We start from the raw sequence: 135,672 nt of genomic DNA on the forward strand, positions 1-135,672 counted from the left end.
TCAGTTCCTAGTCTGAAGTGTGGCTTAAAATAACAGAAATGTATTCTCTCACAGTTCTGAAGACTAGAGGTCCAAAATCAAAACATGTTTTAAAGCTACTGTGAGCAACTGGTACATGCACTGACAAACAGTTCAATGGAATGGACTAAAAATCTGGAAAATAAGACCAACTATATACTGAAATTTAGTATATGACAAAGAGTCTTTCAATCAGTGGAGATAAGATATATTTTTCAATCAATGATCTTGGAACAATGGGGTGGCCTTCTGAGATAAAATAGAATAAAATATATATACACCTAGCACCACACACTAAAAAAATTCCAGAAGGATCAAATACATTAATACTAAAAATTAAATCAGAAAAGTACTACAATAAACCATGGGAGAGGTTTTGTATTATTATCTGTGGGAGAGGCAGGGCTTTCTAAGAATGACATCATGTCAGAAGTCATTTAAAATTATTTTGTACATTTAGTTACATAAATATAGAATTTTTTTTCTCCTGGGGACATAAACACCATAAGTCAATAGACAAATTAAAAGCTGGGAAAATATATTTGCCAATTATATCACAGATCAAAACTATTTTCCTTAATATTTAAACAGCTCTTACAAATCAATAAGAAAAAGACTAAGATATAACAGAAAAAAGCGACAAAAGATATAAACAGTCCACAAAAAAGGAACAGTACATGGTTCTTAAAATATAAAACCATGCTCCACTTCACCCTTAATAAGAGAAATGCAAATGAAAACTACAGCAAGATACCATTTTTTACCAACAGAGTGGAAAAGTCAGCAACGTTTTCACACTCACAGTCTGGCTCACTCTCATGCTCTGCTTTCATGTTCTCACAACCTCCAAAGACAGCAAATTGACAATATATGTCAAAATTTTAACTAGACATGCTCTGTGTGACCCAGCAATTGCACTTCTAAGAATTTATTTTACAGATAGAGTCTCACAAAATGCTAAAACTGCATCTGAACAAGGATATTCTTTGCACCTTTTGTTATGGCAGATTGGAAATGATCTAAACATGGATGTTCAGACAATGAAATACTATCATTCAACAAAAGGTAAGGGGTAGAATTAGGCCCCTGTTTGTCCTGCTATGGAACTATCTCCAAGACGTGTAAAGGTGAGCCTGATTAAGCCAAGTATTATGGACAGCTGGAGGGGACTTCCTCTCCAAGGAAGGAGAGCTGGAGGGGACTGTCCTGCTGCTGGCTGCCCTGTCCCCCACCCGGCACTTACACACAGGCACAGCTGCAGTGTCGCTGGGGCAGGCAGAGCTTCAGGGCCCCCTCTCTTGCGTAAGCTACTGCCCAGATCCAGGTAGGGGCCCCAGCAGTGTGTTCACATGGTCCTGTCTTTTTATAAAATTTGCAAGATATGTTTTCACAGCAGTTGTTTAAGACCACTGTGCCTTTCTCTTTCAACGTATCCTCTGTCACGTTTCCTCTCATATCAGTGACATTGGAACAGTCACGGGCATTTTGGGGGCCTAGCTAAGGGAAAGGTAGGTTAGAGACACATTAATTGCAGGTTTAGTGGGACGGATTCATGTGGTCTGCAGTAACGTCCATGCAGAGTTAAGTTATTGCTTGCCGCCCTGTGCTGAAATGGTTCCCAGAAATATTCCTGCGGCTGACTGTGCCACCTCAACTGGGATGTCACACAAAGGTAGAGGTCACACAAACTGCACGTCAGGCAGTTAAATACATTGTTTAAAAATACCATGCTACTTTTCTGGAGGTTAGGGTGTTTGTGGTACTTAGCAAATTTTTAAATATATAATTTAGTTTGATTTTTTTTTTTACCAAAAGTTGCAAGCAAAATGCAGAATATCATGTTAACTTCTGTCTTTAATTTAAAAAAAAAATAAGAAAGAAAGAAGAGCTGCTGTCAGGAGGGCCCTTCTGGAGTCCAGTTAACAGGACAGGTGCCTGATACCTCCCTGTTTGTCCTCCCCAAAATAGAAGTTTTATTAATGGAAGGCACACGTGCACTGTTTAATAATGTCCTTTTGTTTCCCCTACAGAGTCCTCAAAGTCAGAGTTTTTCATATCTAAGTGGTTGGCTCCCTGTCTGTCTTTAATGATACAACAAATTAACAGACCGTCTCCAGTGTTTCGCTATTGGCAAACAATCCTGTAACAGACAATTGTGTACACACAGTCTCTCTCGCTAGCACAGGTGTTTCTGCAGGGCAGATTCCTAGAAGCAGAACTGCAGCATTAAAGGCTATGCATGCTTAGACTGCTCTGCAGAATGACGGTGCACCCACACTGTGGAAACTTATGTGGCCAATAAAAATAATGAGGTAAATGATAGAGCATCCCCTAAAGGGGGGTGGGGAATGAGGAGCAGAGGGGCACAGGCTACAAGACCAGACATACAGCATGATTTTCAAATGAGGAGACTCCTACTTTCCTGCTACTTTTCCTGCATTTTTTAAAGATATTTTAAAATAAGCAGGTACTGCCTTTATATTTTTTTAATGTTAACAGGAGGAAGGGAACCTGTTGATACACAAATATACCATAACCTGGGGAAGAAATTCTTCCTTCTGTCATTAAGAGTGTTTTAACTGACATGAGTGTGCTGCTCCCACCTCTCCCTGAGACTCATTTCTGAAACAAACACCAGCCCTAGGACTTTAGAATTACTGTTTATCTTGGCTTGAGCTGGCAAAGAGAGTCTGCCCCCGATTTCTGCTGTGCTCTGTCCTGGCCTATTTCCAGTCCTTCCTAGAACAAGCCCTGGGGTCAGGTTCATGAGGATCTACCCAGCAGCTGCCCAAGGACACCAGAGGACCCTCCCGCATTTATTCCTGTTTGCTACCATGAGACACTGGTGCACTTTGGGTGATTGATGCAAAAAACCAAGAGCAACAATGTTTCAGAGCTCTGCGGGAGTTCCGCCAGGGATTTGAGGCTGCCTGGAAGGGACTTTTTGGGTGAGTAGCTTCCAGGAGGCTAGAAGTCTGAAGCGGAGGAGGGACAGTGAGCACAGTGGATCCTGGGTATGTTCCTAGAAGCCACTGAGGGCGGGGTGATAGGGAAAGCTTGTCCAATAGGGGCTTCAGAGGTCAGAGGCCATCACAGGTCATGCAGAGCAGGGTAGGCAGTGGGAAGCTCTGCAGGGGTCTCTAGCTAGGGTGTGATTAACCAAAGCCACTCTGAAGCTAAGGCCCGTGTCACCACCTCTCTCATCCAATCCATCATCAAGTCCTGCAAGTTGATTTCTTTTCCTTCCTTCAACCAATATGTACTGAATGTCCACCAAGTGCCAAGCTGCTCTAGGCGCTGGGGATACCTCAGTGACCTCAGTGACCATGGTCCCTGCTCTCATGGAGTCTATGTGTGGAGTTGAACAAATAATAATTGCATAATTATCTCATTGTAATTGTATTGTTATGAAGGAAGCGTAATCCTGTATATCCTGTAGTCTAAAAAAAATCAGCTTTATTTACCTGTGTTTCCTAAACTTACTTCAGAAACCACCCCTCTTTCCCCCTTTATTTTGTATATATAGAATTTATTTTAGAGTAGTTTTAGGTTTACAGCAAAGTTGAGCGGAAAGTACAGACTTCCCATACGCCCCTGTACCCACGTGTGCACAGCCTTCCGGGCTATCAACATCCTGCCCCCATGCCATGCTTTTGTTACAATAGATAACCTGAAATTGACAGACTGTTAACAACTAAAGTTCATGGTTTACATTTGAGTCCTCTTTTTTTTTAAAATAGAACACTGGACTCACAGGTATAAGCAGTAGGGAGCCTACAAAGTTTCTAAGTGGGAAGTGGCACACTTAGATTAGTGTTTTGTACAATTAGTTCTCTCACCACTTCTTGTCTGACCCATGAATGTGGGTCAGACCTTATCTTCCAAGGTTTATTTGGTTAAGATGCTACAGACACCACCCTTGTCCAGGCTACTGAAACGACCTTTGAACTGGTCTGCCAGCCACCAGACACTCCACCTCTCCCACCCCATTCAACTCTGAATCCAGACCCCCCAGTTAAGAAAAAACACCACTTTCTCTGTGGCATGAGCTTACTCACACATTTTTAGTAACTCTCCATGCTGCTGCATGCCTGTAGTCCCAGCTACTCGGGTGGCTGAGGCAGGAAGATCTCTTGAGCCCAGGAGTTTGAGGTTGCTGTGAACTACGCTGACACACAGTACTCTAGCCCAGGCAACAGAGCAAGACTCTGTCTCAAAAAAAAAAAAAATTGCAAATTGAATAACAAAATGGAATTTGGGGTGGCTAATGAACAATTGAGCCAACAAGAATTGTGGTGACAGTTTGCTACGTCTTGGGAAAACAAGAGAAGATCATCCTAACCAAATATAACTTCAAAGAAACAAAGAGGAGGTTTTTTTGTTTTTTGTTTTTTTGAGACAGAGTCTCACTGTGTTGCCCAGGCTAGAGTGCCGTGGCGTCAGCCTAGCTCACAGCAACCTCAAAGTCCCGAGCTGAAGAGATCCTCTGGCCTCAGTCTCCCAAGTAGCTGGGCCCACAGGCATACAGCAGCATGCCTTGCTAATTTTTACTATTTTTAGGAGAAATGGGGTCTCATTCTTGCTCAGGCTGGTCTCGAATTCCTGAGCTCAAGCGACCCTCCCACCTCTGCCTCCCAAAGGGCTAAAGTTATAGGTGTGAGCCACCACACCCAGCCTACAAAGAGGAGTCTTGATGGAGACAGAAAATAAAGTGTAGTCAGATCTACCCCAAATTGGGAAACTCTAAAACCAGGCAAGACTATGGGCAGCAGCCAATGGGGTACTAAGTTAGGAAGTGATCACATTTTCAGGATGGAGACAATACAAAAACAGCACAAAATGAAATTAAAACTTATCTCCTCTGCCTTGGAAAAAACCTTTCATGCTCTATTTCATCACTCATGATGGAAATAAGAAAGAGTTTCAACACCTGGTTGAATCTAAGTACTATGGCTTTGTCTCCACAGCCCAGGGCTAGGGGTGGCTGGTTTGAGGCCAGGCCAGGGCTTGGCCCTCTCTCTTCCTGTGCTCTTTGCCACCATGGGGACAAGGGACAAAGAAGATTTCTCTCTGAGGCTAGGTGACATCCTTAAAGAACCTAAAGAATGGAGGAGGGAAAGGGGGCCAGTAGGGACTAAAAACAAATTCTGCCTCTCATTCTACATGCATCCAGCCCATATCCCCTGCCCCCCTCCCCTTTTGAGGTGGGGCTGGGCTGGGACTTGCACAGCCTGCATTATATCTGCACCCCAACCCCCCCACCATTGGGAGGGTACCCCTCTACAGGCTCTACTGTATGCTGTCCTTTTGTAACATCAACTCCTGGAGTGTCAGAACTGGAAGGGATCTTAGGCACTGTTTGGGCCATTCTGACCCCATTCATTTTACTGCTATATTAAACAGCATCCAAATGTGAGCATGAACCCATGACCTTTGATTCAAAGTCTGAAGTTCAATCTCTGGGCTGTCTGGCTGGCTCATTTGAAGGCTGCCTTGGGTGTTTACTTTTAATCTGATTCCACCCATGTAATAAGAAATTGGCTGCGGTATTGTGGAAAAGATCATTGGACCTGGAGTTAGGAGATGGGCCTTCAAACCCCAGCTCTGGTCCTGGTGAGCTGCGTGACTCTAGATGTTACTTAAGCCCTCTGTGCCTCAGTTTCCTGATTTGTGAGGTGGGGATAATAATAGGACCGACTGCCTAGGTTGGGAGAGGATTAAATAAGTTGACAACGTAAAGGGCTTGTCAGGTACCTGGAGCGGATAACACTCAAGTCCTCTGTCCTGCTGCTACTGCTGCTGCTGCTGCTGCTGTTAATAAATCTCTCCCTCTCTCCCTTTAGGGTTGCAGCAAATTTAGAGTTAAAGCATGTAAAGTATTCCCCTAATACGCATCATAACAACCGCAGCTTTTAGTATTCACTGCACAGGGAGGTACAAAGAGTTATAAACACTGTCTCTGCTCTTTTGGACCTTACAATCTTGTAGGGAAGACAGGGACAGTTCCTTAAAAATACAATAAGCAAGGCAAATCTATGATGATTCAGGGCCAAATGACTGATGATCCTAAGAAGGAGAAGTCAGTCTTGGAGGGGTGGTCTGAGAAAATGCAGAAGAGGAGGATGTGAAGTTCACACTGGGACGGGGCATTTCTTTTTCTAACCTCCCTAAGAGTCTGTTCTCAATGCCTCAGACCAGCCTCCTCACCCCTCTCCTCCCACCTATCCAGCCCACCCTCCACCGTGTTACCACTGCCACCTGGGCAGTCCTTAGGGAGGGGCAGCCACCTACCCCAGGGCACAGGCAGGAGGACTTGAGGATAAGCCAGGTCCCACTGGGAAGGAAGCAGATCTCTCTTCTCCAGATTCCCCGGCCTGGAGAAGCAACTGCCTGGATGAAGGGAAAGGAAGAAGCAAAGGAGAATTTTAGACCAGTAAAAACTCTGCATCTAAAGTGCCAAAGGGACGCAGGGCCACACCTCTCCCAGCCTAGCTTCAAGTGCCACCGACACGCCGACACAGGGACTGTCTCCGAAAGTCACAGATCACAAAGCTTTAGAGTGGGTTGCTCACTCCAGCAGAACTTCAGCTCTCTCCCTTGCTGGCTACTTCCTGTTAATGCATAAATAAATATGCTCACGTTTTCACATGTAACAAAAATTTAAATCTCAACACTCTTTAAGACTCATGGTTAGGTATTTTGTATACTAGAATGTCCCTGAATTTGGGTTTGTCTGATGTTTCCTCATGAGTAGACTGAGGCTATGGACTTGGGGGAAGAGTAACACAGAAGTGCCGTGCCCTCCTCATGGCAGCATACCAGGGGACATGTGACATCCACATGACTTACTGCTGGTGATATTAACCTTGACCACTTGGTTAGGGTGGTATTTGGGAGCTTTCTCTACTGTAAAGTTGCAATTTTTCCCTTTCCATATTCTATTTGTTAGAAACAAGTCACCAAGTCCAGAGAATGCTCAAGCCAAGAGGAATTAAGCTCCACCTCCTGGAGGAAGGGGTATCAAAGAATTTGAGATAGTTTATTAAAACCACCACAGTAATTACTGTATTTTGGGGGCAGATACCCAAAGACTTTGCAAATATCCTGTTTTTCCTTATCTACTGCTTTAGCATTCATCAATGGATCTTGCCTGCAGCTATTACTATTGTGACGATCTAATGGTGATTTTCTACTTCTTTCACTCCCTCTACATTTAATAATTAGAATTCTTCTGCAAGAAAATTTGTCTTTTCTCCCCATTTAGCTATTTATTCGATTGTTAATTTATATTAGTATGGATTCATAAAGATTTATTAATATTTTACTCTTGGAATTATAATCCAATATTATCCTTATTTTATTACATTGCTCAAATTGTTTTAGATTTGGCCATTGGGAGCTCTTTCAGGTTGGCTCCTATGTCCTTTTGATATACCTCTCCACCCCATCTTTTATTTAGCACTTCCTTACTCTCTGGCACTACAAGTTGCTCCAGGATCATCTTGTATATTCCCTACCCCAGCTCAAGATTTAGCCATTTTTCAAGATATTGGAAATGTATTAGAAACCAAGATCTGGATACTAAGTGTGCTTGTTGCTAATGGGATGTCACTTCATTTAGGCCCTCTTTGCAGACAAAGCTAGCAAATAAACATATAGGTACTAACCCATATATGACACCACATCTATATTTATTTCTGTATCTATCCATATGTTCATACACGCACACTTACACTTATATAGATAGTATAGATTATAAATAGAGAGATTTCTAGATCTCTCTGTAGATGTAAAGATATCTATATAGATCTATTACGTATGTTCTATGATGTCATGTGTACATATATGTATAAATTGAACATGAGTTTATAAGGATCCAGCACTATAGGGTTCATTCTAGCCTCCCCACCACCACTATCCCAACCAACAACACCCCTCTTAGAGAAATGTGCCTCCTATTAGCTACAGTTAATTTACTTATTTGTTCAATACTAGTATACAAGTAAAGTAGTTTCAGAATCACTAACCTGTAACAAGTTCATGGCCACCCCAAAGGAAGTTCATAATCAGTATGAACAAAACTGAACTCTCGGTCAGGCGGTGTGGCTCACACCTGTAATTCTAGCACTCTGGGATGCTGAGGTGGGTGGATTGCTCAAGGTCAGGAGTTCGAAACCAGCCTGAGCAAGAGCGACACCCCGTCTCTACTAAAAATAGAAGGAAATTGGCCAAACTAAAAATATATATAGAAAAAATTAGCCGGGCATGGTGGCACATGCCTGTAGTCCCAGCTACTCAGGAGGCTGAGGCAGAAGGATTGCTTGAGCCCAGGAGTTTGAGGTTGCTGTGAGCTAGGCTGACACCATGGCACTGTAGGCTGGGCAACAGAGTGTGTCTCAAAAAAAAAATAAATAAATAAAACTGAACTCAGGGTCTTATAACCAATGCCCACCTCTCTTACTCCTCCTCCCCACTCTTCTCTCTCCTTCTACACTCCCTATCTCTGTGATAGACACTGCCTTCCTCCTTCATCCATGACCTGCCCAAACCAGAACATAGACACTATCACTGACTCTTCCCTGTCCCTCCCCTCCCATGGCCAATCCCCAAATCTAGTCTCATCCTTCACCTCTTGTCCCTTCCATCTCTCTCTCTCTCTCTCTCACACACACACACACACACACACACACACACACACACGATGCTCCTGCCATACTTATGTTCTTTTGGTTCTCCAACTATATCAAGCTTTGGGGCATTACACATGCTGTCCTGTCTGCCTACAACACTCTCCCCTCTCCCCTTCTCCTTTACTTGGCTAACTCCACACATGTTACCTCTGCCGGAAAGCCATCCCTGGCCACCTCCCAAGCCTAGGACAGGAGCCCCAGTTCCTCTGATATTGTAAGTTTCCCCATCTTAGCATTCATCATTCTATAGTCACAATTCTCACTTATTCTCCTAGATCCCTGTGAAGCAGCATTTCCAAATTGTCTCAAGTAGATGTACAATGAGGTGACATTAGAATGTGAGCTCCGTGGGGACTGGGATGTGTCTGTTGTGTTCATTGTTGGTATTCTCTGTCTAGAACAGTGCCTGGCACGTAGTAGGCACTAGTTGATATTTTCTGAATGAATGAATGAATGAATATTTATATTTGTGGCACTCAGCTTCCAAGACAGCCCCATATGACCCTAATCTCCTAGCATTCCCACATTGAATCAGGGCTGGTCTGTGAGACCAACATGGTACAATGGAGATGACAGAGCAAGACTTCTGAGGTGAGGTTATAAAGTTTCCACCTTGGATTTTTGGATTGTTCACACTGGGATGAGCCAGCTTGCATGTCATGAAGACTCTCAGGCAGCCCTGTGGAAAGGCCCAGGAGATGAAGAACTGAGGCCTCTCCACCAACGGCCAGCACACACTTCCAGCCATGTGAACAAGCCACCTGGAAATGGGTCCTCCATTCCAGCGAAGCTTCCAGTGACTGAAGCCTCATGAAACTGCTCAGCCAAGCCACTCTCAAATTTCTGACCTCCAGAAATTGTGAGATAACTTTTTGTTATTGTTTTAAGCTCTAAGTTTTGGGGTTATACGTTACACAGGAGTAGATAACTAATGTGGTGTTCTACAGGAAAGAGCTTTATGATTAAGTGAGTTTGGGAAACATTGGATGAAAGAGTTAAAGGGATTTATTTATTGGGTGATTCTTCAGAGCTTTTAATATACTAATGTTCACTGAGAATTTCCATCCTCCTCTAATGGTTTACTCCTTTTCCATCTTGTTACAACTCTTTCCGGTTTGGAAATGTAGTTATAAATAAGCCTACAATCAACCAGCATCCTCAATAAAATGACACCAAGATTGTCCAAGGACAGCAGGAGAGGAACAATATGCTGAGAATTTGGGCTTGAGATTCCTACTTTTTCCTCCTTCAAAAGTTCCCTTTCAGCCGGGTGAGGTGGCTATAATCTTAGCACTCTGGGAGGCCGAGACTGGTGGATTGCTCGAGGTCAAGAGTTTGAAACCAACCTGAGCAAGAGTGAGACCCCGTTTCTACTATAAATAGAAAGAAATTAATTGGCCAACTAATATATATAGAAAAAATTAGCCGGGAATGGTGGCGCATGCCTGTAGTCCCAGCTGCTGGGGAGGCTGAGACAGGATTGGATTGCTTGAGCCCAGGAGTTTGAGGTTGCTGTGAGCTAGGCTGATGCCACGGCACTCACTCTAGCCTGGGCAACAAAGCGAGACTCTGTCTCAAAAAAAAAAAAAGTTCCCTTTCCCTTGGGAATTCCATGAATTATGGCTGCATCCACCACGCTGGCGTCAGAAACGATGCTCTCCCCTTCACTACCTGGGCCCAAACATGGGCACCTTTACTTAATTTTATATAGCACAACTGAGATCTGAATGGTTGACAAAACTTTGCAGGAAACTCAGTGTAGTGGATTGAATTGGGTCCCCAAAATAGATATGTTCAAGTTCTAACCTTCAGTACCTGTAGATGTGACCTTATTTGAAAACAGGGTCTTTGCAGATGTATTTAAGCTAAAAGGAGGTCATGCTTGATTAGGGTGGACCCTCAGTCCAGTGATTGGTGTCTTTGTAAGAGAAAAGAGAGGTAGATTTGGGCACAGAGACACAGAAGAGACACAAGGAAAAATGCCATGTGACAACAGAGGCAGAAATTGAAGTGATGCTTCGACAAGCCAAGGAACACCAAAGATTGCCAGCAAGCATCAGAAGCTGAGAGGCATGGAACAGATTCTCCCTCAGAGCCTCTGCAAGGAGCCAACCCTGCCAGCAACTTGATTTCAGACTTCTGGCCCCCTGAACTGTGAGACAATAAATTTCTGTTGTGCTTTGTTATGGCAGTCCTAGGAAACTAAGATTCGGGAAAATATAAAACAAATTACTCAGAGGAACACAAAAGTGGAGAGCCACCCAGCTATGGAGCTACCGCCTTGCCCAACCTCGGTCCCTGCCAGGATCCTGCCTCACCGTGGCAGAGACTTCTTAGACACACTCAGACCTAACTAGATCTCTCAGGGTTGTGGCCCAAGAGAGAGCAGCATAGAGAGATGCTTCTTCTAACTCAATACAAGACCTCAGTAACAAATTCACATTTCCTGACGCCAGACACTCTTTGTCCCAGTATAACTGACACTGGGAATATCTATTCCTTTCAGAGAATGTCTTATCCACCTCTGCCCCCCACCCCCTGCATAAGGAGTAGATCTAAAGGTTATCTCAAAACATAGTTGTCTACCATTTCTACAAGAGACATACAAACAATGAAAGGATAGGTGCACCCCCTTTCTCTGAGGTCCCAAAGCCCCTGGCACTTCCCACCATTACCCATTGTTGTCTCATCCACTCACTGCTCTATCCCCAGTGTCTATCACAGAGGCTGGGACACAGCAGGAGCTCAATAAATATTTGCAGATGAGGCAGCTAGCAGGTAGGTCTGGTGACCTGCCAAAGATCACACAGAGAGTTGACGACTGAGCTAGGACTCCAGCCCAGGACCTTTGCTATTCTCTCACCCCCACCTGAGCTCATCCCATTTAGCTGAGCTAAGCATCGGGCAAAACTCAGACTTCTCTTGCCTGAACTACTGCAAAGCCCTTCTTTCTGGTCTCCCTACCACTGTCTTTTCAACAGCTCCTAAATATTCAGTCTCTCTCTCTCTCTGTCTCTCTCTCTCTCTGTCTCTCTCTCTCTCTCTCTCTCTCTCACACACACACACACACACACACACACACACACACACACACACACACATCCATACCTATAGATCCTCTGACCAATGAGTGGATGAATAAAAGGAATTATTCACTGAACACATGCCACGTTTCTTAGCATGGCCTATTAAAGCAACCCAAGTCTGGTTCTTTCCCATCTGTTTGGTCTTGACCTTGCACACTTTAACCCCCAGGCACAACCTCTTTTCTCATCTCTATTTTGTTTGCTCAGAAAATGCCCACTCCTTCTTTAGGACCAAGTTCAAAATCACCTTCCTCTACAAAATGTTCTTTGATCCTCTCCCAGTTCCCAGTATTTCCACAGTAACTTATTTCCACCTCTTGGGCAGCTCTAATCAAAACTTCTCACTCCAGGCCCAGCGCGGTGGCTCACGCCTGTAATCCTAGCACTCTGGAAGGCTGAGGCGGGCGGATTGCTTGAGGTCAGGAGTTCGAAACCAGCCTGAGCAAGAGCGAGACCCCGTCTCTACTATAAATAGAAAGAAATTAATTGGCCAACTATACATACAGAAAAAAATCAGTCAGGCATGGTGGTGCATGCCTGTAGTTCCAGCTACTTGGGAGGCTGAGGCAGGAGGATCGCTTGAGCCCAGGAGTTTGAGGTTGCTGTGAGCTAGGCTGACGCCACGGCACTCACTCTAGCCTGGACAACAAAGTGAGACTCTGTCTCAAAAAAAAAACTTCTCACTCCAATCTCCAGGCAAGAAGGTCCCTCCCATTAGTGATGGGACTGTCCACTCCTCCAGGTCAAGGTCCCAGCATGGTGGCCACGTCCCCAATGCCTAGCACAGGGCTTGGCACAGAGCAGGGGCCCTACAGGACTTTTGGGGGAATTAGCTAAGGGAACAATTGGACGGTGAGGCCACTAAAGCAGGCTCCCCAAAATCAGCCTCACCCCTGTGCACTTTCTGCCTCTGGCAGATCCAGGAAGTCTCCTTGACAACTTAGAGCAGAGGTCCTCAAACTTTATAAACAGGGGGCCAGTTCACTGTCCTTCGGACTGTTGGAGGGCCGGACTATAGTTTTAAAAAACTATGAACAAATTCACACTGCACATATCTTATTTTGAAGTAAAAAAAACAAACGGGCAAAAACACCCACATGTGGCCCGCGGGCCGTAGTTTGAGGACGCCTGACTTAGAGAGTCCAGCAGTGGGCTCCAAGGCATCACAGAACCCACTCCAAGCCCAGCCCAAACGCCGACTGGAAGACTAGCCAGTGTGTCATTTCTCAAGCATCTTGGAGGCCCAGAGTTCCAGCCAGAGAAGGAGACTCAGTAAGTTTCAATGGCAGTTCCTCCTGCACTGGAGCTCCAGGCTACGCCTGAGACCATCCTCAAATTATTTAAATTGCGGGACAGGGCCAGCTAAGAGGAGACAGGAGCTGCCATGTGAGGAATATGTGTGCACTTCCCCTTCCCCAAGTACACTTCCAGGTGACCCTCCACCCAGGGCAGCCCAGACAAGATTTAGAGAAGGGGATGGGGAGCTATTTTAAAGATGGAGGTGGAAAGCAATAACACTTAATTAGCAGATGACACTAGTTCTTATATTTTCCTGTGCTGAACAATCACCCAGGGTACTCTTTAAAATGCAAATTCCTGGGCCCTCCCCTTTACCCCCAATATAATTTAGTAGGTTAGGGGTTACCTAGGAATTTGCATTAAAAGCAAAATCCAAAAACAAACAAACAAAACCCCAAACCTCCCTAGTAATTCAAACACAAGTAATCCTCACACACTGGCCAAGGTCTTTTCTGGCACCAGCTGGAGACCCAACCTCTTTCTTCTCTCTCTCCCAACTACAGCCTCAGGGAGCTGGATGTCTGCAGGAATCCTAGGAAAAGACAATGACACCTGGAGTCCCAGAATAACTACACGCAAAGGTCCCAGGAGGCTGACCCACATCAGGAGTCTAATTAGAAGAGGGGAAGGCCTGTACGGTGTGGGCCCAGAGGGCAGAACAAGCTCCTTGCAGAGCAGTCCCAAGGAAGTAGATGTGAGCCCAAAGTGAGGAAGAACTTTATGGCGAATCTGTTACATCATTCCCGGCTTAAGGCCTACGCTCCAGTGGGAGAGCTCCCATCATCCTTGGATAACTCTAAATGCCCTGGCAGGCTATGAGGTCCTCCAGAATTCAGCCTCTACTTCCCCTTCCAGTCCCTCCTTAGAGCCCCCCCCTTCCAGCATTTAACCTGCACCCCAAGCAGAACCTCCCTTAGTTCTCTAAGTATGCCAGGCCCTGGAGGTCTGTTTCCTTCCTCATTCGTCCCTCCACTCTAAGACTTTGCCTAGCTGGTCACTGCCTGGCCTGCCCTCCCCTATTAGTCTGGTCAATTCCCAGACATTCTTTAGGTCTCAGTTTAGAAGTCACCCCCTGAAGTTCCTGCTAACCCTACTGCAGGGTGGAGTGCCTCTGCTCTCTGTCCCCCCTGAATCCCATATTAAAATTATTCATTGACCACCCCCAAAGGTCTGACGTACTCTCTGTACAAGAAATATTTATTGAGTTGAATTCTTGAATTGTGATGAGCTGCTTACTTACTTTTGCCCCATGAGGCTAAGGATTTCCCCAGGACCCCACTGGCTGGCACTTAGTAGCTGCTCAATAATTGTCTGACAGAGGAATGGTCCTTCTTAAGAGGCAGTGAGTCTCTATTGTGCAGCTTTTCATTCACACAGAGCTGACCCACTGAGAGACCCTGGGAGTTTGGGGAGGAGCTGAGGAATACTGAATATGACACACGTGCCCCAGAAGGGTTTCTTCTGACATGGAGATTACGGGATAATGACTCTAGCAGGAGGCTGGAGGGGGGTCTTTGAAAAGCAACCAAGGCCCAGTGAGCTGATCACTTGATGTCAGTTAGGTTCAAAGTGGTTTGTGCTCAGGAAGGTAAAGGAACTTCATCCCAAAGCAGCAGGGGGAGGGGGATCGCCCTGGTTCTCTTGTTCTCCAATCCAGAGCCAGTTTCTCTCACACCCACCCCTGCACTCCTGGGAACTTGCCAGGACTGTCTGGACTCACTGGCACAAAAAGGCCCCACCAGCCTTGAGGCGAAGCCAGCTTCCCAATTGCTAACTCCCTGAACGTCTTTAGATACGGCCACTGCCTTAGGGCCTGGCCAACTCAAGCTGTTGTACTCAGTGCCCGCTGTGTGCCAAGCTCCAGGGGAACAAAGTCTGACTTCCCCAGCCCACGGGCCTCCTAGGCCATCAAGACAGGGGACAAACCAGGTTTCCAGCCTGTGGCTGCCAGTGGTGACAGATGTACCAGCTTCTCAGAAGGCCAGCATGGATGTGCCTACTTGCAGGATAGGCCAAAACTCATACAATGCCCTGAGCCCCAGGGCAAGTGGCATTCAGAGCCTACAAGAAGGCTGCTTGGCTTTGTGCAGTCTACCTCTGAAGCACAAATCTTTCCAGAATGTCTTCACAATTCCCAAGGGTAGGAGAATCCAAAGTGTGGATGGACCCACGCCCGCTCCCCTCACTACTACCCTCACTCCAGGGAGATTAGTTTCAGGGGCCTGGGCCTCCAGGGTCAGGGTGTCTAGTGTGGGCCGGGAGCAGGAACCCAGGAGGGCAGCATTCAGCCTGCTGTTGATTAGCTGTGTGACCCTGGGCAAGTCCCTTTCCCTCTCTGGATCTCAGATTCCTCCTCTATAAATGAGGGAGAGCAACTAGAACAGTGTTTCCTCACCTTGGCTATGAACCAAAATCATCTTGTGGTGGCAAGACAAAGGAATCAAAAATACACAGATTCCTAGGTCCCATCCCAAAGCTCCTAAAGGAATCTGGATCTCCAGGGAGGAGAGGTAGAGCAGCCTATCAAGCCTTGGCCCCCAACCTTGGCCCCCATCAGGGAGCCTTCACGCCCTCCCCAGCCCCTTCCCCTGAGAAGCTCCTTGGCATGCAACCACCCCAGCCACACTGCATCTCTTTCCAACCTTTCCACCTCCTTGGGCCAGGGCTGGAGTAAGCCATCCCACCCCTCTCTCCAAAGAGCTCTGAAGCACGAAGCACTGGTTAGTGAGCAGTTTATTACCCATCAACCTGTCCCCAGCTTCCCACCACTGCTGCAGCCTGTACACAATCTAGACGCGTCTTCCCTCCAGCCAGTTCTGGCACCCAGCCTGTCTCCATCCCATCCCGACCTCCACACTCTCCCTCCCCCAGCCCTCCAAGGCAGCACCAGGGCCAGGGGCCACGCCTCAGTGGGGAGGGGAAGACAGGGAGGCAAGCAGAAGCTGGGGAAAGAGGAACCAGAGTTGGCCCCAAGCTTCTGGAGCCACCACCCCAGGAAGGAGGGAAGGTGGGCTGGGGCTGAGGTTGCCAGGCGATGGTTCAGGCGGGAGGATCTTCTCCAGGAGGTGCAGGGAAGCCACTCAGGTCTCGGCCAATGATCTCACTCACTGCAAAGGAGGGGCAGTTGAGAGACTGGGCTACCGGTGGATCCCCTCCTCTTCCAGAGACCCCCAATCCATTCCAGGCAGGGCTTAGTCTAGGACAGGGGTCCTCAAACTTTTAAAACAGGGGGCCAGTTCACTGTCCCTCAGACGACTGGAGGGCCGTTGGAGAGTGCGGGTGCACATTCCACACATGCGTACTGTGGGCCCCGGACGAGAGTCGGCTGCTAGGCAGGACAGGCAGCGGTGGCAAAAACACCCAGCGGGCAGGATAAATGTCCTCGGCAGGCCGCATGTGGCCCGCAGGCCGTAGTTTGAGGACCCCTGGTCTAGGACATCTCTAGGCTCCTCCTTCACTGGGCCTCAGTTTCCCCAATATGTCTTGACACCTGGTCCTAATCAAATCTTGCCCAGCTCCATCCACATGGGCTCCCAGGCCCCCATCCCAGCCCTTTCCTGTTGGATTGGCCTGCAATGTCAGGGCAACTGGTATCAGCAGGGCTAGAGTTGAGTGTAGCCAGTGGAAGAAAGCAGAGGCAAAACAGGAAGGCTCTCATCACCAGTCCTGACCACAGCACCATGTTTAAGGGAAAGCTGAGGCACAGGGAAGCCTGCTTGATTGGGACCTCAGCATGCCACTGCCCCTCTCTGAAACTCAGTGCCTGACTTTGCAAATTGAGGGAGCTAAATGGAATGATCTCGAAAGTAGTTCTAGCTCAAGATTTTGTGACTTGGGACAGAGGGCAAAGGCAAGAGAAAGACTAAGGTCGGTACTCTATGCACCCTTCTGAATTAAGTTAACTGGATTCAGGTGGCCACATGCACCAAAATGTTGCCTCCTGGGACCCTCCAACTGGCCCGAGAGACCAAGGATGCCAGTCTCTGGGAAGCCACACTCCACCCTCAGCAAACATGCAGAGCAATCTCTCGCACACACTCACACCCACAGCCCCCAATCCCACACCCACCTTCCTCCAGCGTGATACCCTGGATAGGGACACTGTCTCGGAAGCCGCTGCTGTAGCCACCCCTGGATTTCTCCTGCTCCGAAGCCCCCTCCCCAGGGCCGTAGCCTGGCCCTACCTCATTGTATCCCTCAGCAGGCAGGGGATGCACACCACTCTGGGAAGGGAAGGGGGCTTCAAGCGGTGGGGACCCAGGAAGAGGAGGCCGAAAGGGGGCTGGAGGAGGGAATGGCAGCCCCAGGGGAAAAGAGGAGCCCCGCCCTCCGTAAGGGTCACTGGGGAAGGGGCGGGGAAGGAAAGAGACTGGAGGTGGGCGGGCACAACCTGTGGCACCCCCACTCTCAGGGAACATCCGCAGGCCCGGTCTGTAGGATGGTGGGGGCCCCGTCTGGGGGTACAGAGGGGGCGTGCCATAGCCGAAGCCTTCTGACAGGTAAGGAGCTTCGTAAGCAGGGTCTTCATGGGGATAGGAGGGGTAGGGGGGCCTGGGTGGTGAGAAGTCCATGTCAGTGCCAAAAGGGGGGCCCGATGCAGAAGGGAAGCCCCGGAGAGATGAGTCTGGTAGGGGCTCCTCCTTGCAGATCACTGGGAAGATGGAAGGAGGAGGACACGCTGGTGAGGGGCCTGGCAGTCTCCCCACTGCACACCTTCCAACTACCAGCTCCTCCCAGGTTCCATCCATGCCTCGGCCCCCCACAATGGGGGCACTGCTTCCCTCGGCCCCGGCCTCCCCATATCCCTACACCCCCACCATGGGCTGTCCTGGAGCGTACCAGGCAGGAACTTGAAACTCTGGGTAGGACTGCGCTTCCTCCGCCCATTGGAGACATAAAAGTAGACCTGGACTGGCCGGGACACCCGCTTGTTGCTATACTCAGGGACGGTCAGGGTCAGTGTCACCTGAAGAAGAGAGAAAATGAGGCAGGGCACCCTCAGGGATCCAGGCTCAGCTCACCCTTTCCAAGGGCCCAAACTCAACCTCCTAGCTTCTTCCATTTGCTAAGGAGCAAAGTCCATTCCCTAGAGATGAACCTGCTGACAGAGTGGCCACACTGCCTCCTCCAGAAAAGAATAGGTAGTTTTGGAGTCCACTCCCACTGGGCAAGGGGACCCAGTTGAGAATCTCCTGACTTCTCCCACCCCTGCCCTCTGGGGGCTACCCTAGTGACACTGGTACCTCATTGCTCTGCAGTCGGTTCACCATGGCCTCCTCCTCCCACTGCAGCTTTCCATCTGTACAGGGGAACAGACAGCTCCAGCCCAACTCTAGGGCCTCCACCCCTGCCCTAGTCACCTGCCATTTCCTTTCCTGCTAGAGCCAAGACCAAATTCAGAGGGCCCCAAGAAGGTCTGCACACAGAGGAGCCCACTGCATTTTTACTTGATAGAATGGAAGAGTCAGGGTTTAAAACTATTTCCAAGGTACAGGGAAGCCAACTGAGACCCAGGGAAATGTCAGGACCAGCCCAGGGACCAGAGGGAGTTAGTGACAAAAGCAACTCTTGAACTCTCCCACCCAACTCCAAATATCACCTCCCATGATAATGCTGTGAGGGAAGATCAAAGGTAGGAAAGGGTCCTAGCTTGATGGAGGGCAATGAGTCCCCAAGTCTCATGACCCAGAACCTCTAGAGATGCTCTGACATGGTCACAGGGTGCTAAATTCAGATATAGGGGCTGGTGCTCTTGGTGAACAGGGTTTGGAGAGGGCAAAGGTCTCGGGTTGGTGGCTGTACATGGAACCCTCAATTTTCCCTTTCTCTACCCCTGAAGCTTCATTTTGGGGCACATCATGGGCTCTCTAAATCACAGCTTTGCCTCCAGACCCATAACTCAAGAGGGGCCCCAGTAGGAGCTATCAGGGTCACATCATATGCCCTATCTCCATGGGGTAAGTTATCTCAAAGCAGACTCCTCTTTCATAAAAAGAATGTGTATATCTTACATTTGTTCAGCATCCTCATCATGTTAGATTGCTGTTACACCCATCTCCCCACAGGAAGCAGAAAGAACAATAGGAAGGGTAGTCTGTCTGTCTCATTTTACAGATAACTGAAGCTCAACTGGCCAATTGAGTGATAGTGCCAGAGATCTTTCACCTGCTAGTTCCAAGCTCTCCCTGCCTGCCCTCCCCTCCCCAGTGGGTACTCACCAGGGCCCCTCTCAATGAACACCACCTTGGAGTCTGGCAGGAAATTCGAGCCAGTCAGTACTAGTTCCTCCCCTCCTCTCACGGAGCAGGCGCTAGGGCTGTAAGCCTCCACCTGGGGCAGCTCCTGGGCTGAGCGCTGGGCTGCAGAGCAGTGCAAGGAAGAGGCCTGGCTGGGCTGGGTATGGAGGGGGCAGCCTCCTCTGCCCCGCCCTCTTTGGAACAACTGCCACAGGGGCCTGGGGGAGCCCTCCTAAGTGGCAGACACACAAGTAAACCAATTGTATCCACGGAGTCACACAGACCTTGTAAGGGGCCGCTCCCTGAGCAGAGAGAGAGGTGAACAGGCTAGGCCAGGGAGTTACCCAAACAGTGCACAGGGCCACCCCAGGGGTAGAGAGGGTACAGGGTCACTCCGGTCCAGCCCAGAGATAGAGTCTACAGCAGGGGAAAACTAGAACACCACCCCTTCCACTCCCCCATTTGTGGTAGAAATAAGGGCTGGGTCCTCTGTAGGGCTACCCAGGACAGACAGGGCACAGGACACTGCAGAAGAGATGGGCAGACAGACACACACAGACAAAAAAGTCACAAGAGACAGAGAGATGGCCCAGGGCCTCTTTGCTCACAGCACTCAATGGGCACCGATGCTGTCTGCACCGAGACGACCTTCCCGCCTCCCTGGGGCACGTGTACCCGGAACACCAGCCGCACGCGTGTGTTTTTTCGCCCGATGTCCGTCTCACCCTTCCGAAGCTCAATGTCTGAGTTCCGAAGCTTCAGGATTCCAGCACAGTCAATGCTGAAGGCAAAGGATGGATGGCAAGCCCTCCTAGCTGAAGCCAGAATGGTGATACACCCTAAAGAGGGAAGCCCCTGCCCTCCATCCAAAGCCCTGAATGACTGGTGCCTTAGAGGCTGTTTCTAACCCAGCCTATCCAGGGTGCCCCCAGCCCCAAAATTCCTCTTTGAGATGGTAAGAAGGCATGAAGTTAGCACCTAAGGATGATGTTTAGCTCTTCTGGGAAAAGGAAGAGGTGGACTAGCTTGGGCCCAATGGAGAAGGCTGGTCTAAATCCTGCAGATGGAGGGGAAGTTGCGTGGGGACTTACTTGGCCGCCATGTTGTTCTCAGGCAGCAGGGTCATCTCCAACACCTTGGTGCCACTGACTACGGCTTCATAGCTGGCCGTGGCCACCATCTTGCCCGTGATACGGTGCACCTGGTAGAAGGCATGAGGCCTCAGGTTCCTTTCATCTGCAGTGCCGATGAACATCTGTAGGGTCAGCGGCTTCTCACTGTAGCCTAGGAGCTGGCAGAGGAAGACAGAGGCCACCTAATTGAAATCCCCACAGTCTCATCCTTTATCCATCCCTGGATTTTCAGTCCACCAGTGAATGGGGATGGTGAAAGATAAAGGATATCCTGGAAGGGAATCCCTGGGGAACTGGGCACCCGTTGTGGAGAAAACGTGGCCTGGAGTTCACAGTGTTATTCTTGGAATAAGGCCCAAACTGGGCTGGGCAAAGGGGGAAGAGCCTCAGAGAGAGACTGGCCCAACTCAATATCCTCAATATAGAGAAAACCTAACTCCCAGTGACTTTTGGCCTCTGCCTAACCCTTCCCCCACATCTGGCAGGCCACCATTTTCCAGAGTAGACATGAGGCTGGTGTCCCAGGGGATGAGTTGAGTGGGCGTGGAAGGACAAAGGAGTAGAAAGTATATCCGGGTCCTTGAAGTACACCCCTCCTCCCCCAACTCCAGTCCCTCCCCCAGGCTGCCTGCAGGACCAGGGCTGAGAGGGAGTGTGGGAAAGGGCAGTGCCATCCGTTCTGCACAGCTGGAGCCCATCTGCAGGGATCTGGGATGGGAGCTGGGAGCAGGGAAAGGATAACAGGCCTGGCCCCTGTCCCTTACCTTGACTACAGGGTGACCACCAGGGGCAGCTTTGACAGCTCCACGGCTGCCTTCTGTCTCATAGTGGGCCCTGTGGTGGGCTCTAGGCTGCACCTCGATCCTCAGCTCCAGCTGCTCATACTGGCTGGGCAGAGGCCAGTCCAGGGGGGGTAGGGCAGAGGTCCTGGGTAGAAGAGAAGAGCAGTGAATACCGGCAGCCTCAGACCCCAATCAGGACCACTCTGGGTTTGTGAGGGAGGAGAGGTATGGGTCTAGAAAGAGGAAAGCACAGCAGAAATAAAGTCCAAAAGCCCAGAAGCAAGGGGAGATAGGGGACAGAGCCCCTTGAGATGAGGGTATGGAAGATGGCAACAAGCCTGAAACTCCTTTCTTCCCTGCTCTGAGCACAGGATTTGGGGTAAGGAGGCTTCGCCTGGATACGGAGGAACCCCAAACCTGTCCTAAGCCCCAGACCTAGATGGGAAGAGTAAAAAAAATGCCACTTCAGACCAAAAAAGACCTTAGACCTGAATGCTTTGTTTTACAAATAAAGGAAATGAGGCCACAGCCAGTGGCAGAACTCAGGATAGAGCACACTCTGCTCCTAGGCCAGCTCCCTTTCCACTGGTTGGGGCTTGAGAGGTAGAGTTCAAGGAAGCTAAGGGGTTTCAGGTGGGGCAACTTATCCTGTACTGCGCTCCCAGATATCCTAGGCCAGTGAATCTCAAGTGGTAACTGCCCCTCAGGTGATATTTGGTAATGTCTGGACACAGTTTTTGTTGTCACAACTAGAGGAGGTAGTGCTACTAGCATCCTATAGGTAGAAGCCAGGGATGCTGCTGAACCATCCTACAATGCCCAGCACAGCCCCGACAACAAAGAATTATCCTACTCAAAATATCAATAGTGCTGAGGTTGAGAAAACCTTGCCCTATGGGAAAACTAGGGGAACAGGTATTAAGGTGTATTTCCCCTAGAAATTCTTCTGGATGGAGCTAGCTCAGTCTGACATCTCAAGGTTTAGGGTTATTAAATGGACAGGCCTCTTTGAGGGTGGAAGGGGTAGAATGCACGTTTTAATATGAATTCTTTGACTTGCAAGTATATGCTATTTTATTCAAATTAGCAGCTATACTTTTAAGCCACTAAGTGAGGCCCTAGAAATTAAAGGGTAGAGAAGGGGGACATCATGCAACAGAGTGTAGGGCTGGCACCATCTAAAGGACCAGAGCAGAAGGCTGAAATCCATCCCAAGTTTCATACTCAGCTACATGCCAGCACAGAGCTGGGGGTAGGGGCCATGCATCCTATAGGAACTGGGTGGGGGGGACCCTTTCTCTAACTGGCCCACTGAGAGCTATTGCCCATTCTAAATCTTTGGTCCAGAGGGGGCATTTTTTTTTCTTATTCTAATTGATTAAAACCAGGAAGGTGGCAGCTACTATGCAGGTTGCAGATTCTCTTTTGAAACATGGAGGGCATGGAACTAAGATCTTTCTTCCAACCCATCCTTTGATCCTCCTGCTCCCCTAGTGAGATGGCTGGAGAGAGCAGTGGTGCCAGGTGCAATCCTCACCTAAAGATGGGGCTGTGTCCCCCAATCCGGGCCTTGGACCAAGCGAGTGGGGATGGCACCACCAGGTAGTCCATGCCAGCCACCTCCTTCTGGGGACCCCCAGAAGGAGCCACAGATTCCTCTGCTCCGGAGGGCAGCTTCCCATTGCACGGGGCAGGCTCCTCAGATCGAGGCAGGACCACCGCCTGCTCACTGGAAGTCCGCCGTGTCTTCTGGGGGATGCTCTCAGCTGGTGGGGCCCCCACATAGTCAAAGGGACCAGGGGAGCCAGGGTCTCGGGCCAAAGGCAATGGGGGTGGTGGAGGTGGCTCCGGCCCCTCTTCCCCCAGGCTGCCACGGCGGGACAGAGCTGGGGAGGCCGAAGATGGGGTTCCAGAGCTGGAATAGCGCCGCTTGCCACATGGAGAGGCAGGCCGGGGAGAGGCTGGGGTGGGCCCAGGAGCACTGAGGAGTAGCCAGCTATCCTCTGGCCCTCGGCCTCCAGGGCTTGGACCATACAGGCTCCAAGGATCTTCAGGGGTCCATGGTCTAGGGGAGGCCCGGGGTGAGGGCAGTGGGGAGCCCAGGCCAAAGCGGGAAGCTGCCTCATTTAGCTCAGACTCCACCTCGTCGCAGGCTGCATACAGAGCTGCCTCATCTGAGGCATCGGAGAAGAAACTCCACGAGGACAGGCTGCTGCTGCCAGGACTGGGGCTGAAAAAGGCCCCCCTGCTCTGGCCCCCTGCCTCTCGGTAGCCCCCAAAGCCTTCTGGTGGGGGATAATCTCTGGGAGAACCATCCCCCCAGGCATCAGGGTTGTCCTCCAGCGCAGCAGGTGGGTCAGGTGTTGGAGAGATGGAGGTGATGCGGATGCTGGGACACTCAAGAACACGGCCGCCACCAGCACCCCCAGCACCCCCTCCTGGGCCCCCCAGCCTCACAGACCGGGCAGGCTGGCTCTCCCAGGTGCCAGGTGAGGGGGCTGGACGCGGTGGTGGGGAGTGCATGCCAGGCCGAGGGGGTGGAGGTCGGGGAATACCAATAGGGGCAGGAGGCTCCCCCAGGGCCAGGCGGCAGCATGATGGGGCATCCTCTGAGTCCAGTTCTGTCAAAATGGGAAAGGGGGACAGAGGGAGATGGGGAGAGAGAGAAGCAGGTGAGATGTCTAAGTTCCTTGAGTAGCCTAATCCCAAGTCCTGCTATGTTCCCCTCCTCAGCAAGGACGGGTCCAGAGGGGGCATTTTTTTTTTCTTATTCTAATTGATTAAAACCAGGAAGGTGGCAGCTACCATGCAGGTTGCAGATTCTCTTTTGAAACATGGAGGGCATGGAACTAAGATCTTTCTTCCAACCCATCCCTTGATCCTCCTGCTCCCCTAGTGAGATGGCTGGAGAGAGCAGTGGTGCCAGGAGGAGACCTTCTGAGCCACAAGACAAAAACAAAGTTGGACTTCAAAAGACGGAGGAGATAGATGCAGGCGTGCCCAGGCCCTTTCCCACTCTTCCCTAGATCCTGGGACCTAGGGTACCCGACAGGGCGGGCCTCTAAGGTGAGGGAGGTGGGTGAGAGGGGTTGGAGCTGGGCCTGGAGGCGTGCTTAGCGAGGCGCTGGACTGGGCTGGGGGCGGCTCACACATGAACCCAATTAGCAGCGATTCCCAAACCCCCAAACGGCGCTGGCAGGAGCCCCAGTTGCCATCGCAACCGTGGCCAAGGAAGGGGGGGCGCAAGGGCTTTGGTGACGAGGGGAGGTGGCTCCTCCCTTGCTCCCCCCAACTTGGGGGCGGGGGTGCAGCCGAGAGGGCGAAGCGTGCAGAGCCCAGCCGGGGGAGGGGGGGCGGCGGGCATCGTGGATTCGTGAGAGCCGCGGCCGCCGCCCCCGGCTCGGTCCCCGCCATCTGCCTCTCATTGCGGCCAGACGAGGGAGGGGGAGGGGCGCCCTGGCGCGGCCTGAGAGGTCCCCAGCTCCGGGCGTCCAGTTTGGTGGACCAGGGCTCGGTCCACAAGGGGCAAGTTCCAGAATCGAACCTCCCCTTCCCCTGGCGGTGCCCTGTACTCTTGGGGCCGCCTTTCCTGCCCGCCCCCCGTTTCAGTGACAGTCGGCCCAGCCGGGAGGCGGCGCGCAGCCAACGGCACCCCCACCCCCACCCCAGTCACGACCTAAAAAGGAGAAAGTGGTGCCCGGGCCCCCACCCTCACTTCCGCAGACCAGCGAGCCGCGGGACCCCCCTCAACCTCTGACCCCCTTATCCTCCACCCCAGGCTCAAAGCCCTAAATTCCCCATACTCAGGATCCCCAGGCACTTAAGTCAGTGACCCCAAGACCCCTTCCCAGCCCCGCACTAACCTTCCCCCGACCCCCCCGCGCCCAGCGGGGGGGCTTCCTTTTCCTCCCCGAACACCAGCTTAAATTCCAGCTCCTCATCCTCGCAGCTTGCTGCCCCCATGGATCCGGCCAGAGCCCCCTGGTCCCGGCCTGCGTGGGAGGGGGGAGCTCTGGAGGCTGCTGTATCTTCACGCGGGTGGCTCCCTCCCTCCCTTTCTCTGAGACGCCCCCTCCTCCGCCGCTGCCGCCTCCCTCCGGACGCCCCCTAGTTATTATAGAAACTTTTCCAAACTTTTTTCCCCCAAACTTCTTCAAAGCGGGGGCCCCCCCCAGCCTGTCCCTGATTGGCTACCCGGGATGCTCCAGCCCCTCCTCCAGGGATGAGATGGGAAAACCACGCGCCCCTCGTCCTCCCCCACCCTCCCTCCCTCTATCCTCTCTCCAGTCCCTCCCCCTCCAAAAAAAAAAAAAACTGAATTGGAAAACGGTCCCTCCAGCGCGTTACGACCCTAGTGATGCCTATTGGCCCGCAGTCGTGACAATCATCTCCCGCAGGGAGCTCAACCCCCGCCCCCACCTCCTCTTGGTCTCAGTTCGGGGCCCTGGGTCCGAGCGCCTTAAAGGGGCCACATCCTGGGCCCCCAGTGTAGAGGGCCCACGGAAGACCCTTCCTTTAGTTCTAAAGACTTGTATAGCCAGCATCTCTCCTCCTCTTTCCCTCCAAGCCTTAGGCCAGGCGGGCTCTGGGGTGCAGAGTGGCTCCAGGCTGCTCTGAAGAAAAGGCCATTCCTTCCAAGTCCCCTGCCCGAGGCTATTCTGCCTGGGCCTTCTGGAAGTCTTTGCCGGGCCGAATCAGCGCCTCCGTCCGTCATGTCTCCCTGCAAAGGTGAAGAACGTTTAAACATCCTGGATGCTTCTCAGAGCAGTAGGAGCCAAAGAGCCTGTGGGGAACTGTTCGAAGGCCCACAGCCCCTGATGGGCGTAGATCCAGGCCAGGCTTTGCGGCGGCCCTTGTCCCAGCCACCCAGAGGGGCCATTAATTAGCCTCTGCGGGAAGTCGGCTCCCTCCTCCCCGTCTGGAAAGAATCTCCGATCAGATGGCACCTTGGTCCGGCTCTCCTAAAAATCCTGGCCAGGTTTACTGGAGGCCCAGAGCCTAACGACCTGGAGGGCCCCAAGGCTGGACACCTGTCACCTGGGCGGGGGGAGGAAGGAAGACCCGGGCTGGAGTTTCAAGGAAGGGCAGGCATTGAGGAGCCTGGGTTGTGTGAGAGGGAGTTAGACGGGTGATTCGTGACTCCTACAAGAGATGCCGGGGGCCGGGGGTGTGCGGTTACCATTTTCCCCGACTCATACCGTATGTTTCAAACCCCTCTAAAATGCCGCAGCGATCTCCAATCTCTAAATCCCTCCGGCTCAGGGAAGCGCCCCAACGGCGCCCCAGCCCGGCACCTGAAGTGTTAAGCGACGGCCCCGGGTCAGACGTTTACAAACACTCAGGAGCCGGGCGGGACCGCGCCCGTTACTCTAATGAGAAACAGGCTCTGCGGGCTGGGGGACGAGGGGAGGGCGGGCTGCCCGACGGGCCGAGCTCCGCCGCGGCCGAGGCGCCCCCCCTCCCCTCAGTCCTCCCTCGGGCCCGCCCAGGGGACCCCCTCCCCAGCCCCCGGGGACCCCAGTGACGTGCGGAAGCTGCCCCGGCTCCAAGCCCAGGGCCGCGACGCAGGAGGGGCGGGAAGAAGAGGCCAGGCCGGCGGGGAGAGAAGAATGTTCCGAGAGGCGGCCTGGTTTGATTTTTCTTTTTTTTTTTCCCCCTTTGGTCGGTCTCCTCAGGTTACATTTCCCGTCCAGCTTCATCTCAGAAATAAAGGAAGGAGAGACACATGGGCAGGAGAGCGAGGAACACCTCGAGACCATCCACCAGCCCGCACCTAGGAGGGGGCAGAGGAGGCGGGAAGCGGAAGCGGGCAGGGCTGGGGTAGAGACCCCGAAACCAGCCCCGGCTACCCCACACCCTGGCCCGCCCCGCCCCCAGCCGCCCCCGCGCGGCCAGGCAGACGCGCACATTCTTTTCAAATGTCATATTTCCTTTGATCCTGGGCAGCGTTTCTCCATGTGTCTGGCTCGGCTCCTGCCCAGCCAACCGCCTCCCCCTCTCGCCCCGCTTTGTTTTCCTGGAGAACCCGCTCCCTCCTCCTAGCATCTGGAAGGCCCTGAGGGCTGGCGTCGGCCTCCACTCCCCTGATGACTCTGGCCTCTCCTCCCGGTGACTCAATTTCCCCTCTGCGGGAGTTGGGGGGTGAGGATGGGAGGAGCAGAGGGGAGAGTTGTCGAGCTCAAAAGTGGTACGAAAGAGCCCAGAGACCGCTGAGGGTGCCAAGCTTCTCCGGGCCGGGCGGGAGAGGGGGCGGTGTGGGCATCCCCTCGGCTCCGAAAACCCCCCAATCTGTCTGGGCTGCGGCAGAGGGATGGAACATATGATTTCTGAAATGTCCTGCCTGGCTGGAGCCTGCGAAGAGCGGGTAGTTGTGGGTTTGTCGCCCTACACTTCCGCCCCCTGGCGACCACAAAGACCCAGCCGCCCTTCCTCCCGCGCTCGCGGTTTCTCGCGCCGCCTAGCCCGGGTTCTTGCTCCGCCGCCCCCTAGCGCGCACACCTGGGCACAGCTCGGCTTTCTTAACCGTGGTTGGTGGTGCGCGTGGCCTTCTGCTATGCACTTAACAAGCATGATTCAGTAATTACACAAGATGCATTCTTCTTGTAAACGATTCAAGACACACAAAAATATGTAGTAAACTGTGATAGTCCACCATTTTGTATGCATTTACTAACATGTATGCACACACACATGCTCTTTTCATGGACATGAAATCATGCTACAAGCATTTTTTTCTTGACCCGCTTTTTTCCCTTTGGTTGACAAATGGCTTGGAGAGCTTCTGTAATTTTCAGATGTACTTACCTGTGCATCTAGAAATTGATGATGATGGCGGGGCGCGGTGGCTCACGCCTGTAATCCTAGCACTCTGAGAGGCCGAGTTGGGTGGATCGCTAGAGGGCAGGAGTTCGGAACCAGCCTGAGCAAGGGTGAGACCCAGTCTCTACGAAAAATAGAAAGAAATTAATTGACCAACTAAAAGTATATATACAAAAAAATTAGCCAGGCATGGTGGCGCATGCCTGTAGTCTGCAGAAGGATTGCTTGAGCCCAGGAGTTTGAGGTTGCTGTGAGCTAGGCTGACGCCATGGCACTCACTCTAGCCTGGGCAACAAAGTGAAACTCTGTCTCAAAAAAAAAAAAAAAAGAAGAGGAAGAAGAAAGAGGAAGGAAGGAAGGAAGGAAGGAAGGAAGGAAGGAAGGAAGGAAGGAAGGAAGGAAGGAAGGAAGGAAGGAAGGAAGGAAGGAAGGAAGGAAGGAAGGAAGGAAGGAAGGAAGGAAGGAAGGAAGGAGGGAGGGAAGGAAAGAGAGAGAGAGAGAGAGAAAGAAAGAAAGAAAGAAAGAAAGAAAGAAAGAAAGAAAGAAAGAAAGAAAGAAAGAAAGAAAGAAAGAAAAATTGGTGATGAAAGTGCCCACCTTTTAGTTGATAGAATGACTTAGAATCAGGTTAGTAACAGATCTGGAACCCAGGCCTCCTGGGTCCTTGTCCATTGCTAATTCACTACACCACATGTTACATACGAATCTGTCTTGGGCTTGGCTCCCCCAAAAGTAGAGCCTGGGACAAGAACAAGATGCAGGTAGTTTATAATGGAAAGCAATCCCAAGGAACAGAGGACTGGAAAAAGTGAAGCTGAGAATGAGGCAAAGCCTCTAAATCCCTCCGGCTCAGGGAAGTGCCCCCAACGTGTGGGGGTGTGGTATTGAACTGGTCACCACTCTGAGCAACTGGAACATTATCCCACTGAGGATAATAAATTATTCCACTGGAGAACTTCTGTGGAGCTATATAGAATGTGACTGAAGAGACAGAAGAGGGGAATATTTACACTTTGGCTCCCACCCCTCATGTCAAATTTGCCTATAAGTATTAATTCCCTTACTCTTCCAGGTTTACACCAGTGTCAGCATCGTAGTGTCCCACAAGGCTGCAGCAAAGAAGTCCCTGGGCAAAGGCAAAAGATAGAATCTGTAGTGGGGACCACTGTACTGTCAAGTGATGGCTGCAAAACAGTTGGTTGCTATAGCAATAGCTGGAGTAAAAGATGAATGGCGAGTATGTGAGGCAAGTGTCCTATATAAAATAATTCATTCAAACAAAAAAATGTATTCATTTATATTCAGAGGCAGTTCTAGGTATTGGGTACATATATTTTATAAGCCAAGCCCCCAATAATTGCCAGCTTTTATCAGGTTGGTAATATAATTCCTCCTTGACATCTTCTTCCTTGTCTCTGAAGCTGTAGAGACCTGTCAGTTTTACTCCTGCAGTATACAGCCTTCTTTTTCATTCCCTTCAGTGTCACCCCAGTTCAGAGCCTAACTTTTCTGACATAGACTTTCAAGTTTAGTATCTAACACCAGGGGCATACCTTACATATTTAATAACTGGAGCATATCATTTTAAAGCCCTTCTTTTCTATAAGAAAAAAATATAAATTTTCAGTATGAATCATGATATAATATAACGGCCAGAAAAGAAATGCAGAGAGCAAAAACTTTCTTTCACTGACCGCATATGTCTAATAATGCCAGTATTTTATATATATATATATATATATACACACACACATAAAAGTATATATAAATATAATATTAATATAAGTATATATGCTTAATATAAGTATAAGTGTATTATTACATTATTAATATAAGTGTATAATATAACATTAATATAAGTATAATATTAATATGCTTTTTGTTTTTAAAAATGAAAAACTTATATCTCATATTAGTATATCACAAGAATAAAAAATAATATAACTGTTTTTTCTGTTTTGAGTTTTAACTTTTGAAAATTTGTCAATGACTTTGTCAAAACTGATATTCATGTTTATCTTCATTAGACAATATAGACAGATTTGTTGACCTATTTCACTCTTAGTTAATAAAAGAAAACATTTTTTCTTCTTCTTTTTTTTTTAAATTTCTTCTTTAGTCTTTTTTTTTTTTCTTGAGACAGAGTCTCACTCTGTTGCTCAGGCTAAAGTGAGTGCCGTGGCATCAGCCTAGCTCACAGCAACGTCAAACTCCGGGGCTCAAGCAATCCTGCTGTCTCATCCTCCCGAGAAGCAGGGACTAAGGACAGGCATGCGCCACCCTGCCCGGCTAATAAGAAAACTTTTTAATAATTTTAATTTGTATTGAAATAACATCCACATACCATAAATTTACTCTTAATTGTATAGTTCAGGGGATTTTAGTATATTCACGAAGTTGTACAATCATCACCATACCTAATTCTAGGACATTGAAAAAACCTTATATTTATTAGTAGTCACTCCCCATTTTCCCTTTCCTCCAACCCCTGGAAACTACTAATTATTTCTATCTCTATGGATTTGCCTATTCTGAAAATATACAATATGTGGCTTTTTGTGTCTGGCTTCTTTCACTTACCATAGTGTTTCCAAAGTTCATCCATGTTAAGTATATATTAGTACTTTATTCCTTTTTATGCATGAATTTTAATTTTAATTTTGAAAATTCTCTTCGCATGAAGTAACAGATATATAAATTTCTAGAAAAAAATCTTAAACCCAAAGATAAGATTGGCATGATTCATAAAAATCCTATTTCACAATAAATTCAGAACTTGCAATGTGCTTTTATTTTTCCAGGATTGAAGCTAATAGCTTTCAGTGTCTCACTTGAAAAATTTTTAAACACAAACAAACATTCCAAATTGTCACATAATGTATTAGTTATCTATTACTGCAAAACAAATCACTTCCAAAAGCTTGTGGATTTAAACCACAATGATCATTCATTATCTCTCATGGTTTCTGTGGGTAAGAAATTCAGACAGGGTGCAATGAGGAAGGCTTCTACCTGCTCAGCAGTGTCTGGTGGACAACTCAAAGACTAGAAACTAGAATCATCACATGTCTAGCAGCTGATACTGACTATTGGCTGAGACTTTAGCTAAGAACTGGCTGTACCACACACATGTGACTACTCCATGAGATTTGGGCTGCCTCAACATGGCAAGCATCAGGAGAGAGCACCAAGCAGAATATACATTGTTTTTATGACCTAGTCTTGAAAGTCACATAGCAGTACTCCATTGGCCAGGGCAGTCACAGCCCCTGGCCAGAATCAAGGGACAAGAACAGTAGACCCCCACTTCTAGGTGGAAGTATTGGACATACTGAAAGAAGAGTGTGTAGAATGGGATAAATATATGCATGTGACCATCTTTGGGAAACAATCTGTCAGTCTGCCCTCTGGTTATAACAATTCACTTCTCTCATACTTATCCCCTCCCTGCAAGAGCCTCAGGGCCTCGTCCGATTGTAGTACCAAGCTCAGGTTCAGGAGCCCAGATCTCACCTAGATCCTAGACCTCAAGCCTGAGCAAGTGCTGTATAGCAGTTCACCCCAAAACTTAGTGGCTTCTTCAAGGTACATACTACCTAATTGGTAGATAAGACATAAACACGCAAAAAGTTTTATAATAATAAAATAGTTTCACAATAACCAATAATTCAGGAGATATAACAAAGGAATTTTATCAATAAGAAATGTTTGTTTGGAAGCAGCAGAAATTGATTTCATGTAACTTAAGCAAAAGAGGAATATACTGAAAGGAGAGCTCACAGAACTGAAAGAAAAGGAGATTCAGGTTTCAGGAAGGATGGGAACCAGAGTGGTTCTGGGGAATAAGTCAGCAGGATCTGAGGCACAGTCTCTTCATGGTACTGGACATTTTCAGTTCTTGGTATGTACCAAGTTCCTTCTGTTTCCAGTACTTTATAGATGCTGTTCCTCCTGCCTGGATCTCTCTTTCCACATAACCCTCTTTGCCTGCCTGACTTCTACTCATCTCCGGATCTCAGCTATAGTCTTGTGTCATTCATAACACATATCCCAATGTAATAACTGTGTAAGTACTTATTTAATGTCTGTGTACCCCACTTGAGTGTAAATTCTCTAAGAAGAAGAACCTTATTTATCTACCAACGTCCTCTACATTTTATGTTTGATCCTTTAGCATACATTTGTGGAAATAAATGAAGACCAACCAAATGAGAACAAGCAAAGACTAATTATTCAGAGCTTGCTATTGCAAGAGAATGAGCCACCATCACTTGTGTTTTGGTAGAGAGTCAAAGGCAGGCAGAGGAGTGAAAAAGCTTCATAGTGGACACAGGGAAGGCTTCAGGTGTGCCTGCTAACCAGACTCAGGGTATCCTATGTGACGGTTAGGTGTACATATTTGGCTTTCTCTAATTGGCTTTAAGTTGGAAGAGGGGACAAAAAATAAAGAAGCTGTCAGTTATTAATCAAGTCCTGGCTGTTTGGAGCATATTTTTACAGGGGTTATTGTTTGGCTTCCTGGGCTGGTTGCCAGAGATAGTAGTTTGACTTCCTATGGCCTGACTTATAGATAATAGGCTGGCTTCTTGGGCTGGTCACTGTAGATAATGGGTTGGCTTCTTGAACTAATTGCTGCAGATTGTGGGTCAGAATTCTGTTTTTATATACAGTCTGTCCATTGTCCATTTGTATATTCAGTTTCTCACATTTGTTGAACATCTATTATGGGCACATTATATACCATGCTAAGCTCTGGGATACAAAAACTGGTAGAAAATGGTTGTTGACTAATTGAAGACTTGGTAAGAGATGATGTTTAAATAACTAGGTACATCCCTTGGAATTAGACTTGGCTGTGTAATGACATAAAACCCTGAAATATCAGTGGCTTAAATTAAGTAGTTTATTATTTCTCTCTCATGTAAAGGCTCTTCAGGTGGGCACTCAAGGCCTAGTATGGCAGCTCCACAACCAGCATGCTCCCAAGCTCCTATCTTGCTGATGCACCAGTCTTAGCACTCCACTGCATGGAAGGTAGCCACTTGAGGTGCAGCCATCATATCCACATTTAAACCAACAACAAGAAGAAGGGCAGAAGAATGGCACACCCCCTTCCTCCCTGCACCATTCATATCTACTATCCATTGGCCAGAATTTAGTCACATGGCCACATATAGCTGCAAGGGAGGCTAGGAAATGTATTTACTCCAAGTGGACATATGTCTAGCTAAAAATGTCAGGTTCTATTACTAAGGAAGATGGGAAGAAAAGCTGTTGGCATCAATCAGCATCCTCTGCAAATTAGAGAAATGGGTTTGGGATTACCCACAGATTCCAATTATCCATGTTGTCTCTTTCTTCAAATATAGGATATTCTTGACTTACTACATAATTATTCTCATTATGTAGTACACAGAAAAAAACAAGATCTTTTCATAGTTAAAAAGAAACAGCTCTATGAGATTCATTGTTATGCTATTTTAGAAGTGCTGTCCCTGATGGCAACTATTCAGCGTTCTCACTCTGTGACCAAGGACAGCTATCTCTAAGGTCTCAGTATCAGCAATAACTATGCTTCTCCTGAGGCACCAGGCAAATAGCAAGACCATCAAGACATTTAAGGGGCAGATGTAGAGGGTTTTTTGTGGGCTAAGCAATTGTAATATACATTACAGATCATTAATGCAATTAATTTGGTCCACTCTAAAATGATGTTCCACCTTTTGGGATAATATTTATGATCCAATTGAATTCAGGAACACATGCATTAAATACCATGGTCACATAAAATTTCCCATATTCTACCTTGGAAAATTCCTGTAGCTCCCTCTGGGCATCACTCCTCTTTACTCTGACATTTTTGCTTCTCATCCTCCAGGTCATCTAGTCAGAGGATGAGCCTAAGGAGTTGAGGTATAGGAGGTGGGGCATGGCAAAGCAGGGTCTCTCTCTCTCTCTCCTCTGCAAGAACACAATGAGAAATGTTTCAAAGGGGACTATGGGTTTGGGTTTTCCCAAAACTTATAGTTCTTTTCTTATAGCGATATTTGGATTGTCAAGATCCTGGTCTTTCTCCAGATCAATATTCTTCCTTTCACTGAAGAAACCTGGCAAGGTAATAAACTTATCTGCAATTCAACAAGTTGCAAGATTAGTTTCCAAATTCAGTTTATATCTGACATCTTCAGAGAGAAGGATGCATGCAGATTGCTATATTTTCTTCTGAGCTTTGATGTAAATATACTATTTCTAAGATTTTTATTCTCAATGCCATTGGAAGCAAAAATTCAACCCTAAAGTACCACATTCCTCATCACCTTCAAATTTTTCTATAGGAACTGCTACCTGGTCCCACAGAACCCATCTAGCTCACCTTGCTGGAATGTGGAAGGAGTATCATTTTCTTTTGCCTAATATTTACTCCACATCCAATTGCAAATGCCTGAAGTTTTTGTGCATATAATCCTACCTATAAACCAGAAATGGTGGCATGTGCCCATAGTCCTAGCTGCTCAGGAGACTGAGGTGGAAGGATCCTTGAGCCCAGGAGGTTGAGTCCAAATTCCTAGGTGCTGTGGCCCGTTTGCAGGATGGGGGATGAACACAGAACAAAGAGACACAAAAAGAAAGACACAGACACACACCAAGACGGTACAAGACTGCAATGCAGAACGCACCAGTCATTTTATTTTTATACCCTAAAAAATCGAAGTTATTTCCTTGTATGTGACCACCCAGGCATTGCAGCAATGGCCATACATTCCGGAACACGTAGCCTAAGGACAAAGATGTCCCCTGACTCAAGGTTTCCAGGCAGTTGCCCCAGGTGCCAGGCATAGATCACAGGTTGAGATAAGCAAAGGTTAAGCAAGGCAGCCACAGGGGGCACTTGCTGTCCCCAGTTCCTCTTGGCTGGCCCCCAGGCACTGTGTCTGTCTTAGGTTGTTCCTCCTTGAGGAATCTTACCTGTCATTGACTATCCAGCCATCTCATGGGGCCAAGCATTGTAGGAACAATGTGCTTATTGTGTGGCCTCTAGGCCTCCACTTATCATGGGGCTGGGCAGCTCTTGCCTCAATGCAGGAACTCAGGCCTGTTGTTATGCCTCTAGGCAGCAACCTTGTTCGGACCACATTACTCTTTTTTTTTTTTTACGGTGTGTAATGGCTGTGTGTGTGGGGTTTTTTTGTTTTTGGCATATTATGGGGGTACAGATTTTAAGGTTTCAATAAATGCCCTTCCCCCCTCCCCCCACAAGTCTGAGTTTCCAGCATGACCATCCCCCAGATGATGCACATCTCACTCATTATGTATGTATATACCTGCCCCCCCCTCTCTCCCACCTGCCCAATACCCTATTACTATAGTACCTATGTGTCCACTTAGGTGCTGCTCAGTTAATACCAGTTTGCTGGTGAGTATATGTGGTGCTTGTTTTTCCAATCTTGGGATACTTCACTTAGTAGTATGGGTTCCAGCTCTAACCAGGAAAATATAAGATGTGCTATATCACCATTGTTACTTAGAGCTGAATAGTACTCCATGGTATACATATACCACATTTTATGAATCCACTCTTGGATTGATGGGCACTTGGGCTGTTTCCACAGCCTCACAATTATGAATTGTGCTGCTATAAACATTTGAGTGCAGGTGTCTTTTTTGTAGAGTGTCATTGGATCTTTTGGGTAGATGCCCAGCAATGGGATTGCTGGATCAAATGGTAGATTCACTTGTATCACTTTAAGGTATCTCCATATTGCTTTCCACAGAGGTTGAACTAGTTTGCAGTCCCACCAGCAGTGTAGGAGTGTTCCTCTCTCTCCGCATCCACGCCAGCATTTATTGTTTGGAGACTTTTTGATAAAGGCCATTCTCACTGGAGTTAAGTAATATCTCATTGTGGTTTTGATTTGTATTTCCCTGATGATTAGAGATGTTGAGCATTTTTCATATGTTTGTTGGCCATTCTTCTGTCTTCTTTAGAAAAATTTCTGTTCAAGTCCTTTCGGAGCACATTACTCCTAAACATTCTGGGCAAAGCACGTACGTTACTCACTAAATTTAATTCTTAATCCAGGAAAGTATAATATCAGTCCCCAACACTAGGCAGCATAGTGAGACTCCATCTCCAGAAAATAAAAAAAATCCTACCTATAGGTTAGAGAAAATAAACAATTATTTAATTCACCATAAGGGAGATATCATATTGAACTTAAGTGCTCATTGTACTTACACCTCGTGACTAATATGATATATTATTTATCCAGTAATAGAACACATGGCTCTGAGAAATAAGATTTGGTAGCCAGAATAATGCCCACCCCCTCAATTATTAGATAATCATGTCCTATTTCCCAGAAACCTGTGAATATGTTATCTTATTGTCTTAGTACATTCTTCTGTTACTAGAAAGGAAAACCTGAGGCTGAGTAATTTATAAAGAAAGGTTTATTTGGCAGATGGTTCTGCAGGCTGTACAAGAAGCAAGGCACTAGCATCTGCTTCTGGGGAGGGCTTCAAGCTGCTTCCATTCATGGCTAAAGGTGAAGGGAAGCTGGTATGTGTAGAGATCATAAACTACAGATCATGAAACTGCAGAAAGAAAAACCATGGAAAAAGGGGGGACTGTTGTATTTACAGAATTCAGCTCTAGAATTGTAAAGCAGGAATTGAATGGTGGATTTAGAGCTGAAAGGTAATAAATTGATAATTGGCACAAAGGGCAATCTGGAAATAAATCAGCCCTCACAAAGTCTGAATCAGCTTCAAATCAACTCAATCCATATCGAATTAAGGTTATTTTCCCCTATTCTAATTGCTTGCCAGAATAAAAGTAAATTATCTCTGGAAAAATCTAATATTATACAGAGACTCAAACTATCTCTATATTTTTTCATAAAAAATATGTAATTCAATCAAAAATTGCCAGGCATATCAGGAAATATCACAAAATAACTGATATTTTTCTTGAAAACTAAGAGAAAAAAATAGTAGAAACAGATCCATAGCTGATCCAGATATTGGAGTTCTAAGATGTGGATTTTGAAATAACTGTAATAAGTTTAAGAAAATTGGTGATAAGATGGAGAATTTTAGCAGAGACATGAATGCTATAAAAATAACCAAATGTAAAGTCTAGAACTGAAAAAATCTCCAATAAATGATATCTCTATTTCTTACTTCTCATAGGAGTTGAACCATGCCCAAATCCCACTAAATTTTTCTCACTCAGAAAATTACTTAATAGCAATTATTATCTATTGAGTGTCTACTATGTCCCAAGCAGGCACCATAATATATGTATCATATACTTCTGTCCACCCACTATCCATGTTAAGTAGTTCCCTCATTTTATATATAAGGAAATTGACACTTACAGAGATTAATACATTTTCCCAAGAACAACTCTGAAATTGTGAGACTGAAATCCCAGACCAGATCTGTCACTCTGACTCCAAAGCTGAGTTTCTACTATACCACACTCTCCTCTCTACTAGTCTGAGCAGATATTAACTATTTTCCTTCCTGTCTCTTCAACATACCTCAATACCTATCCCCCATTTGTTCTCTTTATAAAAAGATGTTCTGACCTCTGCACAAGGCTAATCCTTCCACCTGTGCCTTTGAAACCCGTCCTTACCCACCACTCTGGGTCCTCATTCCCTCTCTTAAGCCTGTGATTCTTCTCTCTACTTCCACTCCCTCTTCTCCATAGCCTCAAGTTATCCTTCCAAAAAAAAGAAAAAAAGAAAGAAAAAAAATTTTCCTCCATCCTACTTTATACTAATCTAACATACATCTCTATCCCTCCCTTCACAACCAAACTTCTTAACAGTAATCTACACTCTCTGCTTCTACTTCCTCAGATACTACCCATTCATTACTTGCTCAAAATGAAACATAAAACTTTCTCAAAGTTCACCAAACCCTTGTTACTGAAAAACTCCACAGGTTGTGTGAGTTCTCACCCTGTTTATCATCTCTAGCAGACAACATGCCCTGGTCCACCTGTCACACGTCTGGGTTCAGCCACAGCTGTGGTGGACGGTGATCATGAAGGCTGGCAAGTACAGAATCTGCAGTGTGGACCTGCAGGCTCAAGACCCAAGAGAGCCAATAGTGCAGTTGAAGTCCAAAGACAGTCTTCTGGAGAATTCCCTCTTGTCTGGGGACACTGGTCTTTTTGTTCTATTCAGACCTTCAACTGATTGGAGGAGGCCCACCTACATTGTGGAGGACAATATGCTTTACTCAAAGTTCACATGAGCCTATTCCTTATAACAAATCTCCTTCTACCAATACATCCTATTGTTTCTGTTTCCCTGAGAACCCTGGCTAATAGAGACCTAAAGAAGAATGTGAAGATCAAGGTGCAGACTTGAGGGAGGCTGCAGTACATGGCTCTCACACAAATATACTCACATCCAAACACAATCCATCCCCACATACTCTGTGTCCCTTCCATGTTCCACCTCTCAGTTCATGACATTACCATTCTCTCAACTTCCCAGAATAGAAACTTCGAATAGTGCTTCTCTCTCATCCCTGGATTCTTCTGTTAATACCTCAGAGGTATCTCCATCCCCACTGGCATTAACTCGGTTCAGCTCCTCATCATCTCTCACACGAATTGCCCTAACTGTGGCCTCCAGTTCTCCTCATCTCAATCCATGCTCCAGGCAGCCACTGGCTTGGTCCTTCTAAGTCACAGGTCTGATCATATTGCAACATAGCTAAAAACCTTTCCATAGCTTCTGAGATATATATATATATATATATATATATATATATATATAGTCTTGCTATATATAGACAGTCTTGCTTTATTGCCTAGGCTAGAGTGAGTGCCATCATCAGCCTAGCTCACAGCAACCTAAAACTCCTGGGCTCAAGAGATCCTCCTGCCTCAGCCTCCTGAGTAGCTGGGACTACAGGCGCACACACCACACCCAGCTAATTTTGTTGTTGTTGTTTCTGTTTTCAGTCGCCCAGCTAATTTTTTCTATTTTTAGTAGAGACGGGGTCTCGCTCTTGCTCAGGCTGGTCTTGAACTCCTCACCTCAAGCAATCCTGCAGCCTCGGCCTCCCAGAGTGCTAGGATTACAGGTGTGAGCCACTGCACCTGGCCCAAAACTTCTGATTTTAAAACAAAGCAAAACTCTTTAAGCCTTAGAACCCCAGAAGGCACATCTTCAGATGAGAACAGTGGTTATCTAAGCATCCTCGACACTCATTTAGGGTACTCTCCACCTCCACACCAAAGCCACAGGTATGGAGGGCATTCTTTTCCATGTAAAACCTGGCCTAAGTTATACAAATTCCCTGTTGGTAGTTTCCTTATCAAAGGAAAGTCAATCTTACACTTTCAAAATGAACTGTCTTAAAAACTAAGGGAAAAGTTCAAAGAAAATCCAAGAAACGCGCACACACACACACAAGCAGGAATGCCCGAATCTCTAAAAATGAATAGATCTACTATTTAAAAACAAAAACTAACAGATATAAATGTAAAACCTAAACTCTAAAACTTACAAAAAAAGTATAAAAGAAAATCATTTTGATCTTGGATGAGACAAACATTTATTATAGACAACACCAAAAGCAAAATCCATAAAAGAAAAACTTAACAAGTTGGATTTTGTCAAAAGCAAAACTTTTGCTCTTTGAAAGACACCATTAAGAAAATGAAAAGACAAGACATAGACAGGGAGAAAGTATTTTTAAATGATGTGTCTGAAAAAAGGGCTTGTATCCAGAGTACATATAGAACTTTAAAACTCAGGAATAAGAAAACAAACAATCTAATAAAATATAGGTAAAAAATTTGAACAGTCACTTCACCTAAGAAGATAAATGGATAGCAACCAAGCACATGAAAACATGCTGGTATCTCTAGTCATTAGGGAAATGCAAATTTAAACCACAATGAGATACCTATGAGAATAGCTAATATTAAAAAGACTTGAATACAATAAACGTTGGCAAGGATACGGAAGAACTGGAACTTTCATATATACATGAGAATGTAAAATAGAGCAACCACTCTGGAAAACCATTTGGCAATTTCTTAAGAAGCTAAATATATGTCTACCATATAATTGAGCCATTCCTCTCCAAGATAATTACCTAGGCCGGGTGTGGTGGCTCACGCTTGTAATCCTAGCACTCTGGGAGGCCGAGGCGGGCGGGTTGCTCAAGGTCAGGAGTTCAAAACCAGCCTGAGCGAGACCCCGTCTCTACTATAAAAAATGGAAAGAAATTAATTGGCCAACTAATATATATATATAAAATTAGCTGGGCATGGTGGCGCGTGCCTGTAGTCCCAGCTACTCTGGAGGCTGAGGCAGGAGGATTGCTTGAGCCCAGGAGTTTGAGGTTGCTGTGAGCTAGGCTGACGCCACAGCACTCACTCTAGCCTGGGCAACAAAGCGAGACTCTGTCTCAAAAAAAAAAAAAAAGATATTTACCAAAGATTGAAAGCATATGTCATAGAAAGACTTGTGCATGAATTTTGATAGGAGATTTATTTGTTGCCAAAAAATATTGCCCATGAACAGGTGAATGAAGAAATAGTGATATACGTGTACACATGGAATATTACTCAGCAATAACAAGGAATGGACTATTGCTACACAACAACAGGGATGAATGTCAAAATAATCATGTTGAGTGAAAGAGGTCAAAACAAAAATAATGCATGTTATGCGATTCTTTTTATATAAAATAGAAAATGCAAACCAATCTAAACAGATTACAGGCCCAGCGTGGTGGCTCACGCCTGTAATCCTAGTTTTCTGGGAGGCCGAGGTAGGCGGATTACTTGAGGTCAGGAGTTCGAAACCAGCCTGAGCAAGAGCGAGATCCCGTCTCTACCATAAATAGAAAGAAATTAATTGGCCAATTGATATATATAGAAAAAATTAGCCGGGCATGGCGGCGCATGCCTGTAGTCCCAGCTACTCGGGAGGCTGAGGCAGGAGGATCTCTTGAGCCCAGGAGTTTGAGGTTGCTGTGAGCTAGGCTGACGCCACGGCACTCACTCTAGCCTGGACAACAAAGCGAGACTCTGTCTCAAAAAAATAAATAAATAAAAAATAAATAAACAGATTACAAACAGATTAGTGGTCACTAGGAAAGTGGGAATGACATAGAGGGCAGAAGGGAAGAATTGAAAAGGGGCACAAGGAAGCTTCTGGGGGTGATGAATATGTTCACTGTCTTAATTGTGGTGATGATCTCATGGGTATATATATATATACACACACACATTAATATGCCAAGATTTACCAAAACGTATACTTTACATATGTACAGTTTATTGAATGTCAACTCTACTTCAATAAAGCTGTTAAAACATTTAATTTAAAAAATTAATAAATGTACTTGATTCTGTCAAAGGACTTCATCCAAAAAGGAGGGTAGGCAAAAGAGCATAGATCAGAGTTTAAAAACACCTGCTCTGCCACAAGTCATTGTGTGACCCTGGGCTGGTCACCCAACTTCTCCTGGCTTCCTAAGTTTCTTCATCCATAAAATGGGGCTGCTAATATTCTGCCTCACAGGTTTATTGCTAGAATTAGAATGATATGAAGGTGGGAGAGGGTCCCTAGCACATCCAGGGCACCAGTACACATCAGGCCCCACCTCTGAGGTGGTTAGGTCCCTTTCTGTTCCCTTCCTTTCCGTCCTTTCTGACAGGGATCCTTGTCACAGAGACGGTCAGAGGAGAAACAATGAGGAGGAAACGGGGCAGAGGGTGTGTCTGGAATTGTGTTCCCTGAAAACAGTGCCTGAGACCTAGACTTGAGACTTCCTGGGGGTGGTCCCAGGGATCAGGAAGGAGGGAGCAAAATAATGTGAGTCTGGGAAGGAGAGAATGCCAATAAAATGTTACGTGCTGAGCTAGCTACTGACACGGAGTTTAGACAAGCCAGGGACTCTCTGAAGAACTATAGAACACACCTCAGAAAGGACACGGGCACTGACCAGTGTCCTCCACTGGTTAAGGGATGCCCTCAGAGCATTCTCTCTCCTCTCCTCTCCCCACACTCTGTCAGCTGAGGGAGAAGGGCAGAGATAAGGCCCCTCTCATGGGGCACTGGGAGGGTCAGAGGACCGCTGGCCACAGCTACTGCTCAAAATTAGAGGCAGCCTGAGGACACATGGCCCAGGGCACCCCAAGCAGCTGCCTCAGGCCCAAAGCCTATCCTTGGGTCAACACTATGACCCTCTTAAGCTTGTTGAGGATCGCTGACCCAGGCAACAAACACCAAGAGCCTTTCAGCAGAGAAGCCAGAGACCCCGGATTGAAGCCCTCTCGGCTGGAGACCACAGGCAGGGACACTCTGACTCCCTCAGTGGCTCCTTCAGGACAGCTGGCAGGGAGAGAGGAGAGAATACCCGAGGGGTGAGTCACTAAAGGGGAAAGGGTGGGGCTGGGAATTTATCAGTAGAAAGAGCCAGCCGTTTCACTGAGCACTAGTTAAATCAGTTTTCTGTGCTCTACAAAGAAATTGTGAACTAGAAATGTTGCTCAGATTGGAAATACAATAATGCTTATTGTGATAATGCCTGTCACTTACTGAGCAGGTAACATGTATCTGGAAATGCGCTGTGTTCTTTCATGCCTATTGCATTTCATCCTCACAACAACCTGATCCAGTAGGTACTAAAATTAACCCAAACTCAAAGAGGTTGAGAAACTTGCTAAAGGTCCAACAGCTAGTGATTAACAGAGCAGAATTCAATTCCAGGAAGCCCGATGAGAGCTTATACCATTGAACCTCAGGCCACACTCAGCTCCCTGTACAGAAAAAGCAGGACCTCCGGCTGGAAGCTGTGCCCTGCTCCATGGGATGAGAGGGGCGGAGGGAGCAGGGAAATTAGATCCTTTACATTAACTAGACACAGTAAGACAGAGAAGGACTCCACACTGAGAAAGGGTGCATTATGGCTGTTTCCACCACCGAAGCAAACACTTACATTCTTATTTTTACCTGTATTTTCTAATTTTCATAAAACGAATTCATGAAATGAGTATAGTGATACCATAGTTCAGCTTTCTCTTTGCCCCCAGGACATTGTCCAGAGATGTAGCAGATTTCCTCTCCCACCTGCCCCTACCCTAACCTATAAATCTACTCTTTGCTGCTCCTTCCCGATGTCTTGCAAACTATAAGTAGGCCTGCTGACATTATATTCTCTTATAAATGATGCTTTTCATTGATAACTGCTCAAAATGTTTTTAGACCCATGGTGCTAATGTAGAATCAAAAGAAGTCACCCTTCCCAGCCTCCCTTTCCTTGAGGGTGCAGACAGGCAACTTAGATTCTGCCAATGGGACGCTCCAGGACACAGCTCCACAATGCACTCTGCAGTGAAACAGACGAGGCACAGGGATTCCGTTTTGCTGGGACAGGTGAGCGCAGGGGAGATAAGTGAGCTAGAGACAGTGTGGTCCTTTGTGAAAGCATCAGTCTCTCAGCTCTGCTAAGGAAAAACAAGTAAAAAGAGGCTTTTGACTTGCTTGGAATCCTAAAGGAGAAGAGTACACCCTGGTCGCTGGAGGGATCTCCCAAAAGGAAAATACCCCAATGGTAGGGAGAAGCAGGGGCTGTAGTTGGTGGTGTCCCTTGCCAAGTGGAAAGTGTTCCCCAAAACTCTTCTCTGTTCAAACCCTGGGGCTCCTTCTGTGACTTTTCTAAGTTGAGTATAGCCTAATCCCCAAAAGTGACAGTTTGGTTGCCCACAGTTATACCCTTTCCCCCTCTGGGTTCCCTATGAGCTAGAGCAGCCTTACTGCACTGCCACAGTAAAAAGGGTTTCGTATTACTATAGGCTTGTTGTTCACATCCAGACAAAAAAAATAAAATAAAATAAAGGGTTTTTATTTCTTTGTCTGCAAATTTTGGACAATAAATCCAGCCTCACAGGATTGTGATGATTTACTGTGAAAGTGCTTTGCAAACTATCAAGTGTGGAAAAGACCAGCTTTTATCATTGTCCATGATGATCATCATGGCCTGGGCGGGGGAGCCACTCAGCCAGTCCAGACTCAGAGAAGCTCACACTGTGAGTGTCACCCTTGGCTCATGACAGCCTCTCCACCTAGAATCACCTCCCTCTGTTTACGTCTGTCAAATCTTGCTCATCATGTTGGAACTCTGAGAGCTAATAACATCAATCAGGTATCAAAGGTGATGTCAGCAGGCCTACTTACAGTTGCCAGATACCAGGAAGGAGCAGCAAAGAGTAGATTTATGGGTTAGGGCAGGGGCAGGTGTAGGAAGGAAGCTGCTACATGTCTGGACAATGTCCTGGGGGCAAAGAGGAGGCTGAATTACAGTATTACTATGCTCATTTCATGAATTCATTTTATGAAAATTAGAAAATACCGGTAAAAATAAAAATATAAGTGTTTGCTTTGGTAGCATTTACACTAAAAAACAATAAGAATATAAAATATAAGAAAATGAAAATCACCTGTAAGCCCACCAGCCAGTAATAACTACTTTAAACATTTTTCTATTTGTCCATTCAGATATTTTTCTAAGTATATATATATATGCTTCTTTTTTCATTGTAAAATTTAATGTTTTCAAATCGCTAAATGTTTATTAATATAAATTTTCACATCTCCCTTTCTAATACATGGATTCTTATTTTTAGGAGATCCTTTTTTGTGGTAAATACCTATAACACAAAATTTGTCATATTGACTATTTGTAAGTATACAGTTTATTGCCATTAAGTACATTCACATTGTTGTATAACCATTGTTGCGTAACTCTAGAACTTTTCATCTTTCTAAACTAAAACTCTGTACCTATTAGACAGTAACTCTCCATTCGCTCCTCCTCCAGCCACAGGAAACCACTATTTTACTATTTTGCCCAGGAATACAACTCTATATTCACAGATAGTTTTCCTGCTTTTGAGCAATTTGAAGCATTCTGATGTTTCCACTGTGACTGTTGAGAAGTGTGCTACCAGTTTATGGCCACTCTTTCGTAGGCGAGCTACACTTTCTAACTTTTGAAATTATTTCTATCTCTGTGAATTTACCTATTTTAGGTGGTTCATATAAGTGAAATCATGCAAGATTTGTCCTTTTTCGACTGCTTATTTTAGCATATTATTTAGCATAATATCTTCAAGGTTCATCCATATTATAGCATGTGTTAAAATTTTATTAAAGCTGAATAACATTTTTAAGGCTGAATAATATTCCATTGCATGTATAGTATATACCACATCTTATTTTATTTTATTTTTATTGTTATTATTATTATTTGAGACAGAGTCTCACTCTCTTGCCTGGGCTACAGTGCTGTGGCATCAGCCTAGCTCACAGCATCCTCAAAATCCTGGGCTCAAGCGATCCTCCCGCCTCAGCCTCCAGGGTAGCTGGAACTACAGGCATGTGCCACTGTGCCCGGCTAATTTTTTCTATTTTTAGTTGTTTGGTTAATTTCTTTCTATTAATAGTAGAGACAGGGTCTCGCTCTTGCTCAGGCTGGTCTCAAACTCCTGAGCTCAAGCAATCCTTGATTGCTCAAGCAATCCCACCTCCACCTCCCAGAGTGCTAGGATTATAGGTGTGAGCTGAGCCACCATGCCCGGCTGGTGTATACCACATTTTATATATCCATTCATCCATTGATGGACATCTGGGTTGTTTTTATCCTTTGGCTATTCTGAATAATTCTCTTTTTTGATTTCCTGCTTTCAGTTATTTTAGGTATATACCCAGAAGTGGAATTGCTGGTAGCAGATCCTTTTTTATAAATTTTTATGTATTTATTTTTGAGATAGAATCTTGCTCTATCAGCCAAGCCTGGAGTGCAATGGCACAATAATAGCTCACTGAAGCCTCAAACTCCTGGGCTCGTGTGATCCTCCCACCTCAGCCTTCTGAGTAGCTGGGTCTATAGGTGTGTGCCACCATACCTGTCTAAACCCATCTTTAAATTAGTGAGCCACCCTTCTCATCTCTAAGGGTCTGATATGATGCTAATTGGTTTTGTGGTTAACCTTATTGGAAAACTGCTGTTTCTTTTTGCATCTCAAATGTTCCCTCTGGGATAATTTATTTTTATCTTCTTGGTACACATCCGGTAGAGATTTCTTCAAGAAAGAGTCTGCTGGTGGTAAATTCTGTTTTTATTTATTTGAAAATGTCTTTTTTCACCTGTTTTCTTGAAAAAATAATCTTGCTGGGTATACAGTTCTGTATTTACAGATAGTTTTCCTGTCTTTGAGCACTTTAAATCATTCCAATGTCTTCTGGTTTCTACTATGGCTGTTGAGAAGTGTGTGACCAGTTTAGTTTCTACTCCTTTGTAAATGATCTGTGCTTTCTCTGTAATGTTTGAGATTGTTTCTTTGTCTTCATTGTCCTGCAGTTTCATTGAAATGTATCTTGATGTGGATTTCTGTATATTTATCCTTCTTGGCATAAGTTACAGTTCCTATATTTGTGAATTCTTGTCTTTTATCAATTCTTGAAAATTGTCAACCTTTTTCTCTTTGAATATTGCCTTGCCCTCATTGTTTTCTCTTCTCCCTTTATGGGATTCCAATTTGACATATGTTAGAACTCCTTGTTCTTTGTTTCTTAACTTTTCTATCTGCTTGTCTCTGCTGGATTCTGAAGAAGTTCTTCAGATCCATCTTTCAGTATACTAACTCTCTCTTCAGCTATATCTTCTGTTTAACCAAGCATTGCAATTTTAGTTATAATGGTTACATACATTTTAAATTTTAAACCTGCTGATTATTGTTTCTGCTGATTCTCCTTCATGGTAGTTTGAATCCTTATATAGTTAGTACTTTTTTTGTGAATTTATACTTGGCTGAATTTAATCCAGCAGACTGGATTGAAGATGCTTTCCGCAGAAGAAATTTTTCAGGAGAAGGAGAATCAGCAGAAACAATCATTGAAAAATTTAAATTTTGAAGGATTTCAGAGTTTGGAATAATCACATAAAGGAGCTATTGTAAAATGTTTAAAGAAATAAAAGATGGAATAGAAAAAAAGTGAACAAGGAATAAAAGATGATCAAAAACACCCAGACAGATTTAGGAAAAAAAATAGAATATCAAGAAATTTTAAAATGTTTTCATTTCCATTAAGAATGCAGGCCAGGAGTGGTGGCTCACCCCTGTAATCCTAGCACTCTGGGAGACCGAGGCGGGTGGATCGTTTGAGCTCAGGAGTTCGAGACCAGCCTGAGCAAGAGCGTGACCCTGTCTCTACTAAAAATAGAAAAAAATTAATTGGCTAACTAAAAATAAAATAAAAATAAATAAATAACATGAAAAAAAAAAGAATGCGGCTGCTTTGAGAATCACAGCTTTATGGGGAATAGGGTTGTCTCAGATTCACTCTCTCGTCTCCTTAGGCCCCAGGGCTTATTCTGGGGTTCTCCTCCAACCCTCATATGTCTACCCAGTCCCCAAAGCTCTAGGTTTCTAGTTAGTTAACCTCTCTGTTTATTTGCTGTTTACTTTTTGTTTTGTATTGGTTTATCTTGCTGGTTTCAGGGGGATGCCCTTGGGGATTATCTTTATTTTCTTGGGAACTCACTAATGAATTTTAAAACATATGTTTTTGTGCTTTCTATAGCATTTAGGTGTTCTGCTGAGAGGTTTTGAAAATATCAAATCTGTCCTACTACTGGAAGAATATTTTTAAAACAAACAAAAAATGTGAATATATCATACATATTGTTTTATAACCTACTTTTATCCCCATTTGGTATATGATAAACATCTTCATATTAATAAATGTTATTAATAAATGATGTCTACATTATCATCTTAATGGCAGCATAGTTTTCTGTTGCATAATTTATTCAATCTTTTTTCTATTATTGGATATTTAGCACTCTATTTTTTCACTATTATAAACAATACACTTCAGTGAATATCCTTATAACTAAATCTTGGCATGTACCATCATCTTCTTTACTGTTTAACTGTTTATAAAATTAATACATGCTCAATGTAAAAGAAAATTCAAACACTAAGGAAAATGAAAATTTTCCATACTTCTTTTTACTGTAACGTCAGTTAATACGATTTGATCTATAATTAGAATCTCTTAATCAAACAACAGATGAGAATTAAGACGAGAATATGCAAGAAGAGAGACCATACCCACCCCATTCCCCTACCCTTCCAACAACCAGGGAAAGGGAACCAGAGTTCATACTATGGATGAACTGAAGGTAATTAGAGACAATTAGAAGCAGAGAACTGAAGGAAGAAGAAATACCCAAGTAGACTCCAAAAGCCTGGGGCAACTGTGGTCAGAGGCACCATGCCTCAGGAAAGACCAGAGCTCCAAAATCCATAATCCACTCTGCCTGGGCGCACCCTCCTCCCCTCTCTGGAAGCCAGGGATTTTGCTAGGCATTTTCTCTAGGCTCTTCTCCCTGCCCCTCCTTCTTTTAAAGGGACTTAGTTTATTTTGAATCCAGAAGTATTTTAAGCCCTGACACTGTACCCAAGCCTATGCTTCATAGCGTCTATCCCTGATTCTTAGGGTCCTGTCCCAATCTGAAGACACCCAGCCATGAAAAGGTCTTTAAACACCTTTCCATAACTCCTTTCTGCCTGTTCACCTCAAGTGGAGGTATTGAGCCCAGGGTCTTCTTTGTGTAGAGAATCATGAAGGGAGTAGCTGCCCTTTCTGGTGGCTCTCAGCTTTTCTGACTCTAGGGGTTTTTGTTTTGTTTTGTTTTGTTTTTTGAGGACCTGCTACCCTTCTTCCTCTCTTAGATTCTGTAAGACACCAATATATTTCTATACTAATGCCTAGTTCAGGTAGATTCTATCAACTAGGGTTGAGAGCCCCCAGACCATAAAGGAGCCCAATCTCCTCCTTCTTCCCAATGAGTATGGAGCTCCACCTGGGGTGATTAGTGTTTTAAGGAAGGCTCAAAAATTTTGGTTGTTTATTTGTTCATTCAATCCAACAAGTATTTATTGGACACCTACCATGTACTGGCTTTTAATGAGACTACAGTCTAAGAATTCCTTAAATAGCCCCAAAATAGCATCAGCTAACCCCACCAGAAGTCATGGTGTGGATCCTGGAGTTGCCAGTTGTTCTAGAAAACACAGTTAACTGCTGGTCACTTCTGTTCCAACCCTGCAGAGCCCATGGACCACTGGACAGAATGGAAAGCACCTTGCATTGGTGAGTACCTTTCAGGGGAGCTGATTCACTGGGTTGGATCTCCCCGTGAAGGACTGAGTGCCTAAGACTGGCCCTGTCTAGTTCCCACAACCTCCAGCCATGGTCAGGTCTCGGGAAGGCAAAATACAGACCCCTTCTGCTTACTCTAAATCCTTAAGGCGCTCTCTATGCTCCTGAGTTCTCAAAGAGTCCAGAGCAAATGCTTGTTGGAAAAATGAATTAATCAGGGTATTTGCATGGAGGAGTTGCCATGAGAGGGAGAAGGCAGGAAAATGCTGAGGTGCTTCCGCTGCAGTGTACACCACAATGTTGGCAACCCTCTGGCTGGCCTAATACATCCAGCCTGACCACAATGCCCTGGAAGTGGGTCTTGGCCCTACTAGCTCCAGGAGCTCCTGCTTATAGTGCAAGTAAGTCCCTATCAATGTCAGGGCTTACCTCAGCAAGAGCAGCTACCAGGTACGAGGCAGGAATACAGATAGGGATCCTTCACTACCCTGGATGCTGCTTCACACCTTCCCCAGCCACCTGCACAACCAGCTGAGTGGTACAGCTCTGAAGCCTATGTGAAAATGCACTAATGTGATGGTTCAGAGCCAGGCTCTAAGTCATTTCCACATGGGTTTAGGCAAGATACTTAAGCTATCAGTGCCTCAGTTTCCTCATCTATAAAAAGGTAAAAGCTAATATGTGTGCCTGGTTTGTGGTCAGCTTTACAGATTGTTGATCATGATCTTAGGGCAGCTGTGGGAGAGCTGAGCCCTAAAACCATAAAACTCTCCTTCCAACCCAAGGCCTGGTGGTGGTGGAGCTGGGAATCCCGTGGGAAAAGAGAGGGACACAGGCTGAAGGACTGGCTTGATTTTGGGGTCCTAGAAGGTGAGGACTTTTTCCTTGGCACCCTCAATGCCCAGCTACACCTAACCTGGCCGGGGCACCCGCAAATGCACAGGAAACACTGGGCAGAGAGAAAAGCCCTAGCTCTCCCTCTGCTCCACCCCGGGGGCGGGACTGAAGAGGCGCTTCTAGGGGAAGGAAGTTGTTCAGTCACTTGGTGTAGGGGTGTCGGCCTGACCCGGGAAGCGGAATCCCTGCCTTGGTCTAGAGATTGACTGAGACCCTTTCCCCTTCTCTGCCAAAACCGCCCAGCCTCCATCGGTGAGGCTTGCAGCTTCCAGAAGTCCCTCGTACCTTCCAACCTAATGTTTTCGGTCAATTCACGGTGAGTGGGGAGGGGGACGCCAATCTGCAGCCTCCGCGTTCACACACAGGGCTCCTAGAGGACGCGCGGGTCCGAGAACACCTGTGCGCCCCCCGACCGAGCGCTGGCGGAGGGAGGCTGGGGGTTGTACTGGCGGTGCCGAGCCGCTGGGATTGGGGGGAGCAGCGCATGTGGGGCACGGCCGCCGGCTAGTAGGGGAGACCCCTCTCTCAGGTCCAGTGGCGGCTCCGTCCCCCTGGTGTCCCACGAGGAATTGGAGAATCCGAAGTTGGTCGGGCGAGGCGGGTTCGGCGCGGTGTTCCGGGCGCATCATAGGTTGAGACGCTGCGATGTGGCAGTCAAGATCGTGAACTCGTGAGTGACCCGAGCTGCGAACTGGCGGGGTCTGGTCAAGGAGGTGGAGCCGCTGTGCTATGGGGCCTGAATGGGGAAGGGAGGGATCTTCCCCCGGCCGCGTGTAACTGCCGCTCTCTCCTGGAGTGCAGGGAGGGTATACGCAGGGAGGTGAAGGCCATGGCAAACCTGCGTAGCGAATACGTGCTGCTTCTCCTGGGGGTCACCGAGAACCTGGAGTGGGACGGCGAGTCCCGGCCGGGTCTGGTGACTGAATTCATGGAGAACGGCTCCCTGGAGGGGCTGCTACAGCCCCGTTGCCCTCGGTCCTGGCCGCTCCGCTACCGAGTGCTGCAGGAAGTGGTGCGCGGGATGTGTTACCTGCACAGTGAAAATCTCCTGCACCGGGACCTCAAGCCCTCCAACGTCCTCCTGGACCGAGATCTGCGCGTCAAGGTCAGTTCATCCATGTCCCAGCCCAGCTGTGGGACGAGGCCAGCCCAAGAGCTGCTGCAGTCCCTACCGGCCACCTGTCTATTGAATACCCTCAGCCTCTCCCGCTGGACACAGGCTGCCCAGGGGTCAAGGCGCAGCCAGGAGTCTTACCCCCTACCACACCAGCTGATAGAGGCCCTGAGCCCCCGAGGCAGTTCCACAGGCCCACCTTACCAGGTCCTCGGAAGAGCCGTGGCTGACCTAGCCCAGGACACTCAGACCCTGACACCCACAGGAAACCTAGATCTCCCACCCAAGGGCCCCACTGCCTCTAGCCTTCCTCTGACCTTTCAGACCCCTTCCACAAAACTGGACCTGCACCTTCTGGGGGAAAGGGAGTTCTGGAGACTGCCTGATCCCCCCTTGTCTCCCCTTCTCCCCCTTCTTCCCTTCCTTTGCAGCTGGCAGATTTTGGCCTGTCCACATTTCAGGGAGGCTCATGGTCAGGGGCAGGGTACACCAAGCCAGGGGGCACCCTGGCCTACTTGGCCCCAGAACTGTTAGCTAATGTAAACCGGAAGGCCTCCAAGGCTAGTGATGTCTACAGGTAAGCTACCCACCGCAGACACACAGCCCAGATTCCTACACCTCTCCGGGCTCTTCTATGGGTTGGTGTATGAGAGACGAGTCTCATAAGTGCTTGGGCCAGACCTCAGCTTTGTGTCTCTTGCAGCTTTGGTATCCTCATGTGGACAGTGCTAGCAGGAAAAGAAACTGACAGTAAGACTCTAGGCAGACTCTGGGATCATTAAACCCAGGTGCCCTCCTCCCCAAAACCCCCAAGACTTCCCCTTCCTGCTTACCCACCTAGACTGCCTGCTCCCTCCTCACATACCCCTGGGAATATACTCCCTGCCTCTTTTCATGATGGAGCAGGCGTCCCCTCAGACCCTGAATGCCTTCTTGTCTCACCCCTACCCTCACCCCAGTGGTGTCCCAGACATCACTAGTGTGTGAAGCAGTCTGTGAGAGGCAGATCCGGCCTACATTGGCCGACCTGCCCCCATGCGGCCCTGAAACTCCTGGCTTAGAAGGACTGAAGGAATTAATGCAGGACTGCTGGAGATCTGACCCCGAGGACAGGCCCTCCTTCCAGGGTGAGCTGGCCTTTTCGCTGGCAGCTGTGGTAGGCTTGGGTCTGGCAGCAGGCTTTTCCCAGGGAAAGGAGTTTTGCTCACCTGCGACCCACTCTTCTGTTCCTCCAGAATGCCAACCAAAAACCGAAGAAGCCTTCCTTCTAGTGCGGAACAAGATAGGTGCCTCTGTCACCATGGTGAGCACCCGGTAACTCCCACCCCCAGGGGCTAGTCAGGGATGGCACAACATGGCTGCCTGGCCATCTAATGTCTCCCCACTGACCACTGCTTTTTATGCCTTGACCCTCATCCCCACCCTCCCCACACCATCCCTGAGTTCCCAGGCAACAGATTATGAACCAAAAGACCACTCCTCTGGGTTTGTTTACTCTGGCTCTCCCAAATCATGCCCAGCAGGCTCCTCCTATCCCTGCAGGTAAAGGAGTTTCTGTCTGAGCACAGGAGCAGCAGCAGGACATTATCTGCCCCAGAGTCAGGCCAAGGAGGAATACAAATGGATGGCCTTGGGAGAGCCACAGGACGCCGGCGCTCTTATACTGATTCCATGGTTTCTGAGATGCTAAACAACCTGAATCTGGAGGAGAACCCCAGTTCTGTTGCTGAAAAATGTGCAAGCCTTACTGAGAGAAGCAGGGCACAGGGAGAGCAGACTCAGCATGCTAGGACGGCAGGGACATCTTCAGATTCAATGGCCCAACCTGCTCAAACTCCACAGACCTCACCTTTCAGAAACCAGGTGCCCAACCCCACTTTGACTGGAACCTTAGGTCCTGGACCCCATGGGAATCAGGTGAGACACTGGCAGGCCTAGGAGTTACACTAGGACTCCTGTGAATCCTGTCCCCTTGCCAAGGGGAAACTTGGGGCTGAGAGGATGTGCGGCGGGAAAACCAAGCACTAAGACAAGCCTGAGAGCTCTGTGTTGCTTACAGGGAGCTGAGAGACATGACATGAACTGGTTCTCCAGGGCCCCAGGGCCAAATCCAACAGCAGGTACCCACTCTCCACCCCTATCTTTCTCCTGATCAATTCTTCACCAGCTTCTTCCTCAAGACCTACATATAGATCCAGAGTAGCTTGCTGGGTGGAGGGGAGAAAGGGCTAGAGGAGATCTAACCCAACCTTTTTATTTCGTAAAAGAAGAAACTGACACCCACTTGGAGAGGATCCCCCTGAGGCCACACAACAAAGCCTAGATTTGTCCCTGGGTGTTCTAACTTTCCCCAGCACCTGCTCTGTGAGCCCCTAGGTAGTCCAGAGGGCCTCCGAGCAAAAAAGATCAGGGTTTCAGACATCAGCGGCCACTCCTCTTAAGCCTCTGCAAACCCATTTCTGAAGAGGCAGCCTGAGAGGAAGGCACAGGGCACACCTCGACACAGCTACTGGCGGGCAGAGACCCCATATTCTACCTCCCAGCTTTGTCTTTCTGGCTGCTAAACTGTCCCACCACCACCACTATTTCTCTCAAAGGGACACCGTCTATTAACTTAAGTCACTGCTCTGCAGTGCAGATTGGACACTACAACCGGATGACTATGCCACAGAGACCTACCTTGTCCAGCCAAGACCTGCCACCTTCGGGCATGGGTAGGGGCCGGCAGCACCCCTGACCCCTGGCTTCAAAAGAAGGCTCCAAAGAACTTGAACCCTGGAGCGGGCCACAGGGCCAGTATAACCATAGTGGGAATTCAAGCACCTTCTAAGCTGCCTCCAGAGGTTGAGGAAGAGCACCACGCCTTGTGGCCCCCTACTTCCTTCAAGGACAGTCCTGCCTGCACCCAGACTGACTGTGATCTGCCCCCCAGATCCATAAATGTGAACCAATAAATGTGATGAAATGTTAGCCAAAGCCTGATGCAGGAGTCTGTGGCTCAGCCAGGGCAGGGAGGGACAAGAATGGGAGACAGGGTGCTGGCAGTGAGGGAGGGGGAGGCACTGTAGCTCGAACATGGCAGGAAATGGATAATGCTGGGGGCAGGGAGTGGGCAACGGCCTGGCACACAAGGTCAGGGTCCAGCCTGGGCAGGAAGGAATCCTGGAGGCCAGGCTCCCTAGGCAACTCTAATCTCAGGGCGGGAGCTTCCTCCAGAGCCAGGGACCTCACCCTAAGCCTAAACTCTTGGGGATAGAGGCTGTGGTCCCTTTTCCTCTTGGCTGCTGCCAGGCCCTGGGGAAGGGGGTGAGCCTCCTTGGGAATTCAGGAATTTGCAGACTCTGGCCCTTCTCCTCTCCTGCACAGTACCCCAGGCTCTCAGAGGCCAGCCCCCTTGCTATCACCCCTCCACACACGCTCACATGCAGGGTGCTTCCTAGGTGTAGGAGCCCTTTTGATTCTCACCTGGTGTCTGGGAGTGAGTGAAAAGTCATGGCTCTGCAGAGCTGCTCACAGATGTGCCCCTCCCATAGAGCTAGGGACAAGAGAGTGTGTCCAGTTAAGATGCTGCCACAACGCTGCCAGCTGGGCGGAGAGGTGAGGAGAATGGGTGCCCCCAACTCTGACCTAGACCCCAGGGCCCATCTGGCATTGGCACTAGGACCCACACTCTTCCCTACATTCCGGCAGGGCTGAAGCCCTGCCTCAGAGTCCCTACATCCAAACGTTCTGCCCCCGTGCTGGCACTTCCCATTTGGTCCACCCTAACTCACCCCTTCGTGTCTCTCCCACGGTCCACCGTCCCCTTCCTTGGGAACACCAAAAGTGTGAGGCAACGGTATTAGGAGAGACAGTCTGAGTGGGGGAGGAGGCCAGGGGAGTCTGGCTCGGCACGGGAAGGGGCTGGGCAGTCTCATCGAGGAAGTGGGAGGGGGCCAGCGGCGCCGCGAGGGAAGAGCCCGTCTCCAGGGGCTCTGAGCCACTAGCTTAGCGTCAGCGTGACTCTGCATCCAGTCCCCCCTGGGCTCCCTCGCCGGCCCCAGCCCACTCAGCTGCGGCAGCATCGCGGGCAGTGAGTTTGGGGGCCGGGGGGAACCCAGGGCTCCTATGCATCAACCCCAAGTCCCGTTCCCCTGGCGATGAGGCTTTTGCTAGGGCACCTCGGCAGTCTGGGTTGGAGGGAAGAGGAGGGAAGGATCGAAGAGTCCCCCCCACCCCACCCCACCAGCTAGAAGCGGGCTGGGAGGCGACAGGGAATGCCTGGAAGGAGACTGGATTGCCAAGAGGTTGGGGGCGCTGGGTGAATGTGGCTTGGAGCAAGTGAGGCTCAGTGGGGCCTCCTGGGTCGCAGGAGGTAACCTGGTGCCCGGCCGTCCCCAGCCCTGGGGATCGGGGCGGGGGAGACCATGGCCCGCCTCTTCAGCCCCCGGCCGCCCCCCAGCGAAGACCTCTTCTACGAGACCTACTACAGCCTGAGCCAGCAGTACCCGCTGCTGCTACTGCTGCTGGTGATCGTGCTCTGCGCGCTCCTGGCGCTGCTCGCCGTCGCCTGGGCCACCGGCAGGGTGAGCCGCGCCTCTGGTGCGGGACCTCCTCCTGGGCCTCCTCTCTGCTGCGGGGTCGCGGGAGGGCACTGCCTGGGCGCATTTTCGGGGTTGGGATTTGTGGGGTCTTCTTTTCCTTGTGTTTTCTTTGCTGGGAGCCGAGAAACAGGCGTTGAGCTCTACTACGAACTGTATTGACCCAGGGCAAGTCACTTCACCCTTCTGGGCCTTAGTCACGGGTCTGCATAGAGAGGTAGCTGAGTCCTGGATCCTTCTCTTTGCTGTCTGCGTTCTGACAGACCTTGGGAGCTTCTGTGGTCTACTGGTTCTACAATAAATCCATCACCGGATTTTCCAATTTTCCAGAGGGGAAATTCTACTAAGGCCCTGGGGAAATTCATTTCCTGGTTTTCTCTCCCTTTTTAGGGGATGTGGGGCAGACAAACCCTATAGACTCCCAGAAGGCGCCTCTCTCTCTGTCTCTGTCTCTGTCTCTCTCTCTCTCTCTGTCTCTCTCTCTCTCTCTCTCTCTTCTTTAGCATACAATAAACCCATTTCCAGTTTCTGTTTGGGGAGGAAGGGGGTCTTCATTTCTGGAAATAGCCTGCTCCGGGTTTTCTTTTTACTGCTTGGAGGCAAGGTGGGAAAATCGCCGGGCGCGGCCTATCCTTGTTGCTCCACCTCGAAGTCCGGGAAGAGGTGTGGACAAAGGGTGGGGACAGCGGTGACACTGAGGAGCTGAGGCAGGTGGCGAGATCGCAACCCTTACCCGCGAGGGAAGTGCGGGGCGCTGCGGGGCCAGGCGCCCCCTGCTGCCCGAGTGCTGCTTTGCGCCGCTCTCGAAGCTTCTAGCCACAGGCTCCGGGGACCGGGAATATCCCTAGCACATTGGCCAGATTTGGAGACATTCATCCCAAAGTGCCTTCTGTAAGATAGGATCTTTCGCTTGCTTCAGGACCCCAGGCTGGTACTATGATTCCCGTTTGACAGATGAGAAAACTGAGGCTCAGAACGGTCATAGATTGACAAATAGCCCATACCGGGAGGGAGCCAGGTCTTCTCGGTAGATGTCCCCGGCAGGCTCGGCCTTCGTGGCTGTATACAAGTAAGACACCAGGTTGAGCCATACGAGACCGCCAACTCTGGATAAAAGCAGTAGAACATAGGCAATTTCAAAAGGTTCAACCTAATATGAATGGCAAGCGGAAGTGCGCTGCCTCATTTTCGTACTTGAATTTGAGACTTTTCAGACCTGGGCCGAGGGGCTGCCAGCTCTTCCTCTACCTAGTTCGTTCCTCCTCGTGGTGGGCGAGCTCCTCAAGCTCCCCATCACGGCCCTGGCTCACGCACCCCTTCCCCACAGGAGCTGGCCTCAGACCCCAGCTTCCTGACCACCGTGCTGTGCGCGCTGGGCGGCTTCTTGTTGCTGCTGGGCCTCGCTTCCCGCGAGCAGCGACTGCAGCGCTGGACGCGTCCCCTGTCCGGCCTGGTGTGGGCCGCGCTGCTCGCGCTGGGCCACGGCTTCCTGTTCACTGAGGGTGTGGTGAGCGCCTGGGACCAGGTGAGGGGGCAGCAGGCGAAGAGGGGGTGGGGATGCCCCCAGCCTCCAACCTGCACCAGGCCATGAGCAGCACGATGCAGGCCTTCAGCTTCCTGTGCCCCGCTCCAGGTGTCCTTTTTTCTCTTCGTCATCTTCACCGTGTATGCCATGCTGCCCTTGGGCATGCGGGACGCTGTGGTCGCGGGCCTGGCCTCGTCGCTCTCGCATCTGCTGGTCCTTGGGCTGTACCTTGGACCTCAGCCGGACTCCCGGCCTGCACTGCTACCGCAGGTGAACACAAAGTAGCACAGGCTGCGCCCAGGGCGGGCTCTGCTGCGCGCTAGTAGGTTCCTCTGGGAGCGAGGGGGTTGCTGAGCTGTGACGACTCCAAGAAACGCCGGACGTGGGACAGAAACACAGACCCACAGTGCCCTTGTGGAGCTGTTAGTGCGATGCCTACTGATACCAGAAGAGGGTTCTGGGCCCACAGGGAAGGGAGTCGTGGTTTGCTTGGGGATCAGAGAGGTGGCAACAGATGTGGAGGATGGAAAATCGGAGCTTGAGTAGTTTCGGGTGAGGGCGTGGGGGTGGGAGGTAAGGATAGTGGGGTGGTAGTCCAGATGAGAAACAGAAACCTAAGCTCACGCTGCAAGGTTTCTAGACCTAAGAGGCGGTGTTGGCGCCGCAGCCCAGCCTGGAGCAGGAAGCGTGGGGAAGGCGAACCGCCTCTGTGGATCCCACGTGTGCGTGGCACCACTTGTCCTGCAACACTTAGGTCTCTAACTGTAAAGCCCAGTTCTTTCCAGCTGGTCTTTGAGCTACCCCACAGCCATCCCCAACCCCATGTGGGTCCGGCACCCTCTGAGACTGGCGCTCACCCACAGCTGGCAGCAAACGCGGTGCTGTTCCTGAGCGGGAACGCGGTGGGAGCGTACCACAAGGCGCTGATGGAGCGCGCGCTGCGCGCCACCTTCCGGGAGGCGCTCAGCTCCCTGCACTCGCGCCGGCGCCTGGACACCGAGAAGAAGCACCAGGTCAGCCCTGCCTAGGAGGCCAGTCCGGACCAGTGCTCCCAGAGAGAGTTGTTTAGATTACATAATGGGGCTTCTTCACAAGCTGAGTGGCTTTGGGCAGGTCCTTTGACCTTCTCTTTCCTCTTTTGTAAAAAATGTGGCTCTTGGCCGGGCGTGGTGGCTCACGCCTGTAATCCTAGCACTTTGGGAGGCCGGGGCGGGCGGATTGTTCAAGGTCAGGAGTTCGGAACCATCCTGAGCGAGACCCCGTCTCTACCAAAAATAGAAATAAATTAATTGACCAACTAAAAATATATATACAAAAAATTAGCCGGGCATGGTGGCGCATGCCTGTAGTCCCAGCTACTCGGGAGGCTGAGGCAGTAGGATCGCTGAGCCCCGGAGATTGAGGGTGCTGTGAACTAGGCTGATGCCACGGCACTCACTCTAGCCTGGGCAACAAAGTGAGACTCTGTCTCAAAAAAAAAAAAAAAAAATGTGGCTCTTGCCCACCTTGGGAGGTTTTTGTGAGGTTCCAATAAACTGAGGCTTACGAAGGCAATTTAGAACATTATGATATTAAGGGAAGAGCTCTCATTCAGGAGTCGGTACTGGGGTTCAGTCCCAAAAGGTGATCAGCGCAGGATGGGGTGATGGAGCCCTGCTGTGCAAACACAGGACCTAGGGGAGCAGCCTGAAGAGCACTCCAGGGTGGGGCAGTGTGGGCTCCTGAGTGGTCTGGGGGCTGGGGATCCTCACTTTAGGGTGCAGGAGGGTTGGTGCTCATAGTGACCTCCTCCAGGAACACCTACTCCTGTCCATCCTTCCTGCGTACCTGGCCCGAGAGATGAAGGCAGAGATCATGGCACGGCTGCAGGCGGGACAGGGGTCACGGCCAGAGAGCACCAACAATTTCCACAGCCTCTACGTCAAGAGGCACCAGGGAGTCAGGTATGAGGAAGGATGGCTGCAGGGGAGGGCCCTGTGGGCTGAGACGCTGGCCCCACTGACAGCCTGCTGTGTGCAGCGTGTTGTATGCTGACATCGTTGGCTTCACGCGGCTGGCCAGTGAGTGCTCCCCTAAGGAACTGGTGCTCATGCTCAACGAGCTCTTTGGCAAGTTCGACCAGATCGCCAAGGTAAGAGGGTACCTCCCTCCCCAAGCTCCCCTCAAACATCCCATCCTAGGGAGCCCTTTCCAAGGGAAACTCCTGCCTACTCCATAGTCCATGCGGGCTCCCAGATACTCCAGCAGAAGAAGCCCTTTCAAACATGCCCAGTCATAAGGCTGTTCATCACATACCCCAAACCTGGAGAGAATTCTCAACACCTCTACAGATTTCCCAACCAAAATGCTCCCAAATATGCTCAGAACCCCAACATATGTGTCTCTGGACACTACAACCAGATCTAGAGAGATGTTTTGATGCTCTATCCTTGGGAGGCCCTTCCAAGAGAAATTTACACAACCCAGCCCAGCACCCTGCTCAGGTCCCAGGGATGCCCCCAGACAACAAATTATTGGATCTCCCTCTAAGCCCTCAATGCTAAGGCTGCTTCCACATGCCCACATCTGGGCACACCCTACACATGCCCAAACTGGGAAGAGCAACAGACATCCCAGCCCTTGGGAAACCCTCCTGAGACAGAGATCTGCATGGGAAACCTCTGTCAGCCCCAGGTCAAGTGAAGGGGGTCCCTAGATCTGACCTAGACACTTGCAACCTTGGAAGTTCTTTGGGAATACCACACTCGCTCCCCACTTTCCCCAACTCCCTCCTACTCCTCTGGCCTCTAACCAGGTTCTCCTACACACCCACACACACATTCCCAGGAACACGAATGCATGCGGATCAAGATCCTGGGGGACTGTTACTACTGTGTCTCTGGGCTGCCGCTCTCGCTGCCGGACCACGCCATCAACTGCGTGCGCATGGGGCTGGACATGTGCCGAGCCATCAGGTCAGCTTGCGGGGCCGGGGGCGGGCAGGAGGAATGCAGAGGATGGATGTGGCATGTGGTGGCGGCAGGCTGGTGAAAGACATTCTTGAAAGAAGGAGGGGTGTGGCACAGGAAGGGCTGAGGACAGGACTCAGATCGTCCCACGCCTACTCTGCTCAGGAAACTGCGTGCAGCCACTGGAGTGGACATCAACATGCGCGTGGGCGTGCACTCTGGCAGCGTGCTCTGCGGAGTCATTGGGCTGCAGAAGTGGCAGTATGATGTATGGTCCCACGACGTCACACTGGCCAACCACATGGAGGCAGGTGGCGTACCAGGGTGAGACCTGGGCCCTCGGTGGTTACAGCAGGAAGCCAACCAGGCAGCCCACATGCCGCCACCCTTTTCTCAGTTCCTTAAGATGGACACGATCCCATGTGGGGCTCAGGGAGATTCTGGGGTGCAGGGAGAGGAGCTGGGAGGCACCTCCTGTAACACGGGGCCTTTCTTGAAGTCAGACCTCCAGGAATGATCTTAGAGAGAAATGACAGGTTTGGAGGCCTTCCTGCTGACTCCCACTGCCCACTCCTTGCAGACGAGTGCACATCACAGGGGCCACCCTGGCCCTGCTGGCAGGGGCTTATGCTGTGGAGGATGCAGGCACGGAACACCGGGACCCATACCTTCGGGAACTAGGGGAGCCAACCTACCTGGTCATCGATCCCCGGGTAAAAGCTCAGCCTGCCCCCCAGGGGCTGGCCCATGCAAACCACTCCACAGCCAACAGGCTTGATCTCTCCTGTGCCAGAGATTGAGTTCCTGGGTCCTAGTGGGGGTTGGGGACAGAAGCCTCAAAGGGGTTTGAGGAGAATGGGAAATTGTCTGTGATCCTGACTCTCAGCCCTCGTGTGCCCCAGGCCAAGGAGGAGGATGAGAAGGGCACTGCAGGAGGGTTGCTGTCCTCTCTTGAGGGCCCCAAGCTGCGCCCATCACTACTGATGACCCGCTACCTGGAGTCCTGGGGTGCCGCCAAGCCTTTTGCCCACCTGAGCCATGTAGACAGCCCTGTGAGCACCTCCACCCCTCTCCCGGTATGTGTACGTTCATTGCAAGCTCCAGAGTTTAGGTAACCCCGCTCTTGTCCTCAGGCATACTCCCAGCCTCCTCTACCCCCACCATCAGTGAGTCATTCAATAATTTGCAACATCCTAAGGTCCTGAACTGTCTAGTCACCCTAGTCACTGGTTCAGGCCCCTGCTTGCCCTTCCTTCTAGATAAAGAGCAGAGATCACGGCTGTCCAAACTGACCTCAGAGAAGTTTCGGGATCCCCATAGACACCATGTCCATTGCTTGCAGCCTCCACTCAGAGAGCCCCTTCCCCTGACAATACAAAGGCAGTAGACCCCACTTCCTCCCGACTCTGACTCCAGTGCTGCATTCCCATGCCCCGGCAATGTCTCTGTTTAGCTCAATTCCTGCAACTGCATGCTCTCTTCCTCAGTCCCCCCAACACTGGGGAGTGGAGGGAGCTGTTGGCAGCAGTGGTTCCAGAAAGTACTTAATCCCAAGCCTTACCATGGGGCGGGGAAGAGGTCAGAAGGGTTCCACTGGCAAGAGGGAGAAGAAGGAAAGCACCACGGCCAAGAAGACTTTTGCAGGATGAGACTCCAGGGTGGGGGTGGAGTGGCGTGTGGGGTTTGCTATGACGACCTTGACCTCGGGTGCAGCTCCCGTGGTAGGCATGCCCGCCAGGGCCCATGCTAGACTTCCTGCCATTCGTCACTGGTGTGCAGGCTAGGAAGTATCAGGACGGAGGAGCGGGACCCCTTGTTCAAGAGTATATCCTGAGGCAGGACCTTACCAGCCCAGAAAGTCACTTCTCAGCTCCTGAAGTTCCAGGGGCTCAGTGAAATGTTAGAAATCCTGAGAATCACCACCAGCTTACTCTTAGATAATGGGGAACTTCGAGCGGTGGGGCATTGTTTGTGCTGGTGTGTACCATTCGTCCTTTCCTTCCTTCCGCATTTTTTTGAATACCTACTCTGTGGCAAGCAATAGGCTATAGCAATGAATAAGATGTTTCCCATCTTCAAATAGCTTACAGATGTTGGGGAGCAGGTAGGTAGTTTGAAAAAATTAGTCCCAGACATAGATGCATAGATGAGCCCAAATCTAGAACTTACCATTCCCTCTCAGTATGTCTCTCTCCCTCTCCCATGCACCAGGTTTCGGTTTGGGGGTTGAAGTGACCCTGTGACTCTGCCCCCTTCACATGAGCCAAGGGGAGGAGGGAGGAATGGTCACTATGCTTCTTGTGCTAGACAGCGGCCCGCAAAGCTTCATTCTCTCGGTTGCTCTATCTGCCTGCTCCTTTCCTTTCTCTACATACACTGTGTTCATTTTGGTGGAGAGAACGACTATAGTCAGGTTTATTTCCCTTCCTCTTCCCCTTTCTTCTCCATTCTTCGGTCATCTGCCCCCACTACCTCCCGGCCCAGCACGGTTGACCTCAGGAGAGATAAGAGAGACAGGAGTCAGAATGTTCTGCATTGTTACTTCAACTTAAACTAACAAGGATTTTTTGGGCGTCCAAGGGTGATGGGAAAGTCCTGCGTTTGGACTGTGTGCAGCCGTAAGGGAAGGTGGGGCAAAGAAGGCACAGGCCACTATAGAAGACGGAGTGGCCCAGTAAGTGACAGAAACTATGAGGAAATAAAGGGCAGAAAGACCCTGAGGTCTAAAGAGTCTGGAGGACCCTTGAAGGAGGAAATGGGGTTTGAACTTCCCCTTCAAGGGCAGTTGGGAATTGGGAGAGAAAGAGAGACAGAGAGAGAGGAACCCGCGCTGTGGAATGCGCATGTCAGGGACACAGTGCAGGTCACAGCCTGTTTCCCCCATGCGCAGCGCTCAACCCCACCCCACCCTGTGCTCTCCCAACAGGAGAAGGCCCTGGCTTCCTTCGGCCCCCAGTGGAGCCTGGACCGGTGAGGGGACCTGAGTGTGTCTGGCGGTGGGGACGTCTGGATGACCCACCTCCATCCCCCTGGGGGGCTGCTCCTGCAGGTAGCCCAGACCCCTTTGAGGGTCTCTGTGGTGACAGGCGTGGCTCTCACGGTGCAGGGCCCGCAGCCCCCGGGGACTGGACGATGAGCTGGACACTGGGGATGCCAAGTTCTTCCAGGTCATCGAACAGCTCAACTCTCAGAAGTAAGAAGAGCAAAGAGGGCGGGGAGGGCCGGGCGGGGCCTGGGGCTCACGGCAGAGGAGGGTGGCAGAGGAGGGCGGCGCTCCCTGAGGGCCTGGCCACCCCTCCTGCCCTGCCCTCCCCTGTCCTGCCCTCTCCTCTCTGTGCTCACGTCCCCCACTTCTCACCAGACAGTGGAAGCAGTCAAAGGACTTCAACCCGCTGACACTGTACTTCAGAGAGAAGGAGATGGAGAAAGAGGTGGCTGGTGGGGGTGGGGGGCACAAAAGGATTTCCCAGCTTTAGTCCTTGGCCCTGAGGAGGGCTCAGCCCTTGCAGTCTCCCCAGGTCTGCTCAGTCTGTGATCCTAGGGTGAGGAGTTTGTGCCTCTCTCCTAAAGTCTCCCTATAGCTTGAGTTACTGGGTGGTGGTGAGAGGCGGGAGCTGGTGGGGGCTACATGGAACTGACCTGGAGGGTGGGGTGGTGAGGCTGCGGAACCACCCTTGCCTGGAAGTGCCGCCTTTGAGATGAATCGCAGGCCTGGGGCCTTTCTATACCCCAACCTCCTCCCATGCAGTATCGACTGTCTGCACTTCCTGCCTTCAAATACTATGCAGCCTGCACCTTCCTGGTTTTTCTCTCCAACTTCATCATCCAGATGCTGGTGACAAACAGGTGAGGGAGGCCCTGGCTCTCACACGCTGATCACCTCGCCCCTCCTGACCCCAGACCCACACTCTCTTTCTTTACCTCCTTCCCCTTAGCTTCAGGCACTTTCGTATGGAGGGGGCGCTGTTCTGGGGAACCAGTGATAATCACAGCCCTCATCTTAATACTGGAATTTCTATACAACCTGAACATTTTCACATGCCTGTCTCTTTTGGTGCTAACAATATCCCCATGAAAGAGGTTTCCTTCTTGTTGAGAAACCCCCAAATCCCAGCAAATGAGTGAGCTTAAAAAGTAGGCCCTCATTCCTAGTCCACAGCTAGGAGTCCAAAACTCAGCCAGGTTAAAGAGCTTGGGCCTAAGCTGGGCATGATGGCTCACACCTGTAATCCTAGCACTCTGGGAGGCTGAGGCGGGAGTATGGCTTGAGGTCAGGAGTTTGAAATCAGCCTGAGCAAGAGTGAGACCCCCGTCTCTACTAAAAATAGAAAAATTAGCCAGGCATGATACTGCAATGCCTGTAGACCCAGGAGGCTGAGGCAGAAGGATTGCTTGAGCACAGGAGTTTGAGGTTGCTGGGAGCTAGGCTGATGCCACAGCACTCGGGCCTGGACAACAGAGTGAGACTCTGTCTCACAAAAAAGAAAAAAAAAATAGAGCTTGGGCCCAAAGTCCCAGAGAGTGGTCTGACACAGCCTCTGCCATTTATATGAGCCCCTACCCCTTACCTTCCTGGCCCTGTGCCACCCCAGCACTGCCCTAGACCCTTCAGCTTGCCCAAAGATCAGGACGTGATATCTTTTATCAGCCCAGACCCCAGGGGCAGCTGAGCTACCCCCCAGGATCCCTCCCTACTTCCCCTCCAGACCGCACACAGCACCTTCACAGCACACGGGGACCATGTGGCACTTCAAGGCCTCACTTTTGTCTCCCTTTAGGCCCCCAGCTCTGGCCATCACCTATAGCGTCACCTTCCTCCTCTTCCTCCTCCTCCTCTTCGTCTGCTTCTCAGAGCACCTGACGGTGAGATTGGCTGGGGGGTGAGAGTGGCAAGCGGAGCCCTGGCTGTGACCTGACCTGAAGAAGGCGCCCCAGCCCACAGCTAAGACGCCCACGCTTCCTCCACAGAGGTGTGTCCTGAAAGGCCCCAAGATGCTGCACTGGCTGCCTGCACTGTCTGGCCTGGTGGCCACACGACCAGGATTGCGAGTAGCCCTGGGCACTGCCACCATCCTCCTCGTCTTTGCCATGGCCATTACCAGCCTGGTGAGGACAGGGGGACCCCTATCCACCCCCATCAGGGCATGCTGGGCCTGCCAGGGACTGACAGGGAACCCCTAGATTTGGGAGAGCAGCTGGACTAAGGCCAGGGGATGCTAGAAATGTTGTACAGGCAGAAAGAAAAAAAAATTAGTCACCCACGATCTACCATCTAAGCCTAATTATATCTAGTAACATTTTGGTGGATGTCCTTCCTGTCTTTTTTCTGTGTAAGCAGGTATTTATTACTTAGGTTGCTTGGCTGATTTTTCAGAACTTAGAATCATTTCTAGAATCCCAACCCTAGAAGGCACCTAGGAATCATCCCTCAGCCAAGCTGCAGAAGAGGAAGCTAAGGCCCGGAGAGGTTAAGTGGCTGCTAAGAACTCACATGGTGGATCCCTGGCAGACTAGTTCTCTCAACACGCCTCCCTCAACCCCTCCTGCCCCCTACCAACCAGAAATAGTGAAATCCACCCCTTTGGATGAGTCTGACCCTGACTCGTCCCTGGGTCGGCCAAACCCAGCACAAGCCACATTGTGCCCCAGCAGCTGCCTGCCCCTCAGCTCCACATCTCCTCTGCAGTTCTTCTTCCCAGCATCGTTGGACTGCCCTTTCCGGACTCGCAATGTGTCCTCCATGACCTTCAACCTCTCCTGGGAGCTCCCGGGGTCCCTGCCTCTCATCAGCGTCCCGGTGAGTGCTCCTACGCAGCCCTGAGCCCCCTTCTCCAGGTCCTTCCTCAGCTCCCCACCTACCTCCTTGGTTGAAGAACACGCCATCCTGTGGATTAGGACAGACAACCTAAGTCACACCCAGTGTATGTTTGTGTGTAGGACACCCCCCTGTTCCCCAGGCAGGACCTGGGCCAGGGAGGGATAGACCCTCAGTGTCCTGACCCTCTTGCCTGTCCCCGCAGTACTCCATGCACTGCTGCGTGCTGGGCTTCCTCTCCTGCTCCCTCTTCCTGCACATGAGCTTCGAACTGAAGCTGCTGCTGCTCCTGCTCTGGCTGGTGGCCTCCTGCTCCATCTTCCTGCACTCCCACGCCTGGCTGTCCGACTGCCTCATCGCCCGCCTCTATCTGGGCCCCTTGGACTCCAGGTGTGCATGGCCGCTGGACAGAGGTGCCCGGGCCCTCTGGGACAGGGGTGAGATGGGACATGGCAGAGTTGTCCTCACCTCACTGACCTGAACCACCCACAGGACAAAGTGGGAAGGAGGCTGAGGCCTTCATGGGTACTAAGGGGAGGGAGGAGGTCATCGGGAAGGGGCAGAGTGACAGGCAACCCCAATCCATGGGCCCCTCAGGCCGGGAGTGCTGAAGGAGCCCAAACTGATGGGAGCTATGTCCTTCTTCATCTTCTTCTTTACCCTCCTTGTCCTGGCTCGGCAGGTAAGTCACCCAGCTCAGCCCTCTAGGGCCTCCCTATGAGTGGTGAGGCTGGGGTCCCCATATTTGTGACTTGGTCTCTCTCATCTCCAGGGTTGAGGCCAAACTGGGAGCTTCCAAGAGAGGCTTCCTGCTCCCTTTCTTTCTACTTCACTCCCCAAGGGGAGTGCCCTCAAGTTCTCCCACCCCCAATCTGGGAAAGCCCATGCTTAGAAAACACCTGCCACCAATTCTGTGCCCCTGGTTTGCATATAGTTTCAAGGGTAGTCTCTTCTCCGAGGACAGCTGTGCCTTAAGCCTATCTCTAAACTGGAGGTGGGGGTGGGGATGGTTTCAGGCATGGTGGAGTGGGGGGAATGAACACTCAGGAGCTGGGGCCTCCCCTGCACCGTGTCCCCCCATGCCTCCCTGGTGACCCCCAGAATGAGTATTACTGCCGCCTGGACTTCCTGTGGAAGAAGAAGCTGAGGCAGGAGCGGGAGGAGACAGAGACAATGGAGAACCTGACTCGGCTGCTCTTGGAGAACGTGCTCCCTGCACACGTGGCCCCCCAGTTCATTGGCCAGAACCGGCGCAACGAGGTGACTCCCGAGCCCCGATGCCATAGGGACTAATTTCTGATGGAAGTCTCAGCCCCTGGCCCATCCTCCCTGGACTCCCCCACAGTGGGTCGTCCAAGCCTTTGTCCCTGTCAGGTGTCTTTGTTTTCACAAGGTCTCAGGCTCTGTCTTTGCACAGAATTTCTGCATTTCCAATTCTTACTTGGAAGGAGTGTCTTCACTAACTCACTGCCATGCCTCCCAGAAGCTTAGTCAAGTGTTGATGGGAGTTGTCTGGAAGATACCTGTCCACCTGTCTCTGTAGACCTGCACTATCTAATATGGTAGCCATTAACCATAGGTGACCATTTAAGTTTAAATTTTAATTAGTTTTAACAAAAATTCAGTTCCTCAGTTGGACTAGCCACATTTCAAGTGTTCAACAGCCACATGTAGCCACTGGCCACCATATTAGACAGCGCAGATAGAGAACATTGCCATCATTGCAGAAATGTCTGTTGGATGCTGCTGCTCTGATCCTCAAAAATCTTGCTCTAGTCAGACCATCAGAAAGTCACCCACATATTTGCACCATCTTATTTATACTACCACGCCTGGCCCTCCACTATGGAAACGGTCTTGGCCTATATTGAGGGGTATTAAAATAAACAGCTAAGGGGCTATTTCACAGCCTATTCCCCACCACCTGCTCTCCTCTTAAGATAAGGAGTAATTCCACTTCTGGTTTCTCCCCTTATAGACAAAGGGAATCTTGCAACTGATCCTGTTTTTCTCTTCGCTTTAGTTGCTAAAAATTTGGGAGCCAGAATAATCTAGGACTAACAAGGATTTCGTGGCACCCATTTTGTGAACTGGTCTGAGCCTAGTTTCAAGGGTAGTCTGTCTCCGAGGGCAGCTGCACCTTAAGCCTATCTCTAAACTGGAGGTGGGGGTGGGGCTGGTTTCAGGCATTGGGGGGGCAATGAACACTCTGGAGCTGGGGCTGTGAACCAACCTCAGATCTGATTGATCTGAGTCTATCTTTATTTTCTTACCCATATTTTCTCCTTGCCCTAAATTCCCTATTGTTGCTTTATTTTATCTTCCATGTTGCAGCTATCTTTGTAAGGTGACTTAACATCTTTCAGCAATAAGATAGGATTAGGATATAAAAATAATTCCCACTGACATAATCCCAGTTCTAGGAGTGACTCCCTTCTCATTGCCATCAGATGATCCTGACCAAGTCTCTGTCTCTCCTGGAATCACAATGAGATCCAATCTGGACTCCTGTGTCACATCCCTGGGGTTCTCTGGCCCTATTTCTCTCTCTCCCTCCCCAGCCCTCCTAAACAGGGGGACTGGGAGTGTGGACACAGAGAGGAGAACCTTGTGCCGCCCCAGAGGGGAGGAATGTGACATGCACCCCTCACCCCAGTCTCCTGCCCTCCCAGGACCTCTACCACCAGTCCTACGAGTGTGTTTGTGTCCTCTTCGCCTCGGTCCCAGAGTTCAAGGAGTTTTACTCTGAATCTGACATCAACCATGAGGGGCTAGAGTGTTTGCGGCTGCTCAATGAGATCATTGCTGATTTTGATGAGGTGACAACTCCAATGGTCTCTCAGACCCTATATCCTGGATTCTAGAATTTCTCACCAGTTCCTCCTTCCACTTTGCTTTCCTGGCCATGAGGCCAATCCTCCCCTCCCTCGCACCCCTCTCCTCCTCATCCCCCAGCTCTCCCCTCTCCAGCAACATGTCTGTCCTGCCCCCTTCCCAAAGGCCTGGGGCTGGGCTGCTGGGAGAGGGGAGGGAGAGAGCAAGAGAAACTGGGACAGGCCCCCTCTCTCTGCAGCTGCTCTCCAAGCCCAAGTTCAGTGGAGTGGAGAAGATCAAAACCATCTGCAGCACCTACATGGCAGCCACAGGCTTAAATGCCACCTCGGGACAGGATGCACAACAGGTATAGCAGCTCTTCCTTACCTACCGACCCTTCTCTGGGCTCTCACTGATGGGCCCCTAAGTGGGACTTATTTCTGTGCCCTCATTGGCCCATCCTGGGGGCGGTCCCATTGCCAGGACGCTGAGCGCAGCTGCAGCCACCTTGGCACCATGGTGGAATTTGCGGTGGCCCTGGGGTCTAAGCTGGACATCATCAACAAGCACTCCTTCAACAACTTCCGCCTGCGTGTGGGTGAGGACCCCCCCTGCCAGGGCAATCTGGCATCTCCTCACCTTTTCAAACTCTCCCCACTCCAAGTCCTTTGTTAGCTGCTCCCGGCTCATCCCTGGGCTCCCTTTCCTGACTCACTCCCTGGGATGGGGCATGAGGCTGCCGAGCCAGGAGCTGTGAGGCCCCTTCCCTAAGCCACACTCCTCCAGCCTTAGAGACCTCTTCTCTCCTCTAAAGCCCCCAGGCCCTTCTCTCTTCTCCCCAGTTCCTTGAGCCTCCTCTTTTCCTCTTCCTCCTCAAAGTTCCCCTCATCAGTGTCCCTCATTACCACACCCTTTATCAGGGTTGAACCACGGACCAGTAGTGGCCGGAGTGATTGGGGCCCAGAAACCACAATATGACATTTGGGGCAACACAGTGAATGTGGCCAGCCGCATGGAGAGTACAGGAGTCCTTGGCAAGATCCAAGTGAGAGAGCCACATTGGAGGTATGGGGGGAAGGGGGAGAAGAATGGGGCCACCCCCATACTTGCTCACACCCCTCCAATTGTAGGTGACTGAGGAGACAGCCTGGGCCCTGCAGTCCCTGGGCTACACCTGCTCCAGGCGGGGTGTCATCAAGGTCAAAGGCAAAGGGCAGCTCTGCACCTACTTCCTGAACACAGACTTGACACGAACTGGACCTCCCTCAGCCACCCTAGGCTGAGACCCCCAACCCCTCCAAGATCCTCAATAAAGAGATGTCAGAAGTTGCTGATATGGCTGTGGATCACCTTCTCCTTGCCCCTCAGCAGGATGGCTTTTTCCCAGGCCAGACTGAGAAAGTGTGTGTGTGTGTGTGTGTGTGTGTGTGTGTGTGTGTGTATGCTAGAAGGGAGTGATTCTTCTCACATGCTCAAAAAGAGGGCTGTCTCAGCCTCCCTGCCTGCCTGCCAACCTGATTCGAGTATTTTGTACACTTCAGAAGCATAAAGAATTTAGCCACATGACTCAAACAAGGATTTGTCCTTTCTTGTCCCCTACCCACAAATATTGGAATGGAATATCCAGGGGAATGCCATTTGACTTTTATTCATTCAACAAACACTAAATAAGCACATATTTTGTGCTTACTGTGCAGAATGGGCAAGAGGTCTGAAAATAATCTATCAGATCTCTCCTCCCAGTTTCAGCTGCTGTTCTCAGATTGGCCCACCCTGCTTTCCAGTAAGGACCTATAGATAGTTCGGGGTTCTCCTGCTCTCAGGCCCATCTCAGGCACCCCTGCTTCCTTTTGCATCCTTCCCCGCTGATGCTAATCTATTAAGTGGCTGTTATAGAATCGATGCGTCACTCTCGGGCTCATATTTTTGGGTCCATGGGAGATATCCTGACATCCTAGGTCTGTTGCAGATGTTGCACATGTATTTTTGTTTTTGCTCTCCTAGTTGCTCTTTCATTTTTTTATGGGAAAGATACAAAAAGTACACTGCTGCCACTGCTACTGCCATCTTCCTAAAATCTGTCAGACCAGAGCTGGGCCAAGGTTCTCTAAGGTAACAGTCACTCCCAGGAAATAATAACACATCCCCCTCCTATGGGAATCTTTGTTTCCTAGGGCTGCCCATGGCCACATGTTGTAGGGACTGGCAGATGCCAATGTGCAGGCTTCTAGGGCATAAGATCTGGTAGCTTGGTCCTCAAGTGAAAGAGGAAGATTATTGGCAGGAAGTTGAAGTCATGGTAACAAGGATACTTATCACAGGCTTCAGGGAAGACCGTTCACAGTAGTGTTTTCTCAGAAGGTCTCTGAGTCACAGATTCCGGAGTGACAAACCTACATGCATGGTCTTCCTAGACAAGCTCCTTCAGGAGTCCATAAACTATGTTTTTCTAAGTATGATCTGCAGACCACCTACTTCAGAATCAAGGGAGGGAGGTTCTATGTCTGTCATTGTGTCCCTTCCAAAACTGTAAATCAGGGGAACTGAAGGATGTGACTCTCAGCTACTGATAGGGTCCCCATCAGGATGCCTGCAAGCACCCCCTGGCCTATAACACATGCCCCACTTACAGGGTTGACCTGATTTCAGACTTCAGTTTTAATGGTACAGCTACCCACAGGAGCCAGGCTGGAGCACGCTCTCATTCTGTCCTGGCTCGCCCCATCCCTCCCGCGTCCCCCGCCCCCAAGCCCCTGCTCCTCCTCCTGATACAGAAATGGGTCCGCCCAGAGTGAGGCACTACTCTGAGAGGGAAACGAGCATCCTTCCACCAGGCCTAGGTCAGTTCGCTTCCCTCGCCGGGCTCGGGCTCCGGAGAGGCGAGGGCGCCCTTCACGGTCTGGCCCAGGCTGCCCCCGCGGCGGGCGCTGGACCCCTCGGAGCCCGTGCCCTCCAGCAGCTTGGCGAGGAAGCCCACGCCTGCCGAGCGCAGCAGGCCGCCGCCGGCGCACGCGTACAGCACGGGGTTCACGCTGCTGCTCAGGAAGGCGAGCGCGATGAGCACTTTGCGGGCCAGGCTCAGCCGCTGCCCCACGGGCCCGGACCCCGCGGGCTGGCCGGCCAGCGCGCGGCCCGCCTCGGCCAAGTTCACCAGGTGGTAGGGCAGCCAGAAGGCCGCGAAGGCCAGGATGATGAGTGCCACCAGGCGGCCGGTGCGCCGGCTGCGGCGGAAGCGCCGAGCCCGTAGCCGCCGCCCGATGTCGGAGTAGCTAGCCACCACGGCCGTGAAGGGCAGCAGGAAGCCCGTGATGGCCTCGAAGAGCAGATGGAAGGCCATGTGGCTTTCGTTGGTGTACTTCGAAGTGCAGAACAGGCTCCTGTTGTTCGGTAACAAGATCACCTTGCGGTACGCGAGGACAGGTGTGGCCAGCAGAAAGGACACCACCCAGATGCCTGCCAGCACTCTCCTGGCAATCGTCTTGGTGCGCACCTTCTGGGACACAAAGGGGCGGGCCACCGCCAGCGAGCGGTCCAGACTCATGGCGGTGATCAGCAGCACGCTGGCGTACATGCTGACTCCGCAGATATAGTGGCACAGGCGGCAGCCAGCCAGTCCAAAGCTCCAGGTGCCTCGGGCCAGGAAGTGGAGGAAAAAGGGAGCAGTGAGCAAGACGGCCAGGTCGGCCAGGGCCAGGTTCAGCACCAGCAGGGCAGTGACGGAGCGCTTCCGCATCCTTTTCAGGATGCTCCACACCACAAAGCTGTTGCCAGGGAGCCCCACAGCCAGCGCCACCGACAGTAGGATGATAGCCAGCACAGGGATGAACATGACACTTAGTGAGGAGGTTGCTACAGGAGAGGTAGTGTTTGTTGCCATTGGAAAGACCTGGAGAGCAAGGGCGGACACACGCATGAGGGTAGAGGACCAAGGGTGTCCTGACACCCTGCACGCACCTAATCTGAGCACTCTGGTCTGTATCCAAGCTCAGCAGCATCAGAGGCGCCTCAGAAATATACTGCCCCCATCACTGCCTGGCCCCCTGTCTTAAGGGGTCTGGTTGAGTAGAAAGACTAATTTCCTAATTGGGCCATGGGGCCCCTTCCTGCTCACAGACCCAATTGCAAAATGCACAGTGGCGGCAGCAGCAGCATTTCCGGACCTTTTCAGCCTCTTTCCCTTAGGAGACCTGAAGCCCATAACCAGTCTGGGAGGCTTTCCTCACCAATTCTGCACTCTTGAAAAGCTAGCTCCTCTGTCCCCTCCCAGGCCCTTACCCCTCAGTCCCACTTCCTCCAGTCACCTACCTACTCTCCCCAGAGATGCCCAGGGTTCACCAGGAATAACAGTGATGGGGAGGAGTTCACGGACAGGCGACGAGGACAAATCCTTTCAATTCTTTTTACACTGGCCAAGCTTGCTTTGGAGATTCATTTGCACTTTCTCTCATGGCTACACCTGTCCCACCCCCACCCCCACTCCCAGGATACTTACTTACAAGCTTTTCCAGGGACTGGTTGGAAGCTGGTGCCAATCCCAGGGGCAGGGCAAAGTGGTATAGCCTATCCCTGGATCTGTCCCAGTGCCAGGGTCCTGGCCCTGGGTCTGGGTGCTGTCAGCCAAGTCGGCCAGAGAGGAAGTGCTACAAGGCAAGGGAGGCAGAAGACGCATCTTCCTGAGGGTGGGGCTGAAACCCCCACCCCTCCCTTCACTAGGAGGGGGAAAGTCTTTGTGTTCCAGAGCAGTTCATTGGGGAGGAGGACTCTTGAGGGGTGAGGCAAGATGAGAAGAGCCCAGGAAGGGGCAGCGAGAGAGGAAAAGGGGTGGGGGAAGTGAGTAGGCTAGGGTGTGGCCTCAAGATGCAGGTCTAGACTGGAGAATTGAACAAAGTAATGAATCGTATCATGTAAGAGAAGGAGAGCAGGAAACCAGAAAGAAGAAATGGGTTCAGATTGAGAGGCTAGAATACTGTTATCTTTATATCTTGTGTGAATAATGTAGATTTTTAGGTTAATAGGAAGTGTGGGTTAGAGCTGTAGATTCTGGGTCTGGGTTTGGGTTTGGTAACATCATGGTTTAAAGAGGGCACGTTGGTGAATGCTGAAGAGAGCAGCACTGTGCCTTTGGCTTCAGTTCAAGCCATGACATGGGTTGCAGGAAGAGGGCCATCTTCAGCACGCTCCATCCCGCTCCTTACTCCAATGGATTGGTTCCATTCAGGTCAACCAATTCTCCAAACTCTTTGGTAGAAGGCAAAATCCAGATGGTCTCCTTGGTATCACACAGAGTGCCAATTTCTTCCCTTTCCCCCAACCACTTGCCTTGCACTTGTCCATATGGTTACCCTGCCAGGTCTGGATTTAAGATCTGGGTGCTGGGCAAGGAGACTGGGAACCACCTCTCTCCTACCTTCCTATACCTACTGTCCAGTTCTCTTTTAGACACACAAAGAAGGTCAAGGCTAAGGTAGGCTTGGCTGAGCATGAGGAGTGGGAGTGAGGGGTCAGGAGCTGTGATGCCTCATGCCCGCCTGCCAAGAGGGAAAGTCAGGAATGTGAAAAGGTAAAAATCCCCAAAAGGGTCACTGTTCCCTTCCCTGTATGGAGAGACATCTCCTTTCCTTGAAGTCTCCTGCAGAAACTAAGAACTAAAGATTCCTTCCTTCAATCTGACCATGAGCTTTTTGGCTTCCCTTTCAACTCTGTCACTTCTCAGGAAAGATTCAGGGTGTAATGGTATTTGCTGAGGTCCCTCACCCTTTCCAGAGCCCCCTTTTTTGAGAAAAGCCAGAGCAACATTAACCCAGCAGCTGTCAAGAAGAGGATATGATGAAAAGAAATGGGCTGAAACCGCAGCAAGAACTGAAGGCAGAGTTGAGGAAGGGCTTTCTGGTCACACTGGGTGTGCAAGATGAAGAATATGTAACAGAGGAAGTTAGGGAACTTCTGCCCCAGCACACGAGGTTAGAAAGAAGCCCCCAAAGTCTGTGTTTGAAGACAGAAGCTTCCAGCTCAGAGTTCCAGGGGTCAACCAAAGGCCGCTACAGATAAAGGCTGGGTTATTTGTCAGGCGCAGTGACTCATGCCTGTAATCCTGGCGCTCTGGGAGGCTGAGGCGGGAGGATCATTTGAGGTCAGGAGTTCGAGACCAGCTGAGCAAGAGCGAGACCCCCATCTCTACTAAACATACAAAAATTAGCGGGGTGTGGTGGCACACACCTGTAGTCCCAGCTACTTATGAGGCTTAGACAGGAGGATTGCTTCAGCCCAGAAGTTTAAGGTTGCTGTGAGCTAGGTTGATGCCATGGCACTCTAGCCTGGGTGACAGAGCGAGACTCTGTCTCAAAAAAAGAAAAAAAGACTCGGTTGTCCTTGCCTCCTATCTCAAGCTGCTCCTCACCCCCATCCCTCAATGACCTATCTTCCCCCCACCCAGGACTAGGCACTCTAAGCATATACCCTGCTGCCCTAGCTCACAGCTATACTCCAATCCCAATTTTGGTGGCCCTGGCATGGCCTTGGGCACTGGATTCTCTTTGTTCTCTCTTGGCCTCTTCTAGGAGGAGTGTGAGAGCCTGGAGTGATGGTTAGGGTAACCATTTAGTGACCAACCATCTCAGGTTGCTGGGGGACTGATGGGGCTGGGACAATGCATTTTCAGTGCAAAAACTGGGAAAATCCTGGGCCAAGTGGGATGAGTTGGTCACCTTAGTGATCACATGTGTGTGCACATGGATCTCCCCTGAAAACAATCCCATTCTGCAGTCCCTTAATAAAACACATCAGGATCTAGAACAGTTTTCAGACTTAGAGGTAGAGTCCAAATGTGGGAGCTGAGTGCCTCTCTCCCACTGTGCCAACCACAAGACAGACAGGAAAACTTTCCTTTCAAACCCCACAGATTCACTTTCTCTTTCCAGACCCAGTTTCTTTCCCCAGGAGGCTCTTGTAGACCCAAGAATGTATCCCATTCCCGCCCCTCATGCAAGCCCCCATACCTTTCCTTCCTTTTTCTCTCTTCATTTCCAGAGTGGTTGTATGGGTTGGCCTGAAAGAATCAGGGCACTTGGCCTGGGGAGGCCAGGGCAAGATGCCACTGAAGGCTGGCACCGCCCAACCCTGGCCTGACCCAGCACAGAACTAGATGGCTTCAGTACAGCTCAGGCATGATGAACCACCAGAGGGAGCACACTTAAGCCATCATCTAATGGCTTCCTGGTGTATTTCACAATAATAGCTATTGGCAACAAGCAGCCCTGGCACATGGGTACATGCTAACCTGTAAGCACACAATAGTCAGTTAACATGGACCATCACCGCCGTCATAGTCCCTCAGCTTGGAGGAACCAGGCCTACCCAGGTGTATAACAACCCTGCCCAGCCAGACCCAAACTGCAGTCAGAGAAGGGTCCCCCAATGCTCAGGGGCAATGGAAAGGCATAAGGAGGAATAGGCCCAGTTGTAGTGTTTAGTGTCAAGGGTCCCATTCCTCACTGTCCCTCTCCATCCCTCCGCCGGGGTCCCCATTTCCCCTGCCCAGGCTGACCACTCTTAGCTGGGGAGTAGTGCGGAGTTCCATGGTCCCCTCCCTAGAACGGCCGCCCCCTCGGGCCTCCCCAGAGCCCTCAAAGAGCCGTGTGAGGAAACGGGGACCTGCTCGGGGCAGCAGATCCCCGGCGGTGAAGACATATAGCACCGGGTTGACGCTGGAGCTAAAGAAGGCCAAGGCCGTAGTTCCCGCCCGCGCCGCCTGGCCGGCCCCGCCAATCCTCGCCAAGGCCCCTTCCGGCGGAGCAAGCGCGGCGGCCGCCTGCAGAAGGTTGACCGCGTGGTAGGGCGCCCAAAGCACGCCGAAGGCGAGCACGATGGCGCTCACCAGCCGGCCCACCCGCTTCCCTTGCCGCCCGGAGCCCCAGCGGGCGCCCCGCAGCCGCGCCAGCGTCACGCTGTAGCAGCCGAGCGTCAGCCCAAAAGGAAGCACGAAGGCGGTCAGAGTCTCCAGGCTCAGGTGGGCGGCGGCGTGGGCCGGCGACGGGTGGCACAGCTGGCACACACGGCCCTTCCACAGGTGGCGGTAGACGGCAGCTGGGACGGCGAGCAACAGGGCGGCCAGCCAGACCGCGAGCAGCAGGCGGCGGGCCAGGGCCGGGCTGCGCAGCCGGGGCGCCAGGAAGGGGCGGGTGACGGCGAGGCAGCGCTGCAGGCTGAGCAGGCTGGTGAGCAGCACGCTGGCGTACATGCTGAGCGCGCACACGTAGTACACCGCCTTGCAGCCCGCCTGGCCCAGCGGCCAGGCCTGCCCGGTCAGGAAGGCCACGAAGACCGGCGTGAGCAGCAGCACCGCGCCGTCGGCCAGCGCCAAGTGCAGCACGAGCGTGGCCGCCAGCGGCCGCCCCCGTGCAGGCCGCCAGCCCGCCAAGCTCCACACTACGAAGCCGTTGCCAGGGAGCCCCAGCAGCGCCGCCAGCAGCAGGAAGACCGTGCCTGTGGCCCGCGAGGCCTTCCAGCTCAGCAGCGTCTCGTTCCCTGGGGGGTGGTAGCAGACCGACATCCTTCTTGGCCTACAGTGGGGTGGAGGGGCCACAGAAGGCATTCAGGGCTGGGCAGAAGCCCACGTTTTCTCCGACGCCCCGTGGGAAGGGACTGTGCCTCCCCCCTACCCCTTTCCTGCAGCCTGCCTCTCTTCTGTCTGGGAGCCTTGATTTCCTAAACTCAAATACTCCTTCTTGGAACTCAGATCCCCTGCTCCCAGTCAGCTGACTTCCCCCACGCCAGGCTCCTTCCCAGAGCCCCAGGTCCACACTCCAGGCTGTCACTATCTCCACCTCCACCCTTCTAGCCTGGCCCCTCCTTCTTTGTCCAGCCCCATTCCTTATACCTCAGGGCAAAAGTGAGTGGTGGGGAGCAAAGTGGCATGAGCAGCTCTACTTACGCAGCTGGGAGCACGCTGGGTTGGGGTTCTCCACGGGCCCTAGGAAGCTGAAAGGTGCAGCAGCAGTGGGTGAGGTGCCTACTCCTGTCCGGCGCCTGTCACATTTACAGAAGGTGAGGCGTGAATGGGGAGGGACAAGATGGGCTCACCCTGGGCCTTCCTGGGGCCCCTCCCTCACCCTACTCCTTCCCATCACTAACACGTCCAGGCGTGTGAAAGCCTGCCTCCCCAGGAAACAGGAGGGGAGTAGGAGCACTCTGCTGAATCCTGACCCTGGTCCTGCTTCTGTTCTCATCGCTCCCCTAGCTCTGACCCCAATCCTCCCAGCCCACCTCATGCACCACTGATGTTCCCTGGCCTTCTTGGCCTAGACACAGCAGAGGAGGTGACCTGAACTCATTCCCCCACCTGCTCTATCTTTGCCTGTTTCCAGCCTCCTTGTCCTGCTGAGCCACCCTTCTTCCTCAGCTCCTGGCCTGCCTCCTCCCATCTCTTGCTTTGGACCCAGTCCCAGTCACTCCACCCCCAGGGCTCTCACTGGGCTTTCAAATGTCAGCTTTTCCATGTGAGGCATGGTGCTAAGGTTTGGGGGGTGGGGAGGTAGGAATGAACAGAGGTATAAGGGGCTTATAACCTGGTTGGGGAGTTGTAACACACAACCTTGAAGAGACCACACTACCAGGCTGCACTAAGACATAAGAAAAGGTAAAATGGGCCGGGCGCGGTGGCTCACGCCTGTAATCCTAGCACTTTGGGAGGCCGAGGCGGGCGGATTGTTCGAGGTCAGGAGTTCGAAACCAGCCTGAGCGAGACCCTGTCTCTACCAAAAAATAGAAATAAATTAATTGACCAACTAAAAATATATATACAAAAAATTAGCCGGGCATGGTGGCGCATGCCTGTAGTCCCAGCTACTTGGGAGGCTGAGGCAGTAGGATCGCTGAGCCCCGGAGATTGAGGTTGCTGTGAGCCAGGCTGATGCCACGGCACTCACTCTAGCCTGGGCAACAAAGTGAGACTCTGTCTCAAAAAAAAAAAAGAAAAGGTACAATGGTAAAGACATACCGAGAAGCAGCCCTCTCTTCTTAAGAGGTCAGGCAAAGCTTGGAAATGAAGAGATTTGATAGAGGCAAGGAAATCAAGAGCTGGAGAAGGGAAAAGAAAGACCTCTGCCCAGTCAATAGCCGGAACTGGGGGTTCCTTGGGAACCAGGACACCAGCATATATCTTACTTTGGGTTCCTCCAAAGCAGAGCCTGAGTAAGGGCATGGGCATAGGTTATGCTGTATTTGGAAGATCAACTCAGGAAGCCAGAGTGAGGGAGCAGGGTAAGATAGGGAACAGGAAAGCCAACAAGAACATGTTTTTGAGTCCATTCATCAGGCGCTGGGAACCTCTGCCCAAGACAGAAGACTGGGGCTTGCCCCATTATTTGAGGATTATCTCAGGACATTAATGATTAATGCCCCATAACTTGCAGCCTGTACTTGTCAAGGGGTTGAGTGAGCTGCCAGAGTTTCTGATGATGCTTGTTCTGTCCCAGCTGAAGTTGCCCCAAAAGTGGTGGCAGGGGAATTCCCACAAGGGAGTGTCCCAAACTGTCCAGAGATGGGGCCAGTTGGGATTCCAAAGAAAGGAGCTCACATACAATGGGATCAGTCCAGAGCATTTATTTGGGGAACTTACAGAGTGAACTGCAGCAAATCCTCATGACAGTGAGAGATGTTTTACCTACGTATGTCCACAAAAACAGAATCAAGGTGTGGAGTTTATATATGAGGGTTTAAGGAGTTTGGATTAGAGTCAGGGTCAGTTTCTTTCTGTGTTTTGGGCAACAACCTAAACCCTAAACACCTTTATCAGTGCCTGGGAATGGTTAAAACCGTGGCTTGAGCTCAAGCCTGCAGGAGAAATGCAGCTGGCTGGGTCACAGGGCAATCAAGGCACTCTGTTTCTCACTCAGGACACAGAAAGTGAGGAAACTGGGGGACCCTGCAAGTCTCCTGGGCAGGAAAGCAGAAATTGTGCTCATTTGAGGGGTTCAATGTCAGTGAGAGTCTGAGCTTCCATGCAATTGTCCACCAAAGTTGCAACTGAAATCAGAGATGGGACACAGGGTGCCAAAACCTAACGCGTCCTGATGCCATCAAAAGACATTTCCTGCCCCACTCACATCTTCTTCATGCCCACTAATTGGCAAAGGAAAAAGGTGAGAGAGGTCACTACTTCCGTGTGGCTGAAGCAGACAGTTTCGGAGAATGAAGCCAGAGCAATGTTGCGCCAGCCCCTCCCCTCGACCAAGGAGGCAGGATCAGGTAAGCAGGAAGGCCAGGGTCCCAGACAGAACCCTGGTGACCCTAGATCAGGATCCATTCTCTCCTCACACCCCTCCCAAACACACTGACTTACCTCTGATTTTCCCCAAGCCCCGCCCACGCGCCCATCCAATTCCCCAACCTCAGCCCCGCCCCTTTCCCTAAAGCTGCAGCTCATAGCTTTTCCAGTAGGTGGCAGCACATACAGTGCAGCGCACATATAATGCCCCTTCTCAGAGGCTGAGAGCCAGAAACTGTTCCCAGATATTCCCTCCACAGAAATAAAAACACCAGACATCACATTCCATCCCTTTACACTTACCCATCCATTTACTCTCACAACACACGCCCTCACCAGAGACACATGCGCAAGCTCCTGTAGCATTTGCTGGACAGTTCTTCCTCCACGACCCCATTGAGCCCCTCCTCCCTCCCTCCCCTTGGACTTTGCCTTCTTTACTGGCCAGGCAGGGGGGCCAGAGTCCAGGCTTGACTCATTTCCTACCTCATCCAGGGCTGAGATCCCAGGTTTCTAACAGAAAACACCACTTCAGCCCCAGGACAGCAGAGAACCACCCAGCCCAGAAGCCCCAGAAGAGGCAACTCTCTTCACCATGGAGTACCTCTCAGCCCTCAACCCCAGCGACATGCTCAGGTAACTTCTAACCCTTCTCTCTGCCCTCCAACTCTAGGGATATGGATAGGGCAGCAAAACTCCATTTAGCCCTAGAAGACTCACTCGGTTGTACCCCATTCTGTCCTGCCCCCACTCCCCAGTGGGTTGGTCCAGCTTCTGAAGTCCACCCCCACTCTATGGTCTCTCCCTTTCTCCCTCCTCTAATCTGCTACCCTAACCTGGAAACCTAGATCCCTCCCTCCCTAGCCCTCCAGCCAGCCCACCCTCATCATCCCCACTGTATACACCAAGCCCCTCTGTGCCCCTTTTTGACCTTTCTTCCCAACTACCAGGTCCGTGTCTAATATGAGCTCCAAGTTTGGACGTAGGGTCTGGACCTCAGCTCCACCACCCCAGCGACCTTTCCGTGTCTGTGATCACAAGAGGACTATCCGGAAAGGTCTGACAGCTGCCACCCGCCAGGAGCTGCTAGACAAGGTGAGCCAAGTGCCTCGGTTCCTACATCAAGAGCAGCCAAGGGGGTGAGAATAGTGACAGTTTGGGACGATGGAGCAGAAAGGTCTGAGGCCCCACCATTGTCCCTACCCTGAGGGCTAAATGCAGGGGGGGGTAAGCCCAATGACCTCTGCTGCATTTGGGGCAACTGGTTTATTTTCCATAGTGAGCGTTTCTTTGGGAGAAGGGAAAGCAGTAGGTGGCAGAGGGTTGGAAAGATAAAATTCAGAAGTCAGTATGGAAGGGCAATTTGTATGACAAATCAAGTTCAAATCGTGTTTCTGCCATTTCCTAGTTGTCACACCTTGGGAAGTTATTCAACCTATCAAAACTTCAGTTTCTTCATCTAAAAAAAAAAAATAGGCCGGGCGCGGTGGCTCACGCCTGTAATCCTAGCACTCTGGGAGGCCGAGGCGGGCGGATTGCTCGAGGTCAGGAGTTCGAAACCACCCTGAGCAAGAGCGAGACCCCGTCTCTACTATAAATAGAAACAAATTAATTGGCCAACTAATATATATAGAAAAAATTAGCCGGGCATGGTGGTGCATGCCTGTAGTCCCAGCTACTCTGGAGGCTGAGGCAGGAGGATTGCTTGAGCCCAGGAGTTTGAGGTTGCTGTGAGCTAGGCTGATGCCACGGCACTCACTCTAGCCTGGGCAACAAAGCGAGACTCTGTCTCAAAAAAAAAAATTAAAAAAATAAAAAATAATAATAATATATCACCTCCTAATGTTAGGTCCGGAGCCGAGACAGAGAGAGAGAGAGACAGACAGACAGACACACACACACACACCACACGAAGCCTCATGTGTAGCAAAATGTTATTTATTTTGGACATCTGGGTGTAAATGGGTAGAGGCCAAAGGGTTCACACTGAGGTAGGGGAAAGTCTTGGATTTTATAGAGGGTTTCTTAGTGGGGAGTGAGTACCTGAGCCAGAACAGCCACTGAAATAAAATTTTTTTTTGTAAATAATTTCTGGGACCCCTGGGTCAGTCTTATCCTGTAGAGATAAGGGAGGGGGGTAGTTCAGTCCTTATCAGGGGGATAGGAATGCTAGCTACAATTGTCTGATGGGTTTATAACTTCCAGGCACTCTCCAGACTCCTGCGGCTATTGTTTCACAAACCTTGTGAAACTGCATTCTGTATCCCCTATATACTTTCATTCTGTGTCCCCTACATACTTTCCAAACTGCATTCTGTGTCCCCTACATACTTTCCCAGTTCCCACCTGGAACAAAGTTAACACTAGGGTGTTGAAAGAAGTAAAAGGGGATAACGTATGTAAAGTGTTCACGCACATAGTGACTCGAAAAGGTTAAACACTACTACTCCAAACAGTTCCGGAGAACTCCAAGGATGGGGAAAGAGTGAGGTGGGACGTTGTAAATAAGATAGAAGGATGGACTTGAAGAGAATCTGGCTAGCTTTTCAATTCCAAACCAGTAGGAGTGGCGAGTGGCTTAGAGGAGAGCAGAGGGAGATGACAATGACATGGTAGCAAAGAGGAAAAAGTCAGTCCCTAGTGAGGGTCTCCCAACAACTAAATAACACTGAGAGTTGCAGCCTTTAGAAAGAATGGCAAAGTGCCAGGAAGTAGACTGGAGTGTCCACCAGTGTCTAGGGCCAACCAATGGATGCTGCACAGCTAAACAGGAGAAGGGCATGGGATAAGATCTGCCCCTTCCTTCCTGCTTTTGGCCATTGTGTAGGCCCTGGAGACCCTGCTGCTGAGTGGAGTGCTAACCCTGGTGCTAGAGGAGGATGGGACTGAAGTGGAGAGCGAGGACTTCTTCCAGCTGCTGGAGGATGACACATGCCTGATGGTGCTGGAGTGCGGGCAGAGCTGGAGCCCCACCAGGGTGAGGCCCATGCTAGTGCTGCTTACACCACCAATTCCTCGTAGCTCTCCCAAGCTTCTTCTCTAACCTAACCCAGACTTGGGGGCAGAGGTGCTGGGAGAGCTGTGGAGTTGTCAAGGACATCACACAGTGCACAGACAGTCCAGGGAAGGGTGGGTCTGATCCAGTGCTGACGGGGATTAGTGGTGGGCAGCAGGGCATGAGGGCTCACGGCACTACTGGGGGTGCCCTACAGAGTGGAATGCTGTCCTATGGCCTGGGCCGGGAGAAGCCCAAGCACAGCAAGGACATCGCCCGCATCACCTTTGATGTGTACAAGCAAAACCCTCGAGACCTCTTTGGCAGCCTGAACGTCAAAGCCACATTCTATGGGCTATACTCCATGAGTTGTGATTTTCAAGGACTCGGCCCAAAGAAAGTACTCAGGTCAGAAATCAAAATGTCCTACTTCCCCATCCCCAACATGTGGACAGTCCCCATAATTCCTGCTCTGATACCTACCTATCCCCAGTTAGCTCTTGCTTGTGGAAAACTTTCAGCCCCCAGCTTGATGGCCTCCTCCTGGGTTTCCCTAATCATCTGATTTCCTTGTCTCTGCCCTTCAGGGAGCTCCTTCGCTGGATGTCCATGCTGCTACAAGGCGTGGGCCACATGCTGCTGGGAGTTTCCTCCACCCTTCGCCATGTAGTGGAGGGAGCTGAGCAGTGGCACCAGCAGGGTCGCCTCCGTTCCTACTGAGAAAGGGCTCTGAGCTTCTGTCCCCAGACTCATTCCAAGAGATACACTGTGACAGCGTCAGGTTTCAGGACCTGCAGACAGTGCAGGCTATATAACTTACCCCATTTTCCCACTGTCCTCTGACCCCATCATGACAGAATTCATCACCATAATGCCTTATACCCTAAACCTATACCATTACCTGAAGAATGCTGTCCCTTCCTACCCACATTTTCAGCCTCCCACTTAACCTGAAAGGCCACAAGCCTGTCCCCAGGCATCTTAATCCCAATCTGACTGCTGCTACATCTAGATCCCTTACCAACTCCTCCTGTCCCTAAGCCCCGCGCAAACTGATGAACAGATCCTCTCTAACCTTACCGTGAGATCTGTCTCTATATCCTTCCCCACCCCACCCAAAATAAAAACATTTGAATAAAAATATGAAAATGTTTACCAATAAGACTTTCAAATCCAATTTAAAGCAGGAAAGAATGGGATGCTTCTCTTTTCACCCTCTCCCACCAACAACCAGTTCCAGATCCAAAGGCCTCAGCCTTCAAGTATGGAGTTCAATGCCCGCCTCCGCTTAGCCACTGCACCCTGCTGCTGTTCCCAAGCCTCTCGTCGCTTCAGGAAGGTAGTCAGTGCCACATTTCGGGCCACATGGTGGCCAAAAGGGTCTCTTATCAGCTCCTGGTTCTGCTCCCCTGCAAAGGAAACCACTCATGTTTAGTATCACCCATGCTCAAAGATAGACTCTACTTGGAGTGAAGGACCCTCCATTTTCCTCAGACCCTAGACCTGCCACTGAGATAGACTGAACACTCCCCAAAGAACAGAAGCCAAGAAGAGGGATGGAAGCAGAGTACTGCACAATCAGTCAGCAGAGGGGAAGGGGAAAGCAGACTGCTAAGAACACACAAGTAATGCCGGGTGCGGTGGCTCACGCCTGTAATCCTAGCACTCTGGGAGGCAGAGGCGGGCGGATTGCTTGAGGTTAGAAGTTCGAAACCAGCCTGAGCAAGAGCGAGACCCCGTCTCTACTATAAATAGAAACAAATTAATTGGTCAACTAATATATATAGAAAAATAACTAGCCAGGCATGGTGATGCATGCCTGTAGTCCCAGCTACTTGGGAGGCTGAGGCAGCAGGATTGCTTGAGCTCAGGAGTGTGAGACTGCTGTGAGCTAGGCTGACGCCATGGCACTCACTCTAGCCTGGGCAACAAAGCGAGACTCAGTCTCAAAAAAAAAAAAAAAAAAAACAAAAAAACCCACAAGTAAGACTACTTTTTGGAATTGAAGTCTCTGCTAAATTTAAGTCCATTCCCCAGCCACTCAGCTATCTGGAGTAAGAAAAAGGAAATTCTGGAAACATCAAAGGGAGGTGCTGATACTCACCCAGCTCAGTAGCAATTTCCTTCCGGGCCCCCAAGGCTGCTGCGTTCCAGATGGCATCTAACACTCGGCTGCCATGGCGACTACAGGCCAGAGCCACATACTGTCCCTGCATTGAAACAAGCAAGGTAGGTCCCTCTAGGGAAGTCCATGAAAGTGTGCTGGGGGTGAAGGGGGAAGGGGGAGTGAAGTTTCTGAAGAGTTTAGAGGCTAAGTCAAAATAGTCTAGAAATGACGTATCTTCTCTTTAAAGGTATAGTCCTGGGGGAAGCTCATATTCTCTAAATGGATGATGGCGGGAAATCAAGGCAGAAGCCAGATGTCTAACCTTTAGGGTCTGTAGCACACGGCGGCGCTGTTTTCGTGTCACAGAGGGGCTGGTCAAGATGGCATCCAGCACGTGGGAGCCAGCAGGGCTTTGGGCCAGAGCCAGAAGTTGTGGTCCTGTCAAAGCACCCAGACTTCGAAGTACAAGACCAGGAGTGGAGAAGTGCAGCAGATGCTGGAGCAGTAGAGACCCAAGGACTGTCACTTCCTCCAGGGACCTGGCTGCGGCTATTTCCACCTAGAAGCACAGAGATAGGAAATTAGGAGGCAGCTACCATGCCAGGTGGATGAGCCCAAGCCCAGGATAAAGCTACCTCCACCTAGATGAAGTCAGAGATCTCACCACCCTCACCTCAGGAGAGGCTTCCTAAGCCCTGCAAGGCCTGGCCCCTGATTAGTCACTGGCTTGGCCTCTCCCCTACCTCACCTGGTGCTCCGCAGGCACTGCCCCCTCCTCCTCCTCCATCAGTCCATAGTACACCTCATAAGCCATCAAAGTGGCAAAGAGAGGTACACAGGCCACTTGCCGGGATGAGGGCTCTGCACAGTGGAATGCCTAGAGGGGAAGACAAAACATGACGATCCTGAGAACTTCCCTGTCCCTAACCTCAACTTTCTAGATAGGGAAAACATTCAGAGAAGGCCTAACTCCACAGAAATGTAAGCTCTGTGAAGGCGGGATCTCATCTGCCTTCCTGTATCCCTAGCCTCTATCCATATAACAGGGGTTGAATAAACATATACTCCTTAAACAAACTTCTTAGTTCTGGGAGATAATTTTCATTCCAGGGCTGTAAAATGGCTTTGGCCTCATTCTTCCCTGTATTTGTGAACTCTCTAAGGCTTTAGACCACTTGGGTCCAGAGGTACAATGACTTAAGATTAGATAAGTCCTAACAGGTAGAATTTGGACCAATAACACAAATGGGTCACATGTAACATCCACTCACCTCCAGCAACAGCTGCAGGACCTGGGCTTGGTGGGCCCCAACTCTGCGGCAGGCCCCCACCAGGGCAACAACTACCCCTGGGTGGCCCTGGGCCAAGACAGCTTCCAGGGCAGGGCTCAACTCCTCAAATACAGGGGACAGCTGAGGGGAAAAATGGGATAAAGAATCTTTGGCATTCTAGTACTATTGGGCTAAGTTATTGAAAGAAATCTTCCCGCTGAAAACAACTAAAAATGCTAAATAAAACATAAAAAGCACAGTGGCTCACACCTGTAATCCTAGCACTCTGGGAGGCCAAGGTGGGAGGATTGCTTGAGGTCAGGAGTTCGAGACCAGCCTCAGCAAAAGCAAGACCCCATCTCTACTAAAAACAGAAAAACTTAGGCAGGCGTGGTGGTGAGTGCCTATAGTCCCAGCTACTTGGGAGGCTGAGGCAGGAGGATCACCTGAGCCCAGGAGTTAGAGGTTGCTGTGAGCTGGGCTGACACCATGACACTCTAGCCCAGACAACAGAACAAGACTCTCAAAAATAATAATAATAATTTTTTAAAAATCATAAAAAACATTGTCAATATCAAGAGTTTTGTTTGGCTGGACAAAGCCCAGGGCGAGGGGGCAGTCCCAGAAGTGCCACCTCACAGAGGAATAGAGACCTTAAATGGCCCCCCTCTATGTGTAAGGGAGAATTAGAGGGTAATGGAAGACTAGAATTAAATCTGCCCTTCCACTCTAACTCACAACCCATGAGACCACAGGGAAGCCTTCCTTGGTGCTAAGCAGTAAAAGAAAAGAGAAGCTATGGCAAAAACCCCAGCAATCATGTGGATTTATAGCCAAGTACCCAGAGTCTGAGTGGGCCATGGAATCTCAAGCTGCAAACTTGAATTAAGCCAGTCTCCTACTTGTACTCATACCTGAGAGAAGCCAAAACAAATCCTCTCTGAGAGGAGGGCACCTTCATCTTAAGCTCTGGAAAACCTCAAGGAATAACTTTTCAAGGAAGATGGTCAGCATATTATCAAAGATACATAGAAACAGATACACAATGAAATAAGGCCCAATGATTAAGAATTAGCAGACAGACACCCAGCCCAGGTTTCCAACTCACCAGCTCAGAGGTAGTGATTGCATCTAGTAAGCGCTGCAAAGGGAAGTTGGCAATGGGATGTGCAGCCAGGGTCTGCAGCTGCCCCTGGAAGTGATTCTCAAAGAGGCTCTGGAGCCTTGGGGGCTCCAACACAAGCAGCACCTGCTCTAGGAGTCTGGAGCTCGTCTGATCCCGTAGAAATAGCAGTAAGGGACTGAGGACAAGAAGGGGATCAGGCAGTCTTAATGTCACTTCATCCAAAATACAGTTGTACCACATTACCTCATTCCTTTCACACAACCCCACCAACCTTGGTCAATCCTGAGCCCCTGACCATACCTGCCATCCGCTGAGGAATTACGAGTACTCAGGTAGTCAATCACAGCATTGCAGAGATGGGCACAAAACTGGGGCTGTCTGCGGTGTAAAATCTGTAAGGCCACTTGAAGGCAGAAGCTGGAGATCTTGTCGGTGATAAACACTGTGGGGAAAGGACCAAAAATTAGCAGCTTTCCCCAAATCCAAACAAACTGCACAACCTCAAACCTGAAGCAACAAGATACAGGAGTCCATGGACACAAGAGGTCTATACATAGTGCTTGGCAACATCAAACCAAACAGGTTTGAAAAGAACAAGAATAACCTGACCTAAGGGCCTTGCTTAGTGGTAATCACCACCAGAAAAGTAGACTCTAGACCCCCCCTCCCACTTCCCTCCTTACCAGCAATGTCCTTCAGAAAGCAGGAGCTCAGGTCCTGAAGGCAATTCAAGAAGGTTTCAGGGACCTCAAAATCAGTTGGTTTACATTCTCGAGCTGGGACCCTTTGTGCTTCTGAAGAAAGATCAAAAACATGTGCATCCACACAGAAGCGCCACAAAAAGAAAAAAATTAAAAAAAAAAAACAACAAAAAACATGTGCAGTGGTGAGATCACGAAGTGCCACTCAGGAGGGAAAAGAATTCCACAGATGAATAAGGATTCAGCTTGGAGATGCAGAACAAATATGACACAACTGAATGTCTCTTCTAGATGATTGAACTCAGACTACATTTCTGTTGTAATTTCTCTAAGAAACTTCAACCAGCTCCCCCATGGCCCATAGGTGATAGCTCAAACTCCTCAGCCAGGTATTCAAGGCATTCCAAAATCAGGCATCATTTAAATTCTCTAAACTTATTTCCCAGAGTTTTTCAAAATGTAGCTCACAGCCTATGACTGTATCATGAAATCAAATTAGTTGTCTCAATCAGCATTTTTTTTTTTTTTTGGGACAGAGTCTCGCTTGTTGCCCAGGCTAGAGTGAGTGCTGTGGCATCAGCCTAGCTCACAGCAACCTCAAACTCCTGGGCTCAAGCAATCCTTCTACCTCAGCCTCCCGAGTAGCTGGGACTACAGGCATGCACCACCATGCCCGGCTAATATTTTTTATATATATATATATTAGTTGGCCAATTAATTTCTTTCTATTTATAGTAGAGACGGGGTCTTGCTCTTGCTCAGGCTGGTTTCGAACTCCTGACCTCGAGTAATCCGCCCGCCTCGGCCTCCCAGAGTGCTAGGATTACAGGCTTGAGCCACCGCGCCCGGCCTCAATCAGTATTTTTTTAAAATGAAATAGAGCAGAATAAAGGAAAAAAAGGAAAACAAAATCAGAGTGGGTTTCGTGTAGTAAAGGTATTGTTTCCCAAACTTTTGCTTGAGTCCAGTATGTGTATTTTACACACGTGTAGGTTGAGTCATGTTTTTAAAAAACTTCTTACCATGGGTTTTGGTTTAAAAAAAAAGCAGTTTAAAATCCATTGTTCTCTATGACTCACCTCCTCTTCCTGCCCCTATCCTAATAGCTATCCCCTCAACTGAACATCCTTACCTCTGGGCCGCTGCACACACTAATCTTTGGCCTGTTAAGCTCTGTCCTAATTTTTCTGCCAATTCTTCAAGGTCAAACTCCCCATGAGCTTATGTCTCCTTCTAAACTTCCTAAACTCTCCTTCACGCTAAGTCCACTTCCCCCCCTTATAATACTTACCAGATGATTGGGAGCCACGGAGCCTGGCTCTCTCAGACTCCAGGATAGTCCCTCCTAACACCTGCAGCAGAGTTCTGACCACGAAGCTGCCGTGTGTGTCTCCACAGTAGAAAAGAAAATCATCACACACCTCAGCAGCTAATCCTAGGACAAGCTGCTCCAGGGTCTCCATGGGACCATCCTTCCCATCCTCCACTTCTTCCTCTTCTGCAGGACTCCCCAGCAATCGAGGCAGCTGCAGCAAAGCACTTTGCAGCACATGGACCCCACACCGGTGACAGGCCACAAAGCGCAAGCTGGAGCGCAAAGCAGCCCATACTCGACAGAACGGTTTCAAAGGACTGAACCCCAACAGTTCCTGCAGCATCTCACTGCCGGTTCTGTTCGTGGACAAGGCTAAGGCCTGAGACTCCACTTCCTTCAAAATATTGTGCACCATCAGTTCTGGAAAGGTGTGGAAAGAAATATTTTAAAGACACTGAGAAGAGAATATGGTTATATTCCATCATTTAACTAACGAGCGGAGGCCGAGGAAGAGGACCCGGGAAATTAAACTAAGTCCCCACGCCCTGAAGACCCCCGAAAGTTTGCTCGCCTGTCCTGGATTATATGCTTTTGGTCTACACCCCGAAGTTCCTCCATACCTCGTTCTTCCCCAGTCGTGGGAGACTCTTTCAGCGCGGACAGCGCCCGGCGGAAATACCCCAGGGCTTCGGAACTCAGGTGAGGGTGCGAATCTAAAGCCGACTCCGAGCGCCCATCCGGAGGTTGCCGCTCGCGGCCTGGTGAGGGGCGCCCCGACCCCTTGGTCCAGCGCCCCCGTTTGCCACCAGCTGGGAACCGGTGCCGCACCTTGTGGGGAGAGCGCAGACCCAGCCCCATGTGTGCTTCGGGACCTTTCCGGCTGCAAAACCTTCCTTAGCCAAAGAGTAACTCTCAACGCCGTCAGCAGTGAGCCTAGTCTAGACCAAGTTTAGAAACCCTGGCGCTCTCCTGGCGCAGACTATACGTCATAGTTCCGCGACGGCGCTTACCCGGCCGGGGTGGGTGTGTCCCCACATCGCTCCGCCCCTATTTGCGGGCCCTAAGCCCGGCCGAGGACTCACGCCCCTCCGCCCCAGATAGCAATCGATCCCGGTGCTGTGATGCGATTCTTGAGTTTTGCTGCCACATCGTCGACTCAACCCACGCCAGAACCCGGACTTCAACCCCAGCCGTAACCACCTCGACCCGCCCCTGCGGCCAGAATTAAAGTTCTCGAAGTACAGGTATGGCGAGCTAGACAGAGCGAGAGCCCCAGAGACAGCACAGGTGGCAGGTAAGGGGGCGAGTTCTTCCCACTTAGGTCTCAGGGTCTCCGGGCTTCACGCTCATGCAGGACCCGGAAGCCGCGCCCCTGGCTCGGCCGGACTAGGCCAGGCCGGGGGCAGAGCTCCAGATAACTCAGGACTTTGTGTGGACGCGCCCTGAGGCTGCAGCAGCAGATTCCCCCACCCAGCCCCACTCAGAGGGTAGCAGTAGGTTCCAGCACTGGACAACCCCACCGGCCCCTTTTACATTCCCTGGCCCTTGCAAAAGGGAGAGTTAGCCTTGCCCTGGGGTCGCACTCAGTTGTCTTCCCCTGAAACTTCTCTCCCCTCAAAAGATTCCGACCTGTCTCCCGCTCTTAGTTCTAGTGAGGTCCCCCCCTCCACACACACTCTTCAGGCTTCCCTCAGAGCGAGTCTTTGTTTCCACAGACTTTCTGCCTTTGCCTGTGAGTCATGGCAGCTCCCATGAAGGGCCAAGTGTGTGTGGTAACTGGTGCCTCCAGGGGTATTGGCCGTGGCATCGCCTTGCAGCTCTGCAAAGCAGGTGCCACAGTTTACATTACCGGCCGCCATCAGGACACCCTTCAGGCCACTGCTCAGGAGGTGAGTGCTTCCACCAGGACCACAACTGTAGACACCACCTGAGGGAGCCCTTCGGTTTAACCACTCCCTCTCCTAATCTCTTACCTGAAACCTTAACATACTCAACAAGGCATGAATATTTACTCCAAGTGAAATAAATAAACCCCATAAATAACTAACTTCAGGTAAGGTCGAATTTTGCCACCAAGTGGAAAAACTTTGAGATTGAGAGCCTCAGGGATTTTGGAATTGCAACTGAAGAGTTGTAAACCTGTGCTTTTCTCTATTTAAGCAAGACTATTGAACTGTACAGTTGACTTCTCTTCTTGAATTCAATTAAATAATTGCCCATGATTTGCTAGGCATTGGGTAGAGCACTGGGGTTACCAAGACTGATAATTTCTGCTCTTAGAAGATAGAGTCCAACAAGAGGTCAGGTGCAGACACCAATCATTTCGATGTAATGTGAATATGGTGAGTTATAAAAGGGAGATATGCACAGAATGCTTTAGGGGCATGAAGATGAAACAGGGGAGTGGTTTGGGAAAACACTCTGGGGGAGGTAGTTCTTGAACTGAATCTTGAAAGATAAGAGTTAGGTAAGGGAAGTTACCCTCTACTTGCAGAGTACAATGCCTTCCACATGATAGCCCTCAGGAAATATTTAAATTATTAAACATTAAGCAAATTTTTTTTGAGACAGAATTTTGCTCTGTTGCCCAGGGTAGAGTGCTGTGGTGTCAGCCTAGCTCACAGCAACCTCAAACTCCTAGGCAATTCTCCTGCCTTCCCCTCCCAAGTAGCTGGTATTACAGGTATGTGCCACCACACCCAGCTAATTTTTTCTATTTTTGTTTGTCCAGTGAATTTATATTTTTAGTAGAGAAGGGAGTCTCACTCTTGCTCAGGCTGATCTTGAATTCCTGACCTCGAGCAGTCCTCCCACCCCAGCCTCCCAGAGTGCTAGGAATACAGGCGTGAGCCACCATGGCCCGCACGCTTTTTTAGATTATTAAACCTGAGATCCCAATCCACCTTGCTCTGTGGCAGGAAGGCCTGTCATTGCTGAAACTTCAAACAGACACCAGAGGGCAGTATTGCCTGCCATGTTGCCTCAGTGCTGGCTCTGTGATTGCCTTCTCAGTTCTCAAATCCACTTTGGTTGGGGGAGATGTGTTATGTCTCACGATTGATTGTGTGTGACTGTGAGCTCATGTCCTCTATCCCTCTCCAGGCACAATCCCTTGGGGGCCGGTGTGTGCCCGTGGTGTGTGATTCAAGCCAGGAGAGTGAAGTGAGAAGCCTGTTTGAGCAAGTGGATCGGGAACAGCAGGGGCGTCTGGATGTGCTGGTCAACAATGCTTATGCTGGAGTCCAGGTTGTCTTTGGACTTTGATCCCAGCTCCACACTCCTCACCCACCCCTGACCGGAGTCCATGTTCCCAGTCATCCCTTCCATCAACCAGTTGCTCACACCTTCCTGCCTTCAAATCACCCTATTGATAACCCTCCCTATGCTTCTAGACGATCCTGAACACCAGGAATAAGGCATTCTGGGAAACCCCGGCCTCCATGTGGGATGATATCAACAACGTTGGACTCAGGTGGGTGCTCCCCATGCCCCATTGTCAGGCCCGGGCTCCCATCACTCACTTAGCCAGCTCAACGGCCAGACCTTTCCCTATGTTCCCTCTCCTTTTCCCTCTGCCCCCCATCTCTCTCTTCTCCTTTCTGTTCCATGTGTCCCACTTATCTCTGGAGAAGTTCCATCCAGGTGAGTCTGTACCTGAGAATGTCAACTTCTGCCTTGTTTCTGTCAGTAATTTTCATCTGAACAAGCCCTTGGCCTCTCTCCTGCCTTACTCTCTGCCTATCCAAATGCAAGATCCAGAGGGAACTTCCTCTTCTCAGTAATACACACAACCTATAGTCTAAATTTTCAAAAATGGTTAGAGGGAGAAATTGTTCTGTTTTAGATCAAGAGAAGTTTAATAAGAAAGAGTGAGCACCAGCCTTCCTTGGCCTCCACCATCCTCACTCCAGACCCATAGGCAAGGGTACTGCCAGCTCAGAGTTTGGAGGGGAGGGATGTCTTGGGGTCACACACACATCTGGCACAGGAGTGAGATGAAACACAGCACTTAGAATTTTCCCAGCATAATGTGTACCAGTCATGTCTCTGTTTATTATTGCTGGAATGATGTTATCCTCTCACATAATTAAACTGCACTTGACGGATGCAATCTGTCACCTATGGGAGCTACCAAGAGAGTATCTGCAAATCTGTGACAAAAGCACATAAGAACATCCATCACTCTGATTTTGGTACTCTGGGGGCAATCCCAAGGAAGCAGGATTAAACTGCAACTGTGATTTTCAAAGTGGAAGAAAGACTGTGAGGACAGAGGGGTGTGGTAAGCCCAAAAGCAAGAAAGGAAAACCCTAAGAGCTAGAAATTGGACAGGGCCCTCCAGGAGGAATGGAAAAATTGACGTGTAAAACATTATTTCTACGTAAACTAATCCATACATTCAGTCGTTTTAATTATATCTCAATAAGACTCTTTGGAGGAATTGACAACCTAAAGCTCAATGAGAATAAATGTGTGAGAATAACCGGAAAAATTCTGAAAACAAAAGATTAATGTCTTGTGGGTGAGGGGAATTTGCTTTCCCAATCCATGATGTTGCCTATATTGAAATGTATGATGATATAATATTTAAAAGAATGCAGTACCGCTATAAAGATAAGTCAATGAAACAAAATTTACATAGAAATGATATTTTATATGTCAGTTTTTCTTTAAACAATTTTGTATGTACTTGTTCTTTTATAGTTTTCCATGTAGACCCTATACATTTCTTAAGTTTTTTCCCCTGAATTATTTTGTTTGTAATTGCTATCTTTTTTTTTTTTTTTTTTTTTTTTTGAGACAGAGTCTCACTTTGTTGCCCGGGCTAGAGTGAGTGCCGTGGCGTCAGCCTAGCTCACAGCAACCTCAAACTCCTGGGCTCCAGTGATCCTTCTGCCTCAGCCTCCCGGGTAGCTGGGACTACAGGCATGCGCCACCATGCCCGGCTAATTTTTTTATATATATATCAGTTGGCCAATTAATTTCTTTCTATTTATAGTAGAGACGGGGTCTCGCTCAGGCTGGTTTTGAACTCCTGACCTTGAGCAATCCGCCCGCCTCGGCCTCCCAAGAGCTAGGATTACAGGCGTGAGCCACAGCGCCCGGCCTGTAATTGCTATCTTGACAGAGCTCTTTTCTTCTATTATATCTTCTGAAGTTGACCATTTCTCATCTGTCGATGTTCATGTACCCGTTTTCCTCTCAGAATGTGGCTTCAGACCCCTGGCTCCCCAGGTCTGCGTCCACCCCCTGCAGCCTTCCCCCATCTGACTATAGTCACAAGAGGGCAGCGGGAGCTGCCAGAGGCTTGGCCCCAGGCCAGTGTTCACACAGCTCCTTCCTTCTTCTCTGTCCCACCTTCTAGAGGCCACTACTTGTGCTCAGTGTACGGGGCACGGCTGATGGTACCAGCTGGCCGGGGGCTCATTGTGGTCATCTCCTCTCCTGGGGGCCTGCAGTATATGTTCAACGTCCCCTATGGTGTGGGCAAAGCTGGGGTAAGGACCCAGTGGCATAGGAGGGGGGGCGGTATAAGACAGTGATGGTACCATTCCCCAGTGGTCAGGATGGGAAGCCTGGCTGCTCTCACCTCCCCTCTGCCTCATCAAGGGATAGTTCCTTTGCTTAGGCTCCCCTTGGTCAGTAGAACAGGCATTATCCTGGGGAAGGTGGACAATGGAGGCTTCGGGGCTCCTGAGAAGGGCAGGGGGATGGGGCATCCCCAGTGGAAGCAGGGAGAGAGGGAAGGGAAGGAAGGTGACAGGGCCACATGCCCTGGCTCTCACCCTACCTTCCATCTCTCCACAGTGCGACAAGCTGGCTGCTGACTGTGCCCACGAGCTACGGCGCCATGGGGTCAGCTACGTGTCTCTGTGGCCAGGGTTGGTGCAGACAGAAGTGCTGAAGGAGCATATCGCGACGGAGGAGGCCTCACGGGACCCTCTATTTAAGCAGGTTGGCAAGGGGAGGGCAAGGGAAGCAGCGAATTCAGGGGAATCTGCCTCTCCCTCCTCAACGACAACACAGTAACAAGAGTAAATACACTGACCGGCACTCACTGTGGCAGGCGCAAGGCTGAGCACGGTACACACCTTATTTCCTTTAATCCTGCGAGGGAGATAATATCTCCATTTTACAGATGGCAAAACTGAAGCCCAGGCCGGGCGCGGTGGCTCACGCCTGTAATCCTAGCACTCTGGGAGGCTGAGGCAGGCGGATTACTCGAGGTCAGGAGTTCGAAACCAGCCTGAGTAAGAGCGAGACCTTGTCTCTACTATATAAATAGAAAGAAATTAATTGGCCAACTAATATATACAGAAAAAATGAGCCGGGCATGGTGGCGCATGCCTGTAGTCCCAGCTACTCGGGAGGCTGAGGCAGGAGGATTGCCTGAGCCCAGGAGTTTGAGGTTGCTGTGAGCGAGGTTGATGCCACGGCACTCACTCTAGCCTGGGCAACAAAGCGAGACTCTGTCTCAAAAAAAAAAACAAAAAAAAACTGAAGCCCAGAGAGGTTAAGAAACTTGTTCAGGGTCACGTATGTCATGAGTGGAAAGGACATGCACTTTCTCCAGATCCCACACACTTGACCCCTGTACTGCACTAGCCTAGAAGGTCAGGCAGTAGCTGGCATGGCACTACCAGATCCTTCCACAGGAAAGGCAGCAAGTCCTGGTGCCAGGGTACAGGGCTTGCCTGGATGTGGAGAGGAGCGGCTCTGGTGCCTTCCAGAACACTGGGTCCTGCAAGCCCTGCACAGGGTCTTCGGCCTCTCTTTCTCCTGGAGCGGAAGTTGAGAGGGGAGAAGGAGTTTGGACAGTGCTCTTGGAAATTAACGCTCCACTTCTCTGTCCTGTGTTTCAGTTCAAGTCATACTTCCCATCTGCAGAAACCACAGAAATGAGTGGCAAATGTGTGGTGGCCTTGGCAACAGGTGAAAAGGGTGGGGGCAGCTGGTAACAAGAAAGGGCATAGAGGACCTGCAGGGCAGTGGCCCCCAGTGCCCAGGTCTGGTTCGGGAAGTGATTGAGGAATACACCCTTATTTCCACTGACTTTCAGGGGCCCAGAGGGCAGGATTCCCAGTTTGAGGTTTGGGAGCCTTAAGAATTGGCTCCTGGGAGGTGTGTCCAAGAGCCAGAGAACCAAGAACCTTCCTAGGAACAGAAAGAAACAATTCTCCGGGGCTCCTGAGTCTATCTCAGTGGTGCCCTGTCCAGTTGGGCCCAAACTGTGTCACTACGCATTCTCATGGCTGCCAGCTCCAGCTCTCTGTGTGCCCACAGACCCCAACATCCTGAGCCTGAGTGGTAAGGTGCTACCATCCTGTGACCTTGCTCGACGCTACGGCCTTCGGGATGTGGACGGTAATAGTTCTGGCCCTGCAGCCAGCCTTGACTGCTATTCCTTCTGTTCCCTCTTCACTCCTTCTCCCTCCGTCTCTTAGCCAAGGTTGGGGTGTCCAAGGAGTGAAAATGAGGATCTGATCCTCCTCTTCCTGTTGTCCCCAGGCCGCCCCGTCCAAGACTATTTGTCTTTGAGCTCCGTCGTCTCGAATGTCTCCGGCCTGGGCTGGCTATCCTCCTACTTACCTGGCTTCCTCCGAGTGCCCAAGTGGATTATTGCCCTCTATGCTAGCAAGTTCTGACCCTCCTGGAGGGCGCCACAATTATGCTTGTCTTCTCATTTGGGCTGTGGTGGTTGGGCTTATCTTGGTGGAATACAGCAGCCTTTCTCGCCTATCCATACCCTTGACATGGAGAGAAGACCTCTGCCGTGTGTCCGTGGTGAGTTCTGGGGGCCCTCATAGGTCCTTCTTTGTGCCTTGGTTCTCCTCATCCCTACATTTTACTTTTTGTCTCATTATTGAAAAATGCTTTGGGAGCTAATAAAGGTCTCATTTCTGCTTCAGTGTGTTTTTTTGTGGGTTTGGTTTTGTTTTGTTTCTGAGACAGAGTCTTGCTCTGTCACCCAGGCTGGAGTGCAGTGGCATCCTTACAGCTCTCTGCAACCTCTACTGCTGGGCTCAAGCAATCCTTCTGCCTAGTGCCCTCAGTAGCTGGGACAACAGGCATGGGCCGCCCGCCTAATTTTAATTTTTTATTTATTTATTTTTTTTGTAGAGATGGGGTCTCACTCTTGCTCAGGCTAGTCTCGAACTCCTGACCTAAAGTGATCTTCCCACCTTGGTCTCCCAAAGTACTAGGATTATAGGCATGAGCCACCACACCCGGCTTTCAGTGTGTTTTTGAGAGCTGATTTTGTGCTTAGCAAAGTGTTAAATACTTGGAGAAAGACTCAAAGATGTACAAGTGTATAGGTTCTTAAGGGGCTATGCCCCAGGATAAGGCCTCTCCTCCAGACCTGTTCCTGCTCTTCCCTGCAAGGCCTGTTTCTCCGGCCACAGCTGGAGAACAGGGTTGCTCCTCCGCCAAGAGCAGGCATACCCGGTCTCACACTGCCTTCCCAACCCCTCATTCCACCATATCTTCAGGGTTGCCTGTTGCCTTCTAGCCAGGCCTGAGCTCTGAATGAGGACCAATCCAGCAAGGGCAGATTCCTTGTTTACGATGTTTCAGAATCTGGGGAGAAGCTACTGCCTGAATCCAAGTGAGTGACAGAGGAATAGCTATGGCACCAACACACTGTCATCCTTCCTCTCACGATGGTACCATCTGAATTGCTTTCTGCAGAAATCATTCCACAAGCCCTTTAGGGCTGCCTTGCTATTCGGAAGGAACAGTGTTCTTCACAACACACCACCCTGCTTCCATCTGACAAGATCTCAGTAATCTGAGAAACGTAAGCAGCAGAACACAGAGCTCCGAGGGAAGAAAACGTGGACACTTTTGATTAAAGATAGAAGAGATTCAGGATCTGAGAAGGCTAATACTAGATTCATAAGACATTTGAGGAATCAATTATTCAAAAAGCTTTTTTATTTTACACCTACTGTCTGCCCAGCACCATGCTGGGCACCAGGGAAAACTAGTTAAACTTGGTGAGATGGGTTTCCTGAGAATACAGGAGGAGAGAAGTAGCACCATTGGAGAACTGAGGAAAGGATGCTGACCAGAGACTTAAAGGACAGGGTGAAGAGCTGGGGGAGGTTTAATTTGGGGGGAAAAAAGAAAAAACAGGAACTAAGACACAAAATTGGCAGAATAGGTAGAAGTTTGGTGTGACTTAAATGTACATTTGATATGGGATAGGTTTTCAGAGAGAAAGGAGTAAAGATTTATGGTTGAGATTGAAATTGTGGGCAATAGGTTTCCCCTGAAGGATTCGTCTTAGACCCTGAGTGATTTATTAAGTGCTCCCAGGAAAGACCAGTAAGGGAGGGGGGTGAAGTCAAGCAAGAGCACAGCTCTCACTCCCTCTCAGCTGTGGAGTGTGAGGCCTCAGAGCAGTCCCAGCCTGGGGCAAGGGATCCAGGCTCTCATTGCCACCACCACCGCATGGTGCTCAGTGACCACGGAGCTGTCAGTGGTTACTGCCACCCAGGGCAAAGCAGCTCCAGGAGGCCAAAGGCAGGCCTCCCAAAGGGCTGCAGGTGTCAGCCTTGAAAGCACAGGGGAGGGCGTCATGCACAAAAATGGAAAAAGGAGGTCCGAGGGGATCTGGGCAGAGCACTATTGCTGTCAGCTGCCAGAGGATTTAGCAGAGGCGTAGAATGATCAGATGTGTATATTTAGGAAGCTCGCTGGGGCTGAGGTGTGGGAAGGATGGACCAGAAGGAGGCACCAGAGGAGCAGCCAGGAGGCTCGCTCAGTTTCAGTGTCCCTGGGGATGTGATGACAGTGGAGGTATGGGCCAAGGAGAAAGGCAGAGTCAACAGACTAGTGACCCGAGACTAGCACGGGACTGCTGCTGTGTTACTCCTGGCCCAGGGCACCCTGAAACCAGCAGCAGACGCAGGGGAAGAAAGAATGTGGCTGAGCAGCAGAAGAGAAGTCAGCCTGCCCGAGATTCACCCTGGTGGGACACTGATGGCCTGGCTGAGATACAGCCCACCCCCACTAGAAAAAAATCAACATGCTTGGCCGGTCCCTGGAAGATGGTTAATCCCCCAAAGGAGCTCAGGGAGAGATGGGAAAGAGATTTTTGTTTTGCATTTTTAATTGGTTATCTTTAGGAGGTAACACATTCATATGGCTCAGAATCCAAAAGGTATAGAAGGTTGTACAATGACAAGTCTCCCTCCCATCCCTGCCCACAAGTGCCCCATCCCCAACCCAGAGGCAGCCAATGCTACCATATTCTTGGGTAGCCGCAGAGAGCCCATGTCTGTACAAGCAAACATGTAAGCATATTCAGAGAGAAGAGATTTGACTGCATGCAAATCTAGGCCTCTTTTTCTCCAGCTGAGGGGATGTAATTTCTATCTCTGAGGCCTGCACTGGCCCTGTGTCCCATGTTTCTAAGCCAGGCAGCAGCCCTGGCCCACAGCACCCCCACCACCTCCAGTCCCCAGTCCTGGCCTCCTCAGTCGGTCCATCCCCCACCAAGCTCTCCCTCCTGGCCCTTGCACCATGCCTTCTTGGGGTCCCCAACCTTCCACTGCTCCTCCAGCCCCTTGGCCCGATTGCGTGCCCTTCCCCACTGGCCCCTCCACTCGAATCCTCTCTCTAAATCTCCACCTCCCAGCTGATGTTTGCTGCCACTTCCTCTGTGCCCAGCCCTGGGCAGGGCGGGCAGATGGGCACAGGCAAGCCTAATAAGACAAAGGCCCAGCTCTCCAAGTGCTTTTAGTTATCATCATGAAACAATTAGCCAACCACGGTGAGACCCAGGGTGGGGACTTAAAGGAGCGGGAGGGGTCCCCACAGCCAGGCTCCTCCCCAGCCCAGACAACCATGTTCCTTTCAGGTCTCACCCTCCTGGGGGTGTTGTGACATTCTTATCCCTGTCTTTCTCTGTCGAACCTCACCTCTGTCTCCACTCCTGCCTCAGGCAACCAAGGGCATCCTTGCCCGTATCTGTCTGTCCTGACTCACTGCCTGACACCCCCTCAGCCAGCCCCCCCCACACACAGACATGCTGGGGTGCTCCTGCCCAGGGGTCACCTGCAGAGGGGCAGGATTTGCCCAGGTGGGAGCAGCTGCTAAGGACACAGGCTGAATCTCCTGCTGGGTAGTATCAAAGATGCACAGCCGGATGTTAGCTAAAGCAGTGAGGACAGAGTTTATTCAGTTACTACTGACAGTAGGGGGAAAGCTGAGCTCCATCTGATTCATGGAGAGGTGATGGGGCCTTTTAAATGGAGACAGAGGGAGGAGTAGAGCTGCGGCTCAGTAGAGTCGGAGCAGATGGGAGGAGGCAGCTGTGTGCTCCAGCAGGTATCTAAGTTAGGTTTCTGTCCTCCCACAGAGACGGGGAGACAGATGACTACATTTCAAAGGAAGAACTCTCAGATCCTGAGACAGATACTTCTGAGTTGCAAGAGAAACATACAGACAACTGTCAGCCCCTTTCAATAAGTGCTCTGGGAAAGGGAGGTCAGGGGCCTATCATCAGGTGTTACATAGAACAAATAATAAGTTTTCTTGGCAGCATTGAGCTTTCTCAAGCAAGCACTTTAAGAGGGCTGGGGTCATCCTAGAGACATGGCCTTATGTGGCTAGAAGCCATGCTAGAGTTTGGTCAAGGCTTTTAGTTTGAGGTTGGGACGGAGTTGTCATGTGCAGAGATCTGCACTGCTCCGGGCAATACCACTGGCCGTGGCCCTCCGCTCCAGGGCTCCAGGGAGCTGAGCAGTGGACCAGCCATGGGGATGAAGGGTCTCCCCGCCGGGGCACAGGCACAGGCTCATCAGGGGATCACTGGCCTGCCTGGACTTGAATGCCAGGAGTAGAGAGGATGTGGAAGCTGCCTGTGCTTAACTTGATAATGAGGAATCTGGAGGCCATGGGAACCCTTCCTTAGCCCTTGGAAACATGGGAGCCTGCGGGGAATGCTGGGAAGGAGGCAGGGGGAAGAAGTGCGGTCAGTTTTGTGCAATTTCTACTAGCAAGTGCCAACACAGGTGCCCCTATCGGAGGGTGAGGAAGTCTTGCCATCCCCTTGTTGGAGAGCTGGCTCCAGAAGGAACAAGCAAAGCTGGAACAGATACAACCTGAGCCACCCTAGAGCAGCTTGTGCAAGAAGTGGCAAAGGTGACTTGGCTCCGGCCTTTCCCTGCCCCTTTAACGCAGCTGAGCAGCCAGACGCCCGCGTTACTGGAGGGGCTGAGAGAATTCAGGTTTCTTGGGCACCTGCGAAGCCCTGAACACTCTGCCTAGGCCTTCCTTACCCTTTCCATTTGCCATAGAGGTAAGTGCACTCTTACAGCTGAGGGAACTGAGGCTCAGAAAAATCGAGTAACTTGTCCAGGGTTACAGGGCTTTACAGCAAAGGAGTCTGGATTCAACCAAATCTGTACAGCTCTGGAGTGCAAGTTCTTTCCCTGCATCATGCTGCATCTGCTGCCTTTTTTTCTTTGTTTGGTTGGTTTTGGCTTTGAAGTTCTTTTATTTCTGGCAGAGGGAGGGCTGGGGCCTGGGCAGAATGGTGAAAGCATTTCCAACCTCACTCAGCCATTAAGGACCTCCTGGCCAAGTTCATTCTTGCCCTTCTGTAAACTTGACCACACTTCCTTTCCTCTGCACGTTTGCTTGAGCTGTTCTGATCTTTGGAGTACCATACACTCCTCTTCCACCCAGCTCCTGACCCCATTTCTGCCTGCCAGGCCCATCTCAACCTCCTAGAAGCTTCTCCAGGTTTCTTCTGCCCTTGCTCTTGCCCCGTTCCAGGGAACCTCCTCCTATGACATTCACTTGGCTCTTAACTAGTATTAGAGCCATAGATGGCATCATCCATTTACTGGACAAGGGTGACACACACCCCCATCCGCCGCAAGGTCAGGGGCTGTGTCTTGGACCCTTCATCCCCCACCCCCACCTGTCCCCTTTCCCACACACAGAACCTTTTAAACCTTCAGCACAGAACTGAAGAGTGCCTGAGGCATCAAAGCCACCCAGAGTGTGGCTGAGCTCACAGGCCCAGTGGGGCCCATTGGTGAGGGTCCCTCCCTGGGCAGGTGGGCTGGGCCAGGCTGCGGCAGCACATGTGTCCCAGGACTGACCTTTGGAGGATTCGCCGCTCTCTGGTAGTATCCATCTGTCCTTGGCCTTGGCCCACCTCAGCCTCAGTGCCTCCTGCTCAGGGGCCGGGGTGTAGGAGAGGACCTCTCAACAGGGCTGCCAGCCGTGGGAGCCCTGGTGCCTCTATGGGGCTACTCCAGGTCCTCCCCGCCCCCTGCCTCCCCTCAGTGTCCTTTGCCAGGAGCAGGCTCAAGCCTGAATCATGATCAGGACATGAGGACACAGCATTGGTCCTGTCAGCAATTCCAGGATTTCTCCTTCTTTACACTGAATTCTGAGTTTCAGCACCACTCCCCGTCCACTCCCTCCCAGTGCCCTGAGGCCTGGCCATGAGGCCTGGAATGCAGCCACCCATGCCTACCTCCGAGCCCTGCCCGTGCTCCCCACCCTAGGATCTAAGATCCCCTGCTCCTCTCCTAATCTCCAGGCAGCCCAGCAGGATGCAGCCTGTCTGACTCTGGCCTCACGGCTCACCATTTCTTCATTCCCTCATTCATTCTTTCCCAGGCCCCCTCCCCTCTGTCTCAATACCCTGCTTAACTTCCCCAGGGCACTTATGATTCCCTGAAGTCATCTTTTGTGCCTATTTACTCCTGCAGGGTCTGTCTCCCAGACTAGAATGTAAGCTCCATGACAGCAGAGACCGCGTCTGTCTCGGTCACTGCTGTGTATTGAGCTGTACTGGTGCTCAATAATTGTTGGTTGATGATTGACTATCTGAATTACCTGTTTGTTGAGCAACCACCAGGGCGCAAGCACCTTGCGAGGTGAGGAGAAGTGCAGTCAAATGAGTCTCCTTGAGTAGTGCACAGCAGGAGTGGAAGTGGGGGTGCTGCACCCCGTGATCAAGCACCTTGCGAGGTAAGGAGAAGTGCAGTCAAATGAGTCTCCTTGAGTAGTGCACAGCAGGAGTGGAAGTGGGGGTGCTGCACCCCGTGATCAGCTCTAAGGCAGGCACCACAGGACCTGGTGCTGAGAGGCACAGGGGAGGTATGTGAGCCAGCCCCAAGCCAGGGCTCCTGGTCACCTACAGCCCCAGCTCTGGGCTCATGTCCTCCGGGAAGCCTGCATGCAGCCCCACACATGGCAGCTCCCCCGTTAGGTGCTCACCCAACACACATGCCTCTGCATAAGGGCAGAGCACTTGGCAGAGTTGTAATTTTGCATTTGCTTATGTGATTATTTCTATCATCCAGAAAGTTCTGTTGGGCATGTTGGACAGCCCTGCTCTAGGCTGTAAGCTCCATGAGGACAGGGACTGTGTCGGTGTTTGGCTCACTGCCACAGCTCCCGCCCTAGCATGGTGTCCAGCACAGAAGGCTCTCAGTCACTGTTGTCGAATGGATCCATGGGACAGGGAAAGGGTGAGGGCTGAATCCTCCCCCAAAGGAGCAGCTCCTCTTTCCTGGGACAGGTTCTTTGTCTCCTGTGTTCCTCTATCGGCCAAAGCAGCCCATCCCTGCCCAGGACCCCAACAGTCTCACCTTGTTCCATGGCTTCTGTTTCCCACTTGACATAGAAAGAACTTCAGGGCTACTGCCTCCTGGCACCACTCACATTATATATGCCCACAATGCAGTGCGATGGTGCCCCCTGGAGTTGTGCAGTGGCCCTACCAGACAGGGAGCTTCTTGGCTACATCCCAGCCCCACCAGTGCTCTGGGCCATTTTAAGCCAACATGTCATCATCACCTACCACCGTGCAGTGCCTGGCTTCTGTAACAGAGGCTCCAGTTCTGGCTGGCCCAAGAAGTTTTTCCAGCTTTTCAGCCCCATTTCCTGGTTGCTTTCCCTTCAACTCTTCCCCCAGGGATGACAACCTGAGTCAGCATCTACCACACCCTGGGTGAAATAGGATGCTCTGTCGTGGGGACTTTCCCTCTGGGGCCCTGCCCTCCCCTCTCACCGGCCAGCCTGTCTCCTCTTCCCCAGCCTGGAAGTGTGCTATGCGTACCTGGTAGCCCACTAGCCATCGAGGAGTTTCCCCAGCCGGACTCAGAAGGAAGTGGGAGCCAGGAGGAAAGAATCGAAGGACCCTGAGAGAACAGGCAGTGGTGGAAGAATTTCTTGGGCTCTGAGTCACTCTAGTTTCTTGGTCCATCCCAGGGATCAAAATCTTTTAGAACTTCAGGGTGGAGAGACTCTGGTTCTTGAATGTCCTCTACTATATTGTCACAAAGTAATTGACCAACACATGCTTGATTGCCTCTCACGATGGTGAGCTTACCGCCTCTCACTGAGGCCCATTCCACCTTTGGGAAGCTTTAATTATTAGAAAGTCCCTTTTGTTCTAGTAGAGTCAGTAAAAAAATAAGAGAAAGAGGCCAGGTGCGGTGGCTCACGCCTGTAATCCTAGCACTGCAGGAGGCCGAGGTGGGAGGATCGCTTAAGGTCAGAAGTTCAAGACTAGCCTGAGCAAAAGTGAGACCCCATCTCTATTAAAAATAGAAAGAAATTAGTCAGACAACTAAAAATATATAGAAAAAATTATCCGGCGTGGTAGTGCCTGCTTGTAGTCCCAGCTACTCAGGAGGCTGAGGCAGAAGGATTGCTTGAGCCCAGGAGTTTGAGATTGCTGTGAGCTAGGCTGATGCCACAGCACTCTAACCTGGGCAACAGAGTGAGACTCTGTCTCAAAAAAAATAAATAAATAAATAAGAGAAAGAAAGAAAAAGAAAGTCCTTCTTGCCCAACTTTTCTGAGTAAAAAGAAAGAAAGAAAGTCCTTCTTCAAATGAATCTACATCCTTTCACTCACTGAGATTTTTTTGGGGGGGGTGCAGTTTGAGACAGAGTCTCACTCTGTCACCCAGGCTACAATGCAGTGGCATCATCATAGCTCACTGCAACCTTGTACTCCTGAGCTCAAGCAATTCTCCAAAGACCAAATATGATTCTTATACCATGTCACATTTTATGTCTGTCAATGGTTCCAAAATATCTTCTTAACAATTGTTGGCATGAAGTCAAGATTGCCTTCAAAACAAAATATAGGCTGGGCTCAGTAGCTCACACCTGTAATACTAACACTCTGAGAGGCCGAGGTGGGAGGATCGCTTGAGGTCAGGAATTTGAGACCAGCGTGAGCAAGAGTGAGACCCCATCTCTACTAAAAACAGAAAAAATTATCTGGGCGTGGTCCAGACTTTCCCTCTGGGGCCCTGCCCTCCCCTCTCACCAGCCAGCCTGTCTCCTCCTCTTCCCCAGCCTGGAAGTGTGCTATGCATACCTGGTAGCCCACCAGCCATCGAGGAATTTCAGTGGTGGAAGAATTTCTTGGGCTCTGAGTCACTCTAGTTTCTTGGTCCATCCCAGGGATCAAAATCTTTTAGAACTTCAGGGTGGAGTCCCAGCTACTAGGGAGGCTGAGGCAGGAGGATCGCCTGAGCCCAGGAGTTTGAGGTTGCTGTGAGCTAGGCTGACGCCATGTAGTCTAGCACGGACAGCAGAGTGAGACTCTGTCTCAAAAAAAAAAAAAGCAACTTTCCTGCCTCAGCCTCCTGAGTAGCTGGGACTATGGGACTACAGGCACTTGCCACCACACCCTGCTAAATCACTGGTATTTATTCTTTGCTCTCAAGATACAAAGAATCAATGCAGTCTCTGTTTCAGAAGTTTGAAGACCATTATCATCTGCCCCTGAGTCTCTCTCCCAGTTCATCATACCCCTGTCCTCCCCCGATCATGGGCTCTACTCACCAACCTGATTTCTCCCTCAGGACTCTACATTTTGCCCCTATCCCTCTCAAAATGGACTACACACTCCCAATAGGGTCTGATGACCACAAAGTCTGGGGCCTATAAGCCCCATTGTTCTGGGTACAGAAGCCTCTTAGTGCAGCTCAAAGTCATGCTAGTGCTTTTAGCAAGCAAATCACAGGATCCACTCCTACCAACCCTGTGCCAGCTAGCATCCCCCTGTCTTTGCATGTTGTTGTTATTTCACCTGCCATACATCTTGCTCTTGTGCAGCTGATTTATCTGAGGACCTGAAAACTAACTATATTCCTATTCAGTGCCATCTGGTCAAATCTGGCCCAACAATCAGGCCAGATTCCATCACTCAGTATTCCCCTCAACTACACGTTATCAAGCTTCATTATGAGAGCGGCACCAATGTGCTCATCCGACACGTCACTGAAAAAAATGTCACCACTAGGGACTTCCAACCAGGTTGACAAAGACACATTAATTATTACTATTTGCAGACGGGTGTCCTGCCAGTTGTAACTGTATCTACTATTCTATCATCCCATTCACAGTTCACCATTTGGTTACTCAACATATCCTGAGACAGGGTTAACAGGTGCAAAAGCACTGAGATAACCATTTGGAAACCTGGTCCCAACCCTGGCTCCAGAGAGTATCTCTGGGCTGCGGGGGATCCGTCAAGTCCTCCCCCGCTCTGACATCCTGTTCTGTAGTGGTCAAGGTTAGAAAGAATCAGGAAGCTGGGGGCAGTGGTCAAGGTTAGAAAGAATCAGGAAGCTGGGGGCAGTGGCGGGTCCCTGTTGCAAGAGATGAGAATTGGGCACTTCCATCAGTGCTTCCAGGAAGCTGCAACTCTGCCCACATTTGCTGCATAGCAGGCACCCTGCTCTGCTCTTCTCCTTTCGTTTCCTTGACCACACTCATGCTGACCTCAGCTTCCCCTTGTGTCCCTGAGGTGTCCCCCATCCAAACGTCACACTGATCACTTGGTAGCCTGCTGAGCTGTGGCCCCAAGCAGATTCAGACCATCAAGCCGTGTTGCCTACACTTACTGGCCCCCTCCCTGTGAGGCCAGCCACCCAGCACCCCACCCCTGCTTCCTAGAGGGCTCCCCACTCCCCGCCTTGGCCAGCCCCAGCAGAGCATGCTGGGCAAGGCGAGGCTGGAGGGAGAGTGAGCAAGACTGTGTCGTCTGGAATCAGCTTGAGCATGGGGCCAGGCTCTGTCACTTCCAAACTGTGTGGGCTTGGCACACTCAGTTTCTTGTCTCATGGCTATAAAGCCTTTAGTCATTATTGTTTCTCATTAATAATGGTTTCAAGATCACAGAAGTTCTCTTCCTCTCTGTTTCTGTATCTCTTTTGCCCTGGTTGCTCTGCCCTGCACCCTCAGCCCTACCCTCGCCATGCTCTGCCGAAGCTTGTTTGTGGGTTCCCTCACCTCCCCTCTGCCCGGACTCCCCTGGAGCACCCACTCTCTGCCGTGTGGCAATGACTGCCTGCGCACACCTCACGCCCACGCCGACCTCTTCTGCCGTGACCTCTCAGCCTCTCTCCAGGCAAGTATTTTTTGCTGCCTCAGGACATCTCCGCAGTAAACTGAACATGCTAGAAGTAGCCTTTTCTCTTCTGACGCAACCCTCCCTCTCCCACCCATGTCCCAAGACCTCTATGAGCACCACAAACACTCAAGTCTCTCGGCTTTACAGCCTGCGAGTCCACCTCAGAGTCGCCTTCGTCTCTGCATCGCAGTCCCACCTGCTACCGAATCCTGCCTAATGTGTCTTAGAAATAGCCCTTCTCCTCCCCGCCCTCATCCCACCCCGCACCAGGCTGCAGGGACATGCATCTAGATTCCAAGTTCTGCCTAAACACCCCTGAATAGGGGTCTTCCAGCCTTTCCCACACTGACCTCCACTCATCGTGTTTCCAGTTCCCCCACTAAACCACTCTCTGTCGCTGCGGCTGGGGGAGTTTTGAAATAGGAGGACCAGGACTCTATGCTTAGGATTTGTGCACTTTTAGTACGTATATTATGCTTCATTGACAAGTTTTCCAGGAAGAATAAAAGAAGCATCAGGAGTTTAAGGGAAGGCGGGGTGTGGTGGCTCACATCTATAATCCTAGCACTCTAGGAGGCTGAGGTGGGAGGATTGCTTGAGGTCAGGAGTTCAAGACCAGCCTGAGAAAGAGTGAGACCCCATCTCTACTACAAATAGAAAAAATTATCCAGGCAACCAAAAATAGAAACAAAAAATTAGCTAGGCATGGCGGAGCATGCCTGTAGTCCCAGCTACTCGGGAGGCTGAGGCAGGAGAATCACTTGAGCCCAGGAGTTTGAGGTTGCTGTAAGCTAGGCTGACACCATGGCACTTTAGCATAGGTGACAGAGTGAGACTGTCTCAAAAAAAAATGAGTTTAAGGGGAAAAAAACTGTAAGCCCCTATATGTCACCAGATATAGAACAAGTTCCTCTTAACTTGTGTCTGTGTGAGGTGCCCCTTCTGTGGGCCACTGTGGACCCCTGTCCTACTCCAGCTTACCTGTCTCACCCACAAGACCTGTTCTGTCCAATACTAGCCTCTAGCTGCATGTGGCTATTAAATTTAAATTAATTAAAATTAAATGCAAAATTAAAAATTCAGTTCCTCAGTCACACTAGCCACATTTCACGTGCTCAGTAGCCACATGGGCTAACGGCAACTGTACATTCCCATTGACACAGAACGTGCTATTGGACAGTGCTGCGCTAGACAGTAAGGTCTGGAAAGCAGAGACCTGTCTTTCTGGTCCAGCCTTGGATCCCTGGGTCCCAGCACACTTTAGGCCCAGCTCTGATGCTATCAATAAATATCAAGTAATTGAATGCATTCACACATTGCCACACACTACCCACGACCCAGAGATCACTCCAGTAGGCACTGGAGCTACTGCCCCCTACTTCTGCCCTTGCCTGCACACCATGGCTTCTGGCCAGGCTCTGACTGCAGCCCTGACCACAGGCTCATGGTTGCTTTCCTCCTTCCAAACCACTTCTGGGCTGTGATTGGCTCAGAGTCCTAGAGGCATTGTGAGTGTGTGTGCGCGAGTGTGAGAGTGTGTGTGTTGGGAGCAGGAGTAGAGAATGGCCTGGCAGAGTGAAGAGACCAGGGTTCCAGGTCTCAAGAAGCTCAAGTTCAGGCCTCTGGCAATGGCTGTTCCCATCTACGCAGCAGACAGACACCCTGGCTTTAATTTGAATTCTGGGCTGTGCGTCCTCCCAGCTCAGTGATTTTGGGCAAGATACTCAACCTCTGTGAACTCAATACATGCGTTGTTGCTTCATTGTAAAATATGGTCAATAATACCTACTTCTCACAGGTAGTGAGTGCATTAAAGAAGATGTCTGGGGCTCTGCCAATACTCAATTATTGCTTATTCCTTTCTCTACACAGAGGGCAGTAAAATCCCTTCCTCGAACATTATTCAGATTGCAGCTCTCAGACACCTGCATGGTCCCCACTTATCCTGCATAGGAGGCCAAAGGTAACTCCTGACAGCTCCTTTTGCCTTCAGGCCAGAGGCTTGTGATCAATTCCACTGCTCTTATCTCCAAAGGCACCTGACTCAGCTTCCTTCTGCCAGCCGTATAAGGTGGTTTGGCTTCCTCTCTCCACCTTCACATCACATTACATGCCCGAAATGCCCTTCCTGCCCCCTCTTTCCAAAACCCAGGCCCTGCCTTCCCAGATGCAGATTTTTTCATGAGACTCACTTCCTCTCTTAAGCCTGCTTGACTCAACCTTTCCAGTTTCAAGATTGCTAAACACTAAAAATATTTCATGCTTATTTCAGCCTTCATCCGCCCCCTTTCCTCCTCCTTTAGTGACTATGATGTAAGAATGTACCTGGCAAGTCTGCACCTGTGGGCATCTGTGTTCCCAGGTACCTGGTTGTACACATGAGTGTGTATGGAGCAGGAAACAAGAGCAGATGGTAACCAAGAAAAAAACAAGCTTGTGGTGAGGTGGGAGGGCTGGACCAGATCAGATATAGGACCTATTTGGTCACTTACTACATGGGTGGCCCCCAGCAAGTGACATAATCTTTCTGAGCCTCAGTTTCCTTGCATGTTTGTCATGAAGATCAGAAATAATAATAACAATTATTATTATTGCTATGATTACTATTTACTGAGCCCTTAGTATAGGCACTGTTCTAAGCACTTTACATAGATTCTTTTATTTAATCTTAACTTCAACCCTAGCAGCTAGATAATATTATTTTTCCTATGTTACTGATGAAGAAATTGAGACACAGGCCGGGTGCCATGGCTCACACCTGTAATCATAACACTTTGGGAGGTTGAGGCAAGAGGATCGCTTAATGTCAGAAGTTCAAGACCAGCCTTAGCAAGAGTGAGACCCTGTCTCTACTAAAAACAGAAAAATTTAGCCAGGTCTGGTGGCCGTACCTGTAGTCCTAGTTACTCTGGGGGCTGAGGCAGGAGGATCGCTTGAGCCCAGGAGTTTGAGGTTGCTGTGAGCTAGGCTGATGCCATGGTATACTAGCCCTGGCAACAGAGAAAAGAAAAGGAATAGGAAAAGGAGAAGGGAAGGGAAAATAAAGAAGGAAGGAAGGAAGGTGAGGGAAGAAGAAAGGGATGGAGCGGGGAGGGAGAGAGGGAGGGAGGGAGGGAGGTAGTAAGAAAGGAAGAAGAAAAGAAGTGAAATTGAGACACAGAGGAAACTCAACACAGAGGTTGAACAACTTGCCCCAGGTCACACAGCTAGTAAGTGGGAAAGCCAGGATTTGTATCCAGACAGCTGAGACTCAGAGTCCATGTTCTTTTTATTATTATTTATTTATTTATTTATTTTGAGACAGAGTCTCACTCTGTTGCCCAGGCTAGAGTGAGTGTTGTGGCGTCAGCCTAGCTCACAGCAACCTCAAACACCTGGGCTCAAGGAATCCATAACCAATAAGGAGTGTGGCTTTCTTCACTCTTTCTTCACTGAGACTACAGGTACACAAGGCCAGGAAAAGTGTCTCTTTTCTTTTGTAACTTGTTATAGAACCTAAGAAAGAACAGCGTATATACTGGGTACTTTACACACATTTCCAAGGGCTAAGAGAGGTGTAAAAGATATACAAATGTTTAAAGCAATACTGTCTTACCCAGGTGTGAGTTATGAACACACACATGCCACAAGAACACACACTATTCAAAAAGTCCTCTCTCTCTCTCTCTCTCTCTCTCTCTCTCTCTCTCTCTCTCTCTCTCTCTCTCTCTCTCACACACACACACACACACACACACACACGCACGCTGGCCACCTTGAAAACCATGAAGTCTCTACCAGGAAACCTTCCTGAGCTGGTCCAGGCCATCTGAATCTCTTCCATCTCTGAATGCCAACAGCACTCACTGTTAGGCCCACTCAGGCCAGCTCTCACTATGTGGTATTTTGTTCATTCATTCAAATTACTACTGAATACCTACTGACAGCCAGGACCAGTTATCAGAGAGGAAAGATCGAAAAAATATGGTACCTGTCCTCCAGGAACTTTCAATCTGATAGGAGATGCTGGCACACAAACCAAGAGTTATAGTAGGTACAGGGAAAGAAGCTATCTTTGACAGAGCATGGGAAGGTGTATCAAATCAGACTGGGGCATTTTGGAGAACTTCCTGGAGGTGACACTTGAGTTAAATCTTAAAGATGAACAAGAATTACTGTGGCAAGGAGGAGTTTGAAGGAAGGAAAGTCAAGAAGAGGAAACAGGCTAATATGTTTAGGAAACTGCAAGAAGTTCTGTAGGCTGCAATGAAAAGTTTGAACAGGGTTAGGCAGGGCATACAGCCAGACAGTGGGCAGGACCCAAGTGCCAAAAGACTTAATGAAGTAAGGTGAGAAATTCAAATTCTGTCTTGAATAGGAGCCACTGAGAGCTTTTAGACAGAGATATGACATCAAATCTGCATTTTATTAAGATTGATTCAGCAGCACAGAGGATGCACTGATAATAGAGGAGAGAGGATGGAGACGGAGAACATTGAAAAGACTTTCAACAATCCAGGGAAGAAATGAGGAGCTTGAGGAGCTCCATTGAGGAAATGAGGAGCTCCACTTAGTGGCAGTGGGAATGAAGAGGGTAGTTGAGAGAGATTAAGAAGTGGGAAGGAAATAATGCCATTCACTACAATAGGAAACATAAAGGCCAGTGTTTAGACAGGATGGATAGGAGACAATGATACCTTTTGACTTTGGAGTTGGAGGTGTCTCTGGGACACCCATGTGATAGCCAACAGGCTTCTGAATATGTGTGTGCTTGTATATTATTTATTATTATTTACACTCGCAGGACACCTTGGCTGGAGATATAAATTTGGGTGTCATCAATTTACAGGTAGTAATTAAAACCACGAGTGTAGATGAAGTCACCCAGAGAAAGTGTGGTGCCAGAAAACTTGCGGCCCAGAGAGCTCTAGCGAGCTCCAACTCTTAAGTAGAAGGCTTAGGTTTTTAAACGTTCTCTCAGGAAGAGTGTGCAAAGTAAAAGGCGGTGAGGAAAAGGTCCTAGAGATCACCAACATTTAGAAGAGGAGGTAGAAGAGAGAGGCAGAGATGCAGGAGGAGAAGCCAGGGTGGAGATCTCAAGTATAAGGAAGTCAGTAGCATCAAATGCTGCAGAGAGCAGGGGAGATAAGGACAGGAAACTCTGTTAGATTGGACAACTAGTGGGGGGCCCGGTGAAGCCAGAATGAAGTCACTGGAGTAGTGAGGGTGTGGGTTTCCGGCCGTCGGAGAAACCTCTTCAACTAGCTTGCAGTTTGAGTTGCCAACTAGAACGACTCCCTACTCATTTCACACGCCAGCCGCCATAGTTGCGCGTGCGCACTCGTACACACAAGGGAGCTGACAGCTTCTTGCCGTTTCCGGAGCGCGAGCACAGAGGCCCCCGCGCACGCGCCTCCCGAGCTGGCCTCCCCCGCCGTGGGGGCCCTCCCCAGGCCTGCAGAGGGCGCTGCGCTTCGGTGAGCCGGGGCGTGGCGCCGCTCTAGCCAGCGCCCGGGCTCGGTGGCGGACGCCGCTGCTCCGCGTCCCCCGCGCCTCCTCCCAGTGCAGGTGGGTCCGCCCGAGGGGGGCGGGGGTGCCTGGGAGCCGTGGGGCGGGCTGGTAACGGCTGCCTCATGGGCGCGGGGTGGTCCCCATCGCCTAGGTCCCCGGATCGGGCTCCGGCCCCCACGGATCAGGCTATGGATAGGCCACGCGGGTGGAAGTCCCAGTCTGGGAGGTCGCCTCCTCCTGGACTTGCAAATACCTGTCCCCGGACCCCTTTACACCCCAGGGGTCTCCGCCCCGGGACACGTGCCGCTTCCTGGGCACAGCTTTGGGCGGAGCTAGTGGGGGCGGGGCTCCGTGATTGACACCTCTCTCCCCAGACTTCACAGGCTGCCACTGGACCCTTCCCCTGTTCTGAACCCTGAGCTGGCACGATGGTGAGAACCCTGAGCCCATTCCCTCATCTCTGCATGCACACGCCCTCGTCCCGAGTGGCCCTACTTCGGTTGCCCCTTATGAACCTGGGGCTCCGCAGTGGGGGGCTTTGCAAATCTACCCCTGCAAAACAACCTGCACTCTTCCAACCCGCTCATCCTTGTAGCACGGGCGCCTGAAGGTGAAGACATCAGAAGAGCAGGCGGAGGCCAAAAGGCTAGAGCGGGAGCAAAAGCTGAAACTATACCAGTCAGCCACCCAGGCCGTCTTCCAGAAGGTGGGGCCCTCAGAGGTAGCCTCCACCCCAGGTGGCACCCTTAGTATAGCACAGAGGCCAAGAGCAGGGCCCTAGAGTCAGACTGCCTGGATCCAAGTCTGGGTTCTAACTTTTGATAGCTGTGTGACCTTGGGCAAATTACTGAATCTCTTTGGGCCTCAGTTTGCTCACCTGTAAAATGGGACTAATGACTGCAACTACCGCATAAGACTGTTGTGAAGATTAAATGAGAATACCTGTAAAGCTGTAAAGCATTGTTCATAGTATGGGTTGTGTAGTATGGGATTCACAGAATATTGGATGGTTCTAAATGTATGTTACTTAGCCCTATGGTGGGAGAATGATATAATCTTTGACCCTTCTATCTTCTCAGCGCCAGGCTGGTGAGCTAGATGAGTCAGTGCTGGAACTGACAAGCCAGATTCTGGGAGCCAACCCTGATTTTGCCACCCTCTGGAACTGCCGACGAGAGGTGTTCCAACAGCTGGAGGCCCAGAAGTGTGTAGGGGTTTGGGGTCCCAGGAAGACTGCCCCTGCCTTGCCCGGGTCCAAAGGTGGAAGAGAAATGGGGCAGCCAGGGGCATAGACTGGGGGCAGTGGAGGGCTGTGTGCAGAAAGTTAGGGGTGAGCTAAGGTTGGGCATAGGAGGGCCCTGACTCACCTTCCCCTGTGGGTGCAGATCCCCCGAGGAGCTGGACATTCTGGTGAAAGCTGAACTGAGCTTCCTGGAGAGCTGCCTGCGGGTGAACCCTAAGTCCTATGGAACCTGGCACCACCGCTGCTGGCTGCTGGGCCGCCTGCCTGAGCCCAACTGGGCCCGGGAGCTGGAGCTGTGTGCCCGCTTCCTGGAGGTCGATGAGCGGAACTGTATGTGCCTGTGGATTCTGTCCACAGCACTCACCTGCCCCACATCCTGATACTGGGACCCCAATAAGGCCAGAGTGGGGAGGGATATCCAAGACGGGCCCACCGAGCTGGTGCCAAAAGGGATGATGGAGCCAAATGCATCCTCTATTGAGTGCTTCGAGGTTGTTTCTAGGGGATTCCCAAGGGAACTCTGGGGGTACCAGCCAGGTAGTTCTTCTTGATCTGCTTCTAAGATATGCTGTCACCTCTCCCCTTCAGTTCACTGCTGGGACTATCGACGGTTTGTGGCCGCACAGGCAGCTGTGCCCCCTGCAGAAGAGCTAGCGTTCACTGACAGCCTCATCACCCGAAACTTCTCCAACTACTCCTCCTGGCATTATCGCTCCTGCCTCTTGCCCCAGCTGCACCCTCAGCCAGACTCTGGACCACAGGGGCGCCTCCCTGAGGATGTGCTCCTCAAAGGTAAGCAGGGTGAGGGTGTTGGGGTGGACTCTGTAGCACCACCTTCCTGCCCTGATGCCTGGCCCAGCTCTGAGCCTGTCGCTTGGGTTTATTGAGCACCTACTTTGCATGAGACTCAGTCCCTAGCTGCAGGGAGCTCAAGTGTCTGATGGGGAAGATAAAACTGACATAGGCAGCCCCTGTGCAAGGCCAGCATATAAGTGAGACTGAGGGCTGGAGATACTCAAAGGAGAGTGTGGGGCGTTGGGGTGGCCAGAAGCCCACCAGCATCGTGACCACAGCCGATGCCTCCCACCTCCCACAGAGCTGGAGCTGGTGCAGAATGCCTTCTTCACTGACCCCAATGATCAGAGTGCCTGGTTCTATCACCGCTGGCTTCTGGGCCGAGGTAAGCAGAGAGGGAAGAGGCTGAGTGTTTGGGGCTTAGGAGGAAGGCAAGAGGATTTAAGGAGACCTGAGGCTGTGTCTCCCTGCAGCTGACCCCCAGGATGCGCTGCACTGCCTGCATGTGAGCCGGGACGAGGCCTGTCTGACTGTCTCCTTCTCTCGGCCCCTTCTAGTGAGTGCTGCAGCTTTTGCTGGAGAGCATCGTGGGATTGTGGGATTGGTGGGGCTGACAGGTCTCTCTTTGTCCCTGTGCCAGGTGGGTTCAAGGACGAAGACCTTGCTACTCATGGTTGATGAGTCACCTCTGATTGTGGAGTGGAGGACCCCAGATGGCAGGAACCGGCCCAGTTATGTCTGGGTATCCCAGCATTTGTGGAGCAGAAGTGGGGGCTGGGCAGGGCTGGGTGAGACAGAAAAGTGGTGAGGCCGGGGCATTTCCTTGACCCAGTGCTCCCAGCTCTGTGACCTGCCTGCCACCTCCCTCAACGACCAGTTGCCACAACATACATTTCGTGTCATTTGGACAGCAGGCGATGCTGAGAAAGAGTGTGTGCTTTTTAAAGGTGATGCAACCTGCAGCCTCTGCCCCTTGCAGCAGCCCCATCCCTCTCTTCTTCTCGTGGCGTCCCCTCCAACCACTGTCTCTTTCCCTCAGGCCTCCAGGAAGGCTGGTGCCGTGACTCCACCACGGACGAGCAGCTGTTCAGGTGATGACGGGGAGGCACACAGACAAGGACGGGGGCTCTAGACTGAGCGTCAGCCAACTCGGGCAGGAGGACTGGGCTTTGGGGCATGGTCCCAGTCTACATCCTGGGGACAGTCAGTCCCCCAGGGCTGTGGGCATCACTGCCTCCCCATCCTGCCCACCCCCAGGTGTGAGCTGTCAGTGGAGAAGTCCACAGTGCTACAGTCTGAGCTTGAGTCCTGTAAGGAGCTGCAGGAACTGGAGCCTGAAAATAAATGTGAGGCCCATTCCCTGAGAACCTGTTCCCACAGCCCCGCTAAGCAGGCCCCTTTCCAGGGTGGCCCCTTGGAGAGAGCAGGAAGGGTGTCTAGGGGAGGATGCAGGAGAAAGCCTCGTCCTGCCCTCTCCTCAGGGTGCCTGCTCACCATCATCCTGCTGATGCGGGCGCTGGACCCCCTGCTGTACGAGAAGGAGACGCTGCAGTACTTCGAGACCCTCAAGGCAAGCTGGGCCTGCGGAACTGGCAGGGGAGGCCAGGGGGCAGGAGGAAGGCTGCTGACGTGCATGCCTGGCCCACCTCATCCCCTGCAGGCTGTGGACCCCATGCGGGCAGCCTACCTGGATGACCTGCGCAGCAAGTTCCTGCTGGAGAACAGCGTGCTCAAGATGGAGTATGCCGACGTGCGCGTGCTGCACCTGGCTCACAAGGTACGGGCTGCGGCCCCGCTGGCCGGCCTCCCCACATCTCTGGCTTTGCCTTCAGTCTTGGGGTCCTTCCCAGACCTTTCCTCCCAATCAAGATGGAATCCATCCCTCCCTGCAGCCTGCTTCCAGCCTTGCTTCCTGTCACTCAGCCCATCATTTTTCTTGTCCCTCAGTTTCAAATCTTGAGTCACTAGGGCCTCTCCTCTGCCCCTTCCCCTGGGCCAGTCACAGCTGCATTTTTCCTACAGAGTGATCCCTGTCCCCCTATGCATTCCCATGCCTCTCACCCTGGAGTGGGCACCGACACTCGAAGGCCAAATGGTGGCCAGGCATGGTGGCTCAAGCGTGTAATCCTAACACTTTGGCAGGCCGAGCTGGGAGGATTGCTCAAGGTCAGGAGTTCAAAACCAGCCTGAGCAAGCGTGAGACCCCATCTCTACTAAAAATAGAAATAAATTAATTGACCAACTTAAAAAAAATTATATATATATATACACATACACAAAAAACCAGCTGGGCATGGTGGCACATGCCTATAGTTCCAGCTACTCGGGAGGCTGAGGCAGTAGGACCACTTGAGCTGAGGAGTTTGAGGTTGCTGTGAGCTAGGCTGACACCATGGCACTCACTCTAGCCTGGACAACAAAGTGAGACTCTGTCTCAAAAAAAAAAAAAAACACCAATGGTTTCCAGAGATTTGAAATAAGCTGTCCAGGCTCCATTTTTCCTCTGTCTCTAGTCCTTCCCAAGACATCAGTTTGATGACATCACTGTAGTCCACCCCCAGACTCAGCTTGTCTGCTCCCACCATGTCTTTGTTTACCCAACACCCTCCACTGTCCTCTGTACCGGCCGCACTCCAGGCCGCCTCCTCCCCGCCACCCCCACCCCCAGCACTCACTGTCTTTCCCATAACGAGTAGCAGGCACTGCCGTGGGCTGTAAGGGAAGCTTCCCACCTGCTCCTGTTCTCTCCTCAGCTCGGGTCCCAAGGGCCTATGTGGGGCACAGTAGGCAAGTACCTAATAAATGGTGGCTGAGGACCTTCTCCCAGGTCTCACTGGGTGGCCTGTCCCTTCCCCCACTCCAGGATCTGACAGTGCTTTGCCACCTTGAACAGCTGCTCTTGGTCACTCATCTTGACCTGTCACACAATCGTCTTCGAGCCCTGCCATCTGCTTTGGCCGCCTTGCGCTGCCTTGAGGTAAAGCACTCATTCCTCCATCACTGTCCTGGGTGGTGCTTTTCCCTTCCTCCACCTCAGAAATCTTCCCACCAACACAGAGATGTCCAGGACTTCCCAGCCCCTGCAGGGGACCGCTTGCCTTCCCCTCAGCATCACCCAGCCTGGCCCCATGAGCCCTTCTGTGCACTGTAAGCTGATCAGGCTGGGTTCCTCGGTTACTGTCCCATTCCCAGGCTGAAAGCCGCCTGTTCCCCAGGTGCTGCAGGCCAGCGATAATGCGATAGAGTCTCTGGACGGCGCCACCAACCTGCCCCGGCTGCAGGAGCTGCTACTGTGCAACAACCGTATCCTTCCTTTGGGGTGCCTTTCAGACAGCGGGCAGGGTGTAGGGCCGCCCTGGGGAGAGACAGCAAGCAGGTGGTATCACCCTGAGGTGGGGCTAGAGAGAGGGGCTCTGACAGTGTGAGCCGAAGGAAAACAATAGCCTGGAGCTGGCCAGGCGCGGTGGCTCACACCTATAATCCTTGTGCTCTGGGAGGCTGAGGCGGGAGGATCACTCAAGCTCAGGAATTTGAGACCAGTCTCTATAAGAGTGAGACTGTGTCTCTACTAAAAATAGAAAAAATTATCCAGGCATGGTGGCACTTGTCTATAGTCCCAGCTACTCAGGAGGTTGGGCCAGGAGGATCTCTTGACCCCAGGAGTTTGAGGTTGCAGTTAGCTATGATGACACTACTGCACTCTACCTGGGGCAACAGAGCAAGATCCTGTCTAAAAAATAATAATAACTTGGAGCTATATGGGGCTGTCAGTGACTTGTACTGGTGAAGATTTGCAAGTGTAAGTGACTTCTTCAAGCCAGAACTCATAAATGGTAGATGTTCTTGGGGACCATGTAGTATTTTAAAAATCAGGAAGTTTCATATTTGTAAAAAATCTAGAATTCTGATTCCTCTTTTAAAAATTGGAAGTTAGAGCAATCTTTCACCAGTATTTCCACTCGGCAGCCCTTGGCCACCACTGAATAGTGAATGCCACTATTGGCAGCTAGGTTTGGCTAAGCTAGGTTTCCACTTTGCCACAGTCTCCACCACTCCTCTGGTAGCACACATGGCCTGCTTCATGTGCTTCCGGCCTGGCCCCGTGGGCAGGTGTCTGCAGTCCCCTCCTGGAGCCCTACTCCCTCCAGGGAAGTGTATGAGATGCCCGTGAAACAGACTTCCAGGCAGCAGTCCTCAGCTCTTGAGCATGCGCATGAGCAGACAGATGGAGGGAAACTTACAAACTTTCCTTGACTCTTTTGCCCAAGGCCTTCAGCAGCCTGCAGTGCTGCAGCCTCTTGCCTCCTGCCCCAAACTGGTCCTCCTCAACCTGCAGGGCAACCCCCTGTGCCAAGCAGTGGGCATCTCGGAGCATCTGGCCGAACTGCTGCCGTCAGTTAGCAGCATCCTCACCTAAGAGGCCCTGCCTCCCACCCTTGCCCTTTAACTTATTGGGACTGAATAAAGGATGGAGAGGCCCCCTCAGGCCACCAAGCTGTTGTCGCCACCACCACTACACCACTCTCCCACTTTCCTATCATTGCTGCGTGTTTTGGGAAAAGAAAGGGAAAAGACTTGGGGTGTGCCAGCTCACCCTCTGCTTTCATTTAATGGTCTCCTTCCTGCTGTTCCCTGTCACGGAGAGCCAGAGCCTCAGTGTTCGGGGCAGAATTCAGGGCAAGGGCTGAAGTTGAGTTCATCTTCTGGTTTGGGGGTAGCACTGGGGCTAGGTTCAGGTTCCAAGCTGGGATAGGGTTTAGGATCAGGTTCTGGTTCAGGCTGAGCTACAAAGCCACTGTAAGTCTCTCCAGCTAGAAGGCTCATAAAAGTTTTTCCCATGACCTCTGCCCCTTCCGGATGTCCTCTCTGCCCTGGCCCTCGGCCTCCACAGCTGAGAAGGTTCAGGTGCTCCGTGTTCCCAGGGAGAATGGGCCAAGGCACCCCTGCCCCACCCTGTTATAACAGCAGTGTCAGTGCCCATGAATAGCATTCTGCGGTTGAAGAGCCCTTGAAATTGCTTGTTCCCATTTGGCCTCACAAGCTGTCAGGGATTACAGCCCATTGTACTGATGAGGGAACTGCTGCTAGGACTTGCCCAAGGTTACCTTAAGTGCTGGAACCAAAGTCATCTCTGCCCCTTGGTCTAGGACTCTAGACTCATGTTCTTGCTTCTGTACTGACAGGGAAAGGCTGGGCAGCGGCCTGGCCTCCTCCCAAAGGTACCAGCCGGGTATCTGCTCCCATGGTGCCCCCACCCCACCCCACACACCTTGTCCTGACTTTGAAAGTCCTGAGGCACCAGGCCTCCTGGAGAGAAGAAAGGGGAGCGGCTCAGGGTGTAGGACACTGAGTCAAACCTGGCTGGGTGGGGAGAGAAAGATTGATTAAAACAAGAGGGAGAGAGTGTGACAAAGGCATTTTCCTGCTTCTGTGGGATCTACCTGGGACCACGTGTGCTCACGCGTATCCGGACAGTCAGGGCCCTGCCCCTTCCCGTATCCAAAGTGATGCACACCCAGCCCTTCAATCCTTCAATGAAGCCCTTTGGCTGACCTGCTTCATACCTGCTAGAATTTGATCCCTGCTGGTGTATTTGCTGAAGGTGTTGGAGGCGGGGCAGGACCCCCCCACACCCCTGCCCCAAGATTCTGGGGGTTGGAGCTGGACAGAAAAATGTAGTGTGGGTGTGGAGGGCTCCCTGCCAGGTCCTGGAGCCTCTCTGTCCCCACTCTGGGAGGCACTTCCCTGCCTGCGTCACCAAACAGCCTCTCCTAGAGTCTGCTTCCTTGTGCTTTCTTGCCAACTCTGTTTTCACTGTCTTCTGTTTGGTGGCCCATGGGATGGGATGGCCATGGATGGTGGCCCATGGACACCAGTGGGATGGAAGGGAGAGGCCTCTTGCTGATGGACCTAAGAACAGGACCCACGGAGCGTCCGCTGGAAGATGCCTAGCCTCCTCTGCTTGGGGTTGTCTTGGTGGCATCCCTGGCATTTCTCCCAGTGTCGGGTGGAGTTAGGGTGAACACTGGGGAGGTGGCTGTAGCCGGTTGGTCTGGATTCCCAGGAAGAATTCTAGGTTGGAGAAAAGGAGAATCCTCGACTCCAGCTGACCAGAAGCTCCTCTCACTGAGAGACGGGGATGCTCCGCAGCCTTGGGAGGGAGCCTCGGGTCCCACCTAAGCCTCCCCCATGCGTCCAGGCTGGGGGAGAAAACGAGATTGCACCACTCTGATCCCCCCAATCCCAAACTGGAGAGACACAGAAGCTGAGGGGTGGGGGGAGGCTCACTCATGCCAGGAGCTGTGGAGCAGCGGGAGGAAGCAGGGATAGAAGGGGGTGGGGGTCAGATCTGGAAGAGCCGGCAGGTCAGGGGCTGGCTGGTGGAGCCAGTCTGAGGGCCTGGCTGCTGATGTCACCAGTCTGCAGTCTGGAATCCCAGGACCTCCCTGGCAGGATAAGTTCCAGGTCCAGGCCCATGGGCCAGTTTCACGGGCGAGCCTGGCCTGGGCTGAGGGGAGGTGGCAGCAGGTGCCTGTGAGAGCAGAGGTAGGCAGCCTGAGCTCGAGCTCAGGGCCAGAAGGGGGGCCAGATGGGGGCGTGTGTGGAAGGGCCTCCCTGCCCCATTGTCCTTGGGCTTCTTCATCTGGGAAAAGGGGCTCCCCACAGGCCAGGTCTGGCAGGAATCAGCCTGGTGTGCGGTCCATCACACCCGTGGATCCCCCAAAGCCTTCATTTGCTCCCTAGCCTCAGCCCTGACAGACCCCACCTCTTGCCCAGCGTCAGCTCAGTTCCTAGAAAGGGGAAAGCAGGTGGGGCCGGTCCCCATTTCCCGCCCCTACCTCCAGAGACAGCTCCAGGAGGCCGGGCCTCTTCCTCCAGGGGATGGTGCAACCTGGCTGGCTTCCCCTTCACCCCTGCAGCTCGCCCCGCCCTCCCCCCTCATAAACCACTCACCAGGCCGGCCCCACACCTTCCACCCAGGCGGCGGCATCCAGCCCGTCCCTCCCGTCCCTCCCGTCCCATCAGTCCCGCCAGGACTCAGCGCTGCCGTCGCCAATACCGCTGCCAGGTGAGGGGCTCCCACCCACACCGCGGTGCTGAGCCCCGGGCCCTCGCCGTCCGGGGGCTGCGCGCCAAGGTCCAGCCCCAGCAAGGTGGGGTGCACGCCGGCCGATCTGTCAGGCCAGCCCGGCTGCCCCGCACGCTGACTCCGCTTTCCTCCAGCCCAGCGCGGGCTCCCGGCACCTGCCGCGCCCCACCCCTGCCGGCGGCCCTGCATGGAGTTTACCCCATATGGGGATGCCAAGGACCCCTGGCCTCGGGCCACCTGCCTGTGTTGGGGGGGAGGCTTGAGGGGGAATCTCTGCTAAGAAGTGGGTCCTAGAGGCAGTCAGTGTCGTGGACCTCTAGACTGAGGAGCCGGCAGGTGGAGAGATGCTGGGGCACTCTGGTCTGTCTGTGCAGCTGGGTCTTGAGGCTGTGACAAGTGTCCATGCAGGAAACTGCATTTCCTGGGATGGATCCTTGAGTGGGTTTCTCCATTGAGCATCTGTTTTTTGGATGTGATTTGGGACATGTCTACGTGGGAGTGGGGGGAAAGCTCCTCTCGAAGTATGGAAGCTTCTCTGGGTGAGTCCGAATGGAGTCTTTGGAAAGGGTCTCTAGAGGCAGGGGCTGGGGGTGCGGAATCTCCCAGTCAAGGTCAGATTGTCTGGGTCAGGGTTTCTGAGTGGGCTGGCTGGGCCTCCCGGGTAAAGGAGCCTCCCTGCCTCTTCCTCACAGGGATGATGGACGGGCCTCGGTCAGACATGGGCCGCTGGGGCGGGAACCCCTTGCAGCCCCCTACCACGCCTTCTCCAGAGCCGGAGCCAGAGCCAGACAGGCGTTCTCACAGAAGAGGCTTCTGGGCTCGCTGCTGCAGCTGCTGCTCATGCCGAAATGCGGCGGATGATGACTGGGGGCCTGAACCCTCTGGCTCCAGGGGTCGAGGGTCCCGCTCTGGGGGTCGAAGAACTGACTCCCGGGGCTCAGACTCCCGCCGGCCTGTCTCCCGGGGCAGTGGTGTAAACGCAGCAGGAGATGGCACCATTCGAGGTGAGGCCATCCTGTCCACCTCAACTGAGAGCCGAAAAGCCTTAATGGGACCCGAGACTCATCCTGGCCTCTCTGGGTGGCTGGGAGGCTGATGACGAGGCCTGGGCTCCCCTTGGGGGCTCCACTGACCCAGAGCTGTGGCCTTGCAGAGGGCATGCTGGTGGTGGCCGGTGTGGATTTGCTGAGCTCACGCTCAGACCAGAACCGCCGGGAGCACCACACGGACGAGTTCGAGTACGACGAGCTGATTGTGCGCCGTGGGCAGCCTTTCCACATGGTCATCCTCCTGTCCCGGCCCTACGAGTCCTCGGATCGTATCACCCTTGAGCTGCTCATCGGTCAGTGGGGCCTGGATCGGGAAGGGCAAAGGCCCTAGATTTGGGGGGAAGGAGCTGGCATTAGGGTCAGAGAGGTCTTTAGGCTCCTCCCCTGTCCTACTCCTCACCTCTGCGGGATAAGGCAGGTGCAAGTGTGTGTGTGCCCCTAGGGGTGTGTCCCAGGAACAGTCCCAAGCTCACCCTCCGCAAGCCTCCAGGGGCATCTGTGTCAGAGTCCTTCTCCAGGGTCTGCCTCCGTGTTTCCTTCAGCATTGCTGCCTCAAGGTGTGTCCTATCCAGTCTGCTCTTTCCCCAGGATGTAGCTGGATTTCTCCTGTGTCTCTCTCCCCCCACCCCCGCCCCCAACTCTGTCTCTGTCTCTGTATCTCTGTCCCCATGACCCAGGGCAGGTGCCTCCCTCACCGCGTTGCCTGGTGGCCGTTGACTTCCCAGGCTGGTGATTATGCCACTGCCGGGGGCAGGCGACTCCTCTTACCCTTTGATTAGGGCCTAACCTTGCCCACTTCAGCCTCTAATTTCCCAGGTATCCCCACCACCTCCACCAGGGACGCCCTGGGCTCTGGAAGCTGCAGCCACAGGGAGCAGGCAGGGTTGGCCTTCAGGATCTGGACTGCCATGCATATGGGGCTGGGGGCTCAGCAGCCATCCTGGATGGCTCTGCCCCTCCCACCAGGCACTGAGACAGGCAGGCAGGCAGAGTGTGACAATGGCCCTGGTCTCTCCTCCCTACCTCTGAGTTCAGCATCAGGGGAACAGGTTTGGGACGTTGGACTGGGGCCCTGCCCTGGTATGTGGGCAAGCATCGGGTGGGGACAGACCTGCTCTGAGGGCGACTGGCACAGAATAAAGTGATAGCCCAACTCAGGGACACAGACACGGTGACTGACACACACCTTGGGCGGGGCTGGGAGAAAGCAAAGCTCTATCCCCTCTCCTCAGGGAAGCCTCACCAGCTACTTGCCCATTCCCCCACTCTAGGAAACAACCCTGAGGTGGGCAAGGGCACGCACGTGATCATCCCTGTCGGCAAGGGGGGCAGTGGGGGCTGGAAGGCCCAGGTGACCAAGGCCAATGGGAAAGACCTGAATCTTCGGGTCCACACCTCCCCCAACGCCATCATCGGCAAGTTCCAGTTCACGGTCCGCACACACACAGATGCCGGGGAGTTCCAGTTGCCCTTTGACCCCCGAAATGAGATCTACATCCTCTTCAACCCCTGGTGCCCAGGTGAGTAGTGGGCTCAGGAGCAGAAGGTGGGCAGAGGGCAGGGCAGGGCTTCCTTCCCCAGGACCCGGCTGGGTGCCTAGGTGCTAGCCTAGGAGAAGCCAGCCTCCCACTGTCCAGGTGCAGTGCAGGCACAGTGCAGAATGGCGACCCGCTCAAAGTCACACAGCCAGTCTCGCCTCTCCTGGTGAAGGGCCTGGCTGTGGCCAACCTTCCCCCGCCATCCCTGCCATGCTCCCTCCTTCGTTCCCGAGAGCAGGCCCATCAGGCTAGAGGCATCGCTCATTTTCCCCTGCGGACGTGAGTGCTGCAGAACTGGCGAGGAGCACGTGGGGCCCGGGGAGAGGGCTGGAGGGAACTAAGTATGTGTTCTGGGGGCACAGAGGACATCGTGTATGTGGACCACGAGGACTGGAGGCAGGAGTATGTGCTTAACGAGTCGGGGAGAATTTACTACGGGACCGAGGCGCAGATTGGCGAGCGGACCTGGAACTACGGCCAGGTATGGCTGGCCAGGGTCACGTGCATTTGGGAACAGGATGTAGGGTTGGAGCAGGGTGCTGGCCTAGGTCTAGTGCTCAGCCACAGGGTCAGAGGTGGCTGTGGCCCACAGTCACCTCTGTCCCCACTCTCTCCTTCCAGTTTGACCATGGAGTGCTGGATGCCTGCCTGTACATCCTGGACCGGCGGGGGATGCCATACGGAGGCCGCAGGGACCCAGTCAGTGTCTCCCGGGTCATCTCCGCCATGGTGAGCACTTTCGTGTCTCTGAGCCCTGCTGTGTGGCCACCTGCTGCCTTCCCTGCCCTGGCCCCTGGCCCTGCCCTTTCTGGATGCCAGGATCCTCAGCCCTGGCCCTGCCCTTGCAAAGGGTGTTGCAAGAAGGGGTCTCACTCCTCCTCTTCTCTCCCTCGCCTGCCCCCCCACCCCACCCCACCCCACCCTTCCTGGCTCCTATCCTAGCTCCCCTGGAATGTAGGGCCAGCCCCAAAACTTGGCACACCCAAGATTTGCATTCCTGTGTCAGACCAAGGGTGGGAGGGCAGATGGCTCAGGGGAGAGGTGGGTGGGGCTCAGGCTGATGTCTAGATCCTGAGGCATTTAAGGGTGAGGGGTGGTTACATGGTCAGGGGCTGGGCTGGGGACAACATGGCAGGTCCTGAGCCCATCCCCCAACTCATCCCCACCCCAACCTGTCCTGGGCAGGTGAACTCCCTGGACGACAATGGAGTCCTGATTGGAAACTGGTCTGGTGATTACTCCCGAGGCACCAACCCATCGGCCTGGGTGGGCAGCGTGGAGATCCTGCTCAGCTACCTACGCACGGGCTATTCTGTGCCCTATGGCCAGTGCTGGGTCTTTGCTGGCGTGACCACCACAGGTAGTGGAGGGCCTGGGACAGGTGTGGTCTGGGCCCTGTGAGGAGGAGGGAGGGAAGCCAGGCTCCACCCTCATTCAGCCAGGCCCAGCTGTGGCTACAGTGCGGGGTTTCAGGCGGGGGTGGACGACAGGTTGGCCTTAATTATCATTAATTAGTGTTAACAACACAGAGAGGCCTAAGGGAGAGGAGACAGAAGGGACAGGCAGGGACTGAGCCTGGCAGGTGGCCTAGCTTCCCCTAATCTCAAGTGCTGTGTGGCCCAAAGTCCTCCTGAACCTGGTGCCCCTGACCATGGTAGTCCATGCCCAGCTTGGCAGTCCCAGTTGCCCTTTTCCCCCTGATATTCCTGATCTGATGATTCACCTGCCCCCCACCTCGCCCTCAAACCCACCCCCTGCTCCTCCACAGTGCTGCGCTGCCTGGGGCTGGCTGCCCGCACCGTCACCAACTTCAACTCCGCGCATGACACAGACACGTCCCTCACCATGGACATCTACTTTGATGAGAACATGAAGCCACTTGAGCACCTGAACCACGATTCTGTTTGGTGAGCTGGGGCCGGACTGCCCCTCCCTGCAGAGGAACAGTGTCCCAAGGCTTGGGCCACAGAGCACTAGGGCATGGAGGGCAGGTGGTGGGGTGGGGCTGGGAAGACCCTGGGCAGGAGGCTCAGACCCAGCCCTCGCTTGGTGCCCACCCAGGAACTTCCACGTGTGGAATGACTGCTGGATGAAGAGGCCGGACCTGCCCTCAGGCTTTGATGGGTGGCAGGTTGTGGATGCCACACCCCAGGAGACCAGCAGTGGTAAGGAGGACCCTGCCTGGCCCCTGGGCCCCTGCCCATCTCCCTCACCTGCGTGGTGAAGTCCACAGTATAACCCCTCAGCTTCTTAAACAGGCTTATTAATTTACTGAACCATCATTAATTAATTGAACCACCATTAATTAACTGAACCACTATGCAGCTGTTAGTTTAGTTTTACCTTTCTATATAACTATCTATTTGCCTAAATTTTATTTATTTATAGTGGTTAATATACTCAGGAGGTTCAAAAGTAAAAAGACTGCTGGTTCAAAAGTAAAATGACTGCTGGATGAAGAGGTTGGACCTGCCCTCGGGTTTTGATGGGTGGCAGGTTGTGGACGCCACACCCCAGGAGACCAGCAGTGGTGAGGAGGACCCTGCCTGGCCCCTGGGCCCCTGCCCATCTCCCTCACCGGGGTGGCAAAGTCCACAGTATAACTCCTCAGCTTCTTAAACAGGCTTATTAATTAACTGAACCACCATGCAGCTGTTAGTTTAGTTTTACCTTTCTATATAACTATTTGCCTAAATTTTATTTATTTATAATGGATAATATACTCAGGAGGTTCAAAAGTAAAAAGAGATAAGAGTATTCAGTAAGAGGTTCCCTCCACCCCAAATCCACTATTCTTACTTGCTTTTTTCACTTATATATCCTGGAGATAATTAATTGAAGTATCCTTTTATCTTTTTTTTATATATTTTTAAAGTTAAAAAAGTCATTATTATAAGTAATACATTCACAGAGGAAAAAAGAAGCATAGAATTAAATAATACAAAGTATAAATGTTCTCCATTCTCTCTGGAGGTTTTTGGGTTTTTAAAAAAAAAAATTTTAAGTAAATTCCTAAGTCCCACCCCAAACTTGACACATTAGACTTTCTAAGAATATATTCCAGTAATGTATATTTTGGAAGGTTCCCCTGGTGATTCTGAAGACCAGCCAGGCTTGGGACCCACTCCAAGCCCTATGGGACATGGGAAACGGTGGCCAGAGAGGTGGAGTGACTTTCTCTGGGGCACAGAGCAGTAAGTCAGCAACTGAGTGAATCCTGTGCCCGACTCCTTCCCTTTTAACATGCACTCTCGCTTTCACCCATCCCTTCCTGTCTGTTCCATTGCTCACTGTGAGTTATGCGTATGGTATAGAAAAAATCAGGGCTCACATACGTTCAAAGAAGAAAATAGCCCCTCTGGCCCAACCTGAGGTATAATCACTGTTGACATAACCTACCAGTCTCTCTTTTGTGTCCACACATGTGTTTCTGAAAAAAATATACTCTGTTCTCACACAGTACTCCCCTCCCCTCCTAAAACTCTAGCCCCAGGCTGCAAGCCTGCCCCAGCAGCTGCCATCAGTCCAGCCTCTCCCTTCCTTGCCCTGGGTCAGAAAGTCCTCTCCCAGGTCAGAGAGCCCTTGCCTACCTTACATTCCTCTCCTGGTCTCTTGTCACACCCCTCCCTCCCATTCATCTATGTGAACAGTGTCCCCTGAGTTGTGCAACCCAGCAATGTTTGCGATGCTGGAGTAGTGTGGCCCAGATGGGGGGGATCTGAGTTCCTGCCCCTACTCTGGGAAGTGGTGTGCTGCATGGCAGGCGAGGGGCTCTGGAGCCTCCAGATTAGCGCTCGATTCTAGCTTGGTCTCTTCTCAAATGTGTGATCTTGGACAAGGACCTGCAACCTTTAAGCTTTGGTGTTTTTATATGTAATATGGGGATAATAGATACCATATAGGGTGGTTGGGAGGGTGAAATGAGCAATCGTACATCCGAGAGGACTAGCAGCTTGCCTGGAACATCATAGGTACTCAGTAAACATTAGCTCCTTCCAGGTTCTCTCTATCTACCATCCTGTGAGATTCTGGCATACACTTGGCCTCGCTGGGCCTATTTCCCCACCTGTAAAGGAGGGCACAGTGTTAGGTGTTATCTAAGACTCTTTCCCAGGCGTCCCGAAACTACGGCCCATGGGCCATATGCAGGTGTTTTTGCCCATTTGTTTTTTTATTTCAAAATAAGATGTGTGCAGTGTGCATAGGAATTTGTTCATAGTTTTTTTTAAACTATAGTCCGGCCCTCCAACGGTCTGAGGGACAGTGAACTGGCCTCCTGTTTAAAAAGTTTGGGAACCCCTGCTCTTTCCTGTTGGATGGCCCCCACTTCCAGCTCTGTCCTCCTCTGCCAGGCCCCCTCCTGTCAGCTCCTCTCCTCTAGGGAACCCTCCTGAGTACGGTAAGGACAGACTCTATTTCCCACCAGCTCCCCCCACCCAACTCCCCAATAGACAGGACACAACAGCCTACAGAGCTGAGGGGTTATTCTGTATCTTTCTGGAATAGTGGTGGTGGTGTCATTGTGACCCCAGCCGCCACTGTGGGCTCTGAGTTGGTCCTGATGAAGGGGGGAGGGTCCTATCCTCTAGGGGTCACAGACAGCGGTCATCCAACTTCATCCCGCCGAGAAAAAGTGTGCCAAGGACTTGGTCACCAAGTCAGGCTTGTCCACACACTTCCCCCCTGCCCTGTCTTCCAGCAGAGCAGCCTGGGCTGAGCATAGCTGACGTAGCCAAATGCAGCCGCTCTCCTCTATGTTTTCTCTCCCGGGGTTGGAGCCTCCAAATGGGCACTGGGCCCAGATGGCCCCTGTGTGGGCCTCTCCCCAGGGCCTGAGGGTCACTCTGGGCCTGCCCGCACCTCTCATTCTGTTATCTCTGTCCTGCCTCACTCTCTAGGCATCTTCTGCTGTGGCCCCTGCTCTGTGGAGTCCGTCAAGAATGGCCTGGTCTACATGAAGTACGACACGCCCTTCATTTTTGCCGAGGTGAGGGCTGGGCTCCAGGAGCCTTCTCCGGCTGTCTGGAGTGACCGGAGCGCTGGCTCGGGTCCTGACTTCCCTGCTGACTGACTAGCTGCGTGACCTTGGGCAAGTCACTCATTCCATTCTACAAGTCTTCGTTTCCGCAACCGTAAAAAGGGGATAATAATGGCTGCCTTGCTTCCTGTACTCAGGATCAAAAGAGATAATGGGTATGAAACTGCTTCGCAAGTCGTAAAGCCAGCAAACAAGTGTAAGGAATTACTGTTATTAATGCCCAAATGCAAGGAGCCTCCCAGATCAGCTTCTTCCCTGCTCTCTGGCCTCATCTGGTTCCGCTCAGGAACATCTCCAGGTTGGACTCTGCCAGGAAGTTCCCACCCTTGGGACCTAGCCCTGCCCCACAGCTCCTGGGGTCAGGGAAGGCAGCTTGGGGCCAGGCCCACCCTCAAATCCTCTGGCCCACTCATTCCTGCTCACCCCCCACACCCCTAACAGGTGAATAGTGACAAGGTGTACTGGCAGCGGCAGGACGATGGCAGCTTCAAGATTGTATATGTGGAGGAAAAGGCCATCGGCTCCCTCATCGTCACGAAGGCCATCGGCTCCAACATGCGGGAGGACATCACCCAGACCTATAAGCACCCCGAAGGTACTATCCCCCAGCCCAGCCAGCTCTGGGCCCCACACCAACTGTTCCTGCTGAGCGCTCACCCCCCAACCCCTGGCGGGAACTGGAACCTCACCTTGACCCTCAACCCCCAGGCTCAGAAGCAGAGCGGAAGGCAGTGGAGACAGCAGCTGCCCACGGCAGCAAACCCAACGTGTATGCCACCCGGGACTCAGCAGAGGATGTAGCAATGCAGGTGGAGACGCAGGACGCGGTGATGGGGCAGGACCTGACGGTCTCTGTGCTGCTGACCAATCGCAGCAGCAGCCGCCGCACCGTGAAGCTGCACCTCTACCTCTCAGTCACCTTCTACACTGGTGTCACTGGGACCATCTTCAAGGAGACCAAGAAGGAAGTGGTGCTGGCACCAGGGGCCTGTAAGTGCTCCTCACCTAGCCCTGCCTGGATGGCCAGGCACCCCAGGGCTGTGGACATGGAGACCCCCTGAGCAATGGGGAGCATCCTGGGGGGCACGTGTGGGGAAGCAGGCCTTGGTGACGCCATGTCTCTTATTCCCAGCGGACCGCGTGGCCATGCCCGTAGCCTACCAGGAATACCGGCCCCACCTGGTAGACCAGGGGGCCATGCTGCTTAATGTCTCAGGCCACGTCAAGGAGAACGGGCAGGTGCTGGCCAAGCAGCACACCTTCCGCTTGCGTACCCCAGACCTCTCCCTTACGGTAAGTGCAGCTTGCTGGGCAGGGAGCAGTGGCCAGCTACTAAGGGCCATCAGAGGAGGACGCTAAGCCAGGAGCAGGCTGGCCTTATGAGTCTTTCTAGGAGAAAAAGGTCAAGGACTGGCTCTAGACTCTGGGGCCTCAGTTTCCTTGTCTGTAGAATGGGATCTCATATTACTGATTCTGTGGCAGCTGCCATTGGGGAGTAGGTTGGAATTTCCTCTCTGACTTTTGGGGAGCTTGCTCTCAGGGGAATAAATGTGGGACTTGGGGAGTTTTCCCTTTCTGGTGCAGAGTATGGCCCCCAAAGGTTTGCTAAGGTCTCTAATGTGGGGGATGGACCTTTGTTTCTCTCAGTTATTGGGAGCAGCGGTGGTTGGCCAGGAGTGTGAAGTACAGATCGTCTTCAAGAACCCCCTGCCTGTCACCCTCACCAACGTCGTCTTCCGGCTCGAGGGTTCCGGATTGCAAAGACCCAAGATCCTCAACGTTGGGTGAGTCTGGCCTCTTCTCCTGCCCCTGCTGCTGCCCTGGCCTTCCCCAGGGCTGCCCTGGGTCCCAGCTTTGCTTCCTCGATCAATCTGGACAGGTGTCTTCTGTCAGGACCCACCAAAGCAGCAGTAGCTCCTGACTCAGTTCAGTCCCTCCAGCATTTAAGGATCTGCCGGGTGCCCAGTGCTGCACTCTGTGTTCCTTAGCTCAAGTGCCACGCAGGAATTGTTAGTAACTCATTGCTAACATGTGCTCAGCACAGGCACTTTCAGGCATATCATCTCCTTTGGAGATCACAAAAACCCTTTAGAGTACATTAAAGATCACCATATGACTAAGAGCGAAGCCTTGCAACCCTAAAGACTTGGGTTCAAGTCCCAGCTCCATCACTCACTGGCTGTGTGCTCTTGGGCAAGTGGCTTATCTCCTCCAAGCCTCAGTGTTATTTCCTATAAAGTGAGGAGAGCAATAGCACCTGGACTGAGGTGCTTGGCACAAAGTGAGCGCTCTATGAGTAGTTGTTATTTTTATTATGGCCATCATCACTTCCATTCACAGATGGGGAAGCTGGTGGCCACGTCTCACAGCTCATAAGGGGCAGACTCTGCTCTTCCCACCATGGTGCACTGCACACACTGGCTCTTGAGCATGTTGCTTGGCTTGTGCCATGAGGGACGGTAGCAGTTCCAGAGAAGGCCCCATGCTGCCAGCCCTCACCCGGCCTGCCTGGACTTGATCCCGGGCCAGGCGTGGCTCTGAACCTCACGAGGGCACACACAGTCCTCATGTTCCTGGGCCTGTGGCTGTCATCTCTGACACAGACTCCCATGTGCTACCCTATCCCTCTGCAGGAAAAGCACAGAGGGACAGCAGAGAAGGCTGGGGCTGACCTTTTAGACCAGCTCTGTGGGGCCGATATTTTTCTCTTTAGACACAGAGCTCTTGAAGGAGAGAAACCCTGCCTACTCCTCCCGCTCACACACAGCAGCTCTCCTGGTGGTGGCCTTTGCCCCATCCTGGGCCCCTGGGAATGCTGATACATTACAAAGGAGCACTTTTGTCATGGTGCAAGGGTCTCTGGTGGCTCCGAGAGTAGAGCTGAGATGCTGGATAGCCTGCCCTGCTAGCCTGGCCAAGCAGGCTTCTCTTACCCCTACCCATGTGATGATGGAGGGAGGTCCCTGTTGTCCTGAAGGACCCCCAGAGCTAGACTGCCCTCAGCAGCCCCACCACATCTTTGCTTCTCGCCCCACCCAAAAGTAAGGGAAGGACCATTGCCCTGAGTGCCGGGAGACCTGGCCCTTCTGTTCGGCCGTGGGCTGTGTGAGTCTCCCCACAGCAAATGGGAGGGTGGGATGATGGGTTTCTCAAGGCAGGTCCTTCTTGGACATTCTATGCATCCTTGGCTCCTGCGAGCCCAAGCCAGCACCACCAGGACAATTGGGGGGCCTGAGGAGGACATTCCTGAGCTGTGGGCTCAGATTTATTAGATTCCAAGATGGGTGTACTTGGCCTCTCATTTGCACATCAAAGGCAGTGGTATGAAACCCCATTATACCATAAGGTGTGCCACCCCAGCATGGTGACTGGCCACTTCATAAACATTCCAGAACTTACTCCTCCAGATGACTGTTGTCACCACCAAAGCAGTCACCAGGGAGGCTGGAAGTCTGTTCCAAACCCTTCCTGGGAATTTCCCCCAAAGCCTGAATCATATCCTCTAGAATGTCCTTAGAGTGGCCAGTCTCCCTTCTTAGGGGGTGGATTTGACTTTGGGGAAAAGCCTGAAGTCATTGAGAGTTAAGGCTAATTAAAAGGGTAAGTGAACGAGGTGAGTGATAATGCCCCGTCAGTCAGAAACCAGGCACAGGCGGACCCCTCTGTGAGTGCCTGAGTGTGCGTGTGTCTGTGGTTTAAACGGATCTGAAGAAAAGCCCACGAGGAGTTTTGTAAAAGGTTTCAAGCCTTGGCAACACGGTTGAACAATGGAAGGACAATGCTCACCTCGATGTCTAAGTGTGGTGTCCTTGTCAGGGAGTTGGCCTCATTACCTACACTCAGTTTCAGGCATATTCCAACTCTAGTACCCAGCTCCAAGTTGCAAAAGGAGTGTGGTGGCAAAGGCCCCACCTGATACCGATACCAGAGCAGGGAGAAATCTTGACATTCCCAGCTGGAACCTGGAAAGCAGCTTCTCTGGAAATAATGTTAGTTATTGCAATATAAAGGTTACTTTCTGAAAGATTACAGTTCAATTATAGTATAGGTTAAATAGACTTTTGAAAGCTAGTCCGAAGGGACAGGGGGAGCAGGGAATGGGCAAATACCTACCTAACAGGTACAGTGAGCACTATTTAGGTGATGGACACACTTATAACCTTAACTCAAGCATTAAAAAGTGATGACATCATCAAAAACATTTGTATACCCATAATATTTTGATATAATAAAAAAAAAAAAGAAAGCTAGTCTGAGCCCGAACAACTTTAACCTTATATCTATGGAAAAGTAGGCAGAAATTAAAAGCACAAATTTGTAAGTAGTCAGAATATAGCCTACCTGTTCAGTTATAGGCTTAATGCATAGACTGTCTGTCATACTGTATCATAGTATATATCCCTGCTTCTCTGCTTCATGGAGCTCAGAGGCACTTCCAAGACCATCTGATCCCACCCTCTCATTTTACTTTCACTTCCATTTTATGGACCAAAAAGTGAGGATCAGAGAAGTTAAGTAACTTGTCCTAAGCCACACAGGTGACAAATGAGAGAAGGAGTAGAGTGATCTGGGGAAGCCTCTCAGAAGCAGGCTTCAAGCCAAATGCTTGCTCCAGGAGAGCTGGTCTTCAGAGATGCTGGCTTGTTCCCTTGGAGCACTGTGGTGACCATACAGGGCCTAGCAGGTTTGGGTTGACTAGGGGCTGGAGATAAGGGTTTAGAAAGAGGCAGGAAGGACAGATTCTAGAAGGCATGAGCAGATGTGATGATATAAATGCAATCACGTTCCATGTATGAAAGGCAAAGTGCAGATTGCTGGAGCAGCTCAGAGGAGGGTGAGATTCATTTTCCTAGGGGCAAGAGGTACTCAGGGGAGCCCTCACTGAGAGGTGGTGTGACCAGGCCTTGGAGGAAGATTAGACCTTCACAAGGCCGCCCAGGGTGGAGGTGGAGCTGGGTGCTCATGCCATGCAAGGCTAAGATTGCAAAGCATGAGGATGGCGGTGAGTTCGGGAGGAGGAAGGCACTCGGTGGGGCAGGTTGGCAGGAGCAACGGTGGGGCAATGAGGTCGTGCAGGGGCTGAGTCAGAGTGAGCCTGTGTGTCAGCTGAGAGAGCTGGGATCTCATCCCACTTGCACAAAGGAAGCCACGCCCTGGAAGGGTTGCTTCACCTGAGTAGTCAGCAGAATAGAATGAAAAAGCAAGATGAGGGGCAAGAAGGCCACTTGGAAAACTGGTGAAATCATGATTCCCAGGTAGGAGTTTG

The 135,672-nt window shown here is 51.0% G+C and overlaps 10 protein-coding genes and 2 long non-coding RNA genes across 16 annotated transcripts in view; 8 read left to right on the forward strand and 4 right to left on the reverse strand.

The window, feature by feature from the left end:
• Positions 1–15,807: 15,807 nt before the first annotated feature.
• On the reverse strand, positions 15,808–25,447 carry NFATC4 (nuclear factor of activated T cells 4). The gene is made up of 10 exons (XM_076004146.1): positions 25,108–25,447; positions 22,782–23,865; positions 21,227–21,389; positions 20,421–20,620; positions 19,938–20,110; positions 19,312–19,452; positions 18,337–18,392; positions 17,933–18,059; positions 17,163–17,744; positions 15,808–16,200 (listed from the first exon to the last, which is right to left on the reverse strand). Exons 1-10 carry the CDS (start codon positions 25,205–25,207, stop codon positions 16,133–16,135), a joined length of 2,694 nt encoding a protein of 897 aa, XP_075860261.1. The 5' UTR covers positions 25,208–25,447; the 3' UTR covers positions 15,808–16,132.
• A 447-nt stretch (positions 25,448–25,894) lies between these two features.
• On the forward strand, positions 25,895–29,633 carry LOC105866623 (uncharacterized). The gene is made up of 3 exons (XR_001151961.3): positions 25,895–25,972; positions 26,920–27,352; positions 29,136–29,633. It is a non-coding gene; the product is annotated as an uncharacterized LOC105866623 (long non-coding RNA).
• Positions 29,634–50,304: 20,671 nt separating this feature from the next.
• RIPK3 (receptor interacting serine/threonine kinase 3) lies at positions 50,305–54,268 on the forward strand. 2 transcript variants are annotated; one of them, XM_012756056.3, is made up of 10 exons: positions 50,305–50,494; positions 50,708–50,848; positions 50,980–51,283; positions 51,724–51,869; positions 51,996–52,042; positions 52,252–52,419; positions 52,528–52,595; positions 52,835–53,209; positions 53,352–53,412; positions 53,890–54,268. In XM_012756056.3, the coding sequence occupies exons 1-10, from the start codon at positions 50,475–50,477 to the stop codon at positions 54,027–54,029; spliced, it is 1,470 nt and encodes a 489-aa protein (XP_012611510.1). In that variant the 5' UTR covers positions 50,305–50,474; the 3' UTR covers positions 54,030–54,268. The 2 variants fall into 2 exon arrangements, with proteins under 2 accessions (XP_012611510.1, XP_012611511.1); XM_012756057.3 differs by having other exon boundaries at positions 53,926–54,268.
• Positions 54,269–55,215: 947 nt separating this feature from the next.
• On the forward strand, positions 55,216–70,307 carry ADCY4 (adenylate cyclase 4). The gene is made up of 26 exons (XM_012756052.2): positions 55,216–55,364; positions 55,673–55,857; positions 57,200–57,397; positions 57,506–57,667; positions 58,261–58,410; positions 59,192–59,340; positions 59,417–59,528; positions 60,224–60,351; positions 60,511–60,669; positions 60,926–61,058; positions 61,248–61,421; positions 63,272–63,315; positions 63,452–63,538; positions 63,707–63,776; positions 64,094–64,191; positions 65,124–65,208; positions 65,314–65,451; positions 66,032–66,142; positions 66,366–66,550; positions 66,758–66,842; positions 67,262–67,420; positions 68,833–68,979; positions 69,234–69,341; positions 69,458–69,572; positions 69,895–70,019; positions 70,105–70,307. The coding sequence occupies exons 2-26, from the start codon at positions 55,699–55,701 to the stop codon at positions 70,255–70,257; spliced, it is 3,234 nt and encodes a 1,077-aa protein (XP_012611506.1). The 5' UTR covers positions 55,216–55,364; positions 55,673–55,698; the 3' UTR covers positions 70,258–70,307.
• A 291-nt stretch (positions 70,308–70,598) lies between these two features.
• LTB4R (leukotriene B4 receptor) lies at positions 70,599–73,719 on the reverse strand. 2 transcript variants are annotated; one of them, XM_012756060.3, is made up of 2 exons: positions 73,471–73,719; positions 70,599–72,860 (listed from the first exon to the last, which is right to left on the reverse strand). In XM_012756060.3, the coding sequence occupies exon 2, from the start codon at positions 72,849–72,851 to the stop codon at positions 71,811–71,813; it is 1,041 nt and encodes a 346-aa protein (XP_012611514.1). In that variant the 5' UTR covers positions 72,852–72,860; positions 73,471–73,719; the 3' UTR covers positions 70,599–71,810. The 2 variants fall into 2 exon arrangements, with proteins under 2 accessions (XP_012611514.1, XP_012611513.1); XM_012756059.2 differs by having other exon boundaries at positions 73,467–73,717.
• Positions 73,720–76,158: 2,439 nt separating this feature from the next.
• LTB4R2 (leukotriene B4 receptor 2) lies at positions 76,159–80,664 on the reverse strand. The gene is made up of 3 exons (XM_012756046.3): positions 80,541–80,664; positions 77,904–77,998; positions 76,159–77,532 (listed from the first exon to the last, which is right to left on the reverse strand). The coding sequence occupies exons 1-3, from the start codon at positions 80,601–80,603 to the stop codon at positions 76,446–76,448; spliced, it is 1,245 nt and encodes a 414-aa protein (XP_012611500.2). The 5' UTR covers positions 80,604–80,664; the 3' UTR covers positions 76,159–76,445.
• A 41-nt stretch (positions 80,665–80,705) lies between these two features.
• On the forward strand, positions 80,706–84,394 carry CIDEB (cell death inducing DFFA like effector b). 2 transcript variants are annotated; one of them, XM_012756050.2, is made up of 5 exons: positions 80,708–80,873; positions 81,188–81,332; positions 83,065–83,214; positions 83,450–83,640; positions 83,820–84,394. In XM_012756050.2, the coding sequence occupies exons 1-5, from the start codon at positions 80,833–80,835 to the stop codon at positions 83,950–83,952; spliced, it is 660 nt and encodes a 219-aa protein (XP_012611504.1). In that variant the 5' UTR covers positions 80,708–80,832; the 3' UTR covers positions 83,953–84,394. The 2 variants fall into 2 exon arrangements, with proteins under 2 accessions (XP_012611503.1, XP_012611504.1); XM_012756049.3 differs by having other exon boundaries at positions 80,706–80,873; positions 83,450–83,951.
• On the reverse strand, positions 84,368–90,743 carry NOP9 (NOP9 nucleolar protein). 2 transcript variants are annotated; one of them, XM_076004147.1, is made up of 11 exons: positions 90,373–90,743; positions 89,859–90,172; positions 89,729–89,789; positions 88,420–88,530; positions 88,037–88,178; positions 87,719–87,911; positions 86,611–86,751; positions 86,088–86,216; positions 85,662–85,898; positions 85,337–85,442; positions 84,368–84,641 (listed from the first exon to the last, which is right to left on the reverse strand). In XM_076004147.1, exons 1-11 carry the CDS (start codon positions 90,608–90,610, stop codon positions 84,484–84,486), a joined length of 1,830 nt encoding a protein of 609 aa, XP_075860262.1. In that variant the 5' UTR covers positions 90,611–90,743; the 3' UTR covers positions 84,368–84,483. The 2 variants fall into 2 exon arrangements, with proteins under 2 accessions (XP_075860262.1, XP_012611497.2); XM_012756043.3 differs by having other exon boundaries at positions 89,729–90,172.
• Positions 85,380–86,869, forward strand: LOC142871487 (uncharacterized). The gene is made up of 2 exons (XR_012919744.1): positions 85,380–85,461; positions 85,587–86,869. It is a non-coding gene; the product is annotated as an uncharacterized LOC142871487 (long non-coding RNA).
• A 52-nt stretch (positions 90,744–90,795) lies between the features above and the next one.
• Positions 90,796–97,661, forward strand: DHRS1 (dehydrogenase/reductase 1). The gene is made up of 9 exons (XM_012756047.3): positions 90,796–90,996; positions 91,468–91,641; positions 92,855–92,998; positions 93,145–93,224; positions 95,118–95,250; positions 95,561–95,707; positions 96,616–96,685; positions 97,037–97,117; positions 97,262–97,661. Exons 2-9 carry the CDS (start codon positions 91,492–91,494, stop codon positions 97,396–97,398), a joined length of 942 nt encoding a protein of 313 aa, XP_012611501.1. The 5' UTR covers positions 90,796–90,996; positions 91,468–91,491; the 3' UTR covers positions 97,399–97,661.
• A 15,911-nt stretch (positions 97,662–113,572) lies between these two features.
• Positions 113,573–120,185, forward strand: RABGGTA (Rab geranylgeranyltransferase subunit alpha). The gene is made up of 17 exons (XM_012756041.3): positions 113,573–113,710; positions 114,028–114,084; positions 114,249–114,359; positions 114,733–114,857; positions 115,039–115,226; positions 115,485–115,688; positions 115,993–116,076; positions 116,165–116,247; positions 116,332–116,433; positions 116,533–116,638; positions 116,731–116,782; positions 116,949–117,037; positions 117,173–117,261; positions 117,352–117,468; positions 118,555–118,668; positions 118,907–118,994; positions 119,960–120,185. Exons 2-17 carry the CDS (start codon positions 114,082–114,084, stop codon positions 120,106–120,108), a joined length of 1,704 nt encoding a protein of 567 aa, XP_012611495.1. The 5' UTR covers positions 113,573–113,710; positions 114,028–114,081; the 3' UTR covers positions 120,109–120,185.
• Positions 120,186–122,682: 2,497 nt separating this feature from the next.
• Positions 122,683–135,672, forward strand: part of TGM1 (transglutaminase 1) — a 14,470-nt gene continuing 1,480 nt past the window's right edge. The window contains exons 1-14 of the mRNA XM_012756040.2: positions 122,683–122,760; positions 123,474–123,785; positions 123,935–124,123; positions 125,102–125,350; positions 125,731–125,849; positions 125,990–126,097; positions 126,554–126,728; positions 127,137–127,275; positions 127,430–127,533; positions 130,267–130,355; positions 130,848–131,001; positions 131,115–131,396; positions 131,539–131,699; positions 132,054–132,190. Coding sequence (XP_012611494.1) covers positions 123,476–123,785; positions 123,935–124,123; positions 125,102–125,350; positions 125,731–125,849; positions 125,990–126,097; positions 126,554–126,728; positions 127,137–127,275; positions 127,430–127,533; positions 130,267–130,355; positions 130,848–131,001; positions 131,115–131,396; positions 131,539–131,699; positions 132,054–132,190 — 2,216 coding nt within the window. The 5' untranslated portion in view covers positions 122,683–122,760; positions 123,474–123,475. The remainder of the gene's footprint in view (positions 122,761–123,473; positions 123,786–123,934; positions 124,124–125,101; positions 125,351–125,730; positions 125,850–125,989; positions 126,098–126,553; positions 126,729–127,136; positions 127,276–127,429; positions 127,534–130,266; positions 130,356–130,847; positions 131,002–131,114; positions 131,397–131,538; positions 131,700–132,053; positions 132,191–135,672) is intronic.

Source organism: Microcebus murinus, chromosome 6 (genome assembly GCF_040939455.1).
Source record: "Microcebus murinus isolate Inina chromosome 6, M.murinus_Inina_mat1.0, whole genome shotgun sequence".
Taxonomy (NCBI): domain Eukaryota; kingdom Metazoa; phylum Chordata; class Mammalia; order Primates; family Cheirogaleidae; genus Microcebus; species Microcebus murinus.

What these genes read in the sequence shown, in the direction of transcription:
- NFATC4 (XM_076004146.1), bottom strand. Translation starts at nt 25,207, where the DNA reads ATGGGGGCAGCAAGCTGCGAGGATGAGGAGCTGGAATTTAAGCTGGTG. An exon ending in GGACACAGCCCCATCTTTAG is followed by an intron (nt 21,390 to 22,781) that starts GTGAGGATTGCA and finishes TCTTCTACCCAG; the next exon opens with GACCTCTGCCCTACCCCCCC. An exon ending in GGGTATCACGCTGGAGGAAG is followed by an intron (nt 16,201 to 17,162) that starts GTGGGTGTGGGA and finishes CCTCCTTTGCAG; the next exon opens with TGAGTGAGATCATTGGCCGA.
- RIPK3 (XM_012756056.3), top strand. Translation starts at nt 50,475, where the DNA reads ATGTTTTCGGTCAATTCACG. An exon ending in ACCGAGATCTGCGCGTCAAG is followed by an intron (nt 51,284 to 51,723) that starts GTCAGTTCATCC and finishes CTTCCTTTGCAG; the next exon opens with CTGGCAGATTTTGGCCTGTC. An exon ending in AGCAGGAAAAGAAACTGACA is followed by an intron (nt 52,043 to 52,251) that starts GTAAGACTCTAG and finishes CCCTCACCCCAG; the next exon opens with TGGTGTCCCAGACATCACTA.
- ADCY4 (XM_012756052.2), top strand. Translation starts at nt 55,699, where the DNA reads ATGGCCCGCCTCTTCAGCCCCCGGCCGCCCCCCAGCGAAGACCTCTTC. An exon ending in GCTTCTCAGAGCACCTGACG is followed by an intron (nt 65,209 to 65,313) that starts GTGAGATTGGCT and finishes CTTCCTCCACAG; the next exon opens with AGGTGTGTCCTGAAAGGCCC. An exon ending in GAGTCCTTGGCAAGATCCAA is followed by an intron (nt 70,020 to 70,104) that starts GTGAGAGAGCCA and finishes CTCCAATTGTAG; the next exon opens with GTGACTGAGGAGACAGCCTG.
- LTB4R (XM_012756060.3), bottom strand. Translation starts at nt 72,851, where the DNA reads ATGGCAACAAACACTACCTCTCCTGTAGCAACCTCCTCACTAAGTGTC.
- LTB4R2 (XM_012756046.3), bottom strand. Translation starts at nt 80,603, where the DNA reads ATGCTACAGGAGCTTGCGCATGTGTCTCTGGTGAGGGCGTGTGTTGTG. An exon ending in TTGTGAGAGTAAATGGATGG is followed by an intron (nt 77,999 to 80,540) that starts GTAAGTGTAAAG and finishes TAAATGTGACAG; the next exon opens with GCGCCGGACAGGAGTAGGCA. An exon ending in CCCAGCGTGCTCCCAGCTGC is followed by an intron (nt 77,533 to 77,903) that starts GTAAGTAGAGCT and finishes ACCCCACTGTAG; the next exon opens with GCCAAGAAGGATGTCGGTCT.
- CIDEB (XM_012756049.3), top strand. Translation starts at nt 80,833, where the DNA reads ATGGAGTACCTCTCAGCCCTCAACCCCAGCGACATGCTCAG. An exon ending in AACCCCAGCGACATGCTCAG is followed by an intron (nt 80,874 to 81,187) that starts GTAACTTCTAAC and finishes CCCAACTACCAG; the next exon opens with GTCCGTGTCTAATATGAGCT. An exon ending in AGAGCTGGAGCCCCACCAGG is followed by an intron (nt 83,215 to 83,449) that starts GTGAGGCCCATG and finishes GGTGCCCTACAG; the next exon opens with AGTGGAATGCTGTCCTATGG.
- NOP9 (XM_012756043.3), bottom strand. Translation starts at nt 90,610, where the DNA reads ATGGGGCTGGGTCTGCGCTCTCCCCACAAGGTGCGGCACCGGTTCCCA. An exon ending in CACGACTGGGGAAGAACGAG is followed by an intron (nt 90,173 to 90,372) that starts GTATGGAGGAAC and finishes ACACCTTTCCAG; the next exon opens with AACTGATGGTGCACAATATT. An exon ending in AATTCCTCAGCGGATGGCAG is followed by an intron (nt 87,912 to 88,036) that starts GTATGGTCAGGG and finishes TCTTGTCCTCAG; the next exon opens with TCCCTTACTGCTATTTCTAC.
- DHRS1 (XM_012756047.3), top strand. Translation starts at nt 91,492, where the DNA reads ATGGCAGCTCCCATGAAGGGCCAAGTGTGTGTGGTAACTGGTGCCTCC. An exon ending in ATGCTTATGCTGGAGTCCAG is followed by an intron (nt 92,999 to 93,144) that starts GTTGTCTTTGGA and finishes CTATGCTTCTAG; the next exon opens with ACGATCCTGAACACCAGGAA. An exon ending in GGGACCCTCTATTTAAGCAG is followed by an intron (nt 95,708 to 96,615) that starts GTTGGCAAGGGG and finishes CCTGTGTTTCAG; the next exon opens with TTCAAGTCATACTTCCCATC.
- RABGGTA (XM_012756041.3), top strand. An exon ending in TGAGGATGTGCTCCTCAAAG is followed by an intron (nt 115,689 to 115,992) that starts GTAAGCAGGGTG and finishes CACCTCCCACAG; the next exon opens with AGCTGGAGCTGGTGCAGAAT. An exon ending in CCGCTGGCTTCTGGGCCGAG is followed by an intron (nt 116,077 to 116,164) that starts GTAAGCAGAGAG and finishes GTCTCCCTGCAG; the next exon opens with CTGACCCCCAGGATGCGCTG.